The sequence below is a fragment of the Lytechinus pictus genome, chromosome 2 (genome assembly GCF_037042905.1).
Source record: "Lytechinus pictus isolate F3 Inbred chromosome 2, Lp3.0, whole genome shotgun sequence".
NCBI lineage: Eukaryota > Metazoa > Echinodermata > Echinoidea > Temnopleuroida > Toxopneustidae > Lytechinus > Lytechinus pictus.
In genome coordinates this window covers 29,290,547-29,434,725 of record NC_087246.1, presented here as the reverse complement: position 1 = coordinate 29,434,725, position 144,179 = coordinate 29,290,547, and the positions used below count along the sequence as shown (strand labels likewise).

Genomic DNA, 144,179 nt, shown 5'->3' with positions numbered 1-144,179 from the left:
GTCATGTTAGTATAGACCGGCCAAAACGATTTTTTATACTTTGGACGGCTAAATTTGTTAATGCTTGCTAATGCTTGGCATCCCAGCTAAAAGTCTTGCAAAAATACCCAGATATAGCGTACGGCCGGATGCCAAGCGCACTTTTGCGTGAAAGTGTCATTTTTAGCGTAAAATCTGAAAGAATGTCGAAAATCACGCGTTTTGATATTTTGACGGAATATGTTAAAAATTTTTGTTATCTTTGATATGCGATTCTTTTTATTTGTTTTTTTCAAAATATAAGTCTCATAAATAAACATTTCAAATTTGAATATTACACACACATATATGGCACAATGAAACATAAAACCGCGATTTCCTCAAAATAAAAGTTTTTGAAAACTATCAATAGTTTGAAGTTTTTTACACAACTTTAATTCTTCGATTTAAATTCCTTTATCCATCGAATGTATAGTAAATGTCCTATGCCGCAAATATTAAAAGAATTTTCAAATAAGATTGAAGATATCTCATTTCATGTTATCCGAAAGGAGACAATGTGTATTTTACAATGTGCGCATTTTGAATGAAAACTTGAACATACCGTACATTACTAATAGTTTTTATGCTTTGGATAGCAAAATTTGCCATTTCTTGGCATTCCAGCTTAAAGCAGATACGAACCAATAGCGCCATCTCGAGTCCTCAACTATTCATACCTGGCCAGTTTCCTGACCCATAAAGCTAGTGTAGTCTAGTAATATAGACCCACTTGAATGATAACATGCTAATTAACTACTCAATACATTTATACCGCAGTAGTTATAGTAGAACAATTACCCTTCCTCTCAAAACATTTTAGTTTCTCTATACAAATACAATGAGTTCAATTTATTATCTGTAGTATTAGTAGATATCTGAAAACGTATATTTAAAGACATCTATAACACACAGTCAATGAGAGACCACACACAGTTACTGAGGAATAATGTCCGGGCGGATGCTTAGTGCACTTTTGCGTGAAAATATCATTTTAGCGTAAAATCTGAAAGAATGTCGAAAATCATGCATTTTGATATTTTGACGGAATATGTTAAAGTTTGACTACCTTTGATATGCGATCATTCTTATTTGGAGTATCAAATTATAAGTCTACTAAATATGCATTTCCAATTGGAATATTACACATACATAATGGCACTATGAAACATAAAATCGTCATTTTAATACTCAAATTAAAAGTTTGTGAAAACTATCAATAATTCGAATTTATTTTACAACTTAAATTCTTCGATTTAAATGCATTTATCTATTGAATATACATGTATATCAATCGTCCTAATGTCACAAATATTAAAGAATTTTCAAGTAAGATGGACGATATATCATGGTATGTTATCCGAAAGGGGACATGCATAATTTATCGGGTGGGCATTTTGAAGGTAAAATTGAATATACCGTAGATTATAAACACATGTATAAGTACATACTTAAAACGAGTTACAAAATTTCTGGCCGCAACTGCCCCTGCCCCCCGCCCCCGGGCCCTGGGATCGATATTTTGACTGGGGGTGCTGATGTAAATATGACAAGCAGAGGTTACAGTATATATCTTTTAAAACGCTGTTTAACTATTACCAATGCTGTAAACACTTGACGCTGGTCATACGCCGGGCTGAAAATAGTTAACTCTATGTAAATAAAAAAGTAAAAAATGAAATTTCACTGCGCAAAAATATGGCATAATCTGATAATAACAAAGTTATTGATTTTTTTGTAATTTAGCATTGTGAAAACAGTTATACGTACGCCGTCATAATATAAAGGTGGGCTCATGATGTCATGTTCCTACCTTCTTTTTCTGTTACATGAAATTTCATTTATTTGAAGTTTTCATACAACAGCCAATAGGGAGGAGCGGAAAAATAGCTTTCTCTACATTTCCCTCCTTAATCATGATAAAGGATAAATTATGTGAGCGCGAGCTGAGAAATTTTGATATTCCGATCTGAAAAGGGGGTTAATGATGCGAGCTCGAAGTGCATGCTATCTGAAACTATTTGATATTCCGACTTAGGACTATTCGTAGGAATTCATGAAAAAGATATATATCTCATCAATTAATTGGCCTAATGAGAGTGCGATCTTTAAATATATGTTCAGGCGTGAAAATGGGACATTTTACATGTTTAAGCACCTTTTGTAATCCTGAACAGGGTGCGCGTGTTAATGAATATTTTTAACTATTAATGCGCGCGCGAAACGCGAGTCGAAATTTGTTATGATTTGATATGAAAAGGAGATTTTAAGTAGTTTTTAGAATGAATATAAAAGTATACATAAAATGCAAGCACGCAGAGCTATGAGTTTTGACAATTAGACCTGAAAAGGAATTGTTCCAATATTTGACAGAACTTAGCTGCTACACCAAATAAATTGGCCTAGTCGTGTAAGTTGAAAATTTTCAACTCACTGCAAGAGAGAAGTTCATATAAGTATGAACGGACAAAGTGGATTATAATCACCTTCACATTTTTTTACAGACGTTACCAAAATAGTTGAGTCAGAAATAGGCGGTTTCCGATGTATCATTACATTTTAACCAATTAAAAATATATAACCTAAAGTATCTAGCGAATTAATTTATACGTTTTCATTGCAGATGACCATTAAGAATTTGCTATTATGACGGCCATCTTTGAATTTTTATGGAAAAATAACTTTTTAACAAAATACCATGTATATTGTCAATATACATTACTCGATATTGCTCTAAAATGATACCAGTGTGCATGTGACAAGAAATTTCTCTTGTCACAGACACACTACCGAATTGCTTCTTGGACTTTACTTGTTGGAATATCAACGCCTTGCTCTACCGTGTATACTGAAATTACTTAATTGCAATTCTCAATCTAGGGAAAACTGAACAATTGCAGGACTCTTTGCTCTGACTGTAAGCTCAGACACCAATGATGATATGCAGTAGTAGTAGTATTTATTTCCGTATTAAAAGCACAATTATATACAATAAAATACGGTGGATAGCCCACATTCAGCGTGACTGGCACAGTCACGCTGGTCTTCTGTGGGGTCCAAAACATTTAACATTAACATATAAGTTAGATACAATAAAAGCAGATTAAAATAACAGATGTACAGAAGATAAATGAAAATAGTGACGATATAATGTTTCGCTATGAACTTTTGAATTTTGGGTGCATTGTACTGTTAATATTTATAAAACGTGGATTTAATTGAATTGGTTTTCACAATGATCTAGGACTTTGTTTACAACCACTTTCTGTTCTTCAGATTTTGAGTGTTGTCAGTCATGAGCATACGGCCACAACAAGAATTATTTGTTTGTGTGCTTTTTTCAAAAACAATAATGTTAAAACTACACCGCCGGTTTTAAAGAGGATGATCATAACATGGAGTAGCTTCATGATCATACCAAGCATTGTACACTACAGCGTGTCCCACAAACATGTTTTTTTTCATTTCATTTCATTTCGTTTATTTCCATTTTCAACAATTACAGTTTATTTTGTACATTTTAACATATAAATTAAAAAAAATGGAGGAGGCTGCTAAAAAGCGGAGCTTGTAGAGTGCAGCCTCCTAATAAATATTTTTGTAGTTGCATAGCATATAAAAATCAAAATAACAACTTGAGCATGAACCAGTTAAATTAAAAGGAAATAGGGGAAATTAAAATAGAAAAGGAAATAAGAAAAGGAGAGATTAAAGGTCTCCAGAATCCAGCCCCAGCACTCACAGACGGACCTTGTTGATCAACAGGAAAACGAAAGTGATGGAAAAGCGTACGTGACATGATAATCATGTTTGATTTTTAAAAAAAATACAAGAGTTTGAGTAATGAAGAGTTAAATTCAATGGTTATCTTGGAGAAATTTATTGAACTTATATTTGAAAGAATTAAGGCTTGGTGATTCTTTGATGTTTTTATTAATAGTTCCCCAGAGTCTAGGGCCTTCAAAAGTAAAAATTGATTTTGCAAGGATTGTCCAGGGTAGTGGTAAATGGAATTCATCTGATTGACGTGTGGGATATTTGTGAAGAGTTTTGTTTTTGTTAAGTGAAGAATTAAATATGAATGGTAACATATTATTGTTTAACTGATACATGAATTGACCTAAGTTATATTGGTACAATGTTTTTATTTTTAGAATGTTATTGTTAAAAACAACTCATCTGTGTGATATCTCCAGGACAAGTTGAAAATAACACGCAATGCCTTCTATTGTAAAAGTAATATTCTATCAAGGTAGGTTGAGTGTGTATTTCCCCAAACAATTGCTCCATAATTTAGATATGGCAAAATTAATGTTGAATAAAGCATTTTTAGGGAGGAAGTTGGAAGAAAAAACTTAACTTTGTTGATAACACCAATATTGCGTAAAATTATACGACATATAAAGTCAATGTGTGTTTTCCAAGATAATTTGTTATCTATTATGAGACCTAAAAATTTTGTTGTAGTAACAACTTCAATGTCTTTATTGTCCAATTTGATATTAAATGGCAATTGTTCTAAAGAATTGCTAAAAAGCATGCATTTCGTTTTTTGTACATTAATTGACAATTTGTTAGCCCTAATGGCACTTTAACTGAGTATAATGTGAAATGACTAAATCCTATTGTATATAATTTATGTAATCATGAATTAGCATTTTTTCATACAACTGGCTTGAATTTCATGCGATATTATTCATTAAACAAAGAGAGATGGGCCTTCTTTCAGATTTGATGAGAAAACCTCTCAGTCCAAGTTTCGTTATTGCGTTGAATAAAGTACGCACACGTCTTCATTCACTATTTATCTATTTCCCTTTTTCGGCCCACAACTTGCGGGCCGATACTTAAATTTAAAAGGAAAATGAAGGTTTAAAAAGATTGGCATGACATCTTTAATCAAACGTGATTAATCAAACATGAAATTGACTTTAAACCAATGGGATGCACGATTAGTAACTTGCGGTTGATTTTTAGTTGCTTTTAAAGGCAACACTTTCTGCAACAGGCCCCTGGACTAGCATTATGCAATCGAGAACATTCTGTTAAAAAATTCGATCCGAATAAAGAAATATCTATTAAGTCACTGGTTATTGAGCTCAGAATCTTTCATTTAGCTGATTGTGCCCTCAGAGTCCCAAAATATAGGATTAGAGAACAACAGAAACAAAAATACACGGGAGTTGGGCAGGGCCATGTGAACGATATTTTAACTGGGGGTGCTGATGTAAATTTGACAAGCAAAAAAAAATTCACTAAAAAAATGAAGGTCACTTTGGTCCCGAGAAAGGGGGGCACTTTTGTTTAACATTTATTAATTTATATTAGAATCCCAGGGGGTGCTGCAAATGAAGAATAATACACGCAGCACCCCCAGTAAAATATTGGGGGTGCTTCAGCACCCCCGCTTCCCAGGACCATGCCCCCCCCCCCCCCCTTCGCTGACTAAGGTCATGTGTAGTGTCCGAAAGGATTACATGGGGCTGAAAATATCCCGTTTTCAAAATAATCTGTTCCAAAGATAATCTGTACTATACCGGAGTTTTTTCTATTCTAGTTTAGCGAGATAGGCACCCTACTCAAGATTACAAAAGATGCCGAATAAATTTTCAACCTGAGCTTCACTCTGGCATTTTTTCTTTTACAAATGAGATAAACAGCTTGCTATCTGTTAAAAAACATGCTATTGTCAGGTTAGAAAATGCAAAGTTTTTTGCTTGCCCCTCGCGCTCGCATTGTTTAGGTAAATACGCATCAATTTTATTATTAAACAAATGTGATAGCATATCCAATTATTAGCTCTCAGTCTCTCTTCCAATTTAAGCTCGCGCTTCACGCTGACATTTTTGTTTAGTGAGATATATATCCTTTTCTGCCATGAAAGACATGTTTAAAATGCTCCGTTTTTAATTCGAAATTTTCAACTCACGGTTCGGGCTCGCATCGTTTAATTAGATACTGATAATGTTCATGATTTGGTGGTGATTTGTTTTACCTCATTCAAGCATGAATGCTTGTAAGCAAGCAACCAGAGGACCGACGGCTTAAGGTCCTCTCCGAGTGTTCTTTAATGTGGATTTAAATGCCTTACCAAAGGGCACAAGCGCACCAAGTGGGAATCGAAGCCAGGTCACCGGAATCCCCTCTCTACCGATTGAGCTATCGCGCCTTAGAATGTTTCCTTTCTAATTTAAAAAAAAAAAAAGCAGCTCGCGCTTGTACTGTTTTTTTTTAATAGATACATAGTGTTCTTTATTTCAAAACGTCATTAAATTGTCCAGTTTACAGATTGGAATATAAGAAAAAAAAACAGATTGTGCTTATTGAAAAAATATGTATTAAATGCCCCGTTTTCATGTCAGAATATTACAAATTTCTGAATGTTTTCAATATGATAATTAGATACGAAGCATGTTCATAATTACACCTACGTATTGTTTAATTTTCAGCTCTAAATTTCATGGCATATACAACAAAAATCTGCTTGCGCTTTGCGCTCTCATTATTTAATTAGGCCTTGTCAGATACCTAATCATGTTTGTGAGAATAAAGCTAATATGTACTTGATAATAAATACTTGATGAATAAATCTATTTTGGTACCCCCTGCAAAATATCAACCCCCCTCCCGTGCTCCTCTGCTGACAAAATCCTAGCTGCACTGCTGGTGAGCGTACTGAGTGACCGAGTCTTTTAAACAAAAGCCTTAATTTAAGGCAGAATTTATGTTCAATAAGAAATCAATGTTTTAAATACAATATTACGCTCAATTGAGGTCATTTTAAATAAATGAATAAATAAATAAATTTGCAAAAAAAAATACACATTTCTATCTAGTTTGTAAAGTTATATGAGCAAGACCCTCATATATTGGAGTTCAGATATAAGAAGCAATCAAGGAAAGGGCTAATAGAAAATTTTAGAAAATAAGCGAGTCGTCGACATTAAGCGAGAAAAACAACAGAGGGCTGGAGAAGCGAGACAATCCACTGACCCCCTCCCCAACTCTCTCCATTCTTTTCCTTCTGTTGTTCTTTGCTTTTTCTTGAAACTTTTTGGGGCAAGTTTCCCCCCTCCCCCTCACTTCCATGCATCTTTATCAAAAGGCCTACGTCAGTGTCCATAGCCCAATTTTCTGATTTTAGAATAGAAGGCATTGTTTCATGCAACTACGGTCTCTTTTAATTGATCAGCACTGTAAAAAATATTGGGTAAAATTTTAACCACGAGGATAATTATGTGTCCAACCAATTTGGGGCAGTATTTTACCCAATACGGAAATATTGCAATTACTTTAGAATGGGCAAAATTTTCATCACACTGGATAAATAAAAATGCCCCAAAGAAATGCCCAATGTTGGTTGGACACATAATTACCCTCATGGGGAACTTTTACCCGATATTTTTTAGAGTGAGTTCATTAGACCAGAAATAATAAATAGATCGGTCTATAACCATTTGAATGAGCTAAAAGTTTTCATAATGTGGAAAAAGATGTTTGAAATACCCAAAGAGTAGGCTCTTAGAGTTCACATTTTAATTCTCCTTTTTTTTCAAAACTCATTTCATCACATGCATTGTCATGTTGCGAAATGCAGTCATTTGAACATCATGACAAACAAATCTAAAGGCTGATAACTAGAGTCCAGCGCAGATATTGTAATATAGATTGAATGTATAATTTTACCTGTGCACGTACAGTATTATCTGTCTCAGACTACGATATATGAGCATGGACCTATGATAACAGCAAATGCGAAAATTGAAGTTAAACATAGATTTGTTATAATCAAGTAAAACATGTAAAATGAACCGAGTAAAAATCTTAACTTGCAATGAAAGAGACCAAGAAACATTTATGATAATACTTATTCATATTTTCACAAAAGATATGATTTCTTCAATAAACATAGCAGCATAACTCTACAAACGTAAACATAACCCTCAAATCATGACGGGTATCGCACTGATCTATATACTGTATGTATAAATAGTATATAATCATGTGCAATATAGATGTATTATGCGCCGTTTGTTTTTATAAAACATGCGCTTCCGGTAAATGTACATTGTTTTCTTTCGGATCACATAAAATGATATATCTTACATCTTATTTCAATTTTTTTCGCTATATGTGACACGACAACAATTATTATGTGTTTATTCGATGAACGCGTTAAAATGGACGAATTTGAGATGCGGAACACAAACATTCTGTACTATTGATAGTTTTCACAAATTTATATTTTGAGTAAATCACGATTTTGTGTTCCATATATATATGTGTGTGTAATATTCCAATTTGAAATGTATATTTATTAGACTTTTAATTTGAAAATTCAAATAAAAAGGATCGCATATCAAAATTAAAAAAAATGTAATAAAAAATGTTAACATATTTCGTCAAATATCAAAATACGTGATTTTCGACATTCTTTCAGATTTTACGCGAAAATGATACTTTCACACAAAAGTGCACTTAGCATCCGCCCGTACGTTATTCCTCAGTATTTCCGCAAGACTTTAAGCTGGGATGCCAAGAAATGACAAATTTTGCTATCCAAACTTCCAAAGTATAAAAACTCTTAGTATGTACTTTATACATGTAATTATGTACATAATGTACGGTATGTTTAATTTTTAATTCAAAATGCGCACCTGGTAAAATATACATTAACCCTTTTCGGATAAAATAAAATGAGATATATTCCATCTTAATTGAAAATTCTTGTAATATTTGTAACATTAGGACATTTACTATACATTCAATGGTTAAACGCATTTAAATCGAAGAATTTAAGTTGTGTAAAAAACGTCAAACTATTGATAGTTTTCACAAACTTTTATTTTGAGGAAATCGCGGTTTTATGTTTCACTGCGCCATATACGTGTGTGTAATATTCAAATTTGAAATGTATATTTATCAGACTTATAATTTGAAAATTCAAATAAAAAGGATCGCATATCAAGGGGTAATTAGAAATTTTAACCTATTCCGTAAAATATAAAAATGCGTGATTTTCGACATTCTTTCAGATCTCACGCTAAAATGACACTTTCACGCAAAAGTGCGCTTGGCATCCGGCCGTACGCTATTCCTTGGTATTTTAGCAAGACTTTTAGCTGGGATGCCAAGCATTAACAAATTTTGCCGTCGAATCCTTACCAAGAGGCCTTTTTGACGTTTGGCCGGTCTACTGTGTACCATTTTCACAATACAACCAGAATTGAATTGAAATTGAATTGATATATGAATTGAATTACATAGCTTCTTCTTCTTCTTCCTTTCTTCCTTTCCTTGGTTGGCAACCAGTCAGGATTGACTATTTTTGCCACAGCTTTTGTTCATTTTCAATAGCTTATTATCATTTTTTTTCCTTTTCCATTCCTTTTAAGCATCGAAATATGGTGTAGTCTTTGTTCCAGCCCCGGTTATTTCAAAATAGCAAATCATGAAGAACAATATTAACAAAGACCCCACAATATCATTGATGTTGAATAACGTGTGTGTGTGTGTGTGTGTATTTGAGTTTTGTCAGACGTGTATCAATCAGATATGATTATTTACGTCTGGGACCGACCTTTAACGTCACCGTCCGAAAGACGTGACCAGGGCTCGAACCTCGAACCTCTGCATCAATTTGTAACTTCCCCACAGCTTGGATTACAGGCGCACGCCACAACGCCCAGAAAATATAGCGTAGTCTTTCTTCAAGACCCAATTGTTTTAGGATAACAAATCATAAAAAAGATATATAATAATAATAAAACAAAGGCCCAACAATCTTATTGATGTTGAATAACTGTTGTTATTTTAGCTTATACGGCGCGTATCATTCAGTAGTGAATATTTGCGCCAATAACATGGAAATATAGCGTAGTCTTCCCTCCAGACCCACTTATTTCAAAATTACAAATATTTTTTAAAGAGTCAACAAGTAACAAAGACCCCCACTATCTTATTATTGTTAAATACCATGGAAATATAGCGTAGTCTTTCATCCAGACCCAGATCTTTCAAATAACAAATGAATAATAATAATAATAAATTAATAATAATAATAAAAAACAAAGACCCACGATCCTCTTTAAGTTGAATAACATGGAAATATTGCGCAGTCTTTCCTCCAGACCCAGTTATAAAAATCATTAAAAGCACAACAACAACAACAAAACAAAGACCCTGCAATCTTATCAACATTGAATAGCATGGCAATATTGTGTAGTCTTTGCTCCAGACCCAGTTATTTCAAAATAGGAAATTATAAGAAACAATAAAAACAAACGATATTAACAAAGAATAGCGTTGTTGTTATCTTGAGTTTTAAGGCGTGTATCATTCATATTTACGCCTTTCACAGGGTTTTTATAGTTTGGAAGATGCTGGGGTCCAAGTTTTAAGATTAATATACGCTTTATTTGTATTTTTAAGAGAACTCAAAACCCAAGCATTTTAACTGGGTTTAATTTTGAAGATTGGTCTTAGCTTTGATTTTTTTTCTTCAATATTTGTTTATCTTTTAAATACCGGGTCTAGACGAAAGACTAAGCATAATACTCGTGTTATTCCACAGGAATAAGAATATGACAAAGTCTTATGTTTTTAAGATTGTTTAGATTATTTTTTAAATGACTGGGTCTGGAATAAAGACAACGCTCTAAACATGTGCTTTTCTACATGGTCTCAATTTGGAGGATTGTTGGTTCTTAGATTCGTTGTTGGGGGTTGGGATTTATTGCTTTTTTATTCTTGAAATAACTGTGTCTAAAGGAAAGTCTACAATCGATCTTCATGTTATTCCACAGTAATTAGATTATTGGGTATTCGTTTTAAAATATTTGTAAAAACTATTTCATTTTTTTCAAATAATAACCAAGTCTGGAGAAAGGATTTTTGCTTTACCCATGCATTATTATACTGTATTGTGGGGGTCTTAGTATTATTTAAAAAAACTGGGTGTGGGGTAAAGACATATTTTTTTACTGGGTGTAACTTTTGAAGATTGGTCTTAGATTTGAAGTTTTTTTAATTCATTTTTTAAATAACCGGGTCTGGAGGAAAGAGTACGTTTTCAAACTCGTGTTATTCCACAAGAATAACAATATGATAGGGTCTTACCTTAGAAGATTTTTTGTTTCGTATTTTTTTTTTTATGATTAGGTCTGGGATAAGGACAACGCTCTAAACCTCTTTTTAAAACAGGTTCTTATGTTGAAGGATTGTTTGGTCTTAGATTTGGAGTTATTTTTTGAAAAAAATAACTGGGTCTGGCTGAAAGACTATGCTATATGTCCATGTTATCCAGTATTAATAAGATTATGGGGTCTTATACTGTTTTTGTTGTTGTTGTATTGTTATTTATAAGTTTGGAATAACAGGGTTTGGAGAAAAGACTAAGTTCGATTTTCATGTTTATTCCACTGGAATATCATTATGGTATCTTACACTGTAAAAAAAATTAGTAGAAATTACTTAATAAAATTGTGGCAAAAAAAAGCCTTAATTTTTTCAAGTATTTATGACTTTGGCAGTTTTAAGTAAAATTTACTTATTTTCTTTGCTTCCATTTTACTCAAAAGATTTAGTTACAATAACTTAATTCAATTAAGTAAAACAATCACTAAAATATTTGAAAATATCAAATGGGGGAGTGGATGGACTTTCGTGATTCGAAAGTCCGCTCCCCCATCGTCCCACTTTTGGTGGCATCATTTTCATTTTATACATGTTTTATCCAAATATTAGACTTTGTGAATTGTCACTTACCTGTACATGTATAGGTACTGACATTGATATTTATACGCGATCGTTTCATTCTTACAAATAAAACAGTGAGAATAATTTTCTGCTAAATGACTATTAAATGTTGCCTTTTCTTTGATTCAACAAAAGAATACAATAGTTAGCACACCCTTATCCAAAACAATTTCAAACACAAATAGAAATGACAGTTATTAAAAAAAAAACACATTTACTTGCTCTAATGAATATTCATGCATTATTTAAATATGGCGTTAATTGAAAATATAAGTACATTCAACATGATTTTATAAGTAATAATCATCTTTGCCTAATTGAGTTAGATTTACTCAATCAAAGCAAGCTATCAATACGTGAATTTTCTTAAATGTATATTGAACCCAAATAAATCAAGTAAATCAAGTAAATTAAAAGACAAGTTGAAACTACTTAAAAACAACGAAAAATAATTACAAATTGTAAATTCTACTTAAATACATTAAGTGTTAACTACTGATTCAATGTTTTTTTTACAGTGTAGTTTGGACTTATATTATAATTTTTGAACTAACCGGGTCTGGAAAAAAGACTTTAGACTTATATACTAATTTTTGAAACAGCCGGGTCTGGAAAAAAAGATTTTGGACTTATAGTATAATTTTTGAATTAACCGGGTCTGGAAAAAAGACTTTGCACTTTTGTGCTATACAAACGTATTACTATAGGGTTTTAGATTTTAGTTTTAAGTAACTGGGTCTGGAGAAAAGACTACGCTCGATTCTCAATTTACTCTTAGCGCATAAGTTAAAACAACAACAAACACATTAATTCCACCAGTTTTAAATAACTGGGTCTGGAGAAAAGACTAAGCTCTGTTCTCAATTTTGTTCCACTGGAATATCATTATCGTATCTTAGTTTGAACTTATATTATAATTTTTTTAATAACCGAATCTGGAAAAAGAGACTTTGGATTTATATTATAATTTTTGAAACAACCGGGTCTGGAAAGAAGACTTTGGACTTATATTATAATTTTTGAAACAACCGGGTACGGAAAAAAGACTTTGGACTTATATTATAATTTTTTAATTAACCAGGTCTGGAAAAAAGACTTTGCAATTTTGTGCTGTATGAACGCATTACTATAGGATTCTAGTTTAGAACGAAATCGCCAAAAATTCCCTTCAAATTTATAACATTTGTGGGTAAAGTCATTATTACATTTGTGGGCGATCAAAAATTATTACATTTGTGGGTAAAGTGCATTATTACATTTGTGAGTGAAATTATTACATTTGTGGGTAAAGTGTTATTACATTTGTGGGCGTTATTACATTTGAGGGCGTTATTACATTTGTGGGTGCAACATTCCCCCCTTCTTCCTCTTGCCCTCTCTCTCGAAAGAGCCATTCATCTGTAGAACGAGCAGCTTTGATCGCTAGTCTTCGTATCAGACAGCTAGCGACCGATGACAAACATTCCCTGAGAGGAGATGTACTCAAGAAAGCAATAGAGGAAGACAAGGCCAAAGGAAGAATCCCTGTTTATGTAAGATACGCCTTCAGTGATTTATTAATAATCACGATAAGCTTTAAGTACTTAGGACCTGAAAAGGAAATTTAAAATAAAAATATGAAGGAAATTAAAAGAAATAATCTAAAATATAATTAATATTCAGCCTTTCTCAGTACGCGTATATTACGCAACGGGTCCGAAAACTTTGAAAATGATGTTATAAATCTTCAAAATGGAAAACTGCATGTATGGACTTCCAAAAAAAAACTCTAGCGGAGCAGATGAGGATTTAGGTAGATTCTCAGATGTTTGGATTACAAATTCGATTTTCTATTCCATTATGCGTTATGATACATGTATGGTCATATTTTTTTTTTATGAAAGTGCAATGATTTCCTGCTGGCAATTCATGGAAGGTTTTCATTAAGAAATGTCGAAACGTTCAATAATTTTATCGTGTAATTTTTGTAAGGTATCTTTTAACTTCTGCCGTTCTTTTTTTTTAGTTTTGCTTATTTTCTTTACTTCGATTGCAGCTTAACATTCATTTTGAAAAGATTTTTTTCTTGTCTATTTTTATGAATGATCATTGACATTGAATATTGTATCAATAACACTTTTCAGCTCTGTGCCACACTTGGAACAACCACATCATGTGCTTTCGATAATCTGAAGGAGCTGGGACCAATATGTAAGTATTAATGCTGGAGGCAAATCTTAAACTATGTAATTTATCGTTAATATTTCATACATGTTCCATTAAAAAATAATGTGTGTGTGTGTGTGTTTTACATTCCACTCATTCATCTGTTTCATTCGCATCATCTCGCCAGCTATATAGTATGGCTTAATGAGACCAAAAATTTTGAGAGGTACAACGTAGCGAATGGAGCAAAATATCAAAGAAGTCGCGATCGATCAATTATTTTTTACCTTTTTGAAATGATATTCTATCTAATTTCATTATGGATTTTGAAATAGCATTCATAGAATTATATCATATTTCACATTTTCGATCTTCTTCTTGTGTGTTTGTTTGTGTGCGGTATATCTGTCTCCTGCATTCTGATTGTTTTTTTTTTTTTGGGGGGGGGGGGTTTCATGGCTTGTCAAACAAATATTCAGACAATATTTATCAACTTTGCCGTTAAAAAAACCAAAGCCAATATTTTCAATTATACAAAATGTAAATTAGGCTAATTATAATTCTTTTATTCCCCTCATTTTATAGGTAAAGAAGAAGGTCTGTGGTTCCATATTGATGCAGCGTATGCCGGAAGTGCATTTATATGCCCTGAATATAGACATCTATTAAACGGTGTTGAAGTAAGTCATTGTCTTCCTTCTATTACTTAAAACTATCCATAATTATCAATATGGAGTAATATTCCATAAATTGTTGAATGTAGCCTTTGGCCATGAGATGTATTTTGAAGTGCGATATTCATATGCTGACATTGTGTTTATTATCAGTTTTCTACCTTTTATGTATGCATTCGTTTGTCTATTTACCATCTTCCTTCCTTCATTCATGAAGTTATTCATAACTGACATCCTCATGGCTATTGGTAGAAGCACAATATGGAAAGCCTCTATCATCATTTTGAATATTTTGTTTCCCCTTGGATACAATTTTAGCTTAATAGTCTTTTTTAGCTTGATGGTTTACATGGTATATCTTATTTTCAATTTTAGCTCGCCGATTCTTTCAACTTCAACCCTCACAAGTTTCTTCGTGTAACCTTCGACTGCTCGGCACTATGGGTAAAAGATAGGGCCGCGTTAGAGGGCGCCTTCCATGTTAACCCAGCCTACCTCAAACACCATCACCAAGACACTGTCATAGATTACAGGGTATAGTATCATTTTGATCATATATTTAATTGTCTCGTTATTTACCTTAGTATCCTACCCCATCAATTAATGCTGTCACATTATTTCATGTTATTTTTTTTCATTCGTTGTATCCCCCTTATCATCATCATCAACATCATCATCAACATCGTCATCATCAACATCAGCATCACCATCATCAACATCGTCATAATCAACATCATAATCAAAATCATCAACATCGTCATCATTTAATCATCAACATCATCACCATCATCATCATTACCACCACCACTATCATCATCGTCATCATCAACATCATAATCAACATCGTCATCATCAACATCATAATCAACATCATCAACATCGTCATCATCAACATCATCATCACCACCATCGTCATTATTAGCGTCATCATCGTCATCATCGTCATCATCACCATCTTTATTATCTTCAGCAGCACCATCATTCATTTCCGTCTTTGTCATCATCATGACCAACGTGATCATGATAACTCCATTTCGCGTCACTTTATATTTCATTTTGATTTTTAATGTCATTCTTTCTCGACTAAAGTTGATCCTTGTCTGAAGTCCTGAACACACTCATGCACTTTCTAATTCCATTGTAATGCTGCCCGTGTCCCTCTCATACGTGTACTCTCACTTAATTCCTCTTTTCTACCTAATCCCTTCTCCAAAACACATCGTGACACCGAGATGAAGAGTTCTGATTTTAGTATTAAACAAAACAAAATCTTCACTGGTTCAAAGTTTGAAAAAATAATACGCAAAATCTCTCATCACTATTTTTGTCCTTTTTTGCTATCAATAATTATGAAACCATACTTCATGACGCATGTATGATTGTGTTTATAACAAACATCAGTTCCATAACCGTTCTCTTTATCCGCAAATGTGAAACCATAGTTGATGACGCATGAACGCTGCATTACAAAATCATCCCTTTACCGCACCAGGGGCGGATCCAGCTCCCGCCAATAGGGGGGCCGAATTTTTTTTCACCCATATTTTCCCCGATCGGCCGCTCAAAGTTGAGTTTTGTTTGTTTCTTTGAAGGGGTTGTCTCAGTGGCGTAATGAGCCAAAAATTGTGAGGGGGCTTGATACGGCATATCGCGTTAAATTTATAAGAAGTTGCGAGCGAGCAAAATTTTTGACATTTTAATTACAAAAATCAAAGTTTGCGATAGATTTTGACATAACATTTGAAAAATTACAGGCCTATATTCACACTTATCCCTTTCATTTTCTCCCCATTTTCTTGGTCGTGAAAAATTGGGGGGGGGGGGCAAAACGCCGATGTCTTAACAGTCATTTCTTAGCTTTATTCTTATAAATAAAAAACAATAATTATCTCATAAGCCCTATTTGAGTAGTGGACGCGCGAAGCGCGAGCTGAAAATCTTTGAAATTTCATGTATTTTGTCCTGAAAAATACATATTTCAACTTTTAGATAATGCGAGCGCAAAGCGCGAGCTGAAAATTTTGTGACGTTCCGACCTAAAAAAATTGACATTCTGAGCACTTTTTGAAATAAACGGTATAGGTCTAAAACTAAACAATTGATGCGAAGCGCGAGCAGAAAAAAATTGAGATTTGAGACCAAAAAATGGGACACTCTATTCATGTTTTGTAAATCATGAAAAAGGAAGTTCCTACACTAATAATGCGAGCGCAAACTGGATAATTTTTTTTCTCACTTTTTGAATGAAGATCAAGCTGCGTATCTCAATAAACATGTGTGCGCGGGTTTTAGAGTTAGACAGAATCTGGGCATTCTGAATACATTTCATTTTTTATAATGAAAATTAATAATGTGAGCGCGAAGCGCGAGCGGAAAATATTTGATATTCTGGTATGAAAAGGGTGAATTCAAGCACTATCTAAAGCACTGTGTAGGAAAATGGTGAAGTGTAAGTGGATAACACTAAATAAATGATGCGAGTGCGAAGCGCGAGGTGATATTTTTATTATTAGTTTGACCTAGGACCTGGACATTCTAGGCCTAAGGACATTTTGTCATATGAAAATGATGACCTTTTTTCCTATTCCTCTTCCTAAGCGAGATATGAAACTTGTCGATATTCCTTTCTGAAAAATTGACAATTTAGTTATTAGGAATTCATGAAAATTTTATCATCATATTTTTTAATGTAATAAGCCTTATGAGTGAGTAAAAATTTGTTGACATTAGAGGCCTGAAAACTCGATATTTTAAGCACTTTTTGTAATCATGAATAGGATTTATGAGTTGATATATTTTTAACTATTAATGCGGCGAGCGCAAATCGCGAGACGAAATTTTTGATAAACAGTCATAAAAGGGGGATTTTAAGTAGTTTGTTATAGAATTAATATATAAAGAATCTTATGGAATAAACAAAGACAATATGTAGGCCTACTTGGCAAATCAAATAATGCGAGCGCACAGCGCAAAAAGCTGCAAATGATATTCACACCATAAAACGGACATTTTACAGAGCACTTAAAAAAAAATCAATTTGTAAATCAAACAAAAAAGCTCGATATGTCCGAGCTAAAATATGTTTTGTATATTGACTTCAAAACTTGACATTTAAGCTTCGTATCAGCCTATTTAGCAAGATATGTATCTCATCGAAACAGGCTATGCGAGCGCGAAGCGCGAGCGAAACTTTGATAAATTAACATGAAATATATATTTTCAAATCATTTTCCAAGTCTTTCCCTGACCTTAATTTATTCACTCGTCTCCCTTCGCTTATTTTGCTCTTCTTTTTTCCTCCTTTCTTTCCCCTTCTTTTTCTTTTTTCCTCTTTCTTTCTTTTTTTGCTCCGCCAATAGGGGGGGGGGGGCGGGCCCCTCGACCCCCTGGATCGGCCTATGCCCACGTCATCATCTTTTTGTGACCCCAAAATCATATATATTTCATTAAAATCAAAATATGTAACTTTTCTTTCTTTTATTTTCAGCCGTGTTTATTTATTTTGTAAATTTCCTCTTGTAGTAATTATATTTTTTCGCCGAAATGCATTTTCATGCAGTCCCCAAAATGACGTACTAAAATCTAATGAAATTAAAATCGCAGAAAGGTGACTACAACCGCGTAGCGAGGATTTCATTTTGGAGGGGGCGGTAAATGCTCGCGAAGCGTGCCAACACTTACAGAGCGCGCGAAGCGCGCTCCCTAGGGGGTGGGTGCAGGGAGGGGGGGGGGGAATTTCCCCCTCGCGAAGCGCGAAGCTTTCAGTGTTTCATAAATTAAAATGAAAAGGAGCCGTCTCTCTTGTCTCTAGTACCTATATCAGCTCCAATTCAGTTGACTATATTGTGATTTTGAACCTTGTTTTCAAAAGTGATTGTGAACGCACAAAAAAGGGATAAAATGGAGAAAATCAAAATAATAATTAGCCTGCGCGAAGCGCGGAAGCTAAAGCGTTTTATAAAGTTTTTTCCAAAAAAAAGGGTCTCGAGATTAGGGTTCTCTAAGTTAAAATGAATGCTTTCCTCGGAAAGATAAGATTTGATTACAAACAATTATATCTTTAACTCGCAAAACAGAGGAGAAGAAGGGTATATGCCGGGAGGAAGATATTCCTCCCCGCCCAGAGCAATGAAACTCTGAAATTTCAAAGGGCGGACGTTTCATCAAATGCAGATATCTCTAATACCCCATCGGGTCTAATTCAATTGATTTTCTAAGATTGAACTTCATTACAAGGAAAATAGTGCGCAAAAAGTTGAAACTTCTGTGATTTATTTAAATTATATAAAAAAGGATGATTTCTTGACTATTATCCTGAAGCGCTTCATTTTGAATGATAAAGAAACTTAAGTGTCATTCAAACTTTCAAACTGAGGGCGCAAAACAGGACAGGAGATGAATGTGCAGGGAAATGAAGTTTAATAAAATTTTGATTTAAAAAAATTGTACTTTTTTTAATTAAATACGACACGAATTGTATACCTTCCTCTTTTTAAATTAGGTACCTGTTTGCCCCCAAATTATGGTTGTTTAGTAATGAGCTGAAAAGCGAGAGAAGTTGCCTATATGGAGAAGACGGCAGAAATTGATATAAAGATTTTACCCGCCTGGAGTCGACCCGACCAGAAGTTGCGCGATCAATTTGAAAAAAAAAGATAACTTCATACACTTAGTCGGACCATGGACCTACTAGCAAATAGGTCCATGGTCGGACTAACCTTACTCTAATTCCATGGAGCTATTTTAGACTTTTACTGGTACGTCTTATTTCGGGAAGTTAATGGAAATGCATTGTGGTGAAAAAAAATCTACTTCAACTTGTTTGAGGTTTATTAACCAAATAGTTATTTTGTCCGGACAATATTAATGAGAAACACCCTGTTAAAACTTTACATTTTCAATGTCTCATCTGATAGGTTTTCTTCATTTTTTTCAACAGCATTGGCAGATTCCATTAGGTCGCCGGTTCAGATCTCTCAAGCTTTGGTTTGTTTTCAGACTGTTTGGGGTAGAAAAACTTCAAGATTACATTAGAAAGGTAAACCTAAGATTATTTTTTTTAATCCTATGATTATTTGGATAAAGACGTCTCGATAAATTTGTTTATTGTTTATGACTATTTTTTGTTTGTTTTAAAATCATATTTTATTTATTCCTCATTATATAAAACATGTGAAAATAATTAATAACATGAGATCATTAACATAATTGCATCAGAATTAATATACACAAACATTTTAAATTGCCTATTCCAGAAGTAGACTTAGAACGGACTTAGAATCAATCTGTACATATTTCTTTGACAATTTATAATCAACAAAGGGAATAGTAATACAAAATAGAATATTCTACATGTTCTAGAAATCTCTATACATATAATTTCAAAACCCAACACACTTATAATCTATAGATAAATTTCAAGTTAAACATGATATTTTTCCTTTACAATACCATGAAATCAAAATGATTTGAGGAAGTTATGATAAAACACACATACACAATTGTGGTACTGAACGATTACAAATGAAAAGAAAATGAAAGAAAGTTCCCGGAGAAAGTCTTGATGTGAAAGAATGAATGCAAATTTACAGCCCCCTCCTCCCTGCAACGTATCCACATACGTATTTATTATTTTTCCAACTCTGTTTCATCTATTGCAATTTTATCCAGCACGTGTCTCTTGCGAAGGAATTCGAAGCGCTCGTGGTCAGTGACAACCGATTTGAAATCGTTGCGGAGGTCGTTCTGGGTCTCGTCTGCTTCAGATTAAAGGTAAGATATTTTTTCTTTTTAGGTAACACCCGGAGGTAACAGAATATATTTACATTTTCACTTGTCTGTATCTTTGAATTCGGTGGTTCAGTAAAAAGAATACGCAAATTTTTTGGTGTATAACCTTACAATGGTCATAATATAGCAAAGAAGAAAATATATATATAGTTTGAGTCTTAATTTTTGATTCGATGCTTTATTCTGAAAAATCTTTAAGCGAGTGAAATAATGTACATTGCTTAAATTAATGAATTTGACGTATAAAGAGGAAAAACCACCAGTGCATTAAATAATAATAAAATAAGATTGACATTATGATTTAAAAATCAATAGCATGGCGTTTTTGTTCCAAAACAATTTCACCAATTTGGATACCAGCTCCCCTTTTTAATAATGAAATTCTGGATCCGTCTTGGTCTAAAACGTCTTTTTTTCCTGGCATGCCTTTCTTTCCATCAATCATTCACTCTTAGAAACACAGTGCGAGTGAGGTGTGAGTTTTGAACCGTATTTGAAACCCTCGAGAAAAGGGTTCCCAAAAAAGGTCTTTACGTACGTGTTCAAGAAGCTCAAGAACCTGACGGCTTCTAAAGCACTTCTAGAGATCATTTGAAGGTTCTATATACGGGACAATCATCATAGAACCCTAGCCGGCTTTCTTTTAAGAATCTTTTCTCTGTGTCTCTCTCTGTGTTAAATTATGAGTTGGTAATGATATCACTCTCATATGATTTTTTATCATATCATTTTGGTTGTTTCCCCCCCCCCCCTTTTTTCATATTCCATGTGATTCCAAACCCGGATGTTGGAATATTAAAAATAATATGTTTATGCTTTTAATCTGACTCTTGAATGTCAAGGAACGGATCTACTACTTCATTAAATATATTTTTATATTCTTACCTCGCCAGGGCTCCGACAACTTGAATAAGATCTTACTGGATCGGATCAATGCAGACGGCAAGATACACATGGTCGGTTCAGTGCTAAAAGGTCGTTACATCCTCAGAATGGCGGTGTGTGGATCAGAGACCGCATCAAGACACATGATTCATGCATGGGATGTCATTACAGAACTCACTACGAAACTCTTGGCTGAGGGGACTAATGGAAATGATGAGCTTACGTCAACCAAATGCGTGTCGCCGGCGCAGAAGACCAATGGACACGCCCCGACTTCAGTAGAGTAACCTATTTTTCATAGATCTCAGGAAAAAAAAATCAAAGTCATAATCTAATGTATATTTTTATCTCTACTCTGCTTGGTCAAAATGATAGATATAATCATTCTCTTTTTTTCTGACCAGTCTTCTGAAAAAAATTGACCTTCACCTATTATTATGTAATAATTTATTCATTTGAATATTTTGTTAAATCATTTTTGTATTTATTGAACAATCACCTTATCCAGAAGCTGTAAAGTTCATTCTACTTATAATAGATATTTCACCTGCAATGTCGACTAAATAGCGTTATTATGCATGACAAAACAGCCCACGTTATCTGCCATGTCGACTAAATAGCGTTAATTATTATGACATGACGAAATAGCCTACGTTATCTGCCACGTCGACTAAATAGCGCTATCATGACATGACGAAATAGCCTACCTTATCTGCCACATTGACTCATAAAAGTATGCATGTCGTCTTTGTGACTTATATCTCGCCAATTTGACGAAATTTAACTTTTTTATAAGTCAACTCGACGAGATAATTTATATCACAATGTCAACATACAGCTTTTCATATTTGACTTGGCAAGATACCCTATTTCGTCATGTCGACATGACGACAAGGTTGCGTCAACATAACAAAATAAAATATCTCGCCATTTGGTCAAGTCGATGTTACTTTGAAGATTCCCACTCGTCGGAACAAAAAAAAAACGATGAGCTGTCACTCTGTGAAAAGTACAAAGTATTTATTTTTTTAAAGGGAGAAATCTCATCATTCATGCCTTACACACACACACACCCTCCCACACCTCACAGATCCCCCCACACACACACACTTGTATATCGAGCACATCATGTGTTTATGATCAAAGTATGTCACTACATACCGAGGAATATAGGCAATGGAGGAATGTCATACATCATCATCGAAAATGATAATTTTTATGACATTATTCTACAACCGAGGACATCTTTAGTTGTCAATGGGAGACTCTTTAAAGGGGTACCCCAGGCTGAAAATAATTATATCAAAATAAATAGCGTGAACTTTAATGAGCAAAATGCTGAAAATGTCATCAAATCTGATAACAGATAACAAAGTTGTCGAACTTTAAAGTTCAGAAATATTTTGTGAAAACATTTATGTGAACATCGGCATGAATATTCATAAGATGGGCTGATGAAGTCATGTCCCCACTTTCCCTTTTCTCACGTTATTATACTTGAAATCACAATTATTTCATATTTCCTTACATATGTGTATGATATGCCCCCCTTATAATGAAATAGGTTGCAGCAATGATTATCTAATTCATAAAGTCAGTTGTCAATCCATTTTTTTAATTATTGGAGGATAAATTTTGAATCAACATAATTTCATATAATAAAATACAAAAGAACAAGTGGGGATATGACATCATCAATTTGCTCATTGAATATTCATGAAGACATGCATAGAACTATTTCACTGAAATAATGCAAATCTTTAAACTACCATAACGGTTATTACTTATCCGATTTTTGATCAAATCAGTTTCAGTGTCTTGTTTGATTGTTCTTTATCTGTTTAAATCATTTTGTTCTCAGCATGGAGTACCCCTTTAAATGTATACACCTATTATGAAAGAATATATAATTTTGGATGTTTCCAATGGGTCTTTGAACCGAGGACGTCATCGCTGTGCTGTGTGTCCTAAAAAAATCCGTGTTCGTTTTCCACCATAATTATAGGAGTTTACGCTCAACGATGTACTGAGGATTCGAGAGCATATATAGATTTATTGTCAAATGCCCTCATGACAAATCTAACAACGAAGAAGTCTTTGTCAAAAATTTGTGAATCAAAACAGCAGTTTATATATAGTCCTTGACTCTGGACAAACGACATAATTACAATTTTTCGTCAGCTTTGAAACTCAAGACGGATCTGCCAATTTTCGATAAAGACCTCTGACGGGCATTTTTCGTCATTCTTTTTTCCTTCGCTCAGCGAAAACTAAGTGAGATCGAACACACACGCGCGCGCGCGCGCGCTTGTATTTCATCGACTAATAAGGCAAGTCACCAAGACTGTTTCAAATGAAATCAGTCATAACTGAATTGTGCAATCATACAGGCTTCATAATTATACCTACCTGAATGTATTTGCATTACCCTGATCGATGTAATCCTATTTAGTTTGTTTTCGTCAAGACGCATTTAGAATGAAGATGTTGCCTATACACGCAGGTGCGGGCCACACATTTGCATTAGAAAAGTCATAGGCCTATAATGTCAATATTTGTACTTACAAGATTGCAAATCGATTTAACTTATATTCATTTTTATCAGCTATATAGGCCTGGATCTATATATATTCATAATGCACTCACTCGTTCGTAAAGTATGTATCATATTAATACTCTGGATGAAATAAGCTTTTAATTTTACGATTACTATATGTCATGTGTAATTCTATTAAAATAAAATCGTTGTTACATTTTCACAGTACTAACTATTAGAATTTAATGTGGATTTATTTTTTAGAGATGGTTATTTTGATGTAAATTCTCCACTTATTGTACAGTCCATCAACTTTACTTAAATCATGGTGTTTAATGTTTGAATGTCTATATTAGTTTCTTTGTAAGGCGTTCTGCGTCGTCTGTTATTTATTTCAATTGAATGCACATATTAATTTATTGACGAATAAAGTTACTCAAAATTGTAAAATGACATAAGGTTTCCAAGATTTAGATGTATCTTTGCATCATTTGTCTTCGTTGATCAGCTCAACTGATCAAAAATGTCATTACACTTCTCAGTAACAAGGTTTACTATGAAGAATGGTATTTGCTGCAGCATACCATCATGCTTGCGTCCGCGAGATGGGGGCAAGGAGGACATTGATGGTTAAAAGACAAGTCCACCCCACCAAATAGTTGATTTGAATAAAAAGAGAAAAATCCATCAAATACAACCAGTAGCGTACCGTGACTCGGAGGAGACAAAGCATTGGGGGGCAAAGCATTGTTCACAGACAATGCACTGCCCCCCCAATGCTTTGTCTCCTGCGGTTCACGGTACGCTACTGAATACAACACTAAAAATTTCATCAAAATCGGATTTGAAATAAGAAAGTTCACAAAACAGTGTTATATGCACATGCTGGTCGGTATACGTGTAACAACAATTAATTCCTCCCTGAACATGTGGAACTAGCAATGTTGAATACTATAAGGTTCAGTCAAGTTGGTCCTTATTGTCAAATCTGTAAAAAAAAAAATGAAATATTGTTTAATTCAAACAATAAAAAACAAAAGAAATAGTGAGTGAGGGACATCATCGACTTTCTCATCTGCATGTCACTGAATTGTGCATATCACTATTTAGTGAAAAATAAGCGAAATTTTGAAATGTCATAACTTTCTTATTTTACATCCGATTTTGATGAAATTTTCAGCGTTCTGCTAGTTGGATTTTTCTCTATATATTAAAATCAACATGTTTCTGGGGTTGACTTGACCTTTAATAAAAGCACGTTAAAAGGGTTGTTTACAGTAAAAAGGATCCGGAAAATTTGAAAACATTTTTAAAACCCCGATTCTTGTAAACGTAAAGACGTAATCAAGATTGGACCCTCGAAGAAATGCATCAATTCTTAACTTCCAAAATAACATAGATTTAATTACTTGCGCTCACCATGATCGCATTTTATCCACTGTTATTTTATTGCGTTGCAAGGAGGGCAAGAGGCATACAAATTCGAAGAAAATTGAAAGCGACTGATCAAGCTTGTCGTAGGAGTGCTTTTGCCTTTATCTAACGTGAAATTGAAGGGTTGCGTGCACAATTTTGGTGAATTTTGTGAAAATTTTCAGTAAGAAATGTAGGTTTTCAAAATCTAAATGAGGGGGAAAATAGTCTGCCAAAACCCCAGATGACGTCACCGACGCTGTGTGCAAATTTCAGTGTATTTCGCTACAAGCTACTGATCGAAGTATCGTTGGATGATAAATTTTGTGTCCATCAATACCCGCTGAGGTTGCGCCGTGTGCGTGCGGGTCCATTTGGTAAGGAATGGGCCTTGACAAAAAGGATTCCCCCCCCCCTCTCTCTCTCAGTTAAATGACATTATAGATCTATTTTTATGCACCTTCTTCTTCTTCCCCTTAATTCCTCCCCTTCCCCCCCCCCTTCATTGTTTTACTACTTACAAACACAAGGGCGTTCGTCCGCCATGCTGATACTCGCGGGTATATCGCATACGAGAATGTGCCGCTCTGGACAGTGGGTCGTTTTTGCAAAAAATACGGCCGACCGTATACAGTAGTACCCTACATACACATTGGGTTACATGAATATCAAAATTAATCTGGAAAATGGGTCTATATTTTAAGGAGAATCCTTAGACATGGGTCTTGCTATTGCAAGAAATCCTTAGCCATTGGTCACATTTTCAAGTGAATAATCCTTAGACATGGGTCCGTTACTGAAAAAAAAAACAAATGCTTATAAGAATCCCCAGGATAAGCCCCCCCCCCCCCCAAGCCCCGGAAATGTCTATGTTAGTCCCGGGACTATAGTATATAGATCATACCTGTCGTATTTCCACATCTTAGTACGATAGCAATGGGCACCGGGGTACGTCACTCTATGCATATCTGGCAAACTCGGCCGACCGTATACAGTACCCTACATACACATTGGGTTGCATGAATATCAAAATTAATCTGGAAAATGGGTCTATATTTTAAAGAAAATCCTTAGGCATGGGTCTGCATGTATTTTAAGGAGAATCCTTAGACATGGGTACCTGTTCACGGTCAAATGACCCTTGAAATGGGTGAGGGTTTCAAGCCCCGAGCCTCACACCCGTCCGAACATAATCCAAGTACCCCCTTATTATAATAGGCTACCTTTCTTTCTAAACAAAATACCTCAACGACGCCATTCGTTGGTAAACCCTATTACTGGCGCCTGGTCTGGACAATGGTTATTGGCATGTGTGTAAATGAGAATGGTTGAGGTATGCGCAGTGACGCATAGGCCTACCGACAATCTACAGCACCCCCCCCCCCCCCTCCTGCTCACTTTTTCTTTCACCAACGAGATCGTAATATGAAATGTTAAAGAATATAAAGAGGAAAGAGATCTGTTGTGTTATTGGTTAACTGCAGAATGAAGATTATAACGTTTGTTTTGGGTGTTTTTTTTTTGTAAGTCACGACTATACTGAGGTTGCTCTGGTAGGGAGGAGAGACGACCGGGGGAGGTGGAGGGGGCTAAAGTGGAAGTGTTAAGTTTTTCATTTTGCTTTTAAAATGTTTTATTTCATCTTTTTTTCTGTCGGTGAAAGGAAAGTATAGGGAAGCACCATGCAGTTATGAATTAATTAGTCAGTCTATCTTTATAAAGTGCCGTCAGGTCTGTAAATTCTATGTTCTTTGTTTTTATAGATATAAATACGTATGAAGTTCTTTGTCAATTTATAAAGAATTGTATGGTTAATAATTGTTGCCATTGTTGCGAATATGCATGGTGTCACTACAAGAAACGAATTTTAAAATAATATTTTAAGACAAACGACCCATCCAGCGTCAAGTTCACCAAAGGTATTTCCGTTTTTCTATTAAGTTTATCCATTAATTCATAAATCTATTATTCAATTGTTTATTCATTTAACAAATTGATAAATTATGATAAATTCCAGTGATGTATCAATTTATTCAAATATTCATCATTAATTGATTAGGTAACTCATTCATTCATCCATTCATTTATACATCCAATTATCCATTCATTTATTCATTCATTTTATTCGTCTATCTACATGTATCTAGCAATTTATTTATCTATCTATAATATTCATTTTATTCATCTATCTATTTCCTTTTATTTTTCTGAATTAGCATTTTGAAAATTGTTGGGGGACCTCGAAATCGCGCCAACTTTAACTGTACCCCCACCCGATATGCAAACTAAGTATTGTAATGGCATTTACCGCAGCCGCAGTTTGTCATCAATACGAAGGTGTTATGTAACGGACCTATCTTGTTATAAGCTACCGTTATAAGCTACGAACGCGTCTCGCACGCATGGTCCATTTTGTATAGCATAAGCGGAGGCGTGCTAATAATGAACATTTCTTAAAAACCACCTCAGCAGTTCAGCATATCATCTTGTTAGAAGCTACGGATATATTCATCACTTTGACCAATAGGAAAGCTTCATCGGAATGGTCAATGGAGGCCGAGTTTCAATGATTGTGAAAAAAAACCTGTGGAATGCGGACCAATATAATTTAGATGAAAATAAAGCATCTTTACTTTGCCATTTAATTTGCTTCACTTAATTCGCGCCGATCCGGTGGATCCGGTGGATACCTGTTTATTTCGACATTCTGGCTCGATCGTCATCTTTCTGATTGAAGGTAAGGTAGGCCTAATCAAACGTTCTTTTTAAGGTGAAAATTAAAACATGTTCGATTTTCTCTCAGTATCAAAAATGATATGGGAAATTATTGATAGTTTTAGGATGCAGATACAGAATTGTTAAATTTTTTTCATTTGTGATCTTGTTAGCGAGCTTCACAAGAGTTACAGGGAGATTTCCCTGTTGCGGCAGTGACATGGCCAATGAGGTAAAAAAAACGAAGGAGTGTCGTCTCATTCATTTTAGCCGCGTTTGATGCCGCAGGATATTATGTCGGGCATGCGTTTCATTGGCTTTTTCTTGCAGATTGTAGACAAAAGATTCCTATCTAACCAGGCGCAGATCCAGGGGGGCACATGCTGCCCCCCCCCTTTAAGAAGCAAGATTTAAATTTTTAATGTAAAAATGCCATTTAAACCGAGGTTTCCCCCCCCCCCCCCCCTCTTTCGAAATTGAAGACTTTTTTTGTTGCTTGTCAAATTTCTTCGGGTACGAAATATCCTTTATTTGTGGTTGAAAACCTTTTTTTGGGGGGGGGCTTGTCAAAAATTTCCTCCGAAAAATTTGCCCCCCCCCCCCCTTTTTGGAAATTCCTGGATCCGCCCCTGTATCTAACCACATATTTGCTGGCCAGATACTAGGAAATAATTTTTGTAATGATGGTTACTTTTCGTTGCATCTGGTCGGATATTATGAGCATACACATTGCTAATTTTGACTTTCGATGGAATATGCGTTCTTGTTCAAACAGTCCAATATTCTCGACATACTTCATGTTTTTAAGGTTGAAATGTCATTTATATTTTGGATTTTTTTTTAATGCATCATAATATTCTGCAGTACTTTTTTTCAAATGTGTGATATTGATTTCGACTTATGACTTCATGAGTAAAAATAAGCACTGGGTCCTTGTCGAGCTTAAATCTGTTGTATGCATTTGTGTTCATTGCTCGTTTATTCCCAAATGTATCCAATAATGCACTCCTTTGAATATAAAAAAAAAGGAGTTCAAATGATTATGGTCAAGAGTCCCTGTTTTCGTACTGCTTCCGTTGTTTAGATGCGCGGAACTTTAGAAACATATACAGTCGTTGCTATGACAGACAATCCTAGTATAGGACAAGCTTTAATGTTGACAACTTTTTTCAACTTTAGATAAAAACGGATTGTCGGTCGACGTAATCATGGTAGGCCTAATTAGATTAAAATCCCCGTTCGTGCTCATTTGTAATAGGGTCCAATAAAATTATTGTAATCAAAATTCATTAGCTCTTTTTTTTATTTACAGAAGGAAATCTACAACCATGACTGAACGCAAGGCCGTGATCAAGAACGCTGATATGTCAGAAGATATGCAGCAAGACGCCATCGACTGCGCCTCCCAGGCAATGGAAAAATTCAACATCGAGAAGGACATCGCAGCCCACGTCAAGAAGGAATTCGACAAGAAGTTCAACCCTACTTGGCATTGCATAGTGGGTCGCAACTTCGGCAGCTATGTGACGCACGAAACAAAGCATTTCATCTACTTTTATCTGGGTCAAATCGCCATCTTACTTTTCAAGTCTGGATAGACTTTGGAATGTGGTATTAGAACTGCTTCTCTAATTTAACCACACGTTAATAAACTAACATGCACCTTCAGTACATTATCAATGATTAAATTCATCAGCCGAGCAAATATCAGCCATGAATCCTTGAAACTTCATTTTTGGACAACGAGACGAAATCTCCCTGGCCTCTGAAGAAGCCCCAGACCCGATGTTGTTCGGGTACTTTTCTAAGGAAAAGCCATCACCTTGATCCACATTGGTACTTTCATCCATGACTGCAACGTTGAATGCGACGATGGCAACGCTGATCATGGCGATGACGACGGTCATGGCAACTGGGTGACGACAGTTGGGACAATATCAAAATGAGACGAAGCATCGACAAGTCATCTGCAAATGATTTCCGAAAGGAAAAGAGATGATATTGAAAAAAAAAACAGACCAGAAACTAAATAGACTATATACATCGTTTATAATATTTCATGTTTGTATAATATCAGATGTTTGAGACATCTTCAGACGTTCTTTTACCTGTTTACATTAAAAATAAAGCCGAATTTCTGTGGATAAAAAAAAGGGGGGCACATTTTCCCCGAGGAAAAATTTTTGACAGGCAAAAAAAAAATTTTTTTAATGGTTTTCAACCTAACCTAAAATAATGACATTTCGTCCACGAACATTTTTGACAAGAAAAAAAAAGGTCTTCAGGGGGGCACACTTTTACATTACAAATTTTAATTGTGCCTCTCAAAGGGGGGGGCACGGGCCGGCTGTGCCCCCCCCCTCCTGGATCCGCCAGTGCATTTTACGATTGAATAAATACTTCAATAAATATATCTATGCAAATCTATTTGCATATTCTGTACAATCGATTAAAAAAACTCGAAAGTTGGTTATATTTTTATTATGCTTTATCAAAAATGATTGGTTGATTGTTTTGCTATCTCCTGGTGGATTGGGGTGCCTAGGGGAATTATCGTTAAACGAAATTCGATTGGAGCTTGCGTAATCAATCGTAATTCTTGCAATCAGAATGGAAATAATATATATTTTTTAATTGATCTTCTGTTTTGTGCAACAAAACATCAATTTGATTGGTTATATATTTAAAATTCATCCCTGGAACTTTTTATCATGTAATTTTTGCAGTCGCTAGCAAATCATTCTCTTTCAGCATCAGCCATCGTGGCCATTGCAATGCTTTTTCTGGCAAGCTTTCGCATAAGCGTTCGCATTGTCAAGTACTATCTTCGCATGAAAAGTAATAAATAATAAATAAAAAATTTAGTATGTTGGTAGACGGGTCTATTGATGTTCACGGTTATGGATTGAGAGAGAGGAGGAGAGCAAGAGAGAGAGAGGGAGAGAGAAAGACAGAAGGGAGACAGATAGAGACAAACAGGGGGCTAATCCTACTGTACACTTTGGTTGATAGTGAGGATGAAAATATATTAAACAGAGAGAGAGCGAGTGAATAAATCACTGAAATTATTTCTTAAAGGGATGGTCCGGGCTGAAAATATTTAAATCTAAAAATAAAGTAAAATTCAAAGAGCAAAATGGTGAAAATTTCATCAAATCGGATAAGAAATAAAGTTATTGAATTTTAAAATTTATCAATATTTTGTGAAATAGTTATATGCACATCGTCATGAATATTCATTAGGTAGGCTGATGATGTCATATCCCCCTTTCCTTTTTCTTATATTATTACATGAAATAATTGTTTCATTTTTTTCATACCTGTGTAAATGATGTGTCTCCATTATGATGAAATGAAATGCGGCAACAACTAACTAATGCACTTAATCAGTTGTCGATCCTATTGTTTTAGTTCTTGGTAGAAATTTTTTTAATAAACCTAACTTCATATAATAAAATACAAAAGAACAAGTGGGGATATGTCATCATCAGCCCACCTAGACATGCCTAGAACTGTTTCACCGGAATAAGCCAGTTCACGGTTAGCTCATGATAAACTTTTCTCAAATGACCTTTGTGATTTTTCATAAGGATAAGCACTATAATTTTCAAATGTAGATGTTGCGTAAGCTTTACCGGTAGAGTATTCAAATTCTAGGAACAAAATGCATTGTATAGACCAGGTGGCTAGAATAGCTAGAATAGTACATCAGGGATAAAGTTTGGAAATCTGTTTTATTGTCTGCCTCTGGCACATTTGACTTTTGTTTAGGCTACTGTCAAATACCAGTGATTATGAAGGCTCTATTTATTATTCTTCAGCTTGGATGTGATAAATATTTTGAAAGGAATACATGTATAATCATCAAATCACAAATGCCTATGTCAGTGAATTTGAAAGCCACCTTCATGGTTGTCTCCAATGACCTTTTTCTGCTCGTGCGCAGTTTACAACCGTGAACAGGCTTATACTGTAAATCTTAAAAATTCAATAACTTCTGTATTTGTTATCCGATTTTGATCAAATTTTCATCATTTTGCTTTGTGGATTGTACTCTATTTATTGAGATATAAATCTTATATCTCCAGCCTGGACCATCCCTTTAAGCATTCTCCACTGAAGAAACTGGAACAAAAATGTATATTGAGCGATGAAGAGAGAGAGAATGGATAGAGAGCATGTGGACGGAAGGGAGAGAGAAGAATGTGGTCGAAGGATAAGTAATATAATTGAGGGAAATAATATACCCACTCAAAGGAAACTATAAGCATACTGAATAAATACAAAACGAAAATTTCATGTTGATGAATTTAACCCCCCCCCTAAAAAAAAAAAAATATATATATATATATATAAATAAATGAATGAACGAAAGGAAAAAAGAAAGAAAGAAAGAAAGGAAAAATACAAATAAACGAAAATGATCAAGGAAAAATGGCCACGTTCGCTTCCCTCCCTCGGGTTCATGCTTCGAGCCCCCCTCCCCTCCCCAATCGGGATTACCTGCTAGTCATAAGGGTCGCTGTTATTCAACGGAGAGTGTCACTAGCCATAATAGAGGAAGGTCACGAGTAAATACGAAATGAGGGGATCACTACAGTAATAATCTCTTTTTTTTTTAAATCTCAATTTCTAACATATAGGTTTCACTCTTTACACAATATTTACCCTTTCTTTCCCTGCTTTCTGTCCTTTTTTTTTTTTTTTTACTTTTGGGGGTTTCTACCGCAAGATTACCTGTCAAAATGTACGAGCACTAGCGTACCTACGGGGGGGGGCAGGGGGGGTATCTTTGCCCCCCCTGACGGGCTTGAGAAACCTTTTTTGCCCCCCCCTGACGAGCTTTAAGACCTTTAATGCCCCCCTGACGAGCTTGAAGACCTTTTTTTTTTTTTTTTTTTTTTTTTTTTTTTTTTTTTTTGCTTGTCAATTTTTTTCTGGTACGAAATACTTTATCGGAGACCTTTTTTTTTTTTTTTGCTTGTCAATTTTTTTCTGGTACGAAATCCTTTATTTGTGATCGAAGACCTTTTTTTTTTTTTTTTTTTTTTTTTTTTTTTTGCTTGTCAAATTTTTTGGTGGACGGTTTTGCCCCCCCTGTGGAAAATCCTAGGTACGCCACTGTGTACGAGTCCTTTATGTGTTCATATTTATGAGTTGGGACAAAAATGCGGACAAAAAAAATGCACGAAAAGATCGACAGTAGAGGTGTTGTGTATAAATTTTCTTTCCCCCAAATCTGACAAAGTTGAAAAATTATTTAAAAAAAAGAAAATAAATAGAGACCATCATGGGTAGAGGCCACGCAGTTAATTCTCTTGTTTTCCATAAAGCTATTCGTTTGGCAGGGGCGGGGCCCTTGATCCACCTATAGTTCGTAATCCATTAGCGCCCATAACGAATATTTTCCCAGTTCTTTGTGAAGAGTTGATAAACTCGTTTTCTGGGTTTTTGACATTTATTGTGCTCGATGGATATAATGTATTCCAAATATCGTCATCAACAAATATTTTCTTGGATCTTTGCTAAAGTGAATGGTTAGGTTGAAAGAAGTATTTTGTTTGTTTGTATGCTTGTTACTTACTTCGTCCCGTGTGTTCATTCATTACATAAGGGATGAAAGCTTTTATTATAATTTGGCTGATTTTTCGAGGGCTATTTGTGAAATAAGGAGAAAAAAGAGGCGGCTTCTCTCGCTCAATTGCCATGTACGATAGTTGTTTACTGACCCATGGACAACATGGGAAGAGATTAAAAGCTACTGTTATAAGCCACGGATTTGATTTAAGCTCAACCAGTTAAAATACTCTAATGAATACGAGGGCGGTGTCCAAAATTCATACCACATGATTTACTTAAAAAAAATACCGTCCTTTTTAACCAATGACGCATGAAAACAAATCAATTCTTTAAGGATCTTGGAGTAGCTCAAAGTTTTGGCAGTGTTAGATGCGTTTGTGGATGTTTAAATCGATGCCACTTTAAATCACAGATTGCCTGCAAAATAGTGACACGTACATTCGTTCTCGAACAAAAACATACAACTTGCAAGGACGCATATTACGCTCATATTACTTGGTACAGTATTTTCCAAAGGTGAGTTTTCATCTGGTTGATTATTTCTTTCGCCGTGGAATCAGTGCTCTCATAGATTTCATTGAACGCGTATTCATTATATTGGAAATTATAATGATAACATTTTTAAAAAAAGAATGGTAAATACGTTTAAAATGTGTTAATATAAATTGTAAGGTATAATTTAAGATATATTATATATATTTAAAATCAATGATCATTATCTTAAAATAAAATGGTATTATAAAGGCATTATGATTTCATAAGAAATTAGAGGGCACTTTGTCATGATTTTAAACGAAAAATTTTGAAAATCGTGTCATCATTTCGGCCGGGGGAAGGGTTGGTAGCTTTCTTAAGAGTCCAAGTTATTTTCCTATCATAGTGACTCATTCAATGCATTCATATATAAATTAACCATGTATTTTACTCCCCTTGCAGTTTCAGAAATTCAACTCATCATCACTGTAAGTCGTCATCATGTCTGAGCGCAAGGCCGTGATCAAGAACGCTGATATGTCAGAAGAAATGCAGCAAGACGCCATCGACTGCGCCACCCAGGCAATGGAAAAATTCAACCTCGAGAAGGACATCGCCGCGCACACCAAGAAGGAATTTGATAGGAAACATCACCCAACCTGGCATTGCATTGTGGGTCGTAACTTCGGCAGCTACGTCACACACGAGACCAGGCATTTCATTTATTTTTACGTCGGACAAATGGCTGTTTTGCTCTTTAAATCAGGGTGAAATTATTATTCGACACTTTCTAGATGAAATAACAAAGAGCATGATAACTGGAGAAAAAGATTGGTATGGGTTCTGGAAACATTATACGGACACCCTCAAAAGATGCAACGAACACATTAACTCTACGAAAAATATTTCAACGATGCCTATTTTGACTCTTGGCCGGCACTATCTACAAGAAGAAAGCTCACATTTGGCTCAAGTTTTATGAATTCATGTTTTTTTTTATGTCACATTTTGCTCAAGTTGGACTGTCCCACTAGCCACGCCTACACTAATTGATGAATCAAGGTTTACAACCGGCCCTTTTCACCGAGATGACTCACAGCAAAAATTGTGGTGTTAAGCGGTGTACATAGAGGACCACACCAGTTATTTTACACCAGTGTTAAATTGACAGTGTTAGTTTAACATCTATAGGTGTTATTACAACACCTTTGGTTTTTACATTTACACTCTTTGGTGTTATGTTCGATCTCTAGGGGGTAATTTTAACACATCAGGTTGTGGTCCTCTATTAATACCAACTGTTGTCAGTTTTAACACCACAGTTCTTACAGTGCTACTTTTTACTAATAAAGTTTTAGTAGAGTAGGATTATCATATTTGACACGAAAACAGGCTTGAACTTACCATCTGTAATATGGCTGTTATAGTCACAAATCAATATTGAATGAATTTTATCTCGCCTGCATAATTATCAGGAGTGAGACTATAGGCGCCGCTTTTCCGACGACGACGGCGGCGGCGGCGTCGATAACCTATAAGGTTAAGTTTTTGAAATGACATCATAACTTAGAAAGTATATGGACCTGGTTCATGAAACTTGGACAAAAGGGTAATCAAGTATTTTTTAGGTCAAAGGTCATTTTGGGTCAATTAACTTTGGCCATATTGGGGGTATTTGTCGAATTACCATCGTAACTTTGAAAGTTTATGGATATACTTCTTGAAATGAGGACATAGAGGGGTAATCAAGTATCACTGATCATCTTGCACAAGTTTTAGGTCACATGGTCAAGGTCAAATGTCCTAATGATTGTAGTACCATATTATTTTATAAATGGTGTTTTTTAACAATTATTTTGTAGTTGTTTTCAAAGTCAGCAATGCTGCTATATTGAATTTCGTAATGCAGGCGAGTCTGATATAGGCGCTCCATATGTTGATATTTAATTTTTGACTTGTTGAATCTCATGAAACAATTTCATTAAAAGGGTTGGAACAATACTCTCATTATAGACTCAAATATTCAAAATCATTCATTCTGTTTGAAAGTAACTTCTGGTGCCAGTTGCATAACTTTGCCATCGTATGGAAATTACAATTGGGATCATGCTCAACTGCTATTCGAAATCTCGGATTCCCTTAAATGTTCCAAATGGGTGGCGAAATTACCATAATAGTAATATGCAACGGTGACTTAGAAAAAGACTTAATTCGATTCTATTAGCCCAAATTCACAAATCCTGAATGTTTTGTGGTTAACCTAAGCGGTAAAAGTTTTCAACAACAAAACTGCAAAAAATTAATACATATTATACTATTTTTATTATTTATTGTATAGCATACAACTAATTTTGTCTTAGTTCTTAGCTTCATTTTTAAGAGTTTTCGTGTCTGTTCTCAAAACAAAATTATGGATGCTTTATTTCAATACATGTTTTACTTCTGTTCAACGAATTAATTATTTTTAAAGGGTCTCTGCGCCTCAAACATTTTTGTTCCTGCTATGTATTCTTATCTGAAAATGTTACACTCTTTTTCTTGTCAATGTGAATGTTTTTCTCCATGATGAACATATAAAACAAACAAATAGATTGTATAGTAATACGAATTATTGTGAAATCATAATGTCTGTCAGTTGCTTCTACAAGATTTTGAAAATAAACAAGATGATAACAATTAAATGGAATGTGACTTGTTGCATATGCAGGATCACGAAAATGAAGGTGAGAGAATATAGGAGAGCATTAATATGAAAGGGAGAGAGAGGGGGAGGGTTAACATACCGGTAAATCAGAAAGTGGAACAGCTAGAGAGGCCTTTCTAGAGTTACATGAGGAAAAGATAATACAATGAGAGAGAGGAGAGAAGGAGATTGAGAGAAGAAGAGAGAAGGAAAAATAAAGATATAAACAAACATGCTTGAATGTACCAATGTTATGTCAATGGTATTTTGCATGGTGAAAAAATAAATCAATAAATAAACAAATATACCTTCGTAATATAAAATTTCATTATTACGTTATTGCGTGGATGTGTGTATGAGAGGAAGATAAAAAGAGAGAGAGGAGGGAGACATGAACAATCATTATTCATAAGGAAAAAATACATATTATTAAATAAAAAAGAATAAATAAACGAATAGATAGATAGATAGATAGATAGAAAAATAAATAAAAGTTCCACGATCAAGAAAAAAGACGGAAAATTAAGGAGAAAATGAAAGAAGACGAAAAGAAAAGATTTAAAGTGAAAACCAATGCACGCGTCAGTGGCCATATACCTTGCATGGAATGAAGTCTCTTGATAGAAATGAATGTGCCTACTCAGAATATGTTATACAGAATGGGTGAAGTTGGTTGTTAAAAGCTACGGTTACAAGCCACCGACTTTATTTAAGCTCTACCAATAGATATTCGTCATGCAACGGTCGAATGGAAAAACTTTTATCATGAAAAAAAAGTAACACACCTCTTTAAAGTTTAACAAATGAGGCATGAACAAACATATAGAAATATCAAGGTCTTAAGGACTTTTATTAAGTTTGATGGGTGTTTTTTAGAAAGCAGTGGAATTTTTTTATTCGCATATTTTATTTCATGCTGCTTATCTTGTCAACATCATCACCAAACTGTTAGAAATACTTTTTTTTACAGAGGCGGCCGAATTATTTTATTTTGTTGAACATTTATTTAAACTGGTGAGGGGTTTTTTTTTACTCTCTCCTTTACTCCATTGTTCCCTTTCTTTTGTAAACACGTATACTAAGCCCTTCTCTGTGGGAGAGGAAAAATAAGAAAAAGGGGTAAAAAGCTTGAAAGAAATCGGACAAGCAATAAGAAAGTTATGGCTGTTTGACCATGCAAGTTTCAAATAATGCAATTCGGTATGTGGTAGGGACAACTTCCCCATAGCATAGACTGTGTAATTAATTTGCTAAAGTTTTATCATAGATTATCACTTATCATAGATTTGTAGTTTTCTCATAAGAACTTAAATCCCCTTGGGCATGCAGTAATCAAAATATTGCACAGAGATCATACTTTTTTATGTCCTCATAAGATAGAACATATAAACTGAAGTAAAACTTTGCAGTAAATAAATACTTTTTAGCCATTTTGTGTACTGGAGCAAATATACGAGTATTTCTGATACTCATGCATATAGGTATACATCTCTATCTCTCTCCCTTACCTCACTATTCATGATGACACCAGTGCCGCAGGTTGATGTCTCTATATTGTGATTACAACTATTTACATCTCTTAAAGATTACTATTTGTTTGTTTGTTTGTTTGTTTGTTTGTCTTTTTTCCTGTAAAACAAATCTTTGGGGTGGATTCTCCTTAAACATTATCAAACAGTTTAGGAATTGTCAGTTCTGAAGTGTTAAGTAAACAATTAACTTGCTGAACATTCTGCTAAATTTCACAGACGAATCCAAGATAGATGTACTACACACGAGAAAGTTGTAGGTCTATGTTTGAAAATGTGGTCAGAATCATACTCGGCTTTATGTTGTTAAATAATAAACCGACAATTTAGCTTTTATAGTGCAGACTAACGAGCGGAAAAAAATGGACAAAAAATACAACAAACAAGTAATGAAAAGTAACTAACCGATATTTGGGTGTTTAATTATGTCAATAAATCTTCCCCCTCTTCGCCGTGCCGTATGATATGGAGCTCTTTTTTCCGGGTGCCCATGCACATCTGTCGTATGTTATACGCTCTATGATATTTCGCAGAGCAGAGCGAAATTAAAGTTAATTACAGTACAACTTAAAACACATGCATTTTAGAATGTAAGTTTTAGATTTCCAAGAAGCATTATTCTACCAAATTTTCTGTCTGTCTTTCTTTATGTATTTCTTTTTTTTTTCTTTGTTCATTTCTTTCTTTTCTTTTCTTTCTTCCTTTCCTTTCTTTTCTTTTTAAGATAAAGCAGTGATAACCCTAAACCAATATCATGACTGATCGAAAAGTTCAGATCAAGAACGCTGACATGGCAACTGACATGCAAGATGAAGCCATCGACTGCGCCAGGAAGGCAATGGAAATGTTTAACATCGAGAAGGACATCGCGGCCTACATCAAGAAGGAGTTCGACAAGAAGTATAATCCAACCTGGCATTGCATTGTGGGTCGTAACTTCGGCAGCTACGTGACGCACGAGACTAAACATTTCATCTACTTCTACCTGGGACAAGTCGCTCTCTTGCTTTTTAAATCAGGCTGAATTGTAACTCTTCATTTAAAGTCGGCTAGTTCGCTTTTTAGTTCTTTTGTAAGAATCGTCTGAGGCTCCACTATATTTACATTTTGATATTCTCTCAATTAATTTCACACATAAGTCAGACCCGTGTTCATTAGTTTTATCTATGTGTGTGTTTTTTCAGTCACGGTGAAGTGAAGTACGAAATGCATATACATGTAAATAAAAATGAAAATGGTCTGATTACATAAGAGAGGATTGCATTAGAATTGGTTACCATTTTAAAATACGTTTGTAGGCAGGGATGGCGCTAGGGTGTTTGAAAGGGAGACAAGATAACCCATATTTTATAGGCTATGTATTCTTTCTCTATCTATTACAGAGTTGCAATATTGAACAATTATACAACCAGGATTGTCCTCTTTTCACTACTTAGAAATACCATAGGCCATATGTAGCCAGTGCCGCTCCTCCTAGACCACCGACTATCATTGCAAGCTTAAAGAAAGGGGAAGAATTCTTTATCATAAAATTTCATATTGTTTACCAATTTAAGAAAGCTTTTAGCCGGGTCTTACGAACAGAAGCTGAAAGGAGTACCCTGATTATAGGCCTATATATACTTTTCGGATGAAAACTAATGCCGTTTGTCATGTTTGTAGAGAGATAACCTTTTTCCGTATTGCTTTACTTTTTATAAGTAAATGATGGTCGATTTTGAAAGGATAACCCACCCAATTTCATTTTTTTTCTGTGGTTTGAACGAATAAATGATGGTGTAATTAAGCTCGTATTATGAACAAAAATTAATGTATTTTAATCGCTAAAATGTCTACTTCAGAATACAAAAATAAAAAACTCTTGCATATCATTCTTGTTAACTGAATGAGTAACAAATATTTGGATAATTGATATTTTCATTAATTCATCTTTCATCTTCATTTCATTATTGTGTCATGATACAATGATTAAAAGAAGTATACCACTTTCATAACCTAATTTGTCAGGGGCAGCAGCTAGCATTAAAAATGCATAACAATAACTGTGATAATATTTGCGTGATATATTTTCAATTAGAATGAAGAGAAATGAAGAAAGCAAAATGAATCATAATGGAAATACGGGAGGCTGCCATATAAAGCTATAAGCTTACTTTAAATAGATGTCTTTAAAGGAAAAGGCCACACGTGAACTTTGCAAACACATCCACCTGATTAGTGGGCATATACTAGTGCATTAAATTTCTCATCACCTTTTCTGTAGTAATTGCCAATGTTATAGTATGTTTTTACGTTTGTGTATAGTAATCATGGATATTTTAAGAAATTTTGTGTCCATCCTAAAATGTCACAAGTCCGAGTGAGATAGAAAAATCGAATATCCATACTTGTAACTTGTCGGCCTCATTATTTTGTAGACCTACATGGAAATCACGTCTCTTTTAAAGAATATTAATAAATATCGAACAAAATCACTGCATAACAAGTATGTTGTTGAGGGTTGAAATATTTGAAATCTTATTCAGCGGACATTCACTTATGTATCTTTATGCACCTTAATTGGTGATCATGAACATGATGAAGCAAAGGAAATCGTGATATTTTATCCATTATTCTTGTTCAAGGTTCATCTCACCAGGTTCTTTCTAAACTTCTCTTTCTTTGACATTTTTTTATCTCTCCCTCTCTCCACCCCCATACCCCCCCCCCCCCTCTCTCTCTCTCTCCCTACCCCTCTTACACATGCATCTCAAAACGCACAGTTATGACACTTCAAAAATTTATCCTTGGTTAAGATTTCAATGTTGACGACGCCGCCGCCGTCGCCGTCGGAAAAGCGTCGCTTAAAGTTTCGCTCTGCTATGCAGGCGAGACAAAAACACAGAACGTGATATGACCAAACAAAATATTTATCAGACTTTGGCCCATTTCCCTTTTTGAAAAGTTTTGAAATATTAGCGGGTTCACCCCTACCTATTGCTTTATTAATTTGAGAAATATTTATAATGCAGTTTAATAACGAGACACATTCTTCTTGGGGAGGATAGATCCCTTTTGTGGCCACAACAAATCAGCAATGTCTTTCTGGCGGATCGCTCGTATTGATATATACAAGGGTGGGGCTCCATTTTTATCATGTTTGATTAGTTGAAACTAAATTGATAAGCAATGATACTCCTAAAAAAAGTTTGGAAATCTGACTTTGATCTATAATCCCTCCTCGGTTTTAGTTAATATTAAAGGGGAATGAAACCTTTGGAAGAAGAAGGCTTATGTCGAAACAGAAAAATTAAAGAATAAGAACAAAGAAAGTTTGGACAAAATCGGACAAATAATGAGAAAGTTATGAGCATTTGAATATTGCAATCACTAATGCTATGGAGATCCTCCTATTGGCAATGCGACAAGGATGTGTGATGTCACATGTGAACAACTTTCCCTTTGATGTACTATAAAATGGCACCCAAAATGTCTCTTTTTGCTTTTTCTTGTGGTGTTACAAACTCTTTATCCATGATGTATTCTTTGAATATCTGTATTACTTGCCCTCCTATAGAAAGAACACATGATCCACTGATAGATGTGATAAAAGAGGCACTTTAACTGAAATATAGACTAAAGTAATGGGGAGAGTTGTTCACAAGTGACATCACACATCTTTATCTAATAATATGAGGATCTCCATATCATTAATGATCGCAATATTCAAATGCTCCTAACTTTCTCATTATTTGTCTGATTTTTCTCAAACTTTCGTTGAACTGTTTCTTTGATTTTTTGTGTGTTCATACAAGCTTTCTTGTTCTAAAAATTTCATTCTCATTTAATGTTTGATTGATACCGATGAATAGATCATTTAATTTTCTTTAAAATTACACCCCACATGTTATGATTATGGTTCACATGAAGGTGCAGTGCCTTAAAATGTGGGGCAAGGTCAAAATTCAAAAGTTGCAAAATGACACGCTATTGAAAGTCACTGTTCTTTTTTTCCGACGTGATGAATGAGTTTGTCAGCGGTTTCTTTTGTTTTCATGCACCTATACATTAACATGGAATCAAACACCTCTGTATACAAGCAAACACATAACAAACATGCATGGTTATTTCAAACCACGACTAAAACCATGTTATCTCACAGCACCACCACTACATAAACCACAACAAAACATCAAAAATGATGAAGCAGGGGTTTGATGTGAATGGATTTTAATCTCTATTGACACCGTGACAGACAAAAGAATCATGTTCTTTATTGACCCTCCGTGACTATTTCTGCTCGTTTTGCAGCTTTCCAATTCAGACCTCATCCAACACTTTTGAATCCTGCTTTTTTCATGATGGCATGATCAAAACAAGCATGGTATCATTTTAAAGAGAATTAAATGATCTTGTGAATGATATCATATATGCACTGTGTAAATTGGGAGTTGGGAGAAATTAATGGCCAAACTCAGATTTCCAGACTTTTTTTGAGGGGTTAATTTATATAAAGTCTATATAAGTTCTTAGTGATTCATTATCTGCCATATTTGGGATCTTCTTTCAATCTCAAATACATAAACACGACCACATACACAGCTTTACAAATCATGAATTGACAATTGTATCAAAGATATTTATTGAAGATTTTATCAATGATCATTTTCACTGCTACATACATTTCTGATTACACATGGATATAGTTTCTATTTCCTTGTCTACACTTTGGTATAACATTGGTAAGATGCATTTCTGATTGTAAACAGTGGACGGCTCATACAATTCAAGAATAATCATTTAATCCAGTCACCATTAGTCTGAAAATATCATGGCACTCCATTTTACAAAAAAAAAAATTAATTTCAAATATGAATATCTATAAACACATAAAACAAATTTCTTTGTCATTTGGTAGGCTTCATCTTGTTTATCTTTCAAACGGATATGCAAATGTTTTCCATTTCACTTCTTATCCACCCCTGGCCATCTTTAACATTTTTATCACACATTTTTTTTCCATCTTAATCTAGATAGTAGTAATAAACATAATTATAATGGCAACCATGCAAATAACATTCATGTAGTACCACAATCGATCTGGCAAATAATAACTTGACCTCATACATAAACAATAATTTCAAAAAGGCATTTGTATAGTCCTGTCCATCTAAACATAATATATTCCAAGGCGCACAATCACCATTATGAAACGAGAATGCAAAACTTCCAAAATCCCCCCCCCCCCTCCAACAGAAGAGCTACATCTGTAAGAATATAAGCCACAGTTTTAGAAGTATTGAGATAGTGGAATGAGGGTTAAGCCATCGTGATGCTGAAATAGAGGATGATGCAGAGAGAATGAAGAAGGGTGAAGGAAAAACAATAACAGAGACGATCAGGATTGCAATAGCAACACAGATAAAAATACATGCATGATGTAGAATGCACTAGAGTAACAGTGGAGTAATAAATTAATTAGCATTACATCCGCGTGAGTGACAGAGGGGAGGGGGAGAGAGAGAGACATACAGAGAGACAGACAGACAGAGAAAAGGAAGGATACAGAGGAATGCAGGAAAAGACAAAAAGGCAGATACAAAGAGAGGAGAGGGAAGGGGCAAAGACCAAGAGAGAATACAGACAGACAGACAGACAGAGGCAGAAAAGGACACAGATAGACAAAGAAAGATAGAGCAAGACAAACAGAGATAGAGACTGAAGGGGTGGTGATGAATATTGCATGATAACCTAGAGCATAAAATCCTTTACACATCTACATATTATACCAATGTCTGACAATAATTTGACACTTGCAAGGAGGCGCGATAGCTCAGTCGGTAGAGCGGGGGATTCGTATTCCGGTGACCCGGGTTCGATTCCCACTTGGTGCGCTAGTGCCCTTTGGTAAGGCATTAATCCTCATTACCAGGTCCTTCGTAGAGGACCTTAAGCCGTCGGTCCTCTGGTTGCTTGCTTACAAGCATTCATGCTTTCTTAGCAATCAGGTAAAAAATCCCCACCAATCCCCAACCAAAATCCCCAACCAGGTTAAGATTTAAAATTCTTAGGTTCTGGTCGATAAATCTCACTATCAGGAGTGGATGACAAGCTTCTGCTATAAAACATGGAAATGGTACAATAATATGATTGGTTAAAAGCAAATTTGTCACTGATATCTGGTATTTGATACCAAACAGAAAGTGTATGAAACATGTTTTCATTTAACAAAAATTGCCAAGTACATTTCTAAAATAACTTTCTATCAGCAATTCTAATGCCCCTATCTACGTTGGCTTTTCACTTTACCTGTAAAATTGATGACAAGTTACATGATAAGGGTGGGGCAAAGGGCTTTCAGGAAGAATATATCGGTTTGTATGTCATCTACACAGTAGGGTTCAATGTTAAACTAAAACAGATTCTGAAAATGATGAATATAAATTCTAATAACTCTGAATTTGCTCAAGATACTTAAATAAATAGAGAAGAAAACCATCCTACTCATGCGTTCAAATGAATCCATTAAATGAGTTCAAAATTACTGGACAAGGGAACTGAGCATTAATATCAGCATTGTTACTACATTATAAGCTAGCAATTAGCAAATTCCATGTCATATCACATCATTTTAGACTATCAATAAAAGCATGTTTTACATAAAAAGACTCTTCTTGTTATTTACAGAAATGGCAAATGTCCTTCAATACAAATCACATAGGAAATTCAGTGATGCAAATCTAATAATATAGTACCGTTCACTGACTTGATTATGATAATTTACTTTTTAATGATTTGGAACATTAATATATTTAAATGAAAATGCTCCTCCAAAGGAACAAGTACCTTTGAATAATAGGGAAGACTAAAATTTAGAGGCATATTTGAATCAAGGTGGGTTTTCTTGAAGTGATCTAAACATGGCTGTATACTTTCAGTGGTATTCTACATTTAATTGAAGCATCATACATACTGTAGAATCTAAGTGAATCTAAGTGCATTCAATCAATCAAAATTTGAACCATATGGTTCTGAAATGTTGAAGAAACAAAATGGCAAGAAAGGGTTTTGCATAAACATACTAATATAGCCTAGCTCATCGTTGTCGCTGAAAAAAAACAACAACAACTGAACCATATCTTAATGGTTGGGGGGCAGTGAAAAGAAAAATTAAATACTCATGATGGACATAGCATACAATAGCATATAATGAATTTTGTAACCATATTTTTTTTTCTAAAATTGATCAGATGTCCTGATAAAACAAAGGGGAAGATAAAACCTTCTTTGAAAGCAAAATTGTTTCAGGTTTCATGGAGACATGAATGTTTCTCATCAAGCCAGTTCAATGACAAACAGTCACTATGTTAAGTGCCCTTGCCGGTTCCCACTTTTTTACAATTTAGGATTTATAGCAAATTATAATCCACTCTTCAGGACAGCTGAAGATAATATCTCTTAAAGAAGATGGGGAAGGATAAAGGGTAGTGTTTCAAACTTGTAATTGAAATAATAATAATAATAATTGTAAGCAATCTTATATGACCTTAAAAAATACACAACTAATCCTGAGACTCCCATCTAAGTGAAAAAAGTAAACTCTAAATCATAATAATCATATAAATAGATATAAAATATTGAAATACATGTACTTAATGCTATATTATACACTGTACAGCTTTATACATTAAATCAACATCTATAACAGACTTTATACATATGTACAGAAATAAAAATGAATTGTTTTAATTTATGGGTTTGAGGATACTGCTCCTGACGTAGCGGCGACTTCTGCTCTCTTGATCTCTGTCGTGATCTGAGTTAGGTCCATGATAAATGTCTGGATCTATTCATATAAAGGCAACCAAAAAAAAATGTTTAAAATGATCCCTTATACAATACAATATCAGAGTCCTGTTCCACAAGAGATATTAAAACAATTGCCATCAGTTACCATCATTTTAAGTCATTTACAAAATGGTGCCCAGATTGGTCTTGTCTATCGCGATATCAACATATTGGAGATTGGTTTGCAAGCTCAATTTCTATTGAAGTACCTTTATATGAAATGACCTGAAACTATACTTGTGTAACTGCTGATACTTTATACCATTATTAATCATATTCAAGTTCAACAGAGTCAGGACTTATTATTTCATAACTACAGTATCCTGAAAATTCAAAAATCATTATCTTTGGTAATGTGGATACCATTTTATTAATCCCAAAATGACGTGTGAACTTAACTTGTGACCGGAAATGATGTTAATCTACAATATTTTCTACTCATTCATAACCATTCACTTTCATTGAAAAGGGGCATATACTTCCAGAATTATCTTGACAATTATGAACACGAACATTGATAATGTGAAATGAGATTCAATCCAAATGGTCATTGACACATGATAACCCCCCCCCCCAATGTCTATGTTGCTTTCATGCAACAGGTCCTTAGAATTTCAAAGTTGTGATATTCGTTTTTAAAGAGTTCAATTCAATAGCAACAGTGCTGACTCGTAAATCAATGACGATGAATAATTATTCAAAAAAAAAAACACCATTCACAGAATAACAAAATTCTAAGTTCACTGACCCTAAATGACATTTGACCTTCATCATGTGGCCTGAAACTCGTATCAAATGGTCAAGAAAGAGGTTTGTATACTCTTGAACTTTTAATGGCATTTCAAAAACTTGACATAAATGCAGGTAAGACAACAATCCTATTAAGGCAAATTGTTATTCAACCATAATTGAATCAAACATGATGTAGTAAATACCTTTGTTAGCTGCTCTAATGTGTTTTCTGTTCCCAGTGATGCTGTCTTAGCATGTCTGCTGACGAGCTGGAATAAATTGTGGGTTGCCCTGAAAAAAAGAAAGAAGGACAATAATTAGTAAAACAGATTCTGAAACTTTCTATCTACCTCATGAAGGCCTAAAACTGTTCTCTTTGTTTCTTTCCCTATGCGATAGTAAAGGACGAACTTCTTTTTCACCTCCGACTGCACTGTTAAACTACAGCATGCCAAAAGACTGACCTAAAAATAGTTGTTTGCTGTCCTAGGTATTGATAATAACTCCCAGAAACCTTTATATTCCAAACTGCATCTTTATCATCTGTCCATGGATATTAGACAAAGACATAAGCTTTACTATGTCACATATTGATTACATCGAGTTATGAAAGGGGTTTATGGGGGAAATCCAAATACACTGTGATACTATACTTGAAGAGAATTGGCGATTAATCTCAGAAACAGATTAAAACCTTTCTACTTACATTTTTATTCTCCCTAGAAGCAGCGTTTTCTTGGCAGCTGTGTTTTTAATGTGGGTCCAGACCGATTCCCTGTGAAGGCAAATAAAGCATATACCTTGGATTACATAAGGTTCTAAAATCGTAAAATGGGGGGTCCATCTTACAAAGAGTCGTGATTGATCAGATCAAACACAACTATGGAAAGCCAGCTAAGTCAACACAAAAAATGCATGTTCGTTCAAAAAAATTATAGATATGATGTATATTCATAAATTCATTGATTTCTTGACAATTTGGTATGTTCTCCTGTTTACAAAGGACAATTTGCAAATTTCCTGTAGAAAAAATTATGACACTGATCACATGGATTTCCATGGAAATACGATTGATTGGATCAATCGTAACTCTTTGTAAGACGGGGCCCGGATGTTGCTTTGATTTTGTTGAAGTATACGAAAAAATACAAAACATTAATAAAATCTAAATGAATTTGTGACTGCACACAGTAAAAAAATGTATGCATTAACCATTGTCAGACCAAGAATACATAACTTATACACCTTCTAAAATTTTCAAATAAAGACTTTGTCACCTTTCACATTGTACTCTAGAATCAAGTCATATCAGTATCACTAAGTTTGAAATTGAAACCTCAATTTTTTTTTTTATTGCGAGGACAAGTTGTTTAGAGTATATGTAGGCATTTGATCTTTTACCTTGTGACCCCCAAAACAGTGATGTTTACATTGCATAACAAAGTTACACACCAACTTTTGAAATGCTTAGAATAACACAATGCATACACTTGTTTGGTCTTATTTGAAGCGTTTTGAAATGGTGCACATGTACGTGCACATCATGACCCTTTATGTCATGACCTAAAATGATCCTTGACCTGTAGTTTTATTATATGAATATATTTTATAATTTTTTAATCATTTGTCACGATGGTATGAAAAATGTTGTGATTCTACAATTTGGTGTTGTATGATATCACAATGATCTGATGACCTTACAATGGCATACTAAATAACAGACATTGAATTAGAGGAGCAACTGACAAGGCTGGTTTGGGGATATCCATAGACAAAAAGGAATAAAAAAATGAAAATGAATAAAGGAACTTTCTCATGAGAACTACAGGTGATCCGTCTATGACAGACTACCTAGTGATAGTTAACTCTTTGCACGCCACATACCTCATCTCTCCTGTGCCACATTAATTTTAGGGTGCAATCTTATACTAATTCAACTCATAAAATTTGATAGGTTAATTGTTAAAGGACAAGTCCACCCCAAAAAAAAGTTTGTTTGAATAAAAAGAGAAAAATCCAACAAACATAACACTGAAAATTTCATCAAAATCGGATGTAATATAAGAAAGTTATGACATTTTAAAGTTTTGCTTATTTTCACAAAACAGTCATATGCACATCCTGATCGGTATGCAAATGAGGAGACTGATGACGTCATCCACTCACTATTTCTTTTGTATTTTATTATATGAAATATGAAATATTATCATTTTCTCCTCATTGTCAAATGAAACAACGATTAATTCCTCCCTGAACATGTGGAATTAGCATTGTTTATGACTATATGGTTCAGTCAAGTTGGTCCTTATTGTCAAATCTGTAAAAAATAAAATATTGTATTATTCAAACAATTAAAAACAAAAGAAATAGTGAGTGAGGGACATCATCGACTGTCTCATTTGCATGTCACTGAGTTGTGCATATCACTGTTTTGTGTAAAATAAGCGAAACTTTAAAATGTCATAACTTTCTTATTCTACATCCGATTTTGATGAAATTTTCAGTGATATGCTAGTTTGATTTTTCTCTATTTATTCAAATCAACATTTTTCTGGGGTGGACTTGACCTTTAAGAAAAGCTTTGTGTGCACACAGAACAATGCGATACACACAACACTATTGTGTATGTGTGTACATGTAAGTACAATACTTGTGAATGAAATGTGACTCGAGTCGAAGTTGGCAGCCCGCTGTATGTTACTTTAGTCGAACATAGCGGGCAAAGAGTTAACAGATACGAAGATTCTTTACCATTTGACTGCTTCACTTTGAGCCGTATCTAATTGAGTCTGTAATGTTGCTAGCTGATTGTTGTAATGTAGAATTTCATTGTTTTTTTCCTCTGTGAACTTTCCCAGTCTCGCCTTCTCTTTCTCCACTGCATCCTGAGTGCGGTTTGCTTTCTCCACAAGATCCTGCAAAAGAGAATGGTGTACAAAAGAGCATTTGTAGGTTTAGAATATGGTAGCCTGGTGTTAAAGGGATTGATGGATATGGTAAAAAAGTAGAAAAATTGCTTCTGCTGAAATGAGAGGTATACTGTATCTGTTTCTAGTGTACAATAAACAATATCACAACCTTTTTTATGACATGGAAGTCATTAGCGACAGAACCAGCAAGATGACCACATCTAGGTGACCCGAAACAAAAGCCATATCCGCTGGGAAAACTTTTAATGGTATGGCGGTACCTTTATCACAAAATTATACAATATCTTGACGTAAAACTGACCAATTAGCTTATAGCAATTTTACATACCTGTCTGACTTTAAAAAATGACAAAATGATTGAAAAAGCAGATTAATCAGTGATTTTGATTATTGGGATTCTGGACAAAATTACATCCTGCATTTTAAAGTAAAAAAAGTAAAAAAACAACTCTCTAAATTCAATTTAATTTCCAATCGCAAAAGTGCAAGAAATGAGTCCATTTTGTGCTGCACTCTACCAATTATAGTACATGAGGATGAAGCACGAACACAGACCGCCTAAATGTCATTAGCTAGAACCAGGGCAATCATGCTGCATTATTGTAGAGAATTTAAAAATTTCTGATGAGTAAGTGTTATTTGTTTGATAACTATGTACATTTATCATCACATGAGCTTACAAAATAATAATACAATACTAAGAAAAGGAACAAAGAGAAAACTACTATGTCTTACTCTGTGTGTTGCAACTAAAGTCTCATGTCTGGCTATGACTTCTCGGATTTCATGAAATTCCTCAGCTGATTCCAGCGTTTTTTCCAGGAATCGATGGAAGAGTTTATGTTTATTGAGACGCTGCAGGAGTTTGTCTTTCTGACCCTGGAGATCTCCCTTTTCATCCATCAATCTGCAAAAATAAAAGAAATAAAATCAACAATGACAACTCACAAACTTCATCAATATTGTCCATGGACATTTTGTAAGATCTGACAACTTTCCTTGGTTTTGAAAGGTAGATATCCCAGAATTTGCAATTCAAATTCTCACAAAGAATTGACAGATGAAAAAAAATTGACAGTTGCTAGACTTAAACTGTAAGATTGGAATTTTAGATGATACTTGGGTACTATTAAAATCATGGACACTTTACCAAAGCTTCAATTTATTGCTGCTTGTAAAAAATAAACAGTGTACATGCTGAAAAAAAAACCAAGAACAAACATGATCTAGAATACTGTAAATTTATATTTAGATGCAATGTAAGAGTCTGGCAAAATAGCAATATTAAAGAATGATAGCCTGATTTGGGAAGGGGAGAAGATAGGAGAGAAAATTCATAAAAGAATGATTCAATCACATTTGTACCAGCAAATATCACTGCAATGGAGAATTGAAAGCTGAAATTGAACTGTGGCCTCAAACCTAATTCTCATATTTTCATGAACAAAAACCTTATCACAGTCCCAACCCTATGTCTTCCAAAATATTAAGTAAGGGACAATTACGTTGCAGGAGAAATATTGCAGATGTGTCATCACAAAAAAACATAATAATCATTTGCAGAACATTGCTATTCCTTTCAAAGTGTGTTAAGGGCAGCAATGAAATTGTTTTTCTGCCCTTGACAAAAATGATAAGAAAGCCAACTTACCTTCCTATTTCTTTGTCTTTAGTCCTCTTTAAGTCTCTTTCATCGTGTGCCTTCTTTACTGCTCTCCCCCGTTTAGAATCATTTTCCTGCAAGTATTATAAATAATTAAAAAAAATCTTAGTCAAAGTGGCTTTGTAACATAACTGAGACAAACTACTTTTTCCCATACAAGCTATTCCTATTGTTCATGTTGTCACACCATTGCAGTTGTTAATAATGTTTCCTAATGTTTCCTAAGAAGAAAATGTCGTTCCAATTAGAAAAAATTCTAGATATTGGGTTTTACAACAATTTATTAGTAATAACAACACACATTTTGTGTATATCATTCCTACGCACTTACAAAGGACTAGAGTATCATTACCCCGGCTTTAGCCCCACAGCTTTTTACATCATCCAAGCATTTCAAGGAATGAATCCTGCCAAGTCCCCATTCACTTCACTTGGGTTGAGTGCAGCACATTATGGATAAATCCATTGCTGTAGCAAATGAATGTCATGGCTGGGATTTAAACCCCTGACCCTCTGACTGAAAAGTGAGAGTCAGAACCAATAGACCACAAATGCTTTCACTAATTACATTAGCACTGTATTACTAGTAATCATTCTCTTTACCTTCACTGTCAAATGTATTATGCATGACAATTTTTTTTTTCCGGACAACAAACCTTTCTAGTTATTTTCTGTAAGATATCTGAGAAGCATCATACTAGATAGAAGGGTTTTCAATTAAGCAAAACCAACCGCTAAAATACCATTTTATGACTCATTAGTACACACTTTCTTCTTTCACTAATGAACCTTACCTTTAAGAATTTATCAAATTTGAGGAGTGATTCTTTTAGTTGATATTCCTTTCTTTCAAGCTCTTCCCTTCTCTGTTGTAGACTCTCCATTTTCATTTGAAACTCCTGCAGTATTCAATCAAAAGGCAAAACATTGATATTAGAAAATATACATCTCAATTATGCTTTTTATGCCATACTGTCATCATACTCACTTAAATTTTCTGGTAAACTAGGACTATGGCATGCCAGTTCCTACTTTGCAACAAAAATTGTATGAATTTTGATTGAAAAGAAATGTTAATGAAATTGTTCCTAGAATAACTCTTCAAGCATTTTGAAAAGTTATTGAAATTTAACAATCACTAAATTATCATTTGTATGATAAACACAACAAAACAACTACTGCCCATAGTACTGTTCCAGGAATATGGTGGTCGTTAAATTTTCAATTATGGTTAATCTAAAGATAATTGCTTTATCTAAGTTTGAATTCATCGCCAAATGGAATGAAACAATATCATAATTTACATATTGTGAGAAATAAGAACAAAATTCATCTAAATTTTGCGATCAAAGTGTCTTAATCAAAAAGGCAAGTCCCCTGCAAATATTTTTAATTCTTTTTTTGGGGGGGTATAAAACTACTTTGGAGGCAAGGGATGGAATAAAATCTTTAAGAAACAATCTTATAAATCATATACAGAGACAATATATATATTAAAAGGGCCTGAAAATTATAACATTACCAAAAGAGGGTGCCAAATACGTTCAATTTCCACATTCAATTTTTTTCTTACAAAGAAACAACTGATGTCACAGGATATATCTGTCATTAAACTTTTGTAACATTGAAATGTTAAAAACATTTTTACATTTAGCCTGTTAAAGTGGATTTGAATATAATTCACAAAATTGAATTTTTACCAAAGACTTACATGTAGACAGACAGTTTACATGACCTTTAGAGTTTATTAGTTACAATGCTAAGAGTATTAGGAAAAATGTGTTGGAAATGTTTTAAAAGTTGAACAATTGGGAAAAAGAATAAGTGACATTACCTCTTTCTGCGCTGCCAGTGCTTGTTCCACTTCAGACATTTCTCTCCTCTTTTCAAGAAGCCTGGTAGCGGGAGTAAGATGGTCATCCTCCCTCTCTGGCATCTTCCTGTCATAAGATAAGAAAAAATATTCTTCAGTCACAATACACCAAGTGAAAGCAATAATTATCATAAGCGCCACAGACAGTGTAGTGGTTCTCTTAAAAGGTCAATTCCACACCAACATAAAGGTGATATGAATAAAAAGAGTAAAATCAAACAAGCACAACACTGAAAATTTCATCAAAATCGGATGTAAAATAAGAAACTTATGCCATTTTAAAGTTTCACTTATTTTTCACAACAGTTATGAGTCGATGATGTCCATTCACTATTTATTTTGTTGTTTTTATTGTTTGAATTATACAAAATTTGACCATGAGGAACAACTTAACTGAACTAAAAAAAAAATACCAGTAATGTATGTGCATAAACTTTTTTGCGAAACTTTAAAATGTCATAACTTTCTTATTTAAATATCCTATTTTGATGAAATTTTCAATGTTTTGTTTAATACTAATAGTTTATAATACGCTTGTTTGATTTTTCAATTTTATTCAAATATGGTACATAGTTTTCATTTTCTCGAATTAACAAAATTGGTAAAAACATCTGATCAGTGTCAGTGATTTTTTTTTTGCCAACTTTACCCACAATCATGATAATACCAATTTAGTAATTAAATGTGATTATATTGTGACAGAACCACATGAAGAGTTTAAGACGGGTTTAAGAGTGTAATACTGTAAAGTGTAATCGGTGGCTGATTATGATTAGATCTTGGTAGATCTAACGTATGTTACCAGGCATTACATTAGATCCATTGCATTCAAATCTAACGTTAAAAAATGTTAATCTAGGCCCTAACTGTTGCTTAAAAGGATTCGGTAATACGAACCACGTCCACGTCATAACACACAGCGCGAGCGCGAGGGAGACCGGTAGTTCAAGGGAGCCCCACCGCCATCCCCTCGGCAAACACCCCGGGTGGACTCCCTTGAAATTGGGCCGGACTCTCTCCGACTCCGTGAGCAGCAAACTAACTTGTTAGTTATGACTTATGAGACTACTTACACGAGGAGTTTATCCTCAAAAGTCGTCCTGAAATATTCTTCCAAGCTAACTGCCATTTTCTTCTTGATTCTGAATTACAACTGATGAGAAAATTAAATGTTTATAAGAAACAGCCGACGTTTATATGCATGAAATTCCACCATAACAAACACAACGTGCACGGTAATTGAAGTTGCCTGGGTTACGTGTAAACGTGCCGAGAGAGGGAGCAACTCCTCAGCGAAAGATGGAGATCGTATCTCTGTGAGCGAAAGGCTGATATACAAAACGGATTCTCGAATGACCAAACACATTTTACTATTCTCGATTAAAAAAAAACATATATAAATCTATAGAAATATCCAAAAGGGTTCATTGATGAAGGAATATAATTTGGTACTAGAAAATCAGGAGGTAACCTGCTTATTTTTCTGCAGGTTCCGTATAGACGATTTAGGCTTATACGTTGTTTTTTTTAATATACTTTCGTCTTAGGTGTGATTCCAATCCAAGTCATAAGGGGAAGAATTTTAGTCTTCGAAGACTTTTGAAAAATTGAAAATAAAATGATATAGATGAGACAAATTTAATGTGATGGAAGTGGATGAATCAGATCGGACAATGTTCAATAATGATATATATAAATCTATGTTCAAACTTATATTTTGTCTTCTCTCTCGACATCATAGCGCACAGCAGGAACCGAATAATAGGAAAAAAATCCTTTTTTTTTTTTGGGGGGGGGGGGTGGAGGACAAATAGAAAAGCCTGTACTTGATCTATCAAAACCATTCAAGGTGATTTCATGAATTTGTCCGAGGGGACAATTAACCCTCTCCCTTTCTCACTCCCATTCTCCCGGTGGCGTAAGTAATGAGCCAAAAATTTTGAGGGAGGCCAGATATGGCGAGCGAAGTGAGCGAGCAAAAAATTCGACTTATCTTATTACAAAAATCCAATTTGTGATAGATTCTGACATGATATTTAAAAATGATATCATATTTCACCCCTTTCTCTTTTCTTTTCTTTCCCTTTCTCCTTTTTTTTCCTTTGTCTTGATTTTTTTTTTTTTTTGATTTTTTTTTTTTTTTTTTTTTTTTTTTTGGGGGGGGGGGGGGGCTGTAGTCCCCGCCCCTCCATCTATACGCCATTACATTCTCCCATTGGCTGCTATACAACATTTGAAATTCGAAGACGGGGCACTCGTCCCCCACCCCCGTTTGCCACCCATGACCAAGACTACACCGCCCTGAGCCGGGGGTGGACCCAGGGTTTTCAAAAAGGGGGGGCACATTCTATGAAAATTTGACAAGCCCCCCCCCCCCCCACCCCACAAAAAAAGAGGTCCTCGCCTTCAAAAGTGGGAGCACACTTGTGTTAGAACGGCAGATTTACATTACAAATTTTGATTATGCCTCTCAGAAGGGGGAGGCACGGCCGGATGTGCCCCCCCCCCCCTGGATCCGCCAGTGGACCTAACTCTGATTAACTAACTTCGATGTAATCAGACTCAGAAAATAATAATCGGCAAACTGATCCTTATCTTCCTGAGATATTTTTGTAATATACACATTAAGTTAAGAAGCATATGTCTTGACAATTGAATGAAAAACGCGCCAACTCAGACATTTTTACGAGGGATCGCGGAGGGTCCTTAATGATCTTCCATTATTGCTGAACTTTATGGCAGAAAGATATTAAAATGTTATGCATCACAAACAACTGCTGCAAGATTCGAGACCATGAGACTCAATTATAATCATGAGGATTTAACAACTACAGCCAACCGTGATAAATAAAAAAACATGATTAACAATTTAAAAATTGAAGTTAAATGACGACAATCGCTTGTTTAATGAAGAAATAAAAACGATAGATTTTTTTAATTAGGAGATTGAAAGGAATTGGCCTATTCGCATGATTGAAAAGCATTTGTATTTTAAGTTCCTTTCTTTAAAAAAGGCCTGCACTGTTAGATATTTGGTTTACGTCATCATTGTTGGTATACGGCAATTGTTTAATTGTATATTCAACCAATGCATCATTGTGCATATTAAATATTTTTATCCAGTACCGTTCGTGATTTGCTCACCTTCTGCAACACATTGGCATAAAATTCGTGATCATAATATAAAAATAAGCTTTGTATGCGTATGTCTTGCGTTTGTAAAGTCATATTCGTTGACACCTAGGAATGCCTTGACAAACAATGCCAAAAATATGAACAAACTAAAAAATTGTAATGTCAAACGCTATAAAATTAGGGGAAAAGGTCAAAAGAATTAACCTTTTAACCAGATGAGTCATATGATATCATTATCATTATTATTTGTAATCATTTGATGGATAATAAAATCTATCTAAAAAAAAATAGAACGAAGTAGTCAATATCGCATTCTCAAAAAGGTAGAGTAAAAATATACAATGGGGCTAACTGGTCAAAAATAGTACTCATTTTTGTCGGGCAAAGCATGTTTCATCGATAAAATTCGAACAAGACTGGATAAAATGTCCTTACAAAGTATTCTGCGATACATTTTATCCATACATTCAAGCAGGCATACATTTTCCCTTTTCAACAAAATAGTTTGGTAAAACATAATGGAGTGCGTAATTAATTGGTTACGTGGAACTAGTCCCGTCACCCAGGGCCGTAGCCAGAAGCATTTTGTTGGGGGGGGGGTGTACCAGCTAAATTTGCCAACTAAATTTGGCGTGACAGCACCAACGTGAGCACAGGGGGAGTCTGATGGGGGATGTGCCCCCCTACAATAATCACATTTTTAGAATTAAATTAGTGGCATTTGGTGAATTCTTTAAGGTAAATTATACAAAGATATACAAAGATATTTGCACTGTAAAAATAAACATTTTGGAGCAAAATAGAAAGGCTAGTGTGCCGTAGTTGCTAACTTGCAGTATAATGATATACCCTATGCATTAATAATATAAAAATCAAAGATTTGTTAATTTTTAATTGACCTTCTGTGCAAGATGTCTCAACTAAAATTTTAAGAGTGCTACTGCTAACAGTGGCGTACCGTGTGTCGCGGCATTTGGGGGACCAGCAAAAATGTTGTGTCATTAAGTGGGCGCGCGAAGCGCGCTCAATTGCCAGGTATACTGACCTAACAGAGACATTTTAAGGGCTGTGCAATTAAACGGATATGTATCTTAGTGATCAAATAATGCGAGCGCGAAGCGCGAGCTGAAAATGTTTGATATTCAGTCCTAAAAAGGGACATTATAAGCAAAGTTTTTAATCATGATATGTACCTGTCTCACAAAACAAACAATGCGAGCGCGAAGCGCGAGCGGAATTTTTTTGTATACCTTGACCCTAAAAAGGGACATTTTAAGGACTATCTTTTGGAATTCATGAAGTGCGTACGTATCTCATCATAGTCATCTAATGCAAGCGCCAAGCGCTTGCTGATTTTGTTATAATTACACCTAAGCACATGAAGCACCTTTTGTGGTCATTGTAATCATGAACATGATACGTATTTTAATAATGAAATATTGCGGGCGAGAAGCGCAAGCTGACAATTTTTGAAATTCAGACCTGAAGAGGGGCATTATATGGCTTGTTTGTAGGAATTTACTATTTCACTAATCAAGTGATGCGAGCGCGAAACGCGAGCTGAAAATTTGTTATAATTAGATCAGAAAAGGGACATTTTTAAGGACTGTCTAGCGGGAATTCATGCACTGCAAAAAAAAACGCCGGTGTTGATTTAACACCAGCCCGGTACCTATATCGGTCCACACCAGTGCAAACGTAAACACAGACTGGAAATGTTTCATATATTAAGGCCTTAAAAGGGGGCAATCACTTTAAGTATATAGTCATGAAAAAAAGCATATATCACTACATAATAACATAAAACAATAATAACTTGTGTTTTTTTGCCAACTGCAAACTTGTAGACAAGTCTACAAGTTGTACACTTGTCTTCATGAATTTGCCAACTGCAGAGTCACTAGTTTTTTAAGTCTTGTGTTCTGCATGTTCTTTTCAGTTCTGAAACGGGGCAGTACTTGTACATCACTTTGTCTTGCTTCTAATTTTACAAAACTAATTTGTTAAATCGTCAATAATTGTGGTATAATTTGCAAACTCACAAGCTTGTTTATATTGGGGGAGGACCGGGGGCTTACTTCGTGCGTTATTATAGCTCCATCTGTTTTGTCCTTTTATTATGCTGACTAGTCATGCTAGTAGGGCTCTAAGCCTGGCTACATGGACTTGGATTTGCCAACTGGTTGTCTTTACTCCATAAGTCGTAACCTTCTTCGAAGTTGATACCTCTATTTTTTTTCTTTCCTTTTTTTCTTTCTTTCTTCCTTTCTTTCTTTCTTTCTTCCTTTCTTTCTTTCTTTCTTTCTTTCTTTCTCTCTCTCCCCCTCTCTCCTTTCTTTTTTTCTCTTCCTTTCTTTCCCTCTTTCTTTTTCTCCCCTATCCTCAATTTTGCCAACTGGTACATGATTTTGCCGACTGCCATGAATGTTGGGGGGGTGTCACACCCCCCCCCATACCCCCCCCCCCCCCCCCCTCTAGCTACGGCCCTGCCGTCACCGGATCTCCTAAGACATAGATCCGGGAACGCCCTTAATTACAAGCTTATACCATCTCCCTTTCACGTCCCTGCTTATATCTAGTGGATGTCATTGATCAAGTGCATTGTCTGTTCTGGATCGGACCAAACTACTTTTCAATTTAAGAACAATATATGTTTCCATTTACAATCAAAGAAAGATTACATCCATTCTTTTCCAGAGTCCACGTTCTCATTTTTTTCCGATAAAAGAAAAGAAACAGAGTCCAAGTTTGGCAAAGAGCGTGACGAGAGGGAAGAGATAACAGTCTGAAAGAAGTAGCTCTTACAGTTTGCACATGAGTGATGAGCATATTGAATGTGTAGTTTGATCTGGTAAAACATCCAATTAAAATGGTGAGTTTTTCTATTGGTATTTTAGGTTCGGAATTAAGTGGTATTTCTTTTAATGCTATTCACAAATATAGCCTACCTGCATGTCGTTCACTGTGTTCATGCATGGTGTAAGTGACATGTTTTTATTAGAATTATCTTTTAATCTATACTCCGTGAATAGTATGACGTATCCCTTTTTATGGTTTTAGTTTTCAAAATAAAGTCTAGTACCTTAAAATTGAATTTATAATTTTATTCATTATCGTATTTAGGCATTGAAATTAGAAACTCAAATGTTTATTTTTTACGATCCGACTCATCTGTAAACTCATTTTTTAAATAAGATTGAAATAAACTGTTACTCTTGTATTCACTCTAGTTTCAGTCGTTTTAAAGATAGAATACGATTAATACAGACTTTTGCGGTTTCTGGATAAAGTCATGAATATTCGTGTTCCTTAATCATCAGCTGTAATAACATAATGTGTCCCTGCAGGTAAGCCCGAGGTATAAGCCTACCTCTTTTAAGAGTTTATAATTACATAATTCAGATTTGACCACTTTAGGCATTCTGTTTCAATTTGATTCAATTAAGAATTTGTTTTTTCTAATTGACAGTATAGGCCTAAATTTCTATTGCATAACTTGATATTTATTAGAATTTTGTTTGCATTGCAGTCTTTCGATCATGCATGTGACATTGACGAGTGAATGAAGCAGGGCATGTAACCCTAAATGACGACTTTACACAAGCAAGCTTTCGTTTTCTGCTGGCGACGGTCCCAAACTCCGCCCCTATGTGTCAGACTGTGATGATGACATTACTTTCTTAATTTTAGATCACCGATAAACTAGTCGCTCGATCGATAGAGTGAGGTTTCAAAAGTTTTGTAATTGATTTATTATGCGGGCAGACCATACATCAACCTTTCAGAGCATCAGGACACCTTATGATCCACTTAAACATTTCATAGGAGTCATTCGCTTTCCATTGGCTCGAAAATCATCGCCGGCGCGTTCCATGCATGTGATTTCGCAAACACTTTGACTGACTGCATCTCTCTTAAACCAGTGCCTATAGGTGAAAAAGGTATTCAAGACTGAGACAATCAGAGACATCACTCAATATTTGAAAGATGGGAAGCCCTAACAAACTTGGCGAGTATGGAAAAGACATGTTGGAGTTTGTCGAGCAACTCTGGAGCAATTTGGAGCAGCATGCACCGGTTCCCGATGTAAAGCCGGGATTTCTTCTCGAAAGGTTGCCCCAAGAAGCCCCCGAGAAACCCCAACCGTGGAACGACATCATGGCGGATGTCAAAAATATATTTGTTCCTGGGGTAAGAATCGAATAGCTTATTGTATTTCAAACATCTTAAAAGGAATTGGTAAATAACGCTAATCAATAAATATGTTGGTAAATGGATGTGTGTCCAGGTGCGGGTCTGCGGGGGGGGGGGGGGGGCGGGGGCTGAAGATGCGGGCGCACCCCGTAGAATTTCAAGAAAAGAAAAACGGGGGAAAGGAGAACAAAGAGAGAGAAAGAAAGAGAAACGTAGTGGGGCATGAAGAAAAAAATATATTATGTAATATTATATTATGTTATTTGATAGTATATTATGTTATATCATATTATATCATATTATATAGGATATTTTTTCATTACTTTATGAAACATAATTTGCTTAGGGCCTATGTGTTCGTCACTCCTGGTGCTCGCATTGTCTGTTTAATGAGATAAATATTCATGTTCAAGGGGATTAAATGGTACTAAAACACCCCGATTTCAAGTAAATATACACCAAACATATTTCCTCGCACTTCGAGCTTTTATTACTTGATGTAGTGACATATGCTTCTTTTTCATGACTGCTTAAAGTGATTGCCCCCTTTAAGGTCTGAATATAAAACCTTTTTTAGTCCTGCTTAGGTTTGCATTAGCAGATTGGTGAGATGTGTCTGCTCTTCATGAATTCCTAAAAATCAGTCCTCAAAATGTCCCTTTTTTTCTGGTCTGAATATCAAAAAATTTCAGCTCGCGCTTTGCGCTCGCATCAATTGTTTTAGAAACCATTATGTTCATGGTTACAGAAAGTGCTTAGAAATTTCAGTTTTCACTTTCTTGGAATATCAAAAAGTTTCAGCTCGCGCTCCGCGCTCGCATTAATTGTTTATTTAGATACCTTCCTGTTAACAAACAAATACGGGGTGAGAATGCCCAGTTCTCAGTTTGGGATTTCAAAGAATTTCTGCTCGTACTTTCTGCTCACATCAGTTGTTTAGTTAGAAACTATGCATCATGTTCATGGTTACAAAAAGTGCTTAGAATTTTCATATTTTATGTTGGAATATTAAAAATTAAAAAAATTCAGCTCGCATCAAAAGATATGTCTTTTCTTTTAACAAAATGCGTTTTAAATGCTTCTTTTTCAGGTCAGTATATGGAAAAATTGATTGATGACAAACAGTGCTTTAAGAATATTCCGTTGTTCTCCGTTCAATTTAGCATTTTGGGATACTGTATCTTGCTTTAAAAAAAGCAAAAAAAAAAAACTTACGATGTACTCTGACTTCCGTCCTTAGGAATATCCCTTCCCATTAAAAAAAACTTTTCGATTTGCCAAACACAGGAAATAATTGGAAAAGATTGTTTTTTTTTCCAGCCGCACCCCCTCCCCGGTCTTAGTAAAAGCTAGATCAGCTGCACATCATTATGGGTATTCTTCACGCGTTGTACTATAGGCAGCCCTATATAGACGCCACCAAAAATCTGCACTCGTGACTTCGAAATTGCTTCCCCCTACAAATCCTGGATCCGCGCCTGCAGATTGCATATGTACCCTAAAGCAAGAAAAAATGAAATCAAGGAATGAAAGAAAGGGAATATTACGCCTGGGGAAAAGGAAAAGGAGAGAATTAAATTACTTAATTCATTTGCCCACGTACCCCCCCCCCCCCAAAAAAAAAAAAAACATTTTATGCAATTGAAATATATTTATATTTATTAATTATCTATTGTGTTTCCTTAAAGGTCAAGTCCACCCCAGAAAAATGTTAATTTGAATATTTAGAGAAAAATCAAACAAGCATAACGCTGAAAATTTCATCAAAATCGGATGTAAAATAAGAAAGTTATGGCATTTTAAAGTTTCGCAAAACTGTGATATGCACAACTCAGTGACATGCAAATGAGTCAGTTGATGATGTCCATCACTCACTATTTCTTTTTTTTTCTATTGCTTGAATTATACAATATTTTAATTTTTACAGATTTGACAATAAGGACCAACTTGACTGATCCATGTAGTATTAAACAATGCTAACTTCACATGTTCAGGGAGGAATTAATCGCTGTTTCACTTGACAACAAGGAGAAAATTAGAATATTTCATATTTCATATAATAAAATACAAAAGAACTAGTGAGTGGATGACGTCATCAGTTTCCTAATTTGCATACCGATCAGGATGTGCATATCACTGTTTTGTAAAATTAAGCGAAACTTCAAAATGTCATAACTTTCTTATTTTACATCGTATTTTGATGAAATTTTCAGCGTTATGCTTGTTGGATTCTTCTCTTTTTATTTAAATCAACTTTTTGTTGGGGTGGACTTGTCCTTTAATAAAGGGAGGAGAAGAAAAGGAAGGCGAAAGAGACTACGGAATTTGTTACATAGGAAGCACCAAATCAAGCCATTTATCATCGTTTTCAAAACTATGATAATAAAATCACATTTATAACGCACTGATTGAAGACAACAGCTACATCGCGCCAAAAATTAACACCCCTTAAAACTGCAACTCTGGATCCGCGCCTGGTGTCTGAGCAGAAATATTTGTAAAAATCAATTAAAAGTCTGGTAGATAACCAATGAATGTAGTTGATTTTGACAATTTTCGGTTTGGCCGAAGATACATAATATTCACCAACTTATTGGTGATTTGGCCAATCCTTCTTTAAGAGTTATACCCTTTGCCATGTTCTAACAGATCTCTAATTTCTATTACTTATACATGACTTGTGTGAACGCAAAACAAAAAGCGTGCAAAACACTCAATTCCTTTTGGATGATTGTATAACGAAGAGTTCAAAGAGTTTCCCTTTATAATACACTCGGGGTTTTTACCCATAGGCGGCGGAAGCGGGGGGACGGGGGGACCTGCCCCCTCCCCTAAATTTGAGGTGGGGGACGCCCCCCTAAATTTTTGATAACCATTTATTTTTTAATTATTATTATTATTTTTTTTGCTTGTCAAACTTGTTTCCTACGTCCCCACCTAAATTCTTGTTGCTAACCTTTTTTTTTGCTTGTCAATTTTTTTACCTGTGTCCATCCCAAAATTTCAGGTGGACCCCCCCCCCTCTAAATTGTTTGGCTTCCGCCGCCAATGTCTTAACCTACTGTTTCTCCTTTGAATCAGAGATTCAAATATGAATAGATGATAGTTATATTTGCATAGATCATGCATGTAATGAACGATATCGATCATTATTTGACACGTCGTGTTTACATGATAGTTTGGTTTGTAATACATGTTCCAATTTTAAGACGGCTTTGGAAATGTTAGCGCATGGAATGTTTTAGCATTTTCCTAAGCGGCACTTTGCACTAAATTATATACATGTATACAGTAGGCATGTTCTTCAGAAGGCACTGAGTTGTTTATCTCATAAAGGAGTATTGTACTCTCTAAAAAATATTGGATAAAATGCTCCATGAGGGTAATTACATGTATGAGTCCAACCAACATTTGAGCATTTTTTTTTTCCAGTGTGATGAAAATTTTGCTCATTTTAAAGTAAATTGCTGCTTATTTGTTTTTTAACCTTACTGGACAATATGCTTCCCGCATTGGGTAAAACACTGCCCCAAATTGGTTTGACGCGTAATTACCCTCGTGGTGGTAAACATTTTACCCAATATTAGTTTACAGTGTAATGGAATGTGCATTGCATTACCAGCGGCGTAACAGGGGTCGGTGGCCAGGGGGGCAAGGGTAAAAAATTTCCCGGTCATATCATGGAACAGGCAATGGCGTCATAAGGCAAGAATTTTGAGGGGGCGATATGGCGTATCGGGCAAATATAAGCGAACGAGCGAAGCGAGCGAGCAATTTTTTTTTACATTTTTATTGCAAAAATCCAATTTTGTGATAGATTTTGACATAATGTTAAAAAGATGATATCACATTTCACCCTCCTCTCTTTTCTTTTTTCTCTCTTTTTTGTACGCCACGGTGAACAGGATTTTTGTAATGATTGTGAGCATCAGGGCGAAGCTCTATATGCTCGAGGGGGCCGAGAATGGCGCTTCTGGCAAGAAGTAGCTTAATATAGGTCCCGAGCGAGCGAGATAAAAAAATCTCATTTTCATGAGAATCTAACATGAAGATAGATTTTAACGTGATATTCAGAAAAATATAATACACTTTCCTTTCTTTCTTCATTTGTTTTGGTTTAGTTGTAGAACTTTTGGGGGCCATGGTCCAAACTCATCCATATAACAGTGCTTTATGGGTGGGGTCCAGGGCAGAGCCCCGGAACCTCTTGATATCAAAGCCATTTTAAACCTTACAGATGGCCACTTATTTTAATCAAATTGCGTGTATATTTATATCGTAATCATCCAAATATTGTGAGGGGCACACCATAGCAAATGTGGGAAAATTTGTAAAAACTCGCCAGCGAGCGAAGCGAGCCAGAAAAAAAATGGCCTGTTTAAATGAAATTTTAATTATGTGATAGATTTTTACATCATTATAGCAAATATCATGTCATATGTTTTTTTTTCATTCATCTCATTTCGCTGCCTCCTTTATTTTCTTTTATTTCCCCTTGGCTGTGGAACCACCCCCCGGTACGCCAGTGCTTCAACGTAAAGCTTAATGCAGGAAGGGTCCATATAGGGGTCTTGACTCTTGGACAGAGCCTTTGGAGATTTAGCAAGTTTATGATAGACTTTCATACGACATTATGCTATATACCATCCATTTTTCTTCCCGCTCGTTATCTCAATCCTCGGCAGCCCGGTAGTGTATACGTTATTTTGTCCCTATTCTTTATTTTCCAATTTAGATTTTGGCTAATTCCATTCTGCCTTTATTTCCCGCTTTTGTTTGCCTTTTTGTCATCTTTAATTTATTTCCCTGTCTTACTAATCATGCTAATGTATTTGTATATCGGGGCGAATTGTTCTTTTTTCCTTCCTTTTCCCGTTATCTTTCCGTTTTCCCTTTTTTATGTTTTTTCTTAGTTTTCTTTTCCCTTTTCCTTTCCCTTTCCCCTTTTTTCTTTCCTTTCCCTTTCCCTTCCCTCCCCCTTTTTTTTTTCTTTTTCCCGTTTTTTTTTAATTTTCCCGGTGAGCTCCGCCAGGGGGGGCAGCTTGCCCCCCCTGCCCCCCCGCCTGTTACGCCACTGTGCATTACTTGTAGTAGGTAAATAACAATAATTTAGAAGTGGTTCCTATTTTACATTTTCTGTACAGTTTAATGATTTGAGGGAAGTGTATTGGACGTGTCAATAAAGCGAATACGTTTGAAATAGTATTAATAAAAAGTTTACAATTTGAAAACGTCCTAGGAATCGAAAAATATACCATACTGGGATAATTTTTTCACATGTATTCTTGAGTTTGGGTCTCATCTATCAAAATAATGAAAGTAAAAATTTTGACAGAATGTCACACTTGAGTGAGAGCACTGTCCATTTTTGTAAAGCTCGCAGAAATGCTCCCTTTTACGCTTTGTCAAGGAAAAAAGGCGAAAACAAAATGACCGTGCGGTACATTTCTTTTGCATTTTTAACCTATTGGAATGAAACAGATACATTTAAACATTTTGTAACAACTTTGCCACCCAAAATTATCATTTTATCCCTAGGTATGCACAACCTTTACCGTTTTTGTGCCAGCTGGATTTGATGACATAACAGAATGTAAATAACAGTTTATTTTAGACATCTCCAGCAGTTTTTCACTAAGTTTTGAAGTGGGTTTACATTTCATATTTTATTTAATACTTAATTGTTTCTCCACACTTCTCCCAAGCTGGACAATAATAAACAGAAAGAAAATCAAGCCTAAGCCATTTCATGTGAATGACAGCTCCGTGTAAAGCAGATATCATTACGAGGGCATCGGTGTGTGTGGGGGGGGGGGGCGCAATGGCGCTCTATGAAGTGTATTGGGCAAGGAAACAAATTTAAAAGGTGATTGATATCTTCAAAGCAATCTTCCTGGCTAAAGTCCATGTGTTCTTAATCATTAACGTCTACTTTTATTCATATAACTATTTCCAAGTTCTGCGCAAATCATTTTTCACGAACTTTTCAAAAGTAAGTGGTGCTCACTCAAGCGGAAAGATTTTTCGACAGTTGTATCGTCATTTGCTTAAAAAGATCTGTACCAATGTTTAAATGTGGAAAAAGTTTCAGGATATTACAAATATATAATTTCACAGGATTATTTCTTAGCGTAAATTTTTTTTATACACACTGTAGATAGGGTAACAAGATCAGGGTCAAACGCGTGGGATGTGTGACTAATAGGCAGCTATATAGTTCTAATGTTTCTCATATTTCTGCGATATGGAAATTGGAGAAAATTTTAACGGGATTTACGAAACTTTACGGAAGCGATGGGGGGGGGGGGCAAACAGGATGCAGTAAAAACATAATAGCCTAAACCAAGCAAAATCCATTAAAACAAGACCGTGCCGCTCAGCAAAAAAACAAACAAACCGGGTATCCCCTATAAGCAACAGGTGCTTATATTATGATCATAATAATATATACCTATTATGTTCAAACAGAATTTGCTATGAAAAAAATAAAATATGTTTTGCTTTGTATCACCGAAGAGCTTTATAATTGTATGCGGGTATGCCAGGATCCGATGACCGGGGTAATGATAATCTGTAAATGGCCTATAGACGTTTTTGATATATTAAGCGCTATAAAAGCGGATCCTTGTAATTACAACACCAAAAGAACAAACATGTTTTCAGGGCACTGGGAACGATTTTTTTTATTGGGGGCGGTGATATAAATTTGAAAAGGAAAAAAAAAGGGTTTCACTGCAAAATGGAGCTCAATTTGGTCCAGAGAAATTTGAAAAGCAAAAAAAAAAAAAAAACTGAAGGTTTCACTACAAATTTAGAGGTCAAATTGGTCCAAAAAAATTGAAAAGCAAAAAACCGATGAATTACACAAAAAAAGGTTTTACTACCATATCAAGGCCATTTTGGTTACATTTTTCCATTTTTACACATTTTCCAGAATACCTGGGGGTGCTGCCTATGAAGCAACCCGCTTCCCAGGGCCATGCATGTATTTTTTCCGAAAATGGAAACTGGTACTGGTATAATACATGTATAATATTGATCGAAACCCAAATGGAGGAGGTGCATTCGTGCAACTGTGCTAAGGGTGCGACTGCAGGTTTACCCCCCCCCCCCACTTCCTCATCTGCTAAGACTAATACATTTAACATTTGACATGTCAAAACTTGTATATTTATTCTTAACTTTTTCTGCGTTTTACCGTAGATGACACAATTCCACAACCCGAACTTTCACGCCTATTTCGAGGCAGGGACTTCGGCGGCTTCAGTGGTTGGCGACATGCTTGCGAATAGTCTGGCTACTCCTACGTTTAGCTGGGTAAGATATCTATCCTGACACGGAGGGTTCTCTTATTAATAATCTCTTCTTTTTTTCCATTTCCCTATTTTTTATCGTCTTTTTCGCCTTATACCTTCGTTTTATTATTCTTTCAATTTTTCGCTATTTGAAAAAAAACATAGGTGGCTGCTGCCCCCTATTCACTGTAACCATGGTAACGGCACTCGTGCTTAAGTTGGTGCTCTCTGTGGGAGATGCATATAGCATGGCGAAAATTCGTAACAATTTTGTTGATTTCTACCTCTCCTTTTTAATTCTTTTAGCCAACACGCATATCAAAAGCAATTTCATCAGAGTGGATTTTCCAATATACAGTGTATGCAATACCCTTCAACTCTAGAATTGTGTAATCGCGATTATTTGAAAATGAAATTAGTCAATACAGGAAAGTAGCAGGTTTTATTCATGCATCATGATGATAAAGACGGTGAATGAATAGAAACCGTCTTGTTCAGCGTTGTAAATTAGTTTAAAAGAACCGATATCAGGGACATCTTACGGAAGAAGACAAGAGAGAACGTTTCATATTTCTAAGTTTTCTTGTCTCCATCTTCCAGAAATAGTATCTGATGGTTCATTAAAAAACACTAAAAATATCGTCCATAATACTAAATTGCGTCCATGATATAAACATGTAGTAATATAGAAAGTCATTACAAAAGAACTAAAATATTATGAATCGAATATTGTCAATAACATAAAAAGTTGGCGTGTTTATAAAGTAAAAAAAAAAATATATATATATATATATGATTATTGGGAGTAGAATGTTTGTATAAAGACGAGAAAAGGATAGCAAATGCATTGTGATGGATTGAAGAAAGAAAGAGAAGAACAGAGAGAGAAAGTAGGAGAGAGAGAGGGGTGCAAAAAGTAAGGAGGGGGAGAGAAATTAAGACAAATGTTATTATCTTGTATTCACTTAGCAATCAGGACCTGCCTCCACAGAGCTCGAGATGAGAATGATGGACTGGTTTGGAAAGATGCTCAATCTACCGGATGAATTCATATTCAGCTCGGAGAGGAACACCGGTGGTGGTGTTATTCAGGTGGGTGTAGATGGGGAAAGGGCTTACACGACCATCATAACTGTTCTTTGTTTTATTCCCCCCTTGTTTTGTCCTACTTATTCGCTGGTCATCTACTTCAGCAGCGTTAAATACCTACCTTTTAGACAGTATTTTTTTCTGTTGTTGCTTGAACAGTAATTACTTATTTAGGATCAGCTTTGAAAATATGGCTCGTCGGCCAGGAATGTAACTTTCTTCTAATAATTCATCCACTGCTTATCCTCAGAAGGGCGTGTTTCTAGAAGTTTATTTTTTCATTCAAGGCGTATGTGATCGCATTTTTTGTAGGGGCTGAAACGTTTTAAAATTGACCACTAAAATCCAAGCTTATTCTTCAGGAACTGAACTGAGAAAAGACCCAATCATAAATTTGTAGGCACTAGCATTTACGTATAAATATGACCAACTTTGAAATATTGATGTTCATATACGTATTAAAAATACCATGCATTTATTCTAACCATCGCAGGAGAGTAACACGGGCTCGTTAACACTGATGTTTACAGCAGCCAAGATGAGACTGCTCCGCCAGGTCCGTGGGAAGGATCTTGACATTAACCCATATGACGTCACGTCGAAACTCGTCGTCTTTACCAGTGATCAGGTATCGGATAAGCGTTCTTATACCAGAATTTCGATGGAATTTTTCTGTAATATCATTACCCTTATAAACTTGAATGGAGTAAAATTACGAAAAAGGAAACATCTTAAAGAACATGAAGAAATGTAAAACGTAAAATTACCTTATTAATGGTTTAACGTTTAATTCTATAGTCACTTTAATCGAGATTTTATTTTTCAATGTTGTTTAACTGTTTAACCCTGTCATAATATACACGTTGCAGTAATTAAAGCAATGTGGCGGATCCTTCAGTGAAAGGGGGTGGGTAATATGTGTTATTCAGTCTCTGTGTCATTTTCTATTTAGATTAAAGAAAAAATGTGTAGCTTGGCCCATAACAGATTAAACGTTTAATTGACGCTTCGACAAGCAATTCTTACAAATTTGAAAAGAAATAGCACCCAAGAATAACATCGTCACCAGAAAATAAATCTCTTCTGTTACATTTACAGGTATATAATGGTGGTGTTATTTCAAGTGATGTTAACGAGCTGGTACTTAAGCACCTTTCGATTCATTTGAGGTGTTATAATACTTACTTCCGGTTCATTGTACCCTACTTCTGATATAAAACGAAAAATGAGGCATGCATATCGTACATAGTTTTCTTCATAAAGGTACCGGTGTATGAGTTACCGATGAGTTATAGAATATCACTTGGTTGAGTAATGCTGGCAGTAAATAATAAAAATTTTGTTTTGATAGCTATTTGATATTTGTTTGATATCTCATTTACAAACAGTAGGCCTACTAAAGGAGGCATTGCTCTTTAAAAACGTATGATGTTTGGCATGTCTGATAAACAAAATGAATAATAAGTCGAGTAAGTTGATTTAAAGAAAAACAGGGAAAAGATAGAAAGTTGATTACTTTGAATGAAATGATATCAGGAAATAATTTCATGGCGGAAAATGTGATTTGATAGGGTTGGGGATAGGGTTTTGATATGACAAATAATATTGTGTACGGCCTCTGCATTAAAAAAAGGAAGAGATAAGAAAGAGAGAGGTATTCATGTCCATGTAACTTTTAATTACCCCTATTATTTACTCCCCCCCCCCCCTCCCCACTATCAAAATGCTTTGGTGCTAGCCCTGGAATTACTTTGATCGAGTGTACATAATTATTTCAAAACCTGAATTAATAATGTCCATTGTCTATTTTCATTCCTAGGCTCATGTGTCAGTCCAGCGCGTTGGTATTGTGACGGGGATCCGGGTTCGTACTTTGCAGACAGATGAAATGGGATCCCTGCGAGGAGAAACATTAAAAGAGGCCATAAAACAAGCGGAAAATGAGGGCCTCTTTCCTTTGCTGGTACTTTACTATTAATTTCCAAGTATTAAAGTGGAAATTCACCCTGACAAAAAGTTTATCGTAAAACTAGTTTAAAATATATTTAAAGATATTGGTGAAGGTTTAAGGAAAATCAATCAAAGATAAAAAAAGTTGATGGGAAGTTTTGATTTGTGACGTAACATACGAGAGGTATCGTGAATTGAAAACAAATCAATGAAATATCTTTTTCTCAAAATGTTGGAATAGAAATGGTTTTCATTGTACCTCTAAATATATCAACAGACAAATCATATCACATCCGATCCTGAAAGAAAAATATCATGAACCATTAAGAATTTGAAATTCATGCTTGTTACATTACATAACATATTATGGTGCAGCACTGCAGCTGCTCGTATATGACGTAACAAAACAGAACTTCTGAATTTTCCCCAAACCTTCACCAGTATTTTTATCATTGTTTCTGGGTTTTTTTTACAACAAACTATTCTTCAGGGTAAACTTCACCATTAAGAAAAGAGCGAAGACTGGTCTGATTTTGATTTCATTGAAGGGGTGGGGATTTTACAGAACAAGAAAGGAAACAAATCCTTACTTGTTGTCACTGTAACGTTCACATCATGTAGACAGTGCAGCGTCCCGTTACGAAAAGTGACATTTTCCAGCAGTAACTTTCTCACTTACAAATTTTATTTTAAAAATGCATAGATGTTCTCTCAAAGTCACTCCCCATATGGATTCACAAGATCAGTTTTTAATTGCAAGTCCAATGCTGTTCTATTTTGATAAACCAAACATCTGTTATATCTTTGTATCTTTATCTAATTACCATAATTATTGTCTTTCTCATGCTGAGACAGGTCTGTGCAACAAGCGGTACTACATCGACGTGTGCATTCGACAACTTGCAAGAAATCGGAGAAATATGTAAGGTTTATATTTGTTTTACATAAGTGTTAGCTTCTCAATACTTTTTGTATGTTTTGGTAAACACTTACCAGCAATTATATTTTCAATCCATGTCTAAATGCGATTGAATAACACATGCAGCTCTAACCATGTAAAGAAATTAACGCCTTGCACCAAGTTAAATAGGTCACATAATTGAGTAAAAAAATATCGCTATTAGTCGACAATATTTTTCAGGCACAATTTATTTCATATTTATTATTTTCCGAATTTGTGTGACATTTTTCAGGTCAAAGCAAAGAAGTTTGGCTTCATGTTGACGCAGCGTATGCAGGTAGCTTTTGCGTTTGCCCAGAATTTAGGCCTCTTATCAATGGCGTACAGGTAGGTTGAGAGTCTTATAAACTATCATCAAAGTTGGCGTGCTGGTGGGGCCTATAACATTAAAAAGTGTGTGGGGTTCAAAAATTGTATTGTACTTTCCAACATTATAGTTTACATCGACTATCCTTTTATATGACTGACTTAATTTATTTTTACACGCCATTTTCTCAAATAAAATTCAATAATTCATTGAAAGATTGTATTTTCCCAAAAAATATTGCAACCTAGGCCTATTAAATTTTATTGTCTCGTAAGTCATATCACTACACTGTTCTTGTTCAGATTGAATTACAACTTTAGGGAGGGTGTACAAGGGGGTACGTATCTGTACAATCTACGCTTTACCTCGTGAGTCGAAGTCATTAGCAGATCCAGGGGGGGGGCACATCCGACCCATGCTGCCGCCCCCTTTTTTGCTTGTAAAATTTTACGTAGGACAAAATGACCTTCATTCTTTAGTGAAAACCTTTCTTTTTCTTTTGCTTGTCAATCTTTTTCTTTTGCTTGTCAAATTTACCTGGGAAAATGTGCCCCCCCCCCCTTTGGAAAATCTTGGATCCGCCCTTGATAGACGATTTTAGAACATAAAAGACATGATGAGCGAAAACATTTTGTGACCAACGAAATATTACAAAACCATACATGACTAATTATTTAGAATAAAACACTACCCCTATCGACGGTTCTGACAACAGACGTTCATTCATTCCAATCAGAGTGAAAAAGAGACTGCTTTAACTTTGGCAGAACCCACACTTGCATAACCAAAATTAATTATCCCCAAAGACATATCTTCAAAATATCAAATAAAATTGGATAAGATGATTTAAATCACATTCAAAGTTCTACATTCAATCGAATTTCAAATCTTTCCCTTTATCCTCTGTCTGTCCGTGTCTCTATCACCATCTCTTTTTATCTCTCCTCCCCCTCTATTACTTTCTCTCACCCTCTCTCTATCTATCCCTCCTTCTCTCTTATCCTCTCTGATCCAGTACGTCGATTCTATATGCATCGGACCGCAGAAGGCCATGAGGGTCCACCTACCCTACTGTGGGCTATGGGTTCGAGACCGCTATGCGATGGAACGTACGTTTGATGATGATCCTATCTACCTCAAACACAACTACCAGAACAAGGCCGTCGATTATAAGGTATACGATTTCTCTCTTCGTCTTCATGGTGTATGTAAGGGGGTGTGTCCAGTAGTCGGCGGCACCATGATTTTTAAACAGGGGGTGGGGTGTTGGGGTTAATAAGGGCGGACAAGGAAATGCTTTTCGAGATTTTGTTTCTAGTTTTGAAGAGTCAAAGAGATTCAGAGCATGCTTGACTGTGGTGTCTGAAGACTCTGACAGCATACACCTACAATTTACTGTACATTATTTTTTTCGGTAATTTTCTTGGAGATGACCCCCCCCCCCCCTCCCTCTTTGGTGTCGCCAAATGGCATTGTGCACGGGGTTAGGAAAATTACATTTTCTCTCTTTTTGGTCTTGATCTGTCGGAGATTAATGGGTGTTTGGCGCGATATTATATTAATAGAGAATTTTCGCAACTACTTTCTGGACGTTGAGAATAAATTGTCAAAAGCATTCATGGCAAAGAAGTCTTTGTCGAAAATCTTTAAATCAAAGCAATGACTCTGTACAAACAACATTATTTGCAAGTTTTCGTTAGCTCCGAAACATAGGACGATCTCCTGTCTTGGTTGGCCAATTTTTCGATAAAGATCTTTAAGGAGTTCATTGTGCTTTGACGGGCATTTTTAATAGATTTACTATGTTGTATAGAATCCGTCCCCGCAGCAATTGTGAAAACTCGCTAATGTATATACTTACATTCAGTCTTTTTTATTGTGTTTTGTAGAACTGGTCCCTATACCTTACCCGTCCATGCAGGCCTCTTAAGATGTGGTTTGTCTTAAGACTACTGGGGATTGAGGAACTTCAGAAGCACTTGAGAAAGGTATGTGTGACAACTACAGGATGTTATGATCACCAGATTGCAAAATTAAAATAAAGATAAATAAGACTTGTATTGTGTAAAATCGCTTTCAGCCCAGCGCACACTATGCGATCAGCTGCGACGCGATTTTTTTTTTAATAAAGCGCATTTTGCATTAAATGTGAAGTTTCCGAGAAGTAAATTTATTTTGTTTGACAAACAAAAATAAAAGGCATTCCATGATGATGCAACATGGTAATTTTACGAGGTGCGCCGACACTTTCGCCACCTCCTGGATACGCGCATGGCTGAACCTGAATATTTCTTCTGAATTTATCTTGTTTTTGCACCCGATGCCACGTAATTTCAATATATTTTCCACCAATTTTACTTCATTTCATTTGTAACCCCGCGTTTATTGACTCTGACTACTTATATTTTTCAGCAAGTCCGTCTTGCGCACGAGTTTGAGGCTCTTGTCAGAAGCGATGATCGTTTCGAAATCGTAGCAGATGTTGTCCTCGGATTGGTGTGTTTCCGGTTGAAGGTATGGCTATATTTCATTTTACATTATCGACCTATTGTCAATACTAAAAAGGACATTTTATTAAGATAATTAAACATGTTCAAATAAGTAGAGTTTTGGTTGATTGATTGATTGATTTTATTTTTGTGGTAAGTCCATGGTCAAATAACACAACTAATACAGATTTGGCCGTCTAATACCTTGACAGGATACTAGTAAACAATGAAAGTCGAGAAAACTGTTTGCTATTGGATCCTTATTTGGATAGTGGCATTCGTGATAACCCCTTCACTATCCTAGGAGCGTAGACATCATCATTATCTAATTATTATCATCACATATATCATCATTATCATCATCATTATTATCATTAAAAGTATCATCATCACAAACATCATCATCATCATCATTAAAATTATCATCACAAATATCATCGTCATCATATTCATCATCATCATCGTAGTCCTCCTCATTATAATCATTCTCGTTACTACCATCACCAGAATTATTACCGCCTCTACAATCATCATCATCATCTAAATCACCCTACCATCATTACTATGAAGAAAAAAAACATATTATCGTCATTTCAGCATAATTATCCATAATTATCACAAACTTAAGGTCAATAATTATTATTACCGTCATTTCCATCACCCCATCATTATCACTATCAGTCTATCAACAACATTATCACCAATCTAATTCAGAGTCATTGAAAACATGTCTTCATTTATTTTGCAATTAGGGACCAGACGAACTAAGCAAACGCCTTTTAGAGATGGTCAACGACCAGGGAAAGATCTTCATCAATTTCACCGAATACAAGGGCCGATACGTCATCCGGTTTCCGATCTGCAGCGCAGCGGCCGAATCAAAGCACATGACTTTTGCTTGGAGTATCATCGCCGACGCCGCCAACGAGGTACAGAGCGAGCACGATCACGAGGGATTGATGCTGATCAATGAACAAACTAGTGAACTGATAATATCCAAAGATGGGTTACGGGAATACAAGGAAAACGGAGGCATCAATGGACATTTTCTGCAAATACGTTAACGAGATTACATTCCTGACAATTTCTGAGGACAATCATGAATTTGACCAATGATTTCCATTTATAGTTGATTTCTTCGAAGTTTCGTGAAATATCAAAAATCTATTCTGATAGAATCTGATTATATTCCTCTTTACTTGATTTATTCAAATTTCCGTGGAGTATCAAATAGTTATTGTTCTGACAGAATTTGACTTTATTCATATTTAGTATAGGTTGAAAATGTTTCTGAAATACATGTCGTTCGCGTTATAAGTGCGTCATGACAACTCGTTGCTAATATATACTCCCCAGCGAGTGTGATTATGCAAACGTCGTATGCAGGGTTGCCAGAATCCAGTGATCAGAAAATTCTGTAAAACGCTTTGATAACTTCTTTCCGATGTGATACGCGCTCTATGGAAAACGGAATATTATAAAGGACCAAGAGTTTACCGATTCTCTGATATTCCCTTCTTTGAGTGAACGATTTATTCGAACTTTGCATTGAACTATTTTGTTCCGTTGGATTAGTGTGGCATATTTATAGTTTTATACTAAAGTATCTTACAATAAGGCAATAAGGCAGTCTATTCATTTCTGCTCTAGTTGCTGGCATTCGAGAGAGTTCTGCATATTTTCTAGATTTAAAATTTAAAAACAGCACTTTTTGTCCTGAGTTGCATATGGCTCCTAAGGAAACATTGACGTTTAAAACGTTATAATTATAATAATAATTAATAATGAGATTAAGATATGGAACAATCTACCCTCCAAAGTTCTGAAATGGTAATTAAGCCTACTCACTGGTTTTTGTCTCACCTGCATAGCAGAGTGAGACTATAGGCGCCGCTTTTCCGACGGCGGCGGCGGCGGCGACGGCGGCGGCGGCGTCAACACCAAATCTTAACCTGAGGTTAAGTTTTTGAAATGACAGCATAACTTAGAAAGTATATGGTCCTAGTTCATGAAACTTGGCCATAATGTTAATCAAGTATTACTGAACATCCTGCCTGAGTTTCACGTCACATGACCATGGTCAATGGTCATTTAGGGTCAATGAACTTAGACCATGTTGGGGGAATCAACATCAAAATCTTAACCTAAGGTTAAGTTTTTGAAATGTCATCATAACTTAGAAAATATATGGACCTAGTTCATAAAACTTATACATAAGGTTAATCAAGTATCACTAAACATCCTGCATGAGTTTCACGTCACATGACCAAGGTCAAAGGTCATTTCGGGTCAATGAACTTTGGCCGAATTGGGTGTATCTGTTGAATTACCATCATAACTTTAAAAGTTTATGGATCTGATTCATGAAACTTGGACATAATAGTACTAGTAATCAAGTATTACTAAACATCCTGTGCAAGTTTCAGGTCACATGATTAAGGTCAAAGGTCATTTAGGGTCAATGAACTTTGGTCAAATTGGGGTATTTGTTGAATTACCGCCATAACTTTGAAAGTGTGTTGGTCTAGTTCATGAAACTTGGACATAAGAGTAATCAAGTATCACTGAACATTCTGTGCGCATTTTAGGTCACATGACCAAGGTCAAAGGTCAATGAACTTTGGCCATAATGGGGGTATCTGTTTAATTACCATTATAACTTGGAAAGTTGTTGGATCTTACTCTTGAAACTTGGACATAAGAGTAATCAAGTATCACTGAACATCCTGTGTGAGTTTCAGGTCACATGATCAAGGTCAAAGGTCATGTAAGGTCAATGAACTTTGGCCACGTTGGGGGTATTTTTTTAATTACCATCATATCTCTATTGGTCTAGTTTATAAAACGTTTAAATAAGAGTAACCAAGTATCACTGAACATCTTGTGCGAGTTATAGTAGTTTTCAAAATCAGCACTGCTGCTATATTGAATCGTGTGATGCAGGTGAGACGGCCAGAGGCATTCATCTTGTTATGAATTTTAAGTGCAATTAGGGTTCATATAATTTGATATTCTGTTTCATTTAAATGTTAGTTTTTCCTATTTTATAAATAGCAAAGTGTCTTATTTATAGTAAAAGTAAAGTACTTATGGTTTCCTGTGTGTACGATTTTGATGGTTTTAACTTTACTCATGGAATATTTATAGATTGTATCTAGTTTTATTTACAAGTAATAACTTTGTATTGTTTTTTTTCATGCTAAGTATTTACAGGGTCATTTTCGTGGTGCACTTTGGAACTAATCTGTTTGTATTTCTACTTACTGAAATTAAGTGCACTGCGAGAGTGACCCTTGAATTTAAACTCCTTTGTTAATTAATAATGTATATTGTTTATTGTCTTGTAATTTCTTTTTATCTGTAATTCATGTTCATTTCAGTTTGTACTGCGAGACATGATGTTTTTAATAAAATCCATTTATCTATCTATCTATCTGAACACTAAGTTTGGCTATTTTATTTCAGGGGATTTCAGTTGCAAGAGTTGGTAAATAGGTTTCGGGATATTCGTAAAAGATGGGAGAGAAGGTCCCAAGATCTTTTTTTAATTTAAACCGGTTTCACTGTTCATTGTTGCAATAACCTCTTTTTACGAACTTTCTGCCAACATGTTACGAACCCTGCATGGCGAAATACCTAATTCGATCTCTACGTTCGCAAGCATTTTACCGCTTAGTGAGATAGGGGCGAGATACAGCTCAAACAGGGGGGTGCTTTACTTGGGGCGGAGGCAACCGCCCCTTGGTTTTTCAAGTAGTTAAAACAGATGATATAAAAGAAAAATACGTTGGAAAAATGAAGGGCGAAGAAGAAGAGTTTCTATAGAGGGGTCTGCATCGTGTAACTCTAGATATCACCCCGATTATTCAATTGAGAGGGGAAAATTACGTCATCTTCTGGTCGTCCCCCTATCAAAATAACTGGCGTCGCCCCTGCCATTATTATTGATACAATATTATTTTTTATTTCATTATTGTGATATTGATAATATCATTCATAAAATAGGTTCACGATACACTATACGGATTAATTTTAGCAGGCTAACGAACACTTGAAAGAGCGATTTTATATCCAACGATTTTCGTCAACTCTCATTTCTCATGATTCAGCATCATTTAAGTATTGTTTTATTCCAAATTATTTTTGTCTTGTTTTATCCATTAATTTCACGTAAAGAGAATTAATCAATGCAATATAACGACGTAGCTTCAATATATTATATGTGCATATTTCCTTTTAGATTTTAAATATACGATTGAGACTTGGTCCTAATCGAAACTTTCTTTTTTGAAGTGCTCCTTACACTCTAAATTCCAAGAATTTAAAATAAACCCAGATCGGCTGTGAATAGTGACCAGCTGAATATTAGATTTAGATTTAAACTTTGTTGATTTAAATCTAAATCTAAAAGATTTGAATTTAAATCTTTTGAGATTTAAAGTTAATCCTTAAAATTTAAAATAAATTCAAAATTCGGCTGGTCACTATTCACAGCCGATCTGGATTTGCTTTAAATCCTTGGAATTTAGAGTGTAACTATAGCTAGTTCATGCAAATATTGAAGTGTTCATTAACGTGAATGTGCTGTCTTCTATATAGTTTGTGAGAGAAACTCAATCCTAAAATCTAATTCGATTGAAAAAAAATAGAACTTATTGCCTATCAAATTGACCATTCAAATGATCCTGATGTATACATATAGCGCCAATAATATGTATTGTTTTTTTTCTTCTGTTTGATGTTATATAAATGTAAAATGAAAGACTTCAGTACATGACTCAATAATTGATAATGCAAATATTTCAAAATAAAAAGAGAAAGGAAAAGGGAACTATTCGATCGCTTGATAGTCTTTTCAAATAGGATGCAATACTAAAAACTGGACGGGAAACAACTTTAAGACTTTTTGATTGGAGCAGTGTGGTGAACGAGAGAATCGGGAAGATAGAGAGGGGCGGAAGAGCGGAGAGACGGGGTTTCAAATACCGACCACTGGACAATCACGAATCTTTGGTCTGATGACTAATGTGTCAAGAGATTGATTATGGATATTGGCGATTAAAATCCTGCTTTTGTGTAATGTTTAGATAGCTTGTACTTTCTTGACAAATAAAACCATCCAATACTAGTATACAAACAGAGCAGATTGATTGACAAACATTCGCTTGAATGAAAACAACTTCAAGGTTGATTCGAGTCATTCTTCTCCAAAAAGATCAAATAACGGTGTATTTATAAGAGCGATTGACAGATTTTGTCTATCCTTAAAAGACGTCACTGGCGAATATCGATGTTTATATTTCACACATTAGATGCTGCTATTTCACACATCTTGATATTTGGTTTAAGATTAAACAGACATCTTGCTATTTTTCAGTCTGGCATCACACGATATGAATGCTAAAGAAGTCATATCCACTCTTTGACATGCTTTCTTTATTTTCTTGTTCTATTCGATTGTTCTATTTTCTTTATTTTCTATTGTTCTATTTTATATAGTTCTATTCAATCAGACGTTTCCGAGATCACAAAGGTAATAGAAAGAGAAAGGGGAAACAACAAGAGATAAAGAGTGAGAGAAAAAGTGACAGCAAGGAGAGAGAGAGAGGGGGTGTCATATTTCAAATTGATATAACTCTTTTAGACTGACATCTTTCTTCCCTTGCTTAAAAAATCTAAACAGCCGAGTCATCCCCAGCAACAAGTTGATAAACAAGTAGAAAAATCAGACAAGCATAGATCTGAAACTTCCATCAAAATAACAGATAAAACAGCAAATTTTAGTACGCAAAGGAGGAAGCCGACGCCCGATGATGTCTAACCTTTGACTTAGTTTCTGCTGTTTTATTGATATAAAATTAATATTATAAATATTGAATTTCCATGTATATATTTAATTGATACAGAGGGACTCCGCTAAATCACAATAATATAAATTATGAGGTTTCTAAATCTTCATAAGTGCCAGAGCAAGTTCTTCATTATTAGAGGATCATACAATTAGACATGCCGTGCATATATTCATATAATAGAAAATGTAATGAGTATTTGACATCAGTATGCTCTCTCATTTGAATATCACCTGCGATGTGCATGTTATACCCATTTGTACAAATAAGCAAAACTTTGAAAAATTACAAGTAAATTTAAACAATTCAACTGATTTCCTTCTACAAATTTTAGATTTAATTTGAAGTGAAATATGACATAATAAAGGCCTATAAATCATCTTTCATCTGCGAAAGAACATCCCAATGAAATTCATATGATATGATGTTAATACGGTCTTCTTTTTTTCATTTTATTTTACAAAAAGAGGTATGGATCAATGGATAATTTTTATCAATATTTGAACTAGAGTTCTGGGGTTTAGAACCCATTAATATTATTATTCATTTTAATAGGCCACATTGTTTTTAAATTGGCTACATATTTGGTCTTTTCTAATTCATTCACTATCAAAGGCCAATGAACTTGAAACTTTTAACCCTGAAGCAGCAACCATCCCTCAATATATGAAAAAAATCAATATTTGCAATGACTACATGACAATATATTAAATGAACAGACTTAATTTTTCTCATATCTATAAATTCATTATATGAAATATAAAATTTCATGTTTAACCTTTGACCTTGAATATGAAGATGAAAAATATGTGCATTGGTTTGATTTAAATTGATGAAGTTTTTTCCATCATTTTGTGAACTTTGACCCTAACATCATTGACATAATTTCCTTAATTTGGACAATGCCCTTAAAAAACACTTCTCAATTTGCTCCTATTTTTTTCTGTTTTCTAGCAAATGTAAACATCTATAAGTAGTAAAATGTGCTGAAAATGCAATTCCAATAATTTTATTCCAAATTACACACAATAAGGGCTAACTATTTTGGGGATAGTATGTTTGAAAATGTTTATCAGAATACTTCAAATGGCAACATTCTAGGAATGGAAAAGGGTATCATACTTAAATAAATAGCACAGTAACAAAATAATACAACTTCTGATATATCTTTATACATGTATTTCAATTGTTTAAGTATATATGGATGTGCAATATATATACAAAATATGAAAACAATACAAATTATAAAAGATACATATCAAATTTCACTGAGTGCAGACAAATTTAATTGATGTGAATATTCATATAATACTGACTGGCATTGAGGGCAACGTCAAATATATTGCCCGCAACAGAATCATATTGGCCAGAGTCTTTCGACGAGGGCGATAATATGGTTCCTTTAAGGGCAATACATTTGATGTTCCCAAGAAGGAGCCAGTCAATATTACTATTATTACCTGCAGTCGTATGTGTAATTCAGGCGATTATTTGGAACAACTTCTACGCCTGTTTGCTTGCCACTACTTCTGATTTCAGGATATTCATGAACTTGATGTAGTAACTCAGTAACTGTGATGTAACTGCCGCGCAATTAGACTGATGCACTGTATACAGCCGTGCCGCGCATTATCTATGCTAACTCGTTTCCCAAACTGGTTCCAACGGTTTTCACAAGTATTGCCCGCTGTACAATTCACACATACAGACAATGAGAAAACCCAGAAGAGAGCAAACATGGTATGATATTGACCGACTGCTGCAAAAGAAGAGAAGGCAAATTATGGAAATATCTGGAAATGATTGCCCAGGAAAAAACAGCTAGTATAGGTAATATCATCCTTCAAATAAACAAAATGAGAATCAACATCGCTTTTGTGCATAATTTCTTTCATACACAGACAGCAACAAATGATCTCAGAGCGCACATTTTTTCCACATGAATATAACTATATTTAAGTCATGTTTATTGAGATACATGTATTCACAAATACTACAGAAGGGCACACTTAATTATCTCTCAATTTACAAATAGATGCAGGAATATACTGTATATTTATTATCTGAAATACTTTTAAACATCTCTTATACTAACAAATCTATTCATTAAGAGGAGTATGACTAAATTAGACTAATTCATTTCAGTGTTATTTCAAATAATGCAAACCCAGATTCCTATTCTCATCATCTTTGTGCTATCATTAGCAACACATTTTTTTAAAATAAATAATTCAAAGAAATCTTCACAACCTCATTTACAAATCTATACCAAGTATCTAAAAGCTTACATTGATAGAATATGAAATCTGTGGCACTAATTGGTAGATTGAATAACAAATTAAATGGAATATGCAACTACGCTCCATGGTTAGAGCCATATGAACTATAATATATATGGTAATAATCTTACTATTATAATTCAAGGACATCTTACTTTTAATGATTTAGAAACATCACTAATAATGAATAATAAATCAAATAATCTGTGTTAAAAACTATAATCAGAATATCAATATTTCATCACACATAAGCTACTAATACTTCTAACAAATGAACTGTTTATTGCACTTTTTGCCACTCATTTCAGCATCTCAATATCATTCTATCTTCCGTTACTCGCAATAGCTGTAGAGATACAAAAGAGAGTATCTAAACATCAAACCCTTTCGTTAGTATGCAAAATAATACATCAGTGAGCATTCCTGATAGTACAAATAATTTTACGGGATTGGTCAAACGTCAATCACATGATCAAATGTAAATGTGGTTTCCCCATTAATCATCACTCGTGGTGATAGAACATTTGCGTTTCGCACCCGGGGGGCCACTTCCATTGACGAGTGGATACCATGCGCGACCATGGGGTCTCGAAGAGCACCCTAACACGCATTTTCAATATTCTGAAAATGCACCCCTTAACAAGAATTTGCATGTGAAACCCTACCCTTAACAAGTATTGGAAACAAAACGATACTCTTGGCAACTATTCCCTGTATTGACCCCCAAAACAAGTACAGCGTCATATCACTGACGTCGGTCGTCTGTACCTATATCATATTGGGTTTAGTACAGCCCCACTTCCCACATCTCGCGCAAATCGTACTCTAAACACGTAGTGTTGACTCTTGGGGGAAAAAAGTACATCCTTTATAAAACATTTTAGTCTCAATTTTTTACACCCTCGCATATTAGACCCTAAACACGTAGTTCCTAGCGAAAACAGATACCCCTTTTTTCATTATTTTAGTGTTTTTGACACCCTTATTACGTTACGTACGTAACGTGCCCTATCTTGAAAAAGACATCATTTTTACGTGTTCTTTTGTCTCGCATGGTATTCATTCGTCAATGTAAGTGGCCCCCCCCCCCCCCGGGGTTTCGCAGATAACTTCGGCCTATGAGTCATAACGCATTATGAATGATTCTAGTACAGGTAAAATAAAAGTGTAATGCTGCTCAACTTTCTGGTTCATTTTTTTTCCATCACAAGCTTTGACATCCAAATTCATTTGTGACTCACAATGATTTTTTCAAGCAAGACCTAGATATCCATGCACATGCTTTCTTGGCAAGAACTACAAAATATTGGTTTTCTTCCTTTACAGTGCTTCAGATGTGGTATATAGAGCACATAATCACCTCTTCATTTTAGTGACTAAGCAAACTATCACATTTGCCCAAACAAAATGATGTACATTATTATTTTCACAAAATCGTGGTGTGGATCCTTATAATTTGATGAATTACCCTCATCTATAGTGGTAAATTCAAGGTTACATAGCATTTCCACCACACTCCAGCAGTGATTAATCTAAATTGCTACAAATGTGATCCTTTCTTTAACAAAATATCTATAATAAATTGTAGAGGAATATCTTTTACATAATTTTATAGGCAGGTCGTGTTTCCGACAGGCAAAAATAAATGTTTCATTTTCGGGGGCAACTTTTCACAACTCACCGCCTAAATCTGCCATGTTTGGATAAGCTTTAACGTTGCTTGAGAAGTATTTAAATTTGTACGGTCTACATTCTCTTAGTCTATAAGGAGTTGGTCTGTTTCTCAGATAGTCTAATAATATATGGGCTAAACCCATTTGATCTACTCCAACTTTTCTCTTTGGTCTAGACTAAAAGTGATCTCATTCCCATTTAATCTAATTGTCATTTGGTCTAGTGCCAGGATGGTCTAATTTACACTCTACAAAAAATAAGACAACTGGAAATGATGCTACTTACAATCTTTCATCATAGAATAGTATTACATTTTGCAACACCAGTAAGTAGGGTGGGTGGGGAGAGGGGTGTTATACCTGTGAAATATGATTATCATAATGTCAATGAATTGTATGTATGTGATTGACCTGCCACTCACTCAGAGTAGAACTATGGACCTGTCCTAACCGCACAGAAATGTTGTTAGCGCTAACAATGCACTAACAGAGGCCCTGTTACAACCGGTAATGTGGCAGCAATGCCTAATGTTACAACAATCCATTACTTACACATTGAAATACTAATTTTGCCAGTACAAACAAGGATGAATAATTCCATCTATACTTTCGAAATAAAGGCCTGGTATATTTGTTTTATATCCTACTTCAATAAGTTAGAGCAATAGATCTCGACAATCTCGTTCTTGAACTTGTAGTTCATCCTTTTTTAATCTGAATCAAGATAACCCTGCTGCGCTGACTGACCTATTTTTCCCGAAGCCACGCCCTCAGCGCACAGAACGCGTATTAGTGCACGTCAATTATGGAATAGTGCACTATTCCATCATTGACATCACGGAATAGCAATTTTTCTTCAGTGGGAGTTTCATTTCCAACATCACAACATAGTGAGAATATGTTTGGTCACATGATGCTATTCAAACCAATCAGCATACATGATTTAATCAATTTACAATGTAAATGGAAATAAGGCCAGATGATTAGTAGATCAAATTGTTGGAGACGGACCAGGATTAGACCATGTGGGATGAGACCAAACCAAACAGGATGTTTGGAGCAATCAACAATTTACCTTCTATAACATACAAGCAATCTAAACGTAGTGTACTTGTAGCAATGCTATGATAACTCAAATCCTGTATTACTGGTGATTGCATAACGCAGCTTCTCTTTCAGGGTGCTCTTCTTTTGATAGTTTGGTAGCTTGAGGAGATTGAAGCACGTCGATGAGGTCGGCAGTCGGCTGACAGGGTCGCGCCGCTGGATGCGTAAAAAGCCACGCAGTACGCTTCCAACTGTATCCCCAGTGTCCTGCATGTGATATAAAAACAGATTTATTATATTGAAATCAAAACGGCTGTTGTATCATTTAATTAAGTGTGTAATAATTGTCCTTACCATTAGATTTTCAAATTATGAGTTCAATCATCCTTTATACTGCATTTGAAAAAAAAATCCATTTATTCTGGGGGGGGGGGGGGTTTGCAGATGTAATCCTTTCTATGGTATTTTTTTTTATGGATAAACAATTCACACTCCCTGTAAGTGCACATCATTCTATTATTACACAATCATTTCCTTTGTGACGTAGTGTTGGGAGACACGCGCATCACGGCATTAGCCGAGTACATTACAACATAACATTCCAGCTGACCCCTGTTCATATCAACTCAGTCATAAAAAGGAAAAAAATGCAATTTTCTGAGCCACACCGCGGTGAACAGGGATTTGGAAGTTTTTTCTATATGAATTTAGAAACGATATATTACCTGATCATCACTGACTTCCACACATCTTATCGAGAATGGTGGTTCCAAATGAGCAAACCCAAGCAGAGGAGCTTTAGAACAACTTGTCACAAACTAGGAGAAGAAAAATATTTTATTCATTAATGAGGATGATCAAAACAATGAAAAGATAAAAGCAGTAGTTAATCAATTAAAAAAGTGTAGATTTCCAGAAATCCATATTCAAGCACTGGTAATAACATAATAAAACATCAAGTGCTAATTCGGCTACAATCAGGATGATGAAATAAAGAAAAAAAAATCTGTAATAAATTACTTTTAATTTCTTTATTTCCAGAAACCCTTTTTCCTGGTGAGATATCATTACCCCCTTTGTAAGAGGGAAGATGCTGACTGAAATAAATGATGATGACGACGATAATAATGGTGGTGGTGGTGATAATGATGATGATGAGGAGGTGGAGGATGACAACGATTGCAACGATTATGATGATGATGGTGATGATGGTGGTGGTGGTGGTGGTGGTGATGATGATGATGATGATGATGATGATGAGGATGAGGATGATGAGGATGATGATGATGATGATGATGATGATGAGGATGATGAGGACGAGGATGGTAATGACGATGATGAGGATGATGATGACGATGATGATACTTTACCTTGAGAAAGAGCCCCCTCTCCTGGATGTTGAAGTCATTGCTGAGGATATCAAACAGCCAGTTGATCACTCTATGGGAATTATGAAAACCTCCGTAGTACTGCGTGTGTTTCCTATAATGACAATAAAGACATAATTATATAGTAGCTCCCTAAGAAAAATACATATATCAATTATTTTATGTTTGTAAGGGTATACATGGTGGTACAGTCAGCATAGATGTTACAATTCACAAAAGGTTCAAGAAAGCGATTAGATGAGAGCAAAGAGTACCGGTAATCCTTTGTAAGAAAGGTGAAGTCCATAAAAAGGCCTGTAAATCAGATGAGCTGTGATGGAGTAGATGAGTTGAGGAATCTTCTTGGCAGTGATGTGTAGATGACATCACCTTGTCACATGAAAGATTGCCCTTCTCATTTCTCTTTCAATTCCAACTCAATCTCTTCTACAACCGAACAGTCCTTTTCATATCGCACATGGAGAATCATAAGCCTCTTCTATGTTACGTGTATCAGTGTTTTATTATAACATAATAGCAAATACTGTATTGCTAATAAATTACACATCATTGGGAAGCTTACGGACTTTTTTATTTGGTGTGATTCGTATGATACATGTCATGCGTGAGTGACTGAAAAAAATTGGAAAAAATACCCAAATGTTGGCGAAGGGACTGCATTAAAAAAGAAAATCATGTCTTAATTATCACTAATACTTACTACAGTAACTCCTCCCTATAATGACCACCAAATAGGGATGAGAAAAGTGGTCTGTGTAGACAGATTCTTTAGTAATACCTTGGTCACATTTGTTCTACGGCGGCCGTACGGCGAGTCGAAAACAGCCGTTTTAACATTTGTTTGTACCAGCTACATATAGGTGGTTTTAGTAAAAATGAATAAAACGGCTGTTTTCGACTCGCCGTACGGCTGCCGTAGAACAAATGTGACCGTGGTATAAACGATTCAATGTTCAAGGTAAACAAAAATGTGGTGTTTACTGGCAGGTCTTCTATAAGTAAGTGGTAGCTACAGTTTGACTGTTTTATACTGCAAATGTTATCATTCCGAAGCGATGCATACCTGAGATCACTCAAGTCCAGGGCATTTACATCTCCCGAGATGAGTCTCTGGACTTCCGGACCAGAGAACCAAGCTAACCATTGGGAGTTGATGAGGGAGAGGAATCCTCGCTTGAAGGCACGGGTCTGATCCCGGATCTGATGGCACATGCGGAAGTGAGCCATCAGATGAATGTACTTGATCCTGGATAAAAAAAAATCAAACATGATACCATAACATTACAAGTATGATAATGAAATATATACTAATTAATATATAATTGTGAGCATTTTATGACTATCACATTCTCCTGAAGATGAAAAGAACACACTTGTCGAAACGTCAAGTATGGGTAGTCTTTTTCAGGACCAACATGCGCCCACAAAAGAAAAAGAATAATGATTATAATGATAGCCAGTTTTTACAAAGCGCTTTTCCCATAACAGCTCAAAGCACTTTCCAGCATATTATTAGTACCCCGGTCATTGGATTAATTTCAATCCTGCACGAAAAGTGCTCAATTTCCACTCCCTTGGGAGCATTCCTTGCATTCATCTCAGCCTCATAATGGCGCTGGCAAAATCAAACATACAATATCTTTCGCATTCTACGAGGTACCCATTTAGCACCTAGGTTGAGAGTAGCAAAGTGTGGATTAACGCCTTGCCAAAGGACGCTAGACCGCAGTGGAATTATAACACACGACCCTCTGTTTACAAGGGGAGAGTCAGTACCACTACACCACGGCTCTTCCACATGATGGAAGAGAATACATGGTGTACCGTGAAACCACTATCAAATGCACTGAAATGAGGGAGATTATACTGACATTAAACCGCACTAAAGCGATATTAATATACATGTATGACTGGGTTGGATTTGATATTTGTTCGACTAGATTTATTATCATTCTAAATCTTAATTATTTATTTCATAATGTAGCAGTAGGATCTCCTCAGAAGGTGGTTTTTATCCCTTCCTTCTCCTCCTCTTTCTTCTTCTTCTTGACATTCTCTTCTTATTTATCACCATGATAGGCAAAATCAGAAATTATTTATTAACATCACCATCTGCAATTCACCTCAAAATTTTATTCAATTACATGTACTCACTATTATTTTACTCTGTAGAGTGCACAAAATTTGCTGTTTATATAGTTAAAGCTAGGTGATATCTTACTTGTTTTGGTTGTTGACTGTAATCGCCTTCCCACCTGGTATCAGTTCATGAGTGACAAGCTTCCCCATGAAGTCTTCATCTAATGAAAACCCCAGATCTAAATCGGCCACATCACCATCATAATGCTGCAGTCAAGGGAAGAAAAAAATCTTTTATGTTTTACCTGCAGATAACTCAAGGAAAATGTGAGATACTGTCAAGGATTTTTTTTTCTCTGAAAACAAGATAAAATGTACAAAAATGTAAGGTACATATTGGGTACAAAAAATTCAATTGCTCAGAAGGCATGTCCGGAATGCTGAATGCATAAAAGGCAAAAAATCTATCATGAAAAAAAGAAATGAAATCCAACTTAAACGAGAATTAATCTATAAATGCTTTATAAGTTTATCCACTTCATCAATATGGATAGATAAATGACTCTATGATTCGTAGAAATTTCCATATTGCACTCAAGGGGAGGGGTGTGGTGCTCCATGAAGATTTAAGTCAGACTAAACGTAACACTTAAATGTCCAATTGCGTGAGGCAGATAGCATCAATGCATTGGTCAGATCATCTTCATGAGATGCAAGTAACAGAGTATAAATCAATGAGATTATGCACTATAGGCCTATAGCCTATATAATATGCACGTTGGCACTTCAGCATGCTTATAGACTCTTAATGAAACATCCCCGAGATGTTTATTTTTTCAATAAAACAATTTGTAAAAGCATCGTAACAGCCCATTCTAAAGCTGTTTGAACATAAAATGAATACAAACTATTCTAATGTGCACCTACACTTCGAGTCAGTGCAAGAACGCCCTTAACACCACGCTTTTGTGCATCGCATGTGCGCAAAATCAACCTTAGCAGCTTGCATATGGGTGTTCCTGCACCAACGCAATGACACGTGAAATGAAATCACCAACCTTGACAAACGTGAGATTCTTGTAGAGTTCCTTGTCAAGCGAGGGCAGTTCATCGATTGGACTGTAGAGGGTGCTGTGATTGTGATCCAAGATCTGACTCAGAAAGAAGTGAGCAAACGGCACCTCCACCACAATACCCTGATAAAAAGATAGACAACACATCTTGTTGATCGCAAAGGGAAATGATAGGAATGATGATGAAGAATGGAGGTAAGGAAAAGAACAAGAGGAGGTCTAAAACCAAATGCCCCTTCTTCAGGGATGTAGTCGACGGCGGTATTAACATGAGGCCGCTGAAAAAACAAACATCTCCCATTGACATTGAACACGTGACGTAACCCAAGGCCAAGGCAAGCCTTGACGACATCCCTGCCTCTTCCCTATGCTATGTCAATGATATGTCAATTTGTTGGTTAGACCCTGCTCAAACCTTACCTTTTTCGGCAGATACAGTAACTCACTGGAATGACTCGGTTGTGTGTTGGTCAATAGAGGTGTACACCAGCTTTGATATTAAGTATCAATTGTTTCAGAAGTTTTGTTTTGAATAACTTAAGATTATTAAAAAAAGTTCATGAATTATAAATGCAATCATAGGCCTATTAAATCCTGATAACCAGAAAACAGTGCACTTAGAAATGCCTAGTTTTAATCGTCTAACAAATGTTTTATGTCATCATGATCATAATACACAATGAAACATTAAATATAAACATGCAAGAGAGTACAATAAAATCTCTACACTGTCATTCACCAATTAGTGACTAATGGTAACAAAACTGTCCTACAACAATTTAGCAACCTTGATATATTTTTTTCTAATTTGAAGATGCCCCTTGTTGCCTGTTCTGTATTTACCTCATAGACAGCTTTGCCGAGCATCTTGCCCACAAACTCAAAGAGAGGAAGATGATTTTCATTGATGTACGATGTAGGGCTGGGGTATAATCTCTGCTCAGCTGTAGTCTACAAAGTAAAGAGAACAGCAATTAAGGTTTGGTAGAAATATTTTGAAAACTGTCTTGGCTTGGCCTCTACCCTTCAGGTAACTGGTTCAATAACTTCAAAGTGTAGCATACACGTATAGCATTTTAACCAATATGTGAAAAGTCCTCCCCGCCCCATTGAATAAAGTCAATGATAAGCTTCAATAATATTTACCATTGTGATAATGGCAGTCATTGCTTAGAAGAAGAGTGTCATCCAGGAGGAATGCCATGGTTATTTTATTTATTTCTCATCAATTACAAATTAACTAACAGAATCATTTGACACAAGATGTTCATTTATGCAATCATACCCTAGGACACTTTCATAAGATTGTGTTCTGCATGAAACTCATCTTAAGATCATTAACACAGCTGAAATTAAGTTTATGGGAGGTAGATTGATGGCACGGTTTCTTCATGCATTCAATAAGCAGCACCCTGATACCTTCACACTCTACTTTCTCGATCACACGCTGGTCAAATTACTCATTTAGATTGAGTGAAGACAGAACATTTTCACAAATTATGTGAGTAAATTCTAATAAGGAAAAAGCAAGTTTTGAATTTTACAGCCCCAAAACAAGTAATAGTTTGCCAGGATACACATTATATCAGTGAACAATACAAATGATTCAACAAGTTAACTACAAGTAAATTACCTTGAACAGGTTTAAGGAAGGGTTGAAGACGGTCTTGATAGTTTCTTCCAAAAACTCTTTGAAGACACCATCCTGATCAATGCCAGCTTCATCAAGACCCTGAATATGGTGATTTCAAAAAGAAATTTATTTGTAGTGAAATGAAGAGGTAAACCTTGAGTAGAAAGTCTAATCTACATGTTTACATGATCCATCGTAGTTGAGAATAATATAGTCAGACACATTTATTCATTTTTAATGACTTTGGGGGTATCATCAGCTGCCAATATATTTTACTACAAGTATCTGTACTGCAAAAAAAAGAGAAGATTTTGTGGACAACTTACAACCAATTTTTAAAACTTCTTTAACTTGTATATTTCTGTTAATAACAAGCATAAGGTATTTCCATTCCCATAATTACAGTCAACATAATGTTCTGTAAGTGCCTATTAATGTGCAATATCAGTTACAGTGGAATCGCCAAAATGTATATTTATCTTGAGAGCAACTTCATCACAATTTTGTATGCTTTAATTTACAAACCAAACTGGTAAGCTCACTACTCTGAATTTTATTATGGAAAGCTAATTCCATAATAATGTTCTGTAAGTCCCTATTAATGTGTAATATCAGTTACAGTGGAATTGCCAAAATGTATATTTATCTTGAGAGCAACTTCATCACAATTTTGTATGCGTTAATTTACAAACCAAACTGGTAAGCTCACGAATCTGAATTTTATTATGGAAAGCCAATTATGACACAAATCTCTAATAGTACAGGTTTGATATATTGGCTCATTTGACACTCAAATCATTCATAACGGCAGGGGAAAAAGAAAAATAGTTTTATTCACCATAACGGCAGGGGAAAAAATGAAATAGTTTTCTTCACCATTAAAGCATGAGGAAAGAACATATTAAACATAAGAAGCATACAATGAAAACAAGGTTATGACATTTTCTGTTTCCCATAATTTTAGCAGAGTAAGACCATTGTTTAAGTTGACTCTTTGCCCGCCACGGACATAATCCCTCCTATGCCACATTAATTTTAGAGTGAACCCTAGAGTGGTTTTGCATGGACTATACTAATCAATTGAAAATAACTTTCAAATGGTTTATTGTAAAGAAAAGCTTTGTGTGTACAAGGTACAATGTGATGCACACATCACCATTGTGTGTATGTGTACATACAATAGACTTTAATAATGCACTCAATGTATGTTGTGAATAAAATGTGATTTCAGTCGAAGTTGGCAATCCGCTCAATATTACAATAATCGAACAAAGAGACAAAGAGTTAGACTGGACTTCAGGATCTGGTGGGCTTTTCATAAAGATGTTCGTAAGTTAAGAGCGACTTTAAAAACGACTGGTGATCCTTTCTTACGTGCTTAACCATCGCCAATGAATATACCATTTACCACAAGAAAGGATCACCAGTCGTTCTTAAAGTTGCTCTTAACTTACGAACAGCTTTATGAAACGGCTCCCTGGGCTAGTATGTTCTAACCTGTTCATTGATGAAGTTGACTCTGATACAGCCTTTGAGTGACTGAGACGGCACTGATGCAAGCTGCTGATACCCATCCTAAGAATAATCAAAGTGTAAGATTGGAAACATAATAATAATTAGTAATTATACTTGCTTTATAAAGTTAAGTAACACTTACTTTATCAGAACTCTCTCTCAGCACTCTACAGTAATGCAGAATAATTACCCGGCATTAGCAGAGCAGCTGTTACACGTTTCAAGGAACAAATTCCGACCAGGAGCCCATTCACCTCACCTGGGTTGAGTGCATCGCAATGTGGGTAAATTTCTTGCTGAAGGAAAACACGCCATGAGAGACGAGCAGGGTTCTCACAGGAGCATTTTCTGTGAAGCAGTTTATAGAGATTTTATATACCCTGGTTGGACTGGAGGACTGATTCAGCCCCTAGACAGGTTTTACTGATTACCGTAATTTGTAATGCAAGAAGCTCTTTATAACTTTATGAATAACAGTAACATGTTATTTGGTGCTAAAGCATTCTCAATCAATGAGCTGTAAATTCTAAATAAAACATTTGCTGTAATTTTAAAAATTTGAATGCAGAGTTTTTTCTTTTTGTACAATTTGCAACTTACCTCAACAAGCCTATTTCTATGTACTGTGATGTATGTCGAGTGCGGCTGTGACATTGGGGATTCTGTATAACCTAGAGTCTTCTTCTCATCACTCACCCGTTTTCTGAATAATATCACTCTCTGAAAGAGTATAAGTAACAAAAGTGTGAATGATTACTATGAAGTTTTACATATAGAATCATGCACACAATTACAAAGAAAAATTATGCTTAAAATAACTGAAACATTTTAAACAAGGCTCAAGATTAGACAAGCTCCTTTTGAATAAGATAGGTCCTTGTCTTAAAGAAAGTTGTGATTGATCCTATAAACTGGAACTACATGTATATGGAAATCCACTGTTTGTAGACAAATAGGAGCACACCAAATTGTCAAGACAACAGTGAATGCATGAGTATGCATCATATCTAGGCATTTTATTGAATAAACATGAATTCTAGATGTTGTTATTGCTGGCTTTCCATAGTTGTGGTTGATCGGATCATCGCAACGCTTTGTAAGACAGGGCCTAGGACCAAATATTAAAGATAATTTAATCAAACAGAGCAGATCAGAAACATTAGGCTGTGATGTTGCGCTATCCGCATACTCCCCTGACATTAAGCCAAGGGCATTTGAACTGTTTCAGAGGTAACAATTATTCTAATGCCCAAGTAAAATGATGTGTGATGTGGATCCTTGTTCTTTCAAAACTATTCCAATGGTACATGTACCTTGTGTATGTTATTCTTACTAATGCCCTCAATGTGTATCATTTCATCATGTCAGTGCAAGAATGCCCTTAACATAGCATTTCCGTGCACCGCATCCGTGCAAAAATGCCCTTTTTGCACACATGCGATGCGCAAAATGATTTGTGTATTGACTCACCTCTCTGTGTGGTATGACATGAGGTATTTTTTGAAGGATGAGATCTGCTCTCTTTGAGCTTTTCTCCAGTTCGGACTTGAACGAGCTCATCTTCAAGTCCCTGAAAGTCAATACAAGAAAATCAATAAAAGATACATTTGATTATCCAAATCATCCACATCAACAAGGAACTGGGGAGTTGGTGAATTTCACTGTTGGAACAATGGCGGCTATGTATCGCTTGTATTGGATTTGTACATGAAATCATGTTCTTGAGCCATTTTGGTCTGACATGCAGGTGAAAAATCATGACTGACTTCACAGCCACGTACCAGGGTGTCACAAATTTGGTCGCAAAATATGCATGGGACTCAAAAGAAGAAAGTCATCAAGCATCGTGAGCGAAAGCCTCTCGTATTAAATATTTTGCGAAAAATATATCCAGGGGCTGAATCGGCACTAAGGGTTGTGTACGAGTTAATACTTACTTGACAAGCCAATGTGAGGAAGGAGCAAATTGTCTTCTACAATTCTTATCATAGAGCAACATTAGTAGGGTGTGAGTTGAGTTGAACAGACTCTGCAGCTTGGGATTCTCGTCTGAGAAGACAAGAAATGAGAGCCATGTTTGCATTACCAAGTGAGTTTCATGTAAAAGTCAATGAATATTTATTTCACAAGAAAAGATCAGTCTCTCAATGCATTGTACTTTGTTTTCTCCCCTTTTTTCTTTTCAAGGCCTCAATTAATTTCAAACCCTTAGCTGATGAAGTTGGTGGTCTCTTCTGAAATCGTTTATCCTTTGTTAATGCTTATTATCAATAAGGGGAAAAAACATAGATGAATGATGTCTACAGTATTGATAATGTAAATTTGTTTTCCAATTATTGTCATTTCTATATTTCGCTCCTTGGTATCTCAAATATGAATAGATAAATGAGTAAATTATATGATATCATGAAATGGAGAAATAAAATCAATGAAAAATGTGAGATTTGCACCGCAGCAATCACCTTTGTCAAGACATTAATCTACATTTCTTTACCCAGATTGTACTTACAAAAGATCTATGGTGGCATAAAACAAAAATCAACCTGTGAATCTAATCTATTTACCCAAATTGTGCTCCCAAATGACTTTGAAAACGAATAGGTTGAGAAATGAAGACACTGCTAGAAGATCTTCAGGATGAAATGGAATCTGTTGATCATAAAACTCTCCATCATCTAAGATTCTATAGTAAAACAGAAAAAAGGAACATTGATTGGCAACAATGCCAACAATTACACAATTAAACAATGTCAAAATGTCTAATTCAATGTTTTTAATACACTTACCATTATAGTGCTTTTAATTGCTGGATTCTTTGTGAAAATTGAAATATGACTGCACATCAGATTGACCTTAGCACCCTCTCTTGATAATGTTACTCTTTTCATTATCAAGGCCATTCAAAAACTCATGTTAAATCTAGATTAAGTTATTGCATACAACAAAAAATTAGGCAAATGTCGCATCCTAATTTTTTTTAAATCCAATTTCACTGGTAAATTTTACCCATATACAGATAAGTTATTTCTTTTACAGCACATCTACATCCTTTTCAAGTATCGATTTCGTTCATATATTTGTATATATCTTCTGAAAAGAACAACATTCATTCACGTGAGAGATACACAGACTTAATCAATAAGCCGGTAGTATAGTTATCATGCAAGTAATACATACGCAATGAGGTAGCTGGCACTGTCACAGAAGAGCATTAGCACAGAGAGAATAGACTGCTGTTCCGATGGACTACTAGCCAAACAGTCCTGGAACACTCTGAGACCACCATGAGGACCTAGTTCTGCTATGAATCTCCACAGCCTGGGCAGGAGCAGGTCCCGATAACTTAGGCCTAAAAGAAGTATGAAGAAGAAAAAAAAAAAGTCACTCGAAATAAGACACTTATCAAAGTTTTGGCAAGGAGTATAACAACTACAATATATTGTAACTCAGTGAAATAACTGTCATTGGGCAATTCCATAAAGTATATATATCTCCGACTATCTATAAATGGGACCTTCTAGAAAGACTACAACATTGACACAACATGGGGTTTGGATATATACAAAAAGGTGGATTATTTTATGGACTACTGTAATTGCTAAAATAAGTTACAGATAATAAATAACTATATGAGTATCAACAAATTATCTTACATTCAATGATACCTGCTTTACTTTGTATACTTCAGTGACAAAAAAAAAATATCAACTCTAAAACTTGAGTTACAGAACTTTTTTGAAAGGTTTATTTATTTTGTAATTACCAGTTAGTATATCTCTCCTGAGTTCTGTCAGGGTACTAAGAGAAGTCTGATACATGGAACACAAAGAACAAACAATGATCACTTCCTGTGAGCTCAGGCTCTTGCATGACTTTTGATTTCCCAGCTTTGATGTCATGCGCTGCAATTTCTTCAGAATATTGCCACCTGTATAAAGTAAGAAAATAAATAAAACAATCTCTGGTTTTATCCCTTGGATAGCTGTGGATAAGGTTGATGTTGTCACACTTGCAGTCATTGCCCTTTTCCATTCTTGCAGCTATACATATCATGCAATGACTCATCAACAAAATGTAATAAAATATTAAAATCTATTTGCCTCATCCACAACACAATCACAACTATTGTCATTTTTTTGTTTACAATGTTGATTCTTTTTTGTTACTTCTTCATCTTCCACGTTTTCCTATTCCTCTTCTTATCCATCTTCTTTTTCTCCTCCTCTTTCTCTTCATCTTCTTCTTTCTTGCTGCTCATCCTTCTCAGTCTCCTTCTCCTTCATTTCTCCTTCTTATTCTCTTTTTCCTCCATCTCCATCCCTTCCTCCTCCTCCTCCTCCTCCTCTGTTACCATCTACCATCCTCATCACTTTCATTTCATGTGCACTAATCCCATTACTGCATGTTGCGGGGGGGGGGGGGGGGGTACAGACATGTATTTAATACTGCCACCATAACCACAATAATCATAATTCTTCACCATCGTCCTAAAACCAAAAACATCATCAGCTTTTTTTGAAGAATCATCATCACTCCTGTCACTTCCTGTTCTAACCTTTATTTTGATTCTTGCCGTCTGAATGACTGGAGGCCTCATCTGGTTGTGGTCCTTTGAGCACACCCAGAACACAGGTCTGAAGTATGGTCTGACCCCAAAGATGCTGCAATTGCTGGGTCACGAAGCCCATGGCTTCCTGTAACCTGCAATGAAAATAATAATGATAATAATAAGAGTACTTGTCAGGTAGTCCTGGTCTAGTGGATACGACTCTCGTTTTACAATTAGAGGGACGTGGGTTAGAATCCCACCCATGGTGTGCTTTCCTTCAGCAAGAAATTTACCCATGTTGTGCTGGACTCAACCCAGGCGAGGTGAAGCTCAGGATTATTTCCTTGAATGCAATGAGTACTGTAAGGCAGCTCGAGCTAAAGCTGGGGTAATAATAATAATAATAATGATAATAATGTGCCTCACAGATTATTTCAAGATAGATGGTGCTATATGAATGCCTTTTATTACTTATACTGCGCAAAGCAAGATAAGAAGACTAAAAAAAAAGGATTTCAAGAAAAGACTAAAGCAAGTGGTTCTGGAATACAGACCAGAGAAAGAAATAGCAAAGCTGAAGCAGGAATTGTTAAAAGTTGTCCGACTCCACAACAAGTTCAGAAAGATGGAATTTAATACAAAGTCAGGAAATAACTAGCCTCTTGTCGAGGCCCTGGCGGCTGCTTCCCGAGCGAAGCGAGGGATTCCCTAATTCGCGAAGCGAATTAGGCCTGGCGCGAGCCAGGGCCTCTTGACATCTGAACTGAATTATATATTCATGAGGAACGTCTTCCTAATGAATATACATGAGTCATGATATTACCGGTCACCGAGTAAACCAATGAAATGTCAGAGCTGTTTCGTTTTGGGTTCGGAATACTATATAGTATAGTAGTCCATTATTCTGCAGGGGATTCATTTAATTGCGGGACACTAAAGGGGATATAACCAGCAAAATGCTACAAGTAGTGGTACTACTACTACTACTACTACTGGCCGTAACAGACCCATCACCGCCCCGAAACTTCTAGGGAGATACTGCTCAGCCGCTGGTCAGACTCAAGTCAACTCCCAGCAACTCCACCCCAGCTTACCTCACTGCACTGCACAGCAGAGATCGATAATCGACGCCCCGGTTCGACCGGTGGAATCGCATGAAAATATTACATTTTTTCCATATCCTGTGGGTAGATTTACAAAGACATCTTGTCCTTTCAGTGCAGAGTTAATTTCATCGACTTGCAAATCCTTAAATCGGTCAATATTCAGCATTTTAGAGTCATATTCAGCGCTCTTTGATATTTCGTCGTCAAGGGTCGCCATTCAAGATGAGCTCATGAATATCTAATATGACGTCATAGCAGCTCGCGCTCTCATTGGATGATTTTCACCGACCAGTTTTTGGTCGGTGAATTGGTAAAAACAATAAAAAACAAAAGAAAGTCTGTGAAATTCGGGTCAGATGTCAAGAGGCCCTGTCTCGCGGCGCTCTGCTTCGCTCTCTCCCTTGCTTTGCCATGTTCGCTCGGAAAGCTGCCGACAGGGCCTCGACAAGAGGCTAGGAAAGAACAGAACTGTGGTTAAGAGCAGTTCTCCCCTCACCATTATGCTAAAAACCTACTAGACTCTGAATGAAAACAAGGGGCTCAGAATTTAGTGAAGAAAAAGTATACGTACATGAAAAATATTTCCAGAACATATATTGTGATAACAAAAAGCAATATACATACAAATCTCTTGAGAAGCAATCTTAGAGTAAACCTTCCGAAGCAGAATTTCACCACAAGACTCTCTCTCTACTTCTGTCTCTGTCTCCCTCAGTTCTTTTTTAGACTAGTAAGAATACTCTACTTTTTCTGGTAATATGACATCCCTGTCCCTCAAATTTCACTCTGCTTCTTTCATTTTCCTTTGTGAAACATGATCCATGACACCTCCTTCATTATCCCTACGAAGATGCAATACCCTCAAAGTTCATCTAAACACTGACCTATTATCGAACGGCTGTGAGAACCATCCTAACACAGGATGCCACGATGTGGTATTTGACTTCTTCTTTCCAACAAATGCCTGGCAGTGGTTCAATAACGTGGTTGTCACATTCTACACATAAACAGATATCAAGAACATAAATAAAAAGGGATTCACAAATGTATGAAATTTGAAAATAGCTCACTTTAGTACATGAAATCTGGCAATATAAAAATTGTACAATCATATCAAGTCATGTAAGGTGTATAATACTGATGAGAAAATGACACCTACCCTTCTCACAAGAAATAACAACATTACATGCAGAAATAATTTTTTACCATCCCACATTTGTTGCTTCATTATAAAACATCTATTTCACATCAAATATTTTACCCTACTTTCATTTGTTTCAGACCTTTTCAGACGTTTTTACTTGGGAAGGAGGTCACTTCAGACCACAGCCACAAAACATGCCTGATCAGAGAAAGATTTTCACAGAAAAAGACACCTGTATAGGATGCCACTATGGGTCTGTTTGTTGGGGGGGGGGGGTTGCTGACAATATTGTTTTGTATAATATAATTATACTAATCAAAATGAGAAGTGTAATAATTCTATTTTGTTATCATCTCCCTCGACTTGGGTGTTTTGATTGAGAATTGTGCCATCTCTTCTATAAAAGAATACGTGAAATCAAAATCGTAACTAAAAACAGACAAATCTAATGTGTGATGGACATGTCATTTGAATAACAATTCATCATGCAAGAACATGTTACAAAAGATGAAATCTATGGCTACATTCTAAACATTTTCAGATCATCTACGAATGCACCTTACCATGAATATCTGTAGATTATTAATCAGGCTCTGTAAAGAAAATCAAAACCATAGAGGAAAGACAGTGGATGAAAATAATCTTAATTATTCATAAGCTGAACAAAATAGAAAGAAGTCTACATCTGAATAATGTGCATATCTGTATTTGTTGTTTTGAAGAATCTTGTGCCAAATTCATTGATTCAGTAGCTTGTAGTCATATTTCCTGAGATGTTTATTGGTACATTTCATGCACTGTACATCTCACATTTTTGTTGCAATAATAATAATAATAATAATTCAATACTTATATAGCGCCTAACAAAAATTTTCTAAGCGCTTTACATCACAAAACCTAACTACTTAACTTAATAAACTAAACTTACTTATCAACTTAACTACCTTACATAACTAAACATCCAACGTAACTACCTTACATATCTAAAATACTAGCTTAACTACGGGCATATTAACTGTAAAAATTATACTATTTACGGAAGAGATATGTCTTAAGTGCTACTTTAACGGAACTTAGAGAAGAATGGGATCTTAAGCTAAGAGGAAGTGAGTTCCAGAGTGTAGGAGCCACAACTGAAAAGGCTCTGTCGCCATGGGTGTGGGAGGTTGCACTGGGAACAACTAAAAGGTTCTTGTTGGATGACCGAAGTGATCGGGAGGGTTGGTAGGTGTTGATCATCAATAAGCAACTACATGCACACACTATATGCTGAATATATTTAACCTTGTACAGTTTGGCTACTTTGAAGAAAAAAAAAAGTTGGGGAAGGCTTATTCATGCCTTGAGATTTCAGCTGGCACATAAATTGCTAATGATGTCTCTCAAAGAATATGTCATTAATGATTCTCCAAACAATTTTTCAGATTTCAGCTGGCACATAAATTGCTAATGATGTCTCTCAAAGAATATGTCATTAAGGATTCTCCAAACAATTTTTCGCAAAGCACTGCAAAGTATGTTGAAGGCTGTTTGAGCCCCCCCCCCCCATTCTGGTCAAAACAACGTTAACTTTTTACCCATTTAACAAATTGCATACATTTGAATAATAAAATATATACAAACACTTACTTCATTATCAAGATGAGCTAGGTGAACCATGTTTGCTAATTTTAGAAGAAAAAAAATATTATGAAACAATAATATTAGGAAAAGAATGATCATTGCAAAAGTATGCATCATATTCAGACAACACTTTGAATGGACATACATGTATACATTCTAGATGTTAGCATCTCTGACTTGCCATACGGTATTTGTGATTAATCACATCAATCGCAACTGTTTGTAAGACGGTACCCAGGTATCTACTATATCACCCAGAGTGGAAACAAGACAATATTCACTTAGCCGCCTCGTGGCAAATTCATTATCTCACTAAATGGAATTTTCATTCTACAAAGTCCAAAGTAATTGACAGATGAAGTGGACATTAGACCATTTGGGAACTGGACTAAATGAGAACTAGAATAAGTGGGTATTAGACCAAGAGTAATATAGACCAAATGGCAATTAGACGAAATTGATAGTAGACCAAATGGCAGTATTCTCAAGAGTTTTCCATTGTACAATGGTACAAAACCATGGACTATGCAGATGTTTGTACACAATACATGTAATAATAATAATAATATTCCGCATTTATATAGCGCTTAATACATCGGAACGACGTCTCTAAGCGCTTTACAGACATATTATTACCCCGGTCATCGGATCCTTGCATGCCCGCATACAATGTATGCACCTTCTCCACTCCCTGGGGAGCATTCCAACAAGAGTTCCAAGACTCAATTGCTAGGCATACTACATAGGCTTTCACATCCTACCGGGTACCCATTTAACACCTGGGTGGAGAGCGGCAAAGTGTGGATTAACGCCTTGCCAAAGGACGCTAGGCCATGGTGGGATTCAAACACACGACCCTCTGATTACAAGGCGAGAGTCAGAACCGCTACACCACGATGCTTCCATGTAAGGATTATTTCATCACATACAATTTAAAAAAATCCAATTAAATGCACGCTTTTGGCAAAGGCTGCTCAGACAGAAGCATGATAATATGATAAATTTGAATAATCCATGTGGTTGTACCATGGTACAATTGAAACCTCTTTTGAGAATACTGGCCAATGGGTTCAGCTAACATGGTATTACACTATCTGAGAAGTAAAAGTGAATAATAATAATAATAATAGATGCAATTTATAAGGCGCCAAATCCATTAAAAATATAATGCTCAAGGCGCACAGGTGAAAAAGTGAAAAGAGTGAGAAAAAATAGCATATATAGAGGTGAAAAATAATATTGGTTAATCATGTGTATGCAGCATTGTACAAGTATGTTTTCAGTTTTTTTTAAATATAATTCTACAGACTTGGTGTCACGGATAACAAGAGAAAGAGAGTTCCAGAGTGAAGGACCCGCATGTATGAAAGCCCTATCCCACCATTTTGATGTACATTTGGGAACAAACAGAAATCCTGAGTTTTGGGACCGTAAAGATCGAGAAGGGGTATATCTATTAATGAGAGTGATATTGTACTGTGGAGCGGTGCCGTGAACACAGTGATAAACAAGCAAAAGAATTTTGAATATTACACGATCACTAATTTGCAACCAGTGCAGATCTTTGAGTACAGGGGTGATGTGGCTTGATTTGGTACTCAATGATATTATATGAGCAGCAGCATTCTGAAGTTTCTGTAAACATGTTAATTGAGATTTGGGAAGGTTGAACAGTAGGGCATTGCCAAAATCAAGTCTAGATGATATTAAAGCATGTACAATCTTCTCTGTGGCACTACGGGTCAGGTATTTACGTATGAAACCAAGGTTACGTAACTGGTAACGGACAGATTTGCAAACATGTTGAATATGAGAAGACATAGTCATGCTTGAATCGAGGAACACGCCAAGATTACGACAAGCTTGAGATACGGCAATATTATGACCTGCAATGTTAATAGATGTAACAGTTATTTTAGACAACTGACTCTTCGAACCGAACAATAAGAATTCACATTTAGCAAAGTTTAACTTCAAAGAATGTGAATGTTAATAGATACTGGCCCGTATTCTGGAGTCAGGTCTAATCTAAACTCTGGTCTAAAGTTGTGGTTTAACTATGGATAGCCAATTGTGACATAAATCTCTTACAGTAGAGGTTCATAATATCAGCTCATTTGACTCTCAAATCATTCTGAACTGTCTGGGAAGCACAAATAAGATACCGGTGATTGTCTTCACCATTAAAGAATTAAGAAAGAGCACAGTAAACATAAGAAACGTACCATGTGAACAAATTTCGACATGTTTGGCTTCCCATAATTTCAGCACAGAGTTCAACCACGGTCTAAATTAAACCCGAGTTCAGATTACGGGCCACTGAGTCTAACATCATAATCCACTTACCAAGGAGACAGAGAGAATAAGTAGCATCCACCATGGACAGGATAGACCTGCATCCTCCTTCTGTGCTAAGGTACTTCAGGCAAAGAGGCAAGAGGGCGCTGTTCTTCATCGCTGTCAGCATCTGGCAAAATGGAGATGCGTTCAATGTTCCTTACATGTCAGCCTTTCAAAAATCATGGGCCATTGTTATTTGCATGTGTGACCAAATCGTGAAAAATTGTTCATTCAACCCATTTTTTAAAAGTCATTATCTATCTCAAAAGTCATAACATTTTGGACTGAGTTTAAAATCTGACTCCAAAAAGTAAAGGTTCTTTTTTTTTAAATGAGAGTCCTTCATTTCATTCCAAAGTCAATGTTTGGTTGATTATGCATGTGACATTACATGAAAAAGAGGCATATTACTCATCTGTATCAAACCTATCCTTGATGGGTTTTGTTTAAAAAAATCTCACCATGTATGAACGCTAATTACATTTTCCATAAAGGTTTGTGGCACCATATCTAAGCGAGGCTTAGTCCAACTCTATGTACTTCTAGTGACTGCCTATAATCCCCAGCTCACAAAGGCCATATGTTTCAATTTTCACCAATAGTTTCTAATTATGTACAATAAAAGGAACTCCAATTTTCGATGTATTTCAAATTCTCTTTTTTCATACTTTCTCATACATCTTCTAAAGCTACTCACAGCAGATAGAATAAAAGGTAGACCACTTTTCTGATCTACCTTTTGTGGTCTTAATACACAGGTTTCCACGCATTTCAATTCCTGTTTGTATAGTTTCACTTACTTGTGCTATTAACAGGTGGTGCTAAATGGCTGAACAAGCCACTCACTGGGAGAAAATGTAAAGGTGACCGCACACCTTACGACTGGTCTGCGACCCGATTTTGGAACAAATCGCATTTTTCTCATTTTCTGAAGATGTGAATGGAACATATCATTTTATTTGAGGTTAAAATTAACTGAAATAATAATAATATAACCATTTTGAAAGATTGCAAGCCCTTATTTCAGAGTAAAGTCCAAATTGGTTTCAAATCGTAGCCAATCGTACGACTGCTATGACGTCATTACGACTAGATATTAAATTCGCTTTTATTCTAAGAAGGATGATAGCATAGTCACAAATATGATCATAGGTATTCGTACGATGATTTAGAACATTACACAGTAAGATATTCCAAGTCTCAATATTAGCATCAAATTCTACAACATTTATTCTAAAATCGGGTCGGAGACCAGTCGTAAGGTGTGCGGTCGCCTTAAGATGTAGAACACTGTTCTGCGGAGCGTTTCATCAATATTTTCATCCGACAAGTTGTCAGATCTGACATCTTTCCATGATTTTGATTGGCTGAGAGGCACTGTTCCTCTGGTAACTGTCGGATAAAATGGGACTTGTCGGATAAAACGTCCGACAAGTCCTTTCATGAAGCGCTCCCCTGCTCAGCCAATCAACATCAGAGAAAGATGTCAGATCTGACAACTTGTCGGATGAAAATGTTGATGAAACACTCCCCTGATCTAACTTATGCAGTCTTAATACACAGGTTTCCATGTATTTCAATATCTGTTTGTAATTACATTTTTTTCTCTTACATCAGCCCTAGCTGCTGAAAGATGGCTGAACAAGCCAGGCACAGGGATAAAATGAAAGCTTTTCTTTTCTAACTTATGTGGTCTTACTAAATAGGTTTCTATGTATTTTGATTTCTGTTTGTATGCTTTCACTTACTTCTGCTTTAGCTACGGATAGATGGCTGAGCTAGACAGGCACAGGGATAAAATGAGAGAACCGCTTTTCTATTCTAACTTATGTGGTCTTAATGCATAGGTTTCGATGTAATTCAAATTCTGTTTGTATACTTTAACTTACTTCTGCTGTAGCTACAAATAGATGGCTGAACAGGCCAGGCAAGGGAGAACATGAAAGACGGAGATTGCTTTTCTGATCTAACGTCTGTGGTATTAATAAATATGTTTTAATGTATTTTGATTTCTGTTTGTATACTTTCACTTACTTCTGCTTTAGCTACAGATAGATGGCTGAACAAGCCAGGCACAGGGAGAACATGAGAGATAAAGATACAGAGTAGATTGGATGAGAAATTCCCAGCTACAAGAGGTCTGTAAACCAAAAAGGAAAGAAAACAAAGTAAAACAATAAAGTGAAGACTGAAACAGTACACAACATCCACAAGTGAATAACACATTCTGTTGGAGGATTTTGTACGTCATTCCATTTGGTCAACAAATAAATGTTACTTTAATACCTTGTAAGTAAACACACACAATTACCTCCCCTCCCCCAAGAATTGAAACACTATGGCCCGTATTCTGAAGTCGGGTTTAACTTAAACTCGGGTTTAAAGTTGTGGTTTAAGTATGGACAGCCAATCGTTACATAAATCACCAACGGTAGAGATGTCATATTTCAGCTCATTTGGATCTCAAATCATTCATAATTGTCTAGGAAGTATATATAGATTATTGTATTCACCATCGATGAATCAGGAAAGAGCACAGTAAACATAAGAAACGTACAACTTAATAAAAAAATTGATACTTTTGGCTTCCCATACTTAAACCACAACTTTAAACCTGAGTCTAAGTTAAACCTGACTTCAGAATACGGGCCTATAAATCATCAATAAATAAATGCTAATTTCAGCAGTGCAGGAGGGGCAGCATTTTCATGTCATCATTGTATTTTCTTCTCATCCCTGAAAAATTATCTTCTGCAAACAAAACAAAAGGTGACAACTGAGAAATTAAAAATCATCAATAAATTAGAACTCTATTCTAAGTGATGGGGCATTTTTATGTCTTTTCCTGCTGTCCTCCTTGAAAAGGTTAGCTTGGGCATGATGATATATTCTTCAAAAAAAATATTAGAAAATTAGTAGTTACTTAGATCACTTTATTTGAAGTTAATCTTAGCTCAACACAATAGATATGCAAGCAAAATGAATCAAATGTGATATCAATGAAGAGAGAATACCAATACGTACCTCCATGCTACGACCATGGTCGCATTAAGGATCGTCGGAGACAGAGCGGGCTGTCGCTTTGTCAAGCCCTCCTTGAGCAAGGTATGGATGACAGGATACAGCCCCTTGGCAACAAGATGACCCATGACATTGGAACATATCTGTCCCATGCTCGCTCGTAAGGCGTCAGCTAAAATGTAATAAAAATATCAAGATCAACAGATAGCTGCAGTTGGGGTTTTTGTAGACCGACCAGGGCAGGATTTGATCTCGATTTATATTTTCAGTTACAATTTAATAATGGTCCGATGCAAACTTTCATAGGTAATTTCTAACCAATGGTGTGTTAATTGATTTATTAGCAGGTGAACTCAATAAAATATAATAGAATAGAAAGTGGAATAGAGTTTAACGACCAATACACATTATGTAATTGTTATGCATATTCTTCTTCTTCCCTCATATAGAGAAGTCATCATCTCCCCTTTCCTGCCCCAAATTTGCTGAATCCAGCAAAAGATGTTCATGGTCAGATCTGATAGGGCAGAAAAATTTACCTTTTGGTATCTGAAATATCTTCCATGTAGCAGTATCTGTGAATGTGATGAGCATGTGAAGGTGAAGGGCTATGCTCTTGGCAGCAATTGGCAAGTCAGGCTATCAAACAAAGTTAGAATACAAAATTATTAGTAATATGGAAAAGAAATAACACCATTCAACAAAAGATAAATATTCATATTCAATTATATATTTTTGCTGTTTCTGAATCCATTTGAATTACAGAATAATGGGCATGACTCATCATTTTGACGAGAAAAAAAAGTAATTATAAGATTGCCTTTAAATATTGATTGCTTTTGATGATGTTTTTTTTTCATTAGAGTTTTTAAACCTTTCAGTTGATTGTCTCCAAAGTCAACACTCACTCTATTTCCATGTATCAATTTGTTTGATTTTAGTTTACATGTGTGAATTTATAATTTTTATAAATGTTTGCATTTTCGTATACCACTGACCAGTGTGGGAGAACTTTATCAGTCACTACCAACTGGTTGGTGGTAATTTCAATATCCTTATTTATTTAGTTTCTTTACCCGAAATCAAATATCTAATGTAGATAGACTGCCAACTGCACACAGCACACAAAGTTATACCTGTCATTTCCAGACCAGAAATATACTACTTACCCAACATCTACATTTTTCAAATAAAGACCGTTGTAAACCTTCAACCTTTGGCCTTGTGAGCCCAAAATCTACCAGATCACCCTCATTTACATATCTACATAAATACCTGAAATGATCTCACAAAAAAATCAATTATTGCAAGAAAGAGATATTTGGCCTTTGACTTCCAAATCTAATCAGATCACTATCGCTCCCATACGAGCCAAGTTTGACTCAGCTAGAGCTCTGAATATTTTTAACTATTTTCTTCCGGGGCAAAACTGCACAAGCTGAATATTTCATTAAGTACCGGTATGCAAAGTTCTTAACAGGAAAAAAAATTAACCTGTCTTTTATCATATCAATACAATTTAACTAATCAGTTACTCATGAATATTCAAAGAAGGGATAAATAATACACTATGTCCTTACCTTAAGTTTCTTGAGTTGTGATGCACAAAGCCATAGTATCTGTTTGAGTTGCTGTATCCACGGTAACACATATTCTTTGGTAAGAGCCAGTGAAACATACCACACCTAGAATGATCACAAAAATTAAATGCTTTCAATGAGTAGTCAAAAGAAGATATTGTTATTATAATACCTTTAAATCAGTGTGTTCCTACATGTATGTATCAGTCTATTCGATGCAGGTCCTATATATATATATATATATATCTATATATATATATTGATTTACGACATTCAACTTTTTAATGGAGCGTCGTGGCCCAGTGGATTAGTCTCCTGACTTTGAAACAGAGGGTCGTGGGTTCAAATCCCAGCCATGGCGTAATTTCCTTCTGCAAGGAATGCATCCACAGTGAGCTGCACTCGACCCAGGTGAGGTAAATGGGTACCGGCAGGAAGTACTTCTTCAAAAAGCGGTGTGCACCTGAATAAGTAGCCTTGCTTAGCCGGGTAATAATAGCAGGGCCTGCTGGGAGAACAGTTTTCGGAACTGAGGTGGCTACCCTGGGTAAATATACCGTTATTATTATTATCATAATTATCATTAATATTATGCCTATATTATTATTATTAATAATAATAATAAGAGACAAGATATAACAGTGTATTTATTCACTAAAGACCATAGTTTTTAGCAGGAATTGCAAGGAGTTTCAATTGAACTAGCTCAGAGTGCACATTTCATACTTTGAGACAAAAGCTGAGCAAAAGAAACAAGCATCCGTGACCAACATAAAGACTCGAGACATGTCCAAAGACACTAGTGCTGCAAGTCAGGCGCCATGTTCGGGTTCGGTTCGGTTCGGCAAGGTTCGGCAGAAAATTGCCGAACATTGGTTCGGTTCGGGGTTCGGTAATGATAGACTGATAAAGTTATAGTTCATTCAGGTATACGTAGCGAACCGGTAGACAATTTGTACTTGATTGACTGCATGTGCTCGCGTGTCCTCTGTCACATCAAACCATTTTATCTCTATCTTGTTGACACGAAACTATGAAAGTTATAGCGCTCAACGAATCAACTGTTATCTCGAATTTGATTATCTGATGACAGATTTATTGGGTAACTCACAGTTCTAAAATGGCGACTCTTCCTCGTCGTCCATACCTGGACCACGCTTTGGATACTTGCCAAATTAACTACGCTCGCACTCGTACCAGTACCAGCTAGGCCAGCGCATGCAGTCCCTGGCCCTTGTAGCGGGACTCTGAGCTCATGAATATTTATATTTACAGTCCGGCCAAACGTGATTGGCCATTGCATCACATACGAGGCGGCCAGCGCCAGTGCACTGAACTGCAGGCATAGTAGGGCCAGGGGCGTGTCGAAGAAAGCGTGCTTATGTAATGTGCCTTTCGCTAATTGGCTCGATGGGTGAACTAAACCACCAATCGCATGTCGCTGATTGTCGCATTGGTACATACAGCCACGTGCTTTGTCACCCGCGAAACTCAGCTCACCGATTGTAGAGCAATTGCCGAGATTTCTATGATTTTATTGGTCAGATTTCATTCGACCATGAACATACAGACAAAGTGGGATGCAAAGTTTTACGACTGTAATGGGACAGGGGGAGTAGAGTGATCATCGAATTGTTTATGGTTAATTTGAGAAGTTGATAAGAAAGGGAAAAAAGTAAAGATTGGGGGTCATTTTCCCCCAAGAGATGACTGTTTCCGCTTTATCTTCATTCAACTTTTCAACGAGGGGAAGGGGATCTTGCTATATGCTATACCGTAATCATTCATGAGTGTTTGATTTTTATTTTCATCTGATTGTTAATAATAAAAAAGATAACTTCACCTCATCTCATTTCTATATTATTTGTTTTGCGTCTCTCCTTTCCATCTCTAACAGTCACTCACTTTATTTCCCACTTTCACTGGATCTCTCGTTTTCAAAACTCTTTACTTCTCTCTAAAATCATGAAAACTAGACAGTAGCGAGCCGACACCTCAATAATAATGTTAATCACCTCAATCAGATCTTTATTCTCCGCCGCAACAATACACGAGTTACGATCTTAATCACGTATCGTAATTCGTAATATTAATGGTACTTCATCTTTCACTTTCAGTTTATTGAGCTCGTTCATTCAAAATACTTTGAAGATTTTCAAACAAGAATCTTGTTCGCCACCTAAAAACAACAATATTTAAATAATTAGATTTAACCAATGAACACTCATACAGTTTTGGTTTTCTTTACCATGCTTCGGCGATTCGGCCACAGAGCGAGAGATGATGAAAGCCAGTAAAATGATTATAGCGCAAGCTCGCGCAACATCATTCATCGGATCTCCTTTCTTAATCAGGGCCGTAAAAACCACAATGTCAACATGAAAATGAAAACAAAATCTAGTAACCGCAAAATAAGCGCATACTTCCAACATACAATTGCAAAGAAGATTAGAGAATGCGCAAATATAATGATTAGAAAGGGTGTAAACTTATAAATTTATTAGCTGAAAGCCGTTTTTTTTTTTTTGGCCGAACTTCCGAACCAAGTCTTAGTGTTCGGTTCGGTTCTGTTCGGTTCGGAAGTGCCATGTTCGGCGAACTACCGTTCGGTTCGGCGGTTCGGCTACAGCACTAAAAGACACCTAACACTGCTTTCGATTCAACAAATAAAACCATTCCGTCTAATTACCTTTGCATCTTTACTTGATTCCATACTAGCAGTCAGGTATCTGCAGATTTTTTCAAACCTCTGTGAAAAAGAATTTTAAAAAAGGAGGAAATTAGGTCCACCATTGATGGGGAAGTCCATCTTGACAAGAAGATGTATTTGGTATAATCAGAACAAAGATTGATGTTAGAATATGAATGAATGTTTTTTCAATGCTTAGTTACACACACATGAGACAACAGGGTTTCTGAAACCACCTGAGCCCTGGTGGGTGTTTCATAAAGCTGCTCGTAAGTTAAGAGCGACTTTAAGAACGACTGGTGAACCTTTCTTACGTGCGTAACCATCGCCAATGAATATACCATTTACCACAATAAAGGATCACCAGTCGTTCTTAAAGTCGCTCTTAACTTACGAACAGCTTTATGAAACGGCCCCCTGGAACATAAAACCTAGCAATCAAACATAAAGCCAAGCTTTCATGACTGATTGCATTGGTTATTGTCTATGATCAATTATAAAAATCATCCCCACGATCAATCACTAAGTTTTATGTAACAGGGCCCTAGGCCCAGAAATGGTTTATTTTTTTCAAAACAATTGCAAATTCAAGTATTTTCACACCTGGTGGGTGTTTCATCAAGCTGTTCGTGAGTTGAGAGCAACTTTAAGAACGACTGGTGATCCTTTCTTGTGGTAAATGGTATATTCATTGGCGATGGTTTAGCGCATAAGAAATGATCACCAGTCGTTCTTAAAGTCGCTCTTAACTTACGAACAGCTTTATGAAACGGCCCCCTGGTGGGTGTTTCATCAAGCTGTTTGTGAGTTAAGAGCAACTTTAAGAACGACCGGTGATCCTTTCTTGTGGTAAATGGTATACACCAAAATGTTCATTGACAATGGTTTAGCACGTAAGAAAGGTTCACCAGTCGTTCTTAAAGCCGGTCTTAACTTACGAACAGCTTTATGAAACGGCCCCCCGGTGGGTGTTTCATAAAGCTGTTTGTAAAGTTACGCACAACTTTACGCACGACTGGAACATGTTCTTAGGTCATAAATCAATTATGTAGGGATATCACACAGCACAAGAAAGGATCACCAGTCATGCGTAAAGTCATTCATTTCTCACCAACAGCTTTCTGAAACAACACCCCGTTCTGTGTCTATGTACCGGTACATGTAAATGTAAACCCTATAATACATTATGCTGATACAAAAGTTTAAATCGCAAGAAAATCTAGACCAATATTAAAGAAGATACCCCGCATATAGATGGATAAACTCCAAAAACATACCCCCCTTCTCTTGATTTTTGCTCTTCTTCACACGTACAAAAAAAATCCTTTAATTTTGCTCATTACAGCATTTTTGGTACCCTAAACATACCTGGATTCACATCTTACTAAAGCTAAAAATACTAGTCTATGCTTTTCTGGTCATGCATGTACACATCGATACAATTGAGTGTATCCCCTCCCTGGGTGATTTTTATAAATGGAAAATACATCATGCTATAATGTAACAAAAATATTGAGCCCTTGCCAAGCAAATCATTTGCAGTTGTTTTACTTATAATTTCCTTTATCAAATTGTGCTCATACAACATGGGCACCAAAATATTAATGGTTGACCCAATCTGATCAAATATAAATTATGTTCTCTTACAATCACAATAACATATTTTCATTTCAATTATTCCAAATTGTTTTCTTTGGGTTGGGGGTGGGAGTAATATTAGAAAATACAGTCAATAAATCATGATACAAGACTAGAAAACAATTTAAAATTCTCGTATTTCTTTCAAACTATTAGTTTTTCCATATGAATGCTTCCATGAGATAGCTCCATCATATTTAACCGAATTATTAACTTTACATCAGACTACTCATACTCTAAGATCAAGCACAAAGCAGCTGTTTGCTACATGTATTCCTCCCACTGTTACCAAAACATATGGTGAGCGCTCATTTGCACATGCCTCTTCCGTCTTATGGAATGCACTTCCCAATTATATGAGAAATATTCATGATTTAGATTTAAGACTTAAGTTTAAGTTTAAGACTTCCCTAAAAAAGTATCTGTTTAACTTGTAATGAACTCAGTGCCCAACACTCTTTACTTATTTTCTAATTTCTTTCCTTAATTTCATCCAAGTGCATAGGGACATGTGTTGCTATGTGTTATGCGCTATAAAAGAACTGAATATTATTATTATTAAAAGACACTTAGAAGGTGAAAATTACCTTTAAATCTTTCTTCTCATCAAATATATAAAGGAACCTCTTGATAGCAGTATAAACTTCAGCAGCTACGAAGAAAGAACAAATTACCATAGTTATGTCAAAAAGGCTATTTGCACAAACATTTAGGCTCTTCACCAATTTTTTTTTGTTGTGTGCTATTATGGGAACCATACTCAGCATCTTTTACAGTGGCATTTCTGCATTCCTATTGCTTTATGTATGCTGAAATGGGATTAGAAGCAAAAAGAAGCTGAATGGGATTCTAAATGAAGCATTACGACACATATCAATATGCTAGTCATTCACTTCAGTTAAGAAGAGTTCCAAATGAATTATGAGGCCTCTGAGGGCCACTAACCAAATTTAACCTTGCAATTTAAACCACAAAGCCTGACACCTGGCCACTTTCTGACCTCTTACAATTATCTCGACATCTTGTGACACCGGGAGTCCTCGTGGGAATTAGTCAGATCTACTTTTACCATGTAAAAATTACCTTTTCTCAGTTTTGTCACTTTTTTGTACACAATAGTAATACCATTAATATATTAGCCATGTCAGATTATTAACTGCATATCCAGCAAACCATACATATTATTAATCTTTTCTTTTTTTCACACCTTCTGCCCGGCAAGAATGCGGAAAGTCTGAATTTCCTGAACCCTTGGTATCACTCAGCCGATAACCCCCCCCCCCCCCCTTCATCAGGTGAACTCAATCTATTGAACCACATGTCATGTTGGCTCAGATGAAGGGGAAAGGTGATTCCTCATATATTCCTAGAATGTGACTTGTAATTTCTGTTCCAACTTGTAATTGTCATCTATGATGAATGAATAGAAAGATTTTTATAATAGATTCCCTAAATAACAAAGTTATATAAAAATCATAGTCAATTTAAAATCTATTTAAATCAATAAATCTGTTTTTTCTTTTAAAATCTAATTTAAATCAATAAATCTGTTTTTTTAATGAATTTTAAAAAGACAAAAAAAAGGTATAATCATTATTATTACAAAGATACTACCAAAATGTAATAACTTACCTGGAAAAAAGTGTGTGATTGCATCAGGATTGTCTGGGCTACCAGGGTTTGCATCCAGAATCTTGTCAATATCCTGTAACATGGCTCTCTTGTATCTCCTCCGGCATACAAAACCTCGCACGAGAGACTTTGAAAAACAGAGAAACGGGCAGAAGTAAGATGGGAAATAAAGAGGGGAGGAAAATAATTCAAAATATTTTTCCAAAAAATAAATGAAAAAAATACACTCAGTTTCACATTTGAAACAAACACGTAGGCTACTTCCTGACTTTTCTGACCACACGATTTTCCCATCATTATGAGGTAACACCAATAGCTGTTAAACATTTAATGAAGAAAGTAGAGGTTCATGAGCGATATTGGAGCCCTCTCCAATATGGGAGAAAATCTCTGATACTGGAGACTTGCTTTGCAATAGGATAAAAGGAACAACACTGACAACAAAGCAGTGATTCCGAACCAAAATTTTGTACCAAAGTTGAGGTCAGAAGCCCATTTGATTTGTATGTGGATTCAATTAACAAAAAAAAATGTTATGAAAACAAAAATAGACAGTGAATTTTTTAAGCAGACGGTTATGAAGAGTAATTTTTCTTAAAAAGTTTGCTCAGTACAATTTTGTTTGCCACCAGGTAATCCCTCTGCCCCAAATGTTAACCAAAAAATGTTGGTCTCTCACACGGGAGTCTGTCTCCAAAACTGTCTCTGAACTTTATCTTTTAATTACGTAAGTCTCTGCTGTCTCCTGAATGGGAGAGTTTCCAATATTGGCAGTGCTTGTCTACTGGAAGGTGGACTCTACTTTTTTTTTCTCTTAGTCTTAATGCTGATCATCAGCAGTGACCCTCCAAATATTAAGAGTGTGTTCAATGTTGGTTTTAAACTTTAAATAGCAACAATTACAAAACACAGAACACAAACATGATCAGCTATGCACTGTTCAGTGTCGAAAATATAAAGGTGATTATTTGCTGATCGTCTTTATCGAGTTATGCGTCTTGTAACGTTGGCGAAGAACAAAAAGAAACAAGATGGCAACGTAAACATCGCGGCAAGTTTTCATTTTTTCTTGTTTTTTTTAATGAATTCTTGTTTAAAAATGAAATCAATATCATAGAAATGTTGGAAATGAAGTTGTATCCCATTTACTAGACAGGAATAACCGTCGTTTCTGGGGATTTCCTTAACAATTCTGACATTTCACCATAATCCCCATTTATGTATGGTGAGTGGAGCCAACGTAGTTCAGCGGAACAACCAAAATACAGAGACTGAAGCTTTTGGTCTACCCATTTACATGATTTAGGGCTAGATCTTTTAGAAGTAGAAATCTTGGGGGCGAAAGTTTCAGTTTTTTGCGGTACACACACATGAATGGGACGCAATCCCTGGCTCCGTGAAGAGTAAGCATACGTTAGTAAATGATTTTTACTCTCTAGGAGCCTCCTGGCTAGGTACACCTCCCGAGTCCTGTAGGAAAAAGTTAAAGTAAAAAATTGTCAAATAAAATTTTCAAAAAAAGACACTTTTATCTTTTTTTAAATTTTAATTTAGCCGAGGCTGAGCTGGTAATTATTCATTCCCAAATTATCTACTAGCTGAAACTATCATAGCGAAGATCTAAGCGAACTGCCAAAAATTAAGTTGAAAACTTGAAATAAAAATCTTAAAATAAAACAAAATGGCCCGAATTCACAAAGGTGGTTTTGAAAACCCACGGTTGAGTCCATGGTTATCCATGCTATTTTATTCATGAGTCCACTGTTTTGAATAATGAGTCCACTCTTCAAACAGTGGACTCATGATAGCGTGTCTAACCATGGTAACAGGCGTCAATTTAGTGACTGTGACAAAAGCGCGCATCAGCATTGGACATTTTTTTAAATTTTATACACACGCCCGATACGCGCAAAATTAAGCGTAATTTATACAGGAAATCTGCATAAACCATGGACTCAACCGAAGGTTTTCAAAACAACCTTTGTGAATTCGGCCTAATAGGTCTAGATACATGTAATCCCCCGATATTCAAGCTGCGCTAACACTAACTCAACTGAGCTGAGCTGAGCGAGCTCGCTAATAATATTAATAACAGTACCGTAACACAGAATGCAATACATGGGGCTTCCCTCAAAAATGTAATTAAGAGTAAGACATCATCGTCATCTATCCATCTATTTACCTGTATCTTGACCACAGATTGGTCTTTTTTCCGAAGGAGAGCACGCTCAGTACGAGAGGATTTCGCCTTGTCCAAAAGTTCGGACTTCTTGGAGGTATCTTTTTGACTAAACATTTTAACGAATTTGAGTTTGTTTACAAATTAATCAATCCGGAAGGATGAATGAGATGTCGCCACAGAAATATAATTCGTTGGATGTCGCTCCTAATACTGTCGCCGAAAGGACCAATCGTAAAAGGGAAACATCAGAAAGTCCTTGACATATATGTTCTATACCGGGGTTCTATAATCAAATTACCCAGCAAACATAAAACGTTTTCAGAACTTTTTTATAATCACTCCAAAGCATAGGTATAAAAATAAATAAATAAAAACCGTTAAACAAAATTAAATGCTTATTAAGTCCCAAAGCCAACGTACCGGATCGACACTCCAAAATGAAAATTCATTGTTTAAATTGCCATCAGATTTAAGTTGAGCTTCTTACTACCTCGATATGAAATATCTTACGTTTATTTCAAGTAAAAAAATGTAAATGTAAGAATTAAGTTTGTGATACAATTAGTTTTCGTCTATGTAACTCTCAAAGAGTTTTTAACATGCAGGTCCTTAGAATTTTTGAACGACTTGGAGTTTTAAACTTATGTTTTAAAAATTAAAGTGTTCTCAACTTCTATTTGAATCGTTTAAAATCTTCCAAAATTGATGTTTTGATGTAACATCCAAATAACAAACTTGGCCAGTTTCAAGAACGTTCAGAACATGTCCAAATGTTAGTTGGGTATATGATTTAGTAATCAAATTATATAAAGACGGGTTGACTAGCGGAGCGGATAATTTTATTTTTATACGGTGACCTGAAAGAGTTGCATGCTAGCTCTTTGCCAATTTCCTTACTCCTCTCTTTTCTTTACTTTTCCTCATCATTTGATTTTGTTTCCCCTTTTTTCTTTTCTTTATCCCTCCCTTCCTTTTTATCCTTCTTTTTCTTTTCTAGCTCCCCCCGCCGGCCCCCCCCCCTTTTTTTTGGGGGGGGGGGTACCGCAATTAGGGGGCCACAGTCGCCCGGTAAGTTCCCTTTCCTTTCCTTATATTTTTATTTGGTAGGCAAAGGCTTTTCGGCTCCTGCATTCACAATTTTTGTGGGGGGAAAATATCTACACGCTATTTGTTTTTCTAGCTGTCTCCTAATTTTTCTTCTTCCTCTTTGTTCTTTCTCTATATATTCAATTCCTTTCACTTCTCCCTTATCTTTGTTTTTATTGTACTTTCTTTTGTGCTCTGTATTTATCTCTTAATTACTGTGAGGGGATACCCAGTAGCTTGAGGACGAGGCAGTTTTGGCCACGGTACGAGCTCCATCATCTTTATCTTATCCCCCCCCCCCGCCCGCTATTTATGGGAAGAGTGTATGGGGGCCATTTGCTGTCTCCATTTGCCCTTTCCGTTTCCTTCCATCTGCCATAATTCCTTCTCTCTTTATTTTCCCTTTTTTTTTTGGGGGGGGGGGGTGGGTTAGGGGCTCCCCATACAGCAAGCCTCATCAGCGAGCCCTGCCCTTGATATAAACCTAAGTTAATGGACAAATGCTATCCAATGTTTAACTTCCCTTTTCCCCTTCTTCCTACCTTGCGCTTCCCTCTTGTAATTTTTTTTACCTCTCAATTTCCATTCATATACCTTGTGAGTAAAAAAATACTTGACACCTCTCAAATTCCCAATTTAAGAAAAAAAATACATCATGAATGCATAATTATTATAATATGGCTGGAGAGAGTATCTTCTCCCAAATCTATGTAGTAAGTTTTCACGCTTGGATAATCTGTAGGCATTCTTTGCAGCGATGTAAATTTTTATTTGCGCCAAAGTAAAGGCATAAGTGCAATGAATGAACCTCAGATGCCAATAATGTCATAATCCTATCCCTTTTCGTTGAAATTAGCTTGAGAAATTATACTAAAAAGGGGTTTATTAGTCAGTTATAATGTAAATTACTGAAACGGTGTTTTGAAATGGATTTTAATGCAATCCTTGAAGGATTATGACATCATTGATATCTGGAGGGTGTTTCATAAAGCTGTTCGTAAGTTAAGAGCGACTTTAAGAACGACTGGTGAATCTTTCTTACGCGCTAAACTATCACCAATGAACATTGAATGGTGCATATTTACCAGAAGAAAGAATCACCAGTCGTTCTTAAATTCGCTCTTAACTTACAAACAGCTTTATGAAACACCCACCTGGATTCATTCATTGCAGTTATGCCTTATTTTGGCGCAAATAAAAATTGACATCACTTCAAAGAATACCTATCATCCAAGCGTCAACACATACCACATAAATATGATATCAAATCATTTGGGAGAACATACTATTTCAGGCCATATATAATAATTGTGTTCATGACATATTTTTCCTTAAATTGGGGATTTGTGAGACGTCAAGTTTTTTTTTTTTTTTACTCACACGGTATTTGACCTCTCTATTTCAGTTCTTTTGCTTCTTTATCTCTCCCTCTTGGTTTTTTTACCTCTCGTTTTCCATTCATAGTTGACCTCTCTCTTTCAGTTCTTCTGCTTCTTTATCTTTCCCTTTGTTTTTCCTGTCCCTCCCTTTAATCTTCTCCTTTTCCAACTTGTATTTCCTTTCTCCCTTCTATCTTTCCTTTCCCCCCAATTCCATTCTTTTCCCTCTCCCTTTTTTTTTTGAGGGGGGGGGGGGCGGAACACATATTACTTGGATGGCTTGCATGTTTGGGTACCCAAGCAAAACAGGGAGACACACATGTATTTTATGTTGTAAATAAGATATTTAATAAGGTGTCAAGTTTTTAATACAATAAAGGTACCTCTCCTGCTTGCCCACTGAAACATATTCATCAATTTTAATCTACGACACTCAAGTCAAGTCATCAAACCAAAATAAACAAAAAATAATTTGGAAAGATCGAAGTTCATACCACCTTATAAAATTGGTGGATATATTGCTTTGAATGAATTACAATTGAAAGGTATTCTCGTGAAGATTTAAATGTATACTGTATATTTATAAAAAGAGATATAATGTAGCTATCCTACCCTGCATATATTTTTTTCTCACAAGTTGCAGAGTTTGGAATGTATTACCAGGAAATGCAGGAAAAGATAAGGATATAAAGCATGATTTAAATTATACAATGTAAAATAACCCCAAAAGAAAAAAAAATCCTGCAAAATGCTGACCCTCCTCCATTTTTTGCGATGGGTTTCTGAGTTTAAGAAGATGGAGCTCAATTAAGTGTAGGACACAAACGTTTCAAATAATCTCAAGTTCAATTTATTCATTTCTTTTTCAAATAATCAACATAATGGGGAACACATATATATTTATACTTTTAAAAACAGAATAAACATTATAAGGAAATATTTTTTTCGATTTAAAAGAAAAGCGTAGGAAGATGACCAGTATATAAATATGTACTTTTTATACTTACACAGATTACAGATTACAAATTTCATGTGAAAATTAAATCAGGGGCTTATCAAAATGCTAAGCTCGTAGTGTATGACCTCCTTCAATATAGTTCGGTCTTAGAATAATTTAAAGGAAACTTGTTCTCACATCCTTCAAGCAATCCTCAATTTCCTGTACACCATCAGAGTGATCCTTGGCATTTAATGATATACATACTTTTGAACATCCTCTGCATACATCATGGATTGTTTGTGCTGTAGCAATCATATAAGTATATGTGTTTGGGAACAGTATTACCATAAATACCTTTGCAAGGAGAGATAGTGCTTGAAGAGATGAATAGATCGAAAACAAAACATCAATGATGTGGGCTATGTCTAATAAAAGATGAGATTGATTCAAGTCAAGTATAACAAGCCGGTGATGCATGTCATCTTTTTTTTTTCAATCTAAAAGCTTCTTTCATACACTCAAACTTCAATCAGCTCCCCTGATACAAAGAGACAGAATGTAAACCAAATGATGAATTATGGCGTCACAGGCTTCCATAGTTGATATTGATTTTAATAAAGAGGAAGCACAAGGCAATGTTAAATGAAGATGTTTAATCACTAACAAACTGTCATTCACTGACAATACAAAAACCCTTGATTTTTATTCGATTGGGTGTGAAGCACCGTTACCGTGGTAATTGTAAATGACTGACAACTTGCTTGTGATGACCGGTTTTAGGGAACAGCGCCCATGGGCCTGCAATTCAAAGCTTAGCAACTGATCTTACAGTTTGTTTGTATAGTTGATTGCACGTCCTGACCAATTTCATTTAAATTGTAACAATCAGCCTATGATCGAGCAGTAAGCGTTGTGTTATTGGGCCCAGATTACGATGTTGGTTCCTTGACATCCCATTCAGATTCATAATGCCCACCAGAACGGAAAACTACCATACAGGTACAGACTTCATTGTAAATATATATATCTCTCTGAATAATAACGTAGGTTAACTCATCATTTCTGAATGCTTCTTGAGCATCTGGCCAGCTATGACAAGCTTCTGAATTTCACTTGTTCCCTCGTAGATCTCTGTGATCCTTGCATCTCTGTAATGCCTTTCAGCGGGCATGTCTGTCACGTATCCCATTCCACCAAGAACCTGAATGGCCTGCAAGACAATAAAAAATCATATCATTTGAAAGAATTGGCATATAATCTGAAATTTTACTCTCTGATTCTAGAGTAGAAATCAGAATGATTCAATGACGTTGCTCCAGTGTACCGGTAAATCACCCACATTGGGCCAAACTGAAAACCCAATCTTAAACATAACTCTAACCCTAATCCACATAATATTCTGAAAAAAGAGCACCTTTGCAATCCCGACTCTAACCCTGTGTCATCTGAGAAATTTAAAATGAACAATCATCATAGGAGCACATGTTTAATCATCTCAGAACATGCATCCAGAAAACTGTTGATGAAATCAACTTGGATAGTTTTCATCAAACACTATGGACATCAACACACTGTGCTGCACTCAACCCAGGTGAGATGAATGGGTACCCGGTAGGAAGAAATTCCTTGAATGCTTTGAGCGCCTAGGCAGCCCAGCTAAAGCCGGGGTAATAATAATAGCAGGGCCCGCTGGGAGAACAGTTTTCGGAACTGAAGCGGCTTCCCTGGGTAAACATACCTGTATTATTATTATTATTATGAATAGAAAGCAAATAATATTGTAATTTATGACTATTTCATATAGCTATTTTATTCCTCCTTTTGGTAAAAAGCATTTTAATTCACAATCAGAATGACCTACTAGCAATCTTACCATCAGCTAATGATCATAAACCAATTTCACCATTTCTTGAATTTAAGTCTAGCAATTCGGACAACCAGCAATGTCACAAGTAAGAGCGGTACCGATTGATACTATTGATATTTTCAACAAATCTGTATAAGGTTAACATTGCTGAACTTGGCCAACTATTCAACTTAGAGAAAGTGAGTGTAGATATTTACCTGATGACTGCAGAAGGTGGCTGCTTCTGATGCTGCTAGCTTTGCCATGGCAGCTTCCTATAAACAGAAAAAAACACAATACCACTCGATGGATTCAACATCTCATACAATCAAAATTCATGACTCACCATTAAAGGAAATGAAATAAAGTGTCTATATTGGAAAAGAAAGGGAAAATTGTTTTTTTTTAATATGAATAAGACTTTTCCTATTTATTGAAGCACTAAAGTCTTCTTAAAGTTAGTAAAAATACAAATTTTTGTTCATGTTTCTCCAAATACTAACTTTTTCTTGAGTTTGGGTTTAAAAATAGCTTGCACCAGAGTTAAGGAAATAGGCACGATTACAGAAGCAGTCTGAACTGAGTACCCCCAATCAATTATCTTTGAATAAATTCATGATTGTGTTGGAATTATACCCAACTTGAAACAAAAAGTTCAACATTGTCCTTCAATTCAGAACAATGGTCTCTGGGGGAACTTGTAGAGCATGCCCCCTCCCAAATGAAATAAATGAATTAAAAACGATCAGAGTAGTGTGCAAATAGGGCCTAATATTCAGCATTTGAATACCACACAACATAAATACTAAGGTGCATGGGTATAGAGTAATCATGAAAGCTTACTTTTGTGTAGTTTTGGCCCGCATCTTTCATCATCGCTGCCTTCCAAGTGAGTAACCTTGCACTTTCAATTCTGACCTCCATTTCGGCAAGCTTGGTTTGAATAGTTTGGAAGCGCGAGATGGGTTGGTTAAAGGCCTCCCTCTTTGTGGCATAGTTGATAGCACAGTCAAGAGCAGCCTGGGCAATCCCAAGACCTTGCCCGGCAATGCCAATCCTACCAGCATCTAATGTAGACTACACAAGATCAGAAAATAGTCGACAAAGGAGACTAAATGTTCATCAAACATTTGTATTTAAGTTAAAAAATGATAAACTATCATGGTAGATGCATTCTGGAGTCCAAACAGCCGGAGCCTATGCCTAAACCATTGCCACATCCAAAATATATTTCACACTTAACATCTAATTTTTACTTTTTTTTAAGGATTTCTCTAGGACCTTAAAAAAAAATAGATCATCATCATTTCCAAATGGACACATGAGTCAAGTTTGAATTCAATCAAATCATCTGTGGTTAATGTGAAATTAATCCATTTTAGTTTCCCTCTGTGAATACTAATCTGTAAACTTTTATCTATGAGCTTTTATCTTACATCAGTGTCACTCGCATAATCATACATGAACCAAGTTTGATGTTATCCATCTAATAGTAATCGGACCTCTGTGACCATATGAACACATGACCACATGATTCCTGTAGTCTTCAAAGATAAGTCCCTATTGGATGTACATCCTCCACTCCCTGGGGAGTGGGTACCTTGATACCTACCATGGCGATTTTGAATCCCATGCCTTCTTGTCCCAGGATGTTCTCTTTAGGAATCCTGCAGTCTTCAAAGATAAGCTGACAGGTGGAAGTTGCCTTAATTCCCAGTTTGTCCTCCTTCTTACCCAGCACCAGTCCTTCATATGGCTTTGGAATGATGAAAGCACTGATACCCTGAGAAAATTTGATTGAAAGTAAGGCATTTATTGATATCAATATCTATGACATGTTGAACTCTTAGCCTATTTCATATACACAAATGATATATAGAGAATTTATGCAGCATTGATTATCTAGTCGCCTATTCAATGGTACACTATATACTACCCCAGCTTTAGCATCATCTGCTCATCAAGGGCATTAATCCTGCCAGGGATCCATTAAATTCACCTGGGTGGAGTGCAGCACAATGTGGATCAATTTCTTGCTGAGGGGAATTTCATCATGGCTGGGATTCAAACCCAAGACCTTCTAGAGTCAGAACCCCCGGACCACAATTTTCTAAGCACTCGGTGGACTGAACGTGCAAAATTCTGACTACCGGTAGTCACATTGCAAAATATCAAGCGTTGACTTTGTGTTTGCAGTCTGTTCATGCATTACCCCTACCACAATACTTCAAGATGGCTCACCACATTTACTGATTTAAGAGTTTGTCTTGTGAATTGGATGTAGCACTGCCAATGCTGGTCAATTTAAGCATTTTATTTTTAATGAATGGAAAATTTTAAGGGCATTTGGATCAGTTGCCCACCAAACTAAATGCAGTAACAGAATGGTAATGAAGCGAAAGTTAAACATTCCTGTCCTCATACAGACTCGATCTAGCCTTCTTACAGAGAAACTCGCAACGGGGATGGTGATGGTAATAATAATAATTATGACGACAATCATTATGATCATGATGATGATGATGGTGATGGATTTTTAATGATGACAATGATATGACGATGATGATGATGATATTTATTGTGATGATAGTGATTATAATGATGACGAGAGGGGGGTATAGAAGATTACATGAAAATTACCTAGATAGATCCTTGTCATCTGATTGGCTGTTTGATATCGATCATTCAGCCCATTTTACAATGACGTCATCTACCATGCAATTTTGGATCCATTCATCATACAATTTTGTCCATTGCACGCGTAAACCCAGACTGCAGGCAGTAAAAACCACCCGTGTTCGCAGAGCGCATGTTGTATATACGCAACAATCAACAGACCAATTGAGCTCGCATGAGCAAATTTTGTATTGAAATTCATGAAATTCATATGAAAAATAATCATTTTTTGGTGTCATATAAACCAAATAATGAATGTTATTTCCATTTGTGCAATGGACAGAATACTTAATTCAGTGAAAGATGAAATGAATGATCCATGATGAAATGAAATGGATCATTTCATCTTTTACCTCATGAAGTATTCTGTCCATTCAATGGACAGAATACAACATTCATTATTTGTATATAAGATGATGGGAATGGTGATAAAGATGATCAGGATCATGGCGACAATAGAGATGATGTAAATGATGATGACGATGACGATGGCATGATTTACTAACCTTATGTTTCATGGCCTTGTCTGTCCTGGCAAAGACTACAGCAGCCTCTGCCTCATAGCCATTAGTGATCCACATTTTAGCACCATTCAGAACCCAATGATCCCCATCTAGTCTGGCTGTGGTAGAGGCAGCTCCAGCGTCACTACCGTTATCTGCAGTACAATAAGGATCAGTTATCAATGACTTCAATACAGTGGTTGATTGATTGATTGACCATATTAAGTGAGCCATCTTGATGCTTGCCCACGTTATTTGATTCCATATAAGGAATCAACTTCAAATTGGGCTCATGTATGCATATGGGAGTGATGATGATTACATTTAGGGGTCACAAGATCACAGGTCAAAAAGGTCATATTAGTCAATCTAAAGAATTTAGATGAGTAATATATATATCTGATATAGAGATTACAGAAGTAACAATCAGAACTCCAAGCAATCAAGAACCCATTATGCTTTGGGGTTTTTTAATTGGTGTGGGGGGGGGGGGGGGGTTAGGAACAGAATGAAATTGAATAACTGAAAATTAATTAATACAGAATTTCCTTTTTGAAGAATCAAAGATAATTAGATGAGTCATATTGCAATATTAAAATCAACAGAAATTCATTTTGTTAGTGGTAACATATCAAAAACAAAGAATTATAAATATAAGCTCCTGAAATGAAAAAAAAGGAGCCCCTTAATTTTTTTTCAAATTCCTTTTAATTACTATTGAGCCGATTTTTAAAACTTTTTTCCCATGTTTGCATCTTTCTCAAACTGGTCTCCTGTGAATAAAATAAGGGGTGGGTTGAGATGTAGGAGGCTCACAGCCTGTTTGTTAAAGCTATTTTATATAATTTTTTTTTTAAATCCAAAAGGAGCTAAATCCGCTTTTATGACTTTGGAGAATTTTTTTTTTACCAGATTTTTTTCCAGCCTTTGAAAATGAAACAATGTAGAAAGTGCACTTTGTAATATTCAGATGAAATATGCTCTGATATCAACTGCTACATGTGGATTTGCCTCCTTTTGGAATTAAAACTGTACCTGGTTCACTAAGAGCAAAGCAGCCTACTCTGTCACCATTGACAAATGGAACAATGAATTCTTCCTTCTGTTTCTCAGTAGCAAAGCTTTCTAATGGTCCTAGATAGAGTGACTAAAAAAAAAAGCACAATATTATAATTAATTCATTGGTTTATGCTAGTCACACCAGCCAGACCAACCTAAAAAATGATTCAAAATTGTTAAAATTTGCCAAGTTCATATAGTTGATTTTTTTTGGCCTAGTTGAGAATTGATGACAGACTGAGAGGATTGTCAATGTGAGACTGATATGGAAGCAGGAACCTGTTAATAAATTCTCCTGTTCCCGTGAATTTTTCTTAATCTACTATTTATACAATTTTTACTACATGTACTACCACTACTACTATTACTACTACTACTACTACTGCTACTACTACTACTACTAGTACTACTATTACTACTACTTTAATTACTACTACTTTCATTAATATTACTACTTCAACTTAAACTACTACTTCTACTACTACTACTACTACTACTTTTTCTTCTTCTCCTTCTCACACTATCACTCACATTATTCACAGACATGATGGTTCCTGTGCTGGCACATCCTCTGCTGATCTCCTCCATAGCGATAGCATACGCCAAGTAGTCCAGATTGGTTCCTCCATATTTCTCTGAGACAGACACAGCCAGCAACCCGAGCTCACCAAGACCTTTCACCTACAAGATAGATGTGGAAGCTACGTATTCAACTCTGTGACATTGATACAAGGTACAAGTAGGAGCTATACTTAAAATGTCATTCAGTGATATGGTACACTTGTATAAACCATCAGAATGAAGATTAAGATTCTGGGAACAGTATACCCAGTTGTTGTGTGTCCGGACAGGTTGTGTGTCCGGACGATCAATTTTAGAAGGTCATTTGGAAAAATTTACAAGGGAAGTTTTATCAATTTTTAGTACAAAATGTCAGGAAATATTATAGAGAACAAAATAGTAGATGATTACAACTATTGATTTCGTATTTTTAGTGTAATCCAAAGACAAAAAAGAAGGCTTCAAAAATATAAAGTGTCCGGACACCCGACCCCCCATCCTACAGACTGTGCCAACATCAGGTGCAATGTGGACATTCACCCAAACAGTAGGATACAGTGACCAACTTGTTTGCACTGTTCAGCTGAACCCATGGATGCCAAAGACAGACAGCTGTTGGGAACCAGGAGCAAGGAATCTAACTACTACATATAGCAGATGTCTAATCTTTTTTTTGTTAAGGTTGACAGTCAGTCCGCAGCCCGTCCGAAAGTGCTCTATTTTATTCAGCGGTATGCATAGCCGTCCGTGGTTATGCATACGTAATGAGCTGTGAAGACGAACTTTCCGATCGGTGTTTTTTGCTCTTAGAATCGTTTATTCCTCACATAATTGGTCTTATTTTATAGATAAAACTTTGAAATTTCTGATCAGCTAAATAAAATGCACATTTAATGTATTTTGAAGACCGATATTTAGCTTAGAAAAAATGATTTTTTTCAAGAAATATATGTGAATAAACAGAGCGCATTTTTGCATCGAAATCACACTTGCGTCAAATTGATATTATAATCAATATAAAGCGTAGACATTCTTCTTTACGACTGAAAAAAAATTATGAAATTTCATGATGTAGCAAAGTCAGGAACCACAAAAAACCACGGCAATGTCCATCGCGAAATGATTGGAATTGTAGTAGAATTGCCGACGCGTTCTGATTGGTCAACAGCGGCGCACAGACTTACAACATTATATATAGCTTAAAAAACCCGGAAGTAGTACGGAAGACATCGATGGCTAAACGCGTGAGCGCTATGTTTTGACGTGCGCAAGGACCCAGGTTCGATCCCGTCAAATTGTGTTTTTTTTTTTTTTTTTTTTTTTGGGGGGGGGGGGGTTGATGGGGATATGTTTATGCTTTTTCTTTAAATCATATTCCTTCATCGTTCCTACCCAGCTTTATTCTCTTTTTACTTTCATATGAAGTTCTATTTAGGCCTGTATTTATTAAATCATGGAGCTATTAATAGCTCTATGATTAATTCTTACTTCTTCTTAATCACTGCTTTTTATTTTCAAGTTCTTGATTACACTTATTTGGGCAGGGGTGGGAAGGGAAGTGAGTTAAAGGTCAAGTGCACATCAACAAAAAAATATTTGAATAAATACAGAAATTTCCGTTTTAACACAAAACAGTTATATACACAAAACAATGGTATGCAAATAGAGTTGATTATGTCACTCACATCAAATTACTTTTTAAATTTTTGTTGCATTTTTATTATATAAATTTTAGCAAATTTGATGTAAAAAATCTTTCTCGAATCACAATAGGTTACATTTATGGAAACTACGAATGTTAATGGAGGAATTAAAATCCCTCTCAAAATTTGTTCATGAAAATTAAAATAAAATATACATGTCATGTACATGTATCAAACAAAAAAAATACACAAGAAATTAGAGTGCGTGTGACATAATCGGTTCTGTAATTTGCACATTGACCAAGATGAGCATATAATTGTTTTATAAAATTAGGCAAATTTCTCAATGTCAAAATAGTAATTTTTTGAATTTTGAATCATAGTTTTTATGAAATTCTCTGCAATACTTTATTTTTCTTTAAATTCAAATTAATTTTTTGGTGGGGTGGACTTCTCCTTTACTCTTTGCTTGGAATATGGAATGCACATTAATATTTATCCACGAACAAAATTGTCTAAACATATGCAAATCAGTAATTGGACACATGCTCACTTTCCTTTCATCCAGGCCACTCCCTCACATCCACCAGGTTTACAGTCTTATAACAAAAATTATGAATTAATTATAATACCATCACACCATAGCTCCATGATCACACAACTTTCATACAGTGCTCCACAACAAATATTTCACTTCTGTTCATATATGCAATAATTACTGTGGAAAACAAAAACAAGGCGTAACCACATTCAAATACCGTTTAAAAGGACAAATATATTATACCTTTCGAAAAAAAAAAATTGTGAACATACATGGCACTTAACCTTCAGCACATTAGATAACATATAACAGAGTTGCTTGAGAACAAAATATAATTATGGGGCATTGCAAGAAACTTATGTTCAATTGCAAATCAACTACATGTTTGTGTTTAATCAAAGGACTTACCCTTAATTTTGGAATGTGTGATTGAGTAGAAAGTTTCTTGCAATGCATTAAAAATGATCTTTGGTTTTGAATTGTGAATTTTTATTTTTGTCAAGCTGTATTCCTGTCCAAGTCAGTATTCTTAGTCCTCCCCAAACTGTGCTCTAATATTTTTGTTTCCAATATCGATAAAGATCAATTTTCTGTTGTATCATTATCAGTCCAAAATTTGCAAACGAAAAAAGGGCTTTGTCCAAATCATGGTCTGACCATTATAGTACATGATGGAATCTCCCAGAATGAAGTAGCAAGCAGAGACCAGAATCAGCAAGTATGCAGATCTGTGTGTAGAAGAGACAAAAAAGAGAGAAATAGTCTAAATTATTCAAAGTATGAATTATGTTACATGTAGGCCTAAGTCAATTAAGAGACTAACTAAGCACACGTCTGTGACAGCCACAATTTTTTTATTTGAACAAAATGGTTTATAAATACTACTGAGACCCGAATACGGTAGTACCAGACTTTTTACTTTGACTTTAAACTGTTAATAGTCTCTAGAGTAGACTGTCTGAGCTAATCATCATTTAATTCTTAACCGCAGCCTGGGGCAAAAATCATCATGGGCCCGCATCATGGGGCTCAACTTCGACTAATTAAGAAAAAAGGTTAACAATTTTCAACATAAATCAAGAAGTATCTCAATCTATAAAAACTTGATGGAATTCGGAAACCTGATAATCATTTGAATAAAACTTTAGAAGGGATCTACTTATTAAGCTTCGTTTATATTAAGTCTTAATAAAAAAATAAAAAAAGTCCACCGTCCACAGCACAGTCACAAATATAATGCGAGCCATCTGCCATCATTACAGAAGTTTCAACGTATGGGACCAAAGGCGAAATTCTACCAACCCGCGACGAACGTAATTTTGGCATTATTTCGCGCCATCGTGGAGTGAACGAGAAGGTTACTTCCGGGTAAAACGTAAATTTCTTGATTTTTAGGGTATCATTTTCTCTAAAATAAAAATATAAGGTGAGTTTGCGTCAAGTTGGTTCTGACATATTTTGAACAGTGACTTTTCTTCTTTCTAAAAAACCCCGATCGAAACAATTTGGTTATGTAGCAAAGTCAGGAACCAAAAGTGAAATTCCGACTACAAAATCGCAGTTAAAATATTACTAAAATAAGCATCAATTAAAGAGGCAAAAATGGTAGGTTGAAAATGTCGAAATATGGAAAATTATATACCAAAATGTAGATGAAGGTCTTGAAAATAACTTACCACAATTCGTTTCGACGTAAACTGAAGTTAGCGACCAGTACAGAGCTATAACTTCAGCCCCTCCAATTCAGTGGGAAAATCAAGCCAAATTGATCGTACGTTTTCCTTCGGAGACCGCTAGAGGGCCGCTGAATAAATCTCCGTGAATATGCTCATTATCGCGCGAGCTGCGGTCTGACTGTTGACACCTTGCTTCCAGAAGCCTCTTCCATTATCCTCTTTTCACTGTACTTTTCAGTCAGTCCGCAGCCCGTCCGAAAGTGCTCTATTTTATTCAGCGGTATGCATAGCCGTCCGTGGTTATGCATACGTAATGAGCTGTGAAGACGAACTTTCCGATCGGTGTTTTTTGCTCTTAGAATCGTTTATTCCTCACAAAATTGGTCTTATTTTATAGATAAAACTTTGAAATTTCTGATCAGCTAAATAAAATGCACATTTAATGTATTTTGAAGACCGATATTTAGCTTAGAAAAAATGATTTTTTTCAAGAAATATATGTGAATAAACAGAGCGCATGTTTGCACCGAAATTACACTTGCGTCAAATTGATATTATAATCAATATAAAGCGTAGACATTCTTCTTTACGACTGAAAAAGAATTATGAAATTTCATGATGTAGCAAAGTCAGGAACCACAAAAAACCACGGCAATGTCCATCGCAAAATGATTGGAATTGCAGTAGAATTGCCGACGCGTTCTGATTGGTCAACAGCGGCGCACAGACTTGCAACATTTTATATAGCTTAAAAAACCCGGAAGTAGTATGGAAGAGATCGATGGCGAATTGCGTAAGCGCATTGTTTTGGCGTGTGCAAGGACCCTGGTTCGAACCCGCCGGACTGTTTTTTTTTTTGTTTTTTTTTTTGGGGGGGGGGGGTGATGGGGATATGTTTATGCTTTTTCTTTAAATCATATTCCTTCATCGTTCCTCCCCAGCTTTATTCTCTTTTTACTTTCATGTGAAGTTCTATTTAGGCCTGTATTTATTAAATCATGGAGCTATTAATAGCTCTATGATTAATTCTTTCTTCTTCTTAATCACTGCTTTTGATTTTCAAGTTCTTGATTACACTTATTTGGGCAGGGGTGGGAAGGGAAGTGAGTTAAAGGTCAAGTGCACATCAACAAAAAATTATTTGAATAAATCCAGAAATTTCCCTTTTTTAACACAAAACAGTTATATACACAAAACAATGGTATGCAAATAGAGTTGATTATGTCACTTACATCACATTACTTTTTAAATTTTTGTTGCATTTTTATTACATAAATTTTAGCAAATTTGATCTAAAAAATCTTCCTCGAATCACAATAGGTTACATTTATGGAAACTACGAATGTTAATGGAGGAATTAAAATCCCTCTCAAAATTTGTTAATGAAAATTAAAATAAAATATACATGTCATGTACCAAACAAAAAAATACACAAGAATTTAGAGTGCTTGTGACATAATCGGTTCTGTAATTTGCACATTGACCAAGATGAGCATATAATTGTTTTATAAAATTAGGCAAATTTCTCAATGTCAAAATAGTAATTTTTTTAATTTTGAATCATAGTTTTTATGAAATTTTCTGCAATACTTTATATTTCTTTAAATTCAAATTAATTTTTTGGTGGGGTGGACTTCTCCTTTACTCTTTGCTTGGAATAGGGAATGCACATTAATATTTATCCACGAACAAAATTGTCTAAACATATGCAAATCCGTAATTGGACACATGCTCACTTTCCTTTCATCCAGGCCACTCCCTCACATCCACCAGGTTTACAGTCTTATAACAAAAATGATGAATTAATTATAATACCATCACACCATAGCTCCATGATCACACAACATTCATACAGTGCTTCACAACAAATATTTCACTTCTGTTCATATATGCAATAATAACTGTGGAAAACAAAAACAAGGCGTAACCACATTCAAATACCGTTTAAAAGGACAAATATATTATACCTTCGAAAAAAAAAATTGTGAACATACATGGCACTTAACCTTCAGCACATTAGATAACATATAACAGAGTTGCTTGAGAACAAAATATGATTATGGGGCATTGCAAGAAACTTATGTTCAATTTCAATTGCAAATCAACTACATGTTTGTGTTTGATCAAAGAACTTACCCTTAATTTTGGAATGTGTGATTGAGTAGAAAGTTTCTTGCAATGCACTATATAGTAACATTAAAAATGTTCTTTGGTTTTGAATTGTGAATTTTTATTTTTGTCAAGCTGTATTCCTGTCCAAGTCAGTATTCTTAGTCCTCCCCAAAACTGTGCTCTAATTTTTTTGTTTCCAATATCGATAAAGATAAATTTTCTGTTGTATCAGTCCAAAATTTGCAAACGAAATAAGGGCTTTGTCGAAATCATAGTCTGACCATTATAGTACATGATGGACTCTCCCAGAATGAAGTAGCAAGCAGAGACCAGAGTCAGCAAGTATGCAGATCTGTGTGTAGAAGAGACAAAAAAAGAGAAAAATAGTCTAAATTACTAAATAACCATTCAAAGTATGAATTATGTTACATGTACGTCAATTAAGAGACTAACTAAGTTAAGTCTAAGTACTGTCTGTGACAGCCACAATTTTTTTATTTGAACAAAATGGTTTATAAATACGGTAGTACCAGACTTTTTAGTTTGACTTTAAACTGTTTATAGTCTCTAGAGTAGACTGTCTGAGCTAATCATCATTTAATTCTTAACCGCAGCCTGGGCTGGGCTGGGGCAAAAATCATCATGGGGCTCAACTTCGACTAATTAAGAAAAAAGGTTAACAATTTTCAACATAAATCAAGAAATATCTCAATCTATAATAAAAACTTGATGGAATTCGGAAACCTGATAATCATTGAATAAAACTTTAGAAGGGATCTACTTATTAAGCTTCGTTTATATTAAGTCTTAATTAAAAAAAAACAAGTCCACCGTCCACAGACACATATAATGCGAGCCATCTGCCATCATTACAGAAGTTTCAACGTATGGGACCAAAGGCGAAATTCTACCAACCCACGACGAACGTAATTTTGGCGTTATTTTGCGCTATCGTGGAGTGAACGAGAAGGTTACTTCCGGGTAAAACGTAAATTTCTCGATTTTTAGGGTATCATTTTCTCTAAAATAAAAATATAAGGTGAGTTTGCGTCAAGTTGGTTCTGACATATTTTGAACAGTGACTTTTCTTCTTTCTAAAAAATCCTGATCGAAACAATTTGGTTATGTAGCAAAGTCAGGAACCAAAAGTGAAATTCCGACTACAAAATCACAGTTAAAATATTACTAAAATAAGCATCAATTAAAGAGGTAAAAATGGTAGGTTGAAAATGTCAAAATATGGAAAATTATATACCAAACTGTAGATGAAGGTCTTGAGAATAACTTACCACAATTCGTTTCGACGTAAACTGAAGTTAGCGACCAGTACAGAGCTATAACTTCAGCCCCTCCAAATTCAGTGGGAAAATCAAGCCAAATTGATCGCACGTTTTCCTTCGGAGACCGCTAGAGGGCCGCTGAATAAATTTCCGTGAATATGCTCATTATCGCGCGAGCTGCGGTCTGACTGTTTTACTACATTTGACTTATACTACAATTCAAATTGTTAAAGTGATGTGAATGGGAGATGCTATTGGACTAGTTATAATATAATAACCAGTTATAATATAAATTTATAGAAATAATATTTGCTTGTTCTTTTGATTTCCAATGGAATTTGGACCAAAAGTATGAGACTGCAATCATTAAGTTAAATTCTTTTCTTCACTTGATATAAGGAAGCCTATTAAGCAAAAAACTATAACTTCATGAAGCAACCATTCAGTGATTATCATTGACAACTTTCACAAATTACTTATATCCTTGCATCTGATTGGATATAATAAATTTGACAGTGAGGAATCCTTAACATTTAAACATGATGAAACTGCCCTCAAGCCCACTCACTACCACCCCCCCCCCCTCAGCATACTTTCAGACCTTAACCCAAGATTAGGAGATCATACAGTACTTGTTGAACTGGATATGTGTGATTTTTGTCCCAGTCAGCGGCGTTTGGTGCAAGCTCCCTCTCAGCAAAGTCTCTGCATGTCTTCCTGAGCATCTCATGTTCCTCAGGTAAACTGGCCAGACTTGATACGGCACATCTCACCTGATTACCTGCAAGAGATAAACAAGAAAAAAAAACTGACATCAGTCATTATTTTCCAATAACTATTTCTTGTTGTGGGTTATGTGGAGAGGGGGCAGTCCATTTTTTTTTCAGAATGACCTCTCAGCCCCTATAATAAAGAAAAAAAAACACACACAACCCCATGGTATGAACAGGCAGTGGCGTAATGAGGCAAAAATTTTGAAGGGGCCAGATAAGGCATATCGGGCTAAATTTATTTGAATTTTAAAGAAATACCCAAAAACTGCAAGTGGGCGAGCACAAATTTAGACATTTTTATTACTTAAATCAAATTTCATGATGACATAATATTCAGAAAAAAATATCTCATTTCACTCTTCTCTTTTTCCTTTTCTCTTTTTTTCTTGGTCTGTATGGCAGTGAGTCCAAACTTCGCGCGTGTCCATACTTCGCGGACGGTCATTATCTAAAAAACTAGCCAATATCCTTAAAATCTGACATCATCAACGTGAAAAGCGACCTAAAATTACCCTTTGGTGTAAGTTTCTTTAGGATGAGTTCAGTATTCATGAAAATATTGGCAAAAGATCGGCAAATTTGTCACCGTTAGCGCCCGTTTTGAAGAAATCTGATATTCTCAACAAGCATCACAATATCACCATTTTGCAAGCAGAAATCATCAAACATATGAGTTAAATGTGGTACTAACCGATTCTATAGCATTTTGCCGTCAATCTGATATAAATATGACACTTTTTGAGCTTGAGTTTTTGTTTAAATGTCCACAAAAACTTTGGTCTGCGAAGTTAGGTCACACTTTTTCTGAACGGTTTTCCAGCACAGCACGCATTCGCCGATCGGAATAGAATTTTGAGATCGCGATACCGGCGAATCCCCTTGACCTACTTTACATTTTCGTCCATGATTTTATAGTTTACGATCTTGCCGTCAATTTGGTAACTATTCTTAAATTGGTTTTGCATAAATTGTGAATATTTTGTGAACAAATTTAAGCCTGAAGAATATTTTTGAAAAGTCTGCGAAGTTTGGACACCCCATCATACATCAATGTGAAGAGGATTTTTTTTATGATTGTGCGTGAGCATTGGGGTCTAAGCGGCAGTAGCGTGATGAGTAAAAAAATACAGGGGGCACAGTATTGCATTTGTGGCTAAAAGTTGCTTAATATAAGTCCCGAGCAAGCAAAGCGAGAAAAAAATATCTTCGTGAGAATGTAATATAAATCAACTTTACGCGACACACACGTCCATAACGTTGGGGAAGAACAATAGGAAACAAGATGGCGGCGTAAACATCGGGCAATACTCCTCCGTCTTTTCATAATATTTTTCTCATTTTTTTAATGAATTTTTGTTTATAAATGAAATTGATAACGTAGAAATGTCAGAAATTAAGTTGTAACTTGTATCCCATTTACATGATTTGGGCCACTCATTCAATGAACATAACCTTGTTCTCAGTTATATCTCCATGTGTGGCAAAATAAGGATGGCAATGTTTGGCTTATTTTCTCTTTTTCTTTGGGACAAATGCTTGATTTTTTTTACACTGACAGTTTTCATTACACCTATTCGTCATACAACTTGGCCCTGGCTTAAGTAAATTTGATTATTTAAATTATTTTTTTCTTAATTAAAAATAGAGATGAAAAAATGAAAATTTTCTTGCCATATTATTTTCCACCAGTAGAGGGCGTACACAAAAATATGCCCAAAATTCAAGTTTTTGAGCGCTCTAGTGAATACAAAAATTATTCCCAAGTTACTAATGAAAAATAAATTGCAACTGTACGGAAATTAGTAATTTTTAAGCCTGAGTCGAATCGATTTTAAAATCGGTGTTCGATCGATGTCATCGAACGCCGATGCAGATTTTGCAAAATCGGTGCATCGAAAAAAAAAAAAATACGTCGGCCGGCCGATTCATTTGGTTCACACAATCAAACATCAAAATAAACAGTAATATCCGTCTCGACTTCTACTTACTTCATTTATATTGCCCCCAAAATGAAACGGATTGTGTAATTATGATGCCTATTCACCATTAATTTGAAGTTTATTTCGATCATAGTTCGAGTCTTACTCGTCTGCACGGCTCGTCTGCTCGTGCCGAGATAATTTATGCACGATGAATTTATGAATGGAAGTCGCCATTGTTCGTGCATGCGCAGTACTGTGCTTTAATCAAATCAGAAAATGGCCGGAAAATGGATGCGATCAACGTATAAAAGTAAATCTTGCTTTCATGAACAATATTAATATCATGACCATAGAACATGATTTAATCGTAATATTTAACAATAATTTGCATATGATAATCATTAATATGAATTTAGAGCTTGATGTGAAACGTTTGTATTTCGTTTCAATTTTCAATGGCGGACATCACATGACGATCGACTTGAGTGAGTGGAATCGCACTTGTCTAAAAAAATAATTACACGTCAGGATTGATTATCGAACATTGTCAACATGTAGAAACTCTTTTGATGATCGTAATATCACCATATAATAATATTTTACATGACACAACAGAGAAAAATTACATTTGATATTTTTTCCCATCAATTTGAAGCTTGTTTGTGCCCAACTTTGGGCTCTGATTTCATGAATGGAAAATATGTCAGACGTCATCGAACGCGCATGCGCATTGTGCTTCTTTTCTCGGAGCTCGGAGACATCCAGAGATGGAACAAAAAATAAAAATAATGCCAGTATAATACTATTAATTCTTCCATATGAACATAACATACTTTGCTGACATCGTCAATATTTTTAGTATGGCTATAAAATCTTATTAAATCGTAATTATTTTACATCCAATAATAATTTATATGAAGTTAGAGCTCGATCCGAGACATTCGTATTTATTTCGATCACAAGCTCTTGTGTCTAAAATAAATGGATTATCATTATCAGGATTAAGTCTCGAACATCGTCAGAACTCATATTTTCCAATCTTTCCTCACAATCGTTATATATCAGCATTGAATACCAATTCAAATGACCATCCAGAGAAAATTACGTATTTATTTCCATCAATTTATTTGGAGCTAATTTTGGATCCAACTACCCCGCCAACTACACAATCTCAGGCAAGTTACAGCACTCTCCCCGCTGTTTGCACTTGTTAGATGGCGCTGGCAAGCATGCCTGTCGTTTCGGGAGAGTGAGTGAACGGGGCTGCGGACGGGGCTGGTCTGTGCGAGGCTGGACTGCGAATGCTAGTTGACCGAAAATCATTCGGATCGACTCTGCGTGATTCATGTCTTTAATATTGTTTCATTTTAAACTTATATGTTATCATCTGCAAATATCATTGTTGAAGATATTTTGGGAAGAATTCTGCATTGCCCCCGGCCTTTTTTGTGTTTTGTGATCATGGAAAATACAAACGAACTTTGCTCTGTCATCTGCTTTTGCAACGCTCACCCGGCGCGGCCAGCGCAGACCGTCAGTGCATGTAGTGCATGCATAGCGCATGCATCGACGGCCGGCCGGAGCAAAAAAAATGACTCGATTTTCCCCGCCTTCAAATTTCGATGCATCGATGTTCGATCGAATTAAAGCTGTCGAACACCGGTTTTCAAAATAATCGATATGACTCAGGCTTAGTAATTTTGGTTACAAAAGTGATATTTTAATCATTTTTTTAAGTGTGTGCTCTGTACAGCATTGGCATGCCATAGTCCAACCTGTAGATTCCCCACAGGCAGGGTGGTTGCAGTGAACGAGTGGATTTGGGCTAGATCTTTAAAGTTTAAGTTTTAGAAGGAAAGTATGCTGCCTGACCTGCAACTGCAAGATCAAACACTCAAAAGTGCAACGCATATTAGTCTATAAAGCGGTAGATCTACTGGTATAAATGGCGAGTAGCTAGTACTAACAAGTTAGTCTAGATCTAGTAACGTTACTAGCCGGGTACCGGCAGATCTAACGTTAACTTGTCTTCACTGGGCCTACGCCTACGGAATGGGAGTCATATCGAGTCATATCATGGCACCGCACCGGCCACCGGCACTGCACCGGTGAGACAGCTCGGCCTAACGTTCGGCACCGGCACTCACACAAGTTAGTCCTACTGGCACTGTACTGCGAAAGCACACAAGAACAACCTCCCTCAAGTAAATTCATACAGATCTATATCTAAGTCCTATACCTTAATACAAGCTTCAGATAGGTTGAATAAAAAAAAAATCAGTCGTTACCTGACGTTTGCCTCGCATGAGGCAAAATTCTTCGAGCAAAATTACAGAGAACAGACGACATCTTTCCAACGTTTGCCCTGGTACCGTTTTGTAATAATGAAATGTCGCCAGCTATCGGTAGGATCTAGACACACGAGTACGGTATTAGAGGTTCACTTTTTTTGTTTCTAAACCAACTGACATTCAAGGAATAATATCAATCAATCGCTCTAGTACAAAGGTTGGCAAAAAATATAACATGAAAGGTTTTGGACCCCGAAGCAGAGCTTGTGAAAGCTAGGGTAGCCCCTTAATGGTCAAGATCACCCCAGAAAATTGCTGATTTCAATCGATAGAGAAAAATCAAACAAACATAACGCTGCAAATTTCATCGAAATCGGATGTAGAATAACTAGAAAGTTATGACATTTTAAAGTTTCGCTTATTTTTCATAAAACAGTTAAATGCACAATGCAAATGAGAAGAGTCGATGAAGTCTATCACTCGACCACTATTTCTTTTGTTTTTATTGTTTGAATAATCCAATATTTCAATTTTTACAGATTTGACAATAAGGACCAACTTAAATTATCCATAAACTGTTAAAATAATAGTAATTCCATATGTTCAGGGACAAATAAAACTTTGTTTCACTTGACAATTAAGGAGGAGAAAATTAGAATATTTCATATTTCATGTAATAAAATACAAAAGAAATAGTGAGTGGGTGACGTCATCAGTCTGCCAATTTGCATACCGATCAGGATGTGCATATAACTGTTTTTGTGAAATTAAGCGAAACTTTAAAACGTCATAACTTTCTTATTTTACATCCGATTTTGATGAAATTTTCAGTGTTTTGCTTGTTGGATTTTTCTCCTTTTTTTAATTCAAATCAACTTTTTGTTGGGGTGGACCCCAACAAAAAAGTTTTTATGTGAATGAAAAGAGAAACATCCAACAAGTATAACACTGAAAATTTGATCAAAATCGGAAGTAAAATAAGAAAGTTATGACGTTTTAAAGTCCTTTGGATCATATCTAAAAATTGAAATATTGTATAATCTAACAATAAAATACAAAAGAAATAGTGAGTGAGGGACATAATCGAGTCTCTCATTTGCATATCACTGAGTTGTACATAATTTATAACTGTTTTGTGAAAAATAAGCGAAACTTTAAAATGTCATAACTTTCTTATTTTACATCTGATTTTGATGAAATTTTTAGTGTTATGCTAATTTGATTTTTCTCTATAGATTCAAATCGATCGACATCTTTCTGGGGTGGATTTGACATTTAACAAACTGTAAGAACAATTCAGAGACGTTCTCTTTTTTTCTTCAAGAACTGCTGCTCGATCGCTCCGAACAAACCAGTACATGTCTTATTTTTAAGAGAATCTCCATTTCCAGAAGAAGAAGAAGAAGAAGGAGGAGGAGGAGGGAGAAACAAAGAAAAAGTTAACAAAATAAACGCTGGGCCAAAAGAATTGACAAAATGTGAATAAAATTATATAACTATAATTATATAATCAAAATGAAATAAACTTATCCAAAAGGGGATCCAGGATGAGCTCCGAATCCCCCTTCCGATTGGCCACGCAAATGTGGGACGAAAAAAAGAAGAAAAAGAAAAACAAGAAGGGGCACTCTACACATAAAAAGAAAAATTATTTTGATTGATATCATACTCTTCATTAACTTCAATATCTACCACCAATGTATAATGACTAGCTAGTGTTCCTTGTTTCTTGTATACATCAATTGTTTAAGTTTGAAGTTTTCATGAGGCCTTGGGGATTTAGGTCTTACCTGCTGGAGAAAGAAAAACGTGTCACACAGAGTATTCACAGTGTGTTTGAATAGTGGATAATGTGAAAATGTGATTCAAACTGTTTAGATGTAGATGCTCAACAGTGTGATAAGTTCACACTGTGCACCTCTACAGCCTAAGTGTGTTCCCACAGCTGACAGTCTGAACATAATTATAAAATAACAAGTGGAGCGCTTTTAGCAGTCTCGCCAGCATTTCAGCAGCAGTGCTGACTTTGAAAACAACTACAAAATAATTATTCACAAAAAACAGAATTCATGTAATGATGCAATAGGTAATATATGTTCATTGACCCTAAATGACATTTGACCTTCATGCTCAAGTGACCTAAGACTTGTGCAAGATGAGCAGTGATACTTAATTGATTAGCCCCTATGTCCACATTTCATTAACCACATCTATAAACTTTCAAAGTTATGAAGGCAAAACAATTACCCCAACATGGCCAAAGTTCATTGACCTTAAATGACCTTTAACCTTCGTCATGCGACCTGAGACTCGCACAGATGTTCAGTGATACTTGATGACTAGTACTCAAATATGTCCACGTTTTATGAACTATCTCCATAAACTTTCAAAGTTATAATGGTAATTTAACAAATTCTCCCAACATGGCCAAACTTCATTGACCCTAAACAACTTTTGACCTTAATTGGTCATGTGACCTGCAACTCAGGCACGATGTTTATTAATACGTGATTACTCTTAGGTCTAAGTTTCATGAACTAAGACCATATACTTTCTAAGTTATGATGACATTTCAAAATCTTAATCTTCGGTTAACATGGTTAAGATTTCGATGTTGATTCACCAACATGGTCTAAGTTCATTGACCCTTAATGACTTTTAACCTCAATCATATGTGACCTGAAACTCAGGCAGGATGTTCAGCAATAGCTGATTACCCGTATGTCTAAGTTTCATGAACTAGGTCCATATACTTTGTAAGATATGATGTCATTTCAAAAACTTAACCTTTGCTAAAGATTTGAATGTTTACGCCGCCACCGCCGTCGGAAAAGCTGCCCCAATGTGCCCCCAAGACAAGCTCTGTCGCTTAGCTCCCTCACTTTTGAGTTTGTTTTTTTCGATTTTTTTGTATGTGTCTTGCCCCCCCCCCTCCTCGGGGAAAAAAAACTGCATACGGCCCAAGCGGCACCCCCCCCCCATGGTTGCTGGCTATTGCACAGTAGGACTCATTTGCATGACAACATGTTTCTGTAAAAACGCAGGTGCAAAATTATTATTATCAAATATCGTAAGCACAACACAATGAAGATATATTAAAAATACGAATTATAAAGTGTGAATAATTCATATCCTATATATACGAATTGTTACCATCTTTCTGCCTCTTGTCTGTATCTCTCATAATATCATATTATTCTTATTTACAATCTGTAACAAATTATCTCAAGACATCCAGACACATATAGGCCTATTTCAAAATAGCCATCTTGAAACTGGCATGATCTATCCGAACATCGTATAAATCTATTCTTGAATCTCCTGTAAAATACTTAGAACACAAGAACCGATCGTCTGTGCTTTATATCAATTAACTTATGGGACAAGATAATCTGGGTAAATATTTTGTGAATAAATTTATTTCGATGTCACTTCTGATTGAAAGTGTTAAGCAATGATAAGCCTAATAGCTGTGTAAGCCCAATGGTTAGCAGATTTCAAAATTACAAGAGGTTGAAAATTTTCTTGAAGTAAAAAAAGATTGTTTGGAAAAAAAAAATTCTTACGTAGGCCTATTAATATCAAAATTATGTTGGCATGTGAGGGTGTGTACGGCATCAGAGTTTTTATAGGCACCTTTGACAATTAAGTTTGTCCTGTCCCCCATCCAAGATGTCATGAAAAAAAAAACATACGCCCCTAAAGTGCATTAACCCTCGTAATTTCCGTACTCATGAATATTGATCAATTCCAATAGACCAGTTCGTAGTTCTTCATGGACAATTTTGGTCAAACGACCTTTCATTTCGTTTATTGTGATAGGCAGATTTCAAAGCAAGATATTACGTAAGCATGCCTTACATAGCAGGATGGAGAAATTGAATTGATCAGGTGATTAGAATAGCACACCAATGAACACTCTATGAAGGTATTTGTTGCATTTCTATTTTGAATGCATATTATAGCATGTTGTACAATGTACTTGGCAAATTGTGAAATACCAGTCGTTCGTGGACGCATTGTTGTTTTTTGTGGATGTAAATGAAAAACACAATTCAAAAGAATATACGAATAATCAAGACATCAAAGTTGGCGCTTATCTCATTAAATTTTAAACCACCATGTCCATTTAGTGTACCAATGACCTTCCTCTGATCATGCGCAGAATCTTCTGATCATGCGCAGAGTGGAACTACGAACTGGCTTATTACATGAACTCACACCCACATCTCACAAGGTATTAAAGGATCATTTCCAATGTGATTTAACTCTGCACCTCAATGAGCAAGGGCCATTCCATAGCTTATTTTATCCACCTCTATGGGCCATTTCAATATGATACCTCACTTCCCCATCTCAGATTCACTCCACAAAAAAAAATCATGATCACGCCCGAGTTTTTTCCCTATATACCTGATCGAGATCGATTTAATGAGTTATGACATTATACATTAACGACAAAGATTAGTAATATTGCATGCATGCATGCACAAGTCATGATCAAATAGTGAAATAATCCATGTGGATTTTAAGATCTGCATGAGAAATCAGATCACACCCCCTAATAGTCACTTTATGAAAAAGTCTCAAATAGTTTTTCACGAGAGTAACAAAATGATTCATCCATCTCATCTCATACGATATTTGACTGAGTTTGGCATGGACCTTGGAACTTGCTTGGGACGGAAGAACCGATGATTTAACTCGAGTTACTGCCAGACTCTGCCGAAGTGGAGTTCGAACCTGAAGCCGAACCTGAAGCCGAACCCGATGCTGATCGCGAAAAGCGATCGAACAATCGGGGCTGGAAGGTGGCGATCGTGTCTGCCATGCTTGCCATATCTGATGACGAAAAGAAACAGGTGACAAAACGAAACGTCAATTTATTTGTTTGACACATTACAAGGGGGGCTAGTGGATAAATGTACTTTTTAGTTATGAGTGAGTCATAACCATCATCTATCACAAGGAGCATCCATAATACGACCAGCAAATTCTCTTTCTTATAACAATATTTATACACATTTCGCTGAATCATACTTTCAGAGAGAAAGAAAGAGAGGGGATTTAATCATTCTGTACAACATATTGGAGAAGTATAAAATCCATAAATAAAAACTAATCTTATACCTAAAAAAAAAAAAGTTTCACCGATCTTAGTCTAAAATTGAATGAGAAAGAGGATGAAAACGAATGGGATAGAGAGG

General features: G+C 35.6%; 5 protein-coding genes and 2 long non-coding RNA genes across 8 annotated transcripts; 4 read left to right on the top strand and 3 right to left on the bottom strand.

Moving 5' to 3' along the window:
- Positions 1-8,064: 8,064 nt before the first annotated feature.
- Positions 8,065-24,270, top strand: LOC129281727 (aromatic-L-amino-acid decarboxylase-like). The gene is made up of 8 exons (XM_064095591.1): positions 8,065-8,075; positions 13,067-13,307; positions 13,899-13,965; positions 14,506-14,600; positions 14,970-15,128; positions 19,534-19,632; positions 20,265-20,366; positions 21,278-24,270. The coding sequence occupies exons 1-8, from the start codon at positions 8,065-8,067 to the stop codon at positions 21,554-21,556; spliced, it is 1,053 nt and encodes a 350-aa protein (XP_063951661.1). The 3' UTR covers positions 21,557-24,270.
- Positions 24,271-27,620: 3,350 nt separating this feature from the next.
- Positions 27,621-30,797, top strand: LOC129273035 (uncharacterized). The gene is made up of 2 exons (XR_010296819.1): positions 27,621-27,955; positions 29,246-30,797. It is a non-coding gene; the product is annotated as an uncharacterized LOC129273035 (long non-coding RNA).
- A 2,718-nt stretch (positions 30,798-33,515) lies between these two features.
- LOC135157945 (uncharacterized) lies at positions 33,516-36,668 on the top strand. The gene is made up of 2 exons (XR_010296818.1): positions 33,516-34,029; positions 34,450-36,668. It is a non-coding gene; the product is annotated as an uncharacterized LOC135157945 (long non-coding RNA).
- Positions 36,669-42,796: 6,128 nt separating this feature from the next.
- LOC129254433 (coiled-coil domain-containing protein 42 homolog) lies at positions 42,797-54,542 on the bottom strand. Its single transcript, XM_064115147.1, has 9 exons — positions 54,298-54,542; positions 53,186-53,291; positions 52,146-52,250; positions 51,340-51,425; positions 50,424-50,595; positions 49,510-49,673; positions 47,465-47,533; positions 46,962-47,049; positions 42,797-46,024 (listed from the first exon to the last, which is right to left on the bottom strand). The coding sequence occupies exons 1-9, from the start codon at positions 54,351-54,353 to the stop codon at positions 45,929-45,931; spliced, it is 942 nt and encodes a 313-aa protein (XP_063971217.1). The 5' UTR covers positions 54,354-54,542; the 3' UTR covers positions 42,797-45,928.
- A 4,360-nt stretch (positions 54,543-58,902) lies between these two features.
- LOC129254435 (aromatic-L-amino-acid decarboxylase-like) lies at positions 58,903-78,083 on the top strand. Of its 2 annotated transcripts, none has more exons than XM_054892899.2 (12): positions 58,903-59,231; positions 59,889-60,550; positions 67,757-67,870; positions 68,818-68,940; positions 69,431-69,565; positions 70,757-70,900; positions 71,743-71,809; positions 72,081-72,175; positions 73,171-73,329; positions 74,045-74,143; positions 74,568-74,669; positions 75,397-78,083. In XM_054892899.2, the coding sequence occupies exons 2-12, from the start codon at positions 60,347-60,349 to the stop codon at positions 75,706-75,708; spliced, it is 1,554 nt and encodes a 517-aa protein (XP_054748874.2). In that variant the 5' UTR covers positions 58,903-59,231; positions 59,889-60,346; the 3' UTR covers positions 75,709-78,083. The 2 variants fall into 2 exon arrangements, with proteins under 2 accessions (XP_054748874.2, XP_063971208.1); XM_064115138.1 differs by having other exon boundaries at positions 59,143-59,231; positions 60,283-60,550.
- Positions 78,084-80,462: 2,379 nt separating this feature from the next.
- Positions 80,463-116,896, bottom strand: LOC129281747 (ubiquitin-protein ligase E3B-like). Its single transcript, XM_064115125.1, has 28 exons — positions 116,685-116,896; positions 114,503-114,629; positions 113,458-113,522; positions 111,233-111,292; positions 108,544-108,648; positions 107,503-107,602; positions 106,967-107,135; positions 105,977-106,082; positions 103,949-104,069; positions 101,609-101,643; positions 100,543-100,572; positions 99,720-99,832; positions 97,736-97,881; positions 96,944-97,108; positions 96,358-96,529; positions 95,745-95,863; positions 95,118-95,229; positions 94,651-94,750; positions 93,781-93,900; positions 93,163-93,240; positions 91,666-91,764; positions 90,876-90,983; positions 90,018-90,155; positions 89,102-89,226; positions 87,944-88,126; positions 86,863-86,974; positions 86,218-86,310; positions 80,463-85,759 (listed from the first exon to the last, which is right to left on the bottom strand). Exons 1-28 carry the CDS (start codon positions 116,796-116,798, stop codon positions 85,568-85,570), a joined length of 3,207 nt encoding a protein of 1,068 aa, XP_063971195.1. The 5' UTR covers positions 116,799-116,896; the 3' UTR covers positions 80,463-85,567.
- A 2,736-nt stretch (positions 116,897-119,632) lies between these two features.
- Positions 119,633-139,244, bottom strand: LOC129254437 (short-chain specific acyl-CoA dehydrogenase, mitochondrial-like). The gene is made up of 9 exons (XM_064115118.1): positions 138,970-139,244; positions 134,619-134,767; positions 126,705-126,854; positions 126,150-126,261; positions 125,118-125,269; positions 123,548-123,718; positions 122,779-123,012; positions 122,154-122,210; positions 119,633-121,299 (listed from the first exon to the last, which is right to left on the bottom strand). The coding sequence occupies exons 1-9, from the start codon at positions 139,028-139,030 to the stop codon at positions 121,138-121,140; spliced, it is 1,248 nt and encodes a 415-aa protein (XP_063971188.1). The 5' UTR covers positions 139,031-139,244; the 3' UTR covers positions 119,633-121,137.
- Positions 139,245-144,179: the final 4,935 nt, after the last annotated feature.

Excerpts from the sequence above, each read along its gene's own strand:
- LOC129281747 (XM_064115125.1), bottom strand. The coding sequence starts at position 116,798 with ATGTTTAGTCAAAAAGATACCTCCAAGAAGTCCGAACTTTTGGACAAG. Across the intron at positions 90,156-90,875 it reads TCGGCAAAGCTGTCTATGAG|GGTATTGTGGTGGAGGTGCC; the intron begins GTAAATACAGAA and ends TCTTTTTATCAG. Across the intron at positions 88,127-89,101 it reads ACAGTCAACAACCAAAACAA|GATCAAGTACATTCATCTGA; the intron begins GTAAGATATCAC and ends TTTTTTATCCAG.
- LOC129254437 (XM_064115118.1), bottom strand. The coding sequence starts at position 139,030 with ATGTCGTCTGTTCTCTGTAATTTTGCTCGAAGAATTTTGCCTCATGCG. Across the intron at positions 126,855-134,618 it reads ACACATATCCAGTTCAACAA|GTGAAAGGTCTTGGTGAGCT; the intron begins GTACTGTATGAT and ends TCTATCTTGTAG. Across the intron at positions 126,262-126,704 it reads CCATCATGTCTGTGAATAAT|TCACTCTATCTAGGACCATT; the intron begins GTGAGTGATAGT and ends TTTTTTTTTTAG.
- LOC129281727 (XM_064095591.1), top strand. Across the intron at positions 15,129-19,533 it reads ACACTGTCATAGATTACAGG|CATTGGCAGATTCCATTAGG; the intron begins GTATAGTATCAT and ends TTTTTTCAACAG. Across the intron at positions 19,633-20,264 it reads TTCAAGATTACATTAGAAAG|CACGTGTCTCTTGCGAAGGA; the intron begins GTAAACCTAAGA and ends AATTTTATCCAG.
- LOC129254435 (XM_054892899.2), top strand. The coding sequence starts at position 60,347 with ATGGGAAGCCCTAACAAACTTGGCGAGTATGGAAAAGACATGTTGGAG. Across the intron at positions 60,551-67,756 it reads AAAATATATTTGTTCCTGGG|ATGACACAATTCCACAACCC; the intron begins GTAAGAATCGAA and ends GTTTTACCGTAG. Across the intron at positions 72,176-73,170 it reads CTCTTATCAATGGCGTACAG|TACGTCGATTCTATATGCAT; the intron begins GTAGGTTGAGAG and ends TCTCTGATCCAG.
- LOC129254433 (XM_064115147.1), bottom strand. The coding sequence starts at position 54,353 with ATGGCAGTTAGCTTGGAAGAATATTTCAGGACGACTTTTGAGGATAAA. Across the intron at positions 51,426-52,145 it reads AATTTGATAAATTCTTAAAG|GAAAATGATTCTAAACGGGG; the intron begins GTAAGGTTCATT and ends TAATACTTGCAG. Across the intron at positions 47,534-49,509 it reads CAAAGTGAAGCAGTCAAATG|GGAATCGGTCTGGACCCACA; the intron begins GTAAAGAATCTT and ends TTGCCTTCACAG.